A 121,896-nucleotide genomic window follows, 5' to 3' on the forward strand; every position below is an offset into this window, starting at 1 on the left:
AAGGACACACTACAGAACAGAACTATATCTGATTCATAAAACCGAAAGTTTATTATATCTACAGACACATCTGGGTGTTCTTTCCTGAGGACAATTTTTCTGACATTCTGCATTAAGCTGTCTGTCTCACTTCTTTCATTATGTCTTACTCAAATAATTTAATATCCTTAGACACCACAGGAGTCAGTGGGAATGGGATTGTGTTCTTTGAACTTCACAGAATTGCATCAGATTCTTTTAAAACTGAGCTCATTGTTTTCATTGCTTATTACATCCAACTTAAGTGCAAAATCAAATGCAAAAAAAAAGAATGTATATAATAAATTTATTTATTTTTAAACTTCAAAAGGATGTTCTTATTTTAGAGAAGAGGTGGCTGCAACACTGAGTTTATTGAACCTCTGTACATTTTTTACATCATATTGTCATATCTATATACCAACTTCATTAAATTTACCTATGATTATATATTTCCTTCTTTGCTGCAAAACAAAGGGTTTTCTTTCCCCAAGCAGGTAATTTGTAGATTTGTATTTCCACTCAGCATTATCTCACACATGTATCTTTTTTAGAAAAACAAACCACCTTTGTCATGCGAGCTATGCTGTACATAACAGCAATAAGCTTTTTGTTGTTTAACACATGATCTGTTAATGAGGATGTACAGATCTATAAATGACAGACAAAAAGGATATGCAACTTTATTTAAGTATTGAAGACACAGAAAAGAATAATAATCTTATCTAGTACTCTGCAGATGTTACTGTATTAAAAGTTTCCTTGCTACCCAGATCATTCAATCTGTTCTTTCCTTGTTTGTGATATTTCAGGTATGCAACTTCTAATTTGGAGAGGGGAAAAGGGTGGTTTTATTCCCATTTATTTTTATATGTCTATCAAAGTAAGAATGCCACAAAGACATAGACATGCTTTCTGCTACTACAAATGAATGCTGCAAGGTTTAATGATTCAAGAGAACTCTTTTATCCAACTGAATGCTGTTTCCATCTAATCTGCAGTTTATAAGATTTCAGGAAACCACAAAGAACATAATTCTTCTTAAAAATCTACTACTTGGTAAATTAATACTTTTATAATTTTGTATCAGCACTTAAAGTATTACAGAAACCTAAAACCCAAATAATATGAAACAAAATAATACCATGCAGTTTGATTCTTCATAGCATTTATCATTTTCACATGCATTTGCTTTGCGTTGCATTTGAAAACTGAACACCAAAAGTTCTTGTAAAGCTTGAAGGTTAATGGCATTAGTCTGCCCTTTGGCTATAGGAAGCTGTCTATCTAGTTTAAACTGACAGATGTGCTTTTACAGCTGGAGCAATAGAGAGATCTTTGAGTTTTGGCCTTCTGGGAGAAAGTAATGGGTAAAATAGCAAGAAATGCCACTGAGCAATTTTTCCAGAAAAGATTGATCAAAGTTTGGAATGTATCTTGACCTGAGAAGCCCCAAGAATTCACAGGAGTCTCTAAACAACCTTTTTTGTTGACTGAAAACTCAGTTACACCAAAAAGAGTAATGGAACCATATGATTATTGTATTATATTAACTTATTCAAACAATATTTATTAATTTTATGGCTTTAATGTAGTTGAGAAACTCACTGAATAATTTCCTCACCATATAATATTTTCAATATTTTTTCTTAATTTTGAGTTATTAAATATATGGAAAAAATTCTTCATCAAGTTTTTATGTTAATAGAAGAGTAAGTAATATGCAAGTTTTGATGTCAAAGCATGCATTTTTCTGTCCAAGTTTATTTCCATGAAAGAGCTAAATTACTTCTGCAAGGCTTTCTAATTTGTGTTTCATCTAAGAATACCGAGATAAGTTCTATCTGATAATGGCATGTATGAATTAAGTAAATGACTCTTTAAAAACCACTTTTAAGATGCAGCTTTCTACATTTATGAAAGAAGTTATACAACATGCATTACAACAGAAATGGTCTTGGTAACCCAGAAAATCTAATTCAGTCCTACCATATCCTAAATATGCATAAAACTGACTCTGGCTTGAGAATTATTCATATCATAATGACTGAAATATTGCACATTTTGTCTTCTCAGAAATAATTTTCAATATAGAATTTTTGTCTAACTAGGACTATTCTGAGAGAACCAAAAATTACAACATACTTGGAACTTAATGGATTTGAAAGTCATTTCCTCATTCTCTGTAGAAAGTGAAGAAAGTGGTACAAAAAGTGCTACTGTTGATCTCTAAGGGCTAGCACTGAATTCCCCTGAGATAATACATAGATAGCATCTAAAAGTTTGTTTGGAGTAGAATTGCACTGAGGTCACTGTTCAAGACAACAAACTGTCTGCTGCATTCTCTGACCCCAAAAGGTTAGAGTTTAGGAATTTCCTGGAGAGATTCTGTTTGGTCTAACATTTTTATGAAAGTATCAAGGGGATAGTTAAGAGCAATAGTGAGGTTATTTTCCCCAGAGCTGTAAAACTCTTTTATCTAGCCAAAAATACTTTCAGGCAGATGCCTGTTAGGTCTGTCTGAATGCAGAGGAGAAATTGGAACAAGGAAACTGTTTTTTTCAGGAGTCTAGGAACACACTAATTTTTTTAAAAATAGTTTTGTGTTTACTTTAACTTAACTAAATATATTAGTGCATTTACTTAAATAGCATAGCAGTCTAATGTTCATGCCTTGTAACACATGAAAAGAAAGTTCTTTAACATTTATTCATATTTTTAACCTATTTTCATGTACAAAACTCTTTAAAACATGGAAGAAAGCAGATACATTTTTTCATTGATATAATGAATTTGCTAATGATATGTCTGGAAAAAACAGCTGGATACAGCTGACTGGACCCTTGATGACACAACTCTATTCATGATAACTAAGAGGAAGTCAGAGGAAAGTTAACTTTGTTATAATTGCTTCTACTTAATTTGTGGAATATTTCAATTCTAAACATGTACTGCACATCATGCCATGATATAAAAACATCTTAGTGAAGAAAGGGAGTTAGTATAGCTATGTACAATCCATAACACTAGTAATTTTCTGGCAAAAACCTGATTTCGTCTCTCACGAGCATCCAAAAAGGTACATTTTCTGACAAAGTCAGCATATGTTCTTTATCAGTGTGTAATTTAGGGTGTCTGTAATAGCTCATTAGTACATCTCCAGGCAGAATGTCAGTGCAAATACTGACAGGTCAAGGCAGACAAGTCCTCCAACACAGGACAGTGCTGGAGTCAAATACTGATATGGTGGATAGCAGTTGATAGAGTGAGTGCTGGTAGCACTGGATAGCCAACACTGGAGGTCAGCTCAACCAAAGTTTCACATGGACACACCACAGGTGAGCTGGTATAAGCAGGGACTCAGCATGGACTTTGAAAGAACAAGCTGATCCTTTAGTGGGCACAGCTACTTGGGAGCATCCTGATAACAAAGTCTGAATAAGTGCTAAAACCCTGGTGTCTATTACATTGACTGTGACTGTCAGTCACCAGTCACCTAACCTATCCCATTGCTACATTCTTCATCTCCACTCATTGAGGGACCTACAGCTTGAGTATATTCACATTTAACACTCATTTCTTCAATAACTTGCAGCACAGTCTTGTTTTCTTTGATCATTTATTCTTTATTGTTAAAGGTGTGTTCAAGTTTCAGCCATGTGTAATTTTGTTCTTGTTCACAAGTATGCTTACTTGTAACCCTCATTCCATCAATCTGTTTTCCTTTTTCCATCTCTATCTCCCACACTTCACTTTTCATTTAGGTCCTTACTGAACGCTGCTCTTAGAATTGGATTAATTTCTTCAAGCTTACTATTTCATATGAATTCTCACATACTGATTTTTTTGAGTCCTATAAATACAAAAAATTAGCAGTAATAGGGTTATTTTCTGTATAGTTTTAACATTGAATATTAGTGGGATTGCCATTCATATAGGCTTATTATTATTTCATTGCTTTCTCCTGATGGTTTTGTAGGTGGTCAATTTGAATAAAAAGTTTCTTTGGAGGAGGAGAACAGCTATGCTTTTCAGTATCTTGGAGATATCTATAAGATCTTCAGGACAGACACTGTCTGCTTTCTGTATTGTCAAGCAAATCACAATAACATCTTACAAGCCATGGAAAGGGCAGCCCAGATTTCATTCCAACATATGAGAAGGAACATTTTGCTACTTGGATTTAATTTTGCTTATCAGGACAAAAACCAAAACAAATTCTCACTCCCTGCAAGTGAAGGATGGTTAGATCAAACACATCTGATTGATAAACCCAAAGTAGTGGGTTCAGTTTAAGTCAATACTGAAGATCTAAGTTACCATGTTACACAAAGAGAACCACTAAGGAGGAATAAATTATTTCATGTCTATTTATTCCAAATAATACACTCATATCTTACTATTTTATTAAAAATGTAACAGATTTTTTGCTATTTCTAGGCTTCTCATATTAACAGTATAATACAGCTTTCAGCTGAATGGTTGTGAGATGTTTGTGTAACTTCTAATAATGTGCTATTTACTGGCAAATGTTAATAAAAATCTGGCATTTTGTGTGAAATTTGGATCTCTATCTACAGTAAGTCAAGGCTTGAATTCTGTACTCAACTGCTAAATTAATTAGTTTTATAAAACTTTTTTAAAACTTTTTTTTGTATAAACTTGTTTGTAGAAACAGCATGTATTCTGACAAGGAGCTCACTGATTCAGAAAAGAATTGAGAATTTGTAAAAATAAGATCTGACACTGAATTTCCAAAGTCAAATAATATTCAGTTTATTCAGAGTGCTGCTAGAGCAATTCATAAGACCTAAAGAAAAAAATCTACTTTGTACTACTACTACTTTGTACTTTGGAATAAATTCTTGTAGTACTTTTTTATCTCACCATTTTGTATTTATCAGCAAGGAGAATATTTATGTGAGCCACATGAGTTGTTTAGAGTAGAGTGAGGTAAAGACTTTTAGTTTGCAGAAAGGAGAAAACACAAGAGCTCCCTAAGTGCTCACTTGAAGGGTTTGGGAAGAGGAAGCTGGTTACTAAGAGGAAGTTGAAGGTAACCCTTAAAACTTGTAACAGGCAGGGTGAGAATTAGGATAGCATTCTTACTATGGACTATTCATAAATATTTCTTCTAGCCTCAATGCCTCTTGAGAGCTAAATGAGGTGTTACCATCTGCTAGCAACTGCCCAATGAATCAGACATTTTCTGCAACTGGGATTAAGAATGGAGGTAATTGCCATTTGTGTACCAAACCAAATATGGTAAGAAGGGAATTGTGACCTGTTACAGAGCTCTCAGAGGAATTAATGAATTTGAGTAATGGAATCATCAGTTCTGAATTTTAAAATATCATGTTCTTTGAACTGTTACAGTACTGCTTTTCTGTCTGGAATTGATATTCCATTGTGCCATTAAATCAGTATTAACACACTCAATTTTGGTTTTTAGCTGCTGCCTCTAATATTTCATGTATCTTAAAAGACATTTTTAAAGATCTCTTTCCTAACAGGAGACATAACAACTAACTGGGAAACTTCAGGTTTTCCTAATGACCTTGCACTTGAATAGCTACCTTTATCCCCAGAGGATTTAGTGGCTCTTAAACTTAATAGCAGCAAAGTGCTTTAGAACAGGATGAAAAGAACCCTTTACCAGTAGAAAGTGCATGGTAGAAATAGAAGTTAAGAACTATTATTTCATAAGTACACCAATTTCAACAATTCAGGAAGGCATTCTGTAAATTATATGGAACAGAAAAGGAAATTGTTTTTTCCCTAAAATATGCCTGAGGAAGTATGAATTTTAGTTGTAGTTGTCAATATGTTTTTTAACAGAGGCTTTGTCACTGATCCTTGCCTAGGTGACTTGTTATTGTAGACAAAATAAAACCAATCTGTCTAAATTCAAAATCATCAGACTCAAAGACATATATAAAAATTTTAAAATTTTGTATTGCAATAAATGTACTATAGGTTCATAAATCTGAAATAGGTATGAACATCTTTCTTACCCTACATATCCAATCAGAGCAAGCTCTAAATTTCCAATTGGAAGGATTATAGGTACAGTCTACCTGAAATAAAAAGTTCCTTTTAAAACTGAAATTTAACCTCAAGCAGTACACATATAGATGAAAAGTCTTCACTTTTCTGATGCTGCTTAATAGCCATTTAATGGGCAATAAAGCTTGGTCCCTAAATGCACTGTGCTGTGTAATTTGTCCTTGAACTCTGAAGTGTTGCATTGGCCTCCAGCTGTTAACAGTGCACCACACTAATATTAGCAAGAGGTATCATTAGTGCTACTAAATGTGAAGAGTATTTAAGTTACCATGACCTGGAACATAAATAAACTGTTACTTCATATCCTCTATTCAAATACTCTCTATGGCCATGTTTACATCTTCCTGCTGGGACATATTATGGCATGCACTACAGTCCAAATTAGACATGTGTTCAAGGAGTGTCATGGTTCACATCCAAATGGGAAGTCTGTGAAGAATAAAAACCAAGTCATGAGGAAAAAAAAAAAAATCAATCTTCTTGGGTGTTTCTTCAAACACTATGACTACAGTAACTCATAGGCATCCCAGTTCCTAAATTATTGTTTTATTTCTTTTTACTTGGGTGCTTTTAGAAATATCAATTCTACAATATTTAAATTGTTTTGTTAAGGAAAAAATAATTCTAATTTTAAAAATGACAGTAATTTTATTTTCACTGAAATGTAACTTTTTACATACCATAAATTCATAAATTAAGAAATGCTTCTATTCTCTTCATTATTTATTACTCATTCTACTCATTTTCTTATAACTTTTTAAAAATTTTATAGTACGAGCTTAATGTAGCAAGAGGAAAGACAGACTTTATTTCTGAACACTCTCTGGTTCCAAGAAACAATCCTGCACTCTGTATCTTTGTCTTCTTTGAGCTACGGTTAACTGGAAGTTACGATCCGCAGCCTCATTTCACTGTTCCCACCAATACGGCATAACTCTGGAAACTTGGGAATGAAAGAAGACATGAATAAAAAGTCTTGCATTCCAGAGCAAGGGAGTATTCTCAAGAAGGGGGGGAGAAGTAGGGAGAGGGAAACTAGGGCTTTGTCTTCCAAAGCATACCAGCATGTTTATAATAGAGCAAACACATACCCTTTAAAAACTGACTTGATTGGAAGAAAATTACTTTTAGCCAGCTACTGAAATCCCTAAGCACATGCTGGTTTGTTTAATGGGAACCTATTTTGAAAGCATTTATGGAATGTATAGAGTGATCCTGTCTGAAGACATATACAAGGAAGGCATACCAGCTGCAGCTATTCCCTTCATCCTCACTGACATTAGCAATTTAAGATTTAGTCAAGCACAAAACACCCATGACCTTCTGAGCCATGCAGTCCCACAGAAAGCAGCTGACCTCTGCAGTTAGGCAAACCATCATGAAGAAACATCACTGTACCACAGAAGACCTAAAATAAATCTGCAACAGTATTGAAAACTGTGGAACAGTCAAATAAGAAAAGTCATAAATCTGTGTTCTCTCTTCTCTGTTGCAATACTCTGTTCTCAGGATCTTTATCCCTGTAAAGCTAGCCAGAGAACAAGACTGAAGAGGACTGTAACTCAGCATGGTTTGTTCTTATTGTTTTCCCTGACATCAATTTTTCTAGCTTTAAAAGTCATCCAAAAGCAAATGTTGAATTGTGCTTCTACCTGGTTTCTGCCTTAAAAAATAATCCATGTTTTACAGAGAAATCTCCATACTATATGAATTCATTGCCTAGCTGATCAGAAGCTTGTAGAAGTAGTGTCATTGCTATTCCAGCTCCTTAGGCTGCCCATTTTTAAGTATCAGTTCATTACAGAAAAATGTACCTGGCTAGGTAACTCTTTTTTCCCCTCAGAGCTAGTGCAGAATAAGTAAAAATATACATAAAGGAGGAGGCTTTCTTACTGATTTAAAACTTTTTAGTATTTATCTTTGTTGTTGTTAATCAGAGCTTTTTCAGTGATCTAGTTTACAGCATGACTCTCTAAGCAGGGACATCAGCGTTTAATGAAGGTAGAAGTGAACGGAGTAAGGGAGAAAATGAGCTGGTGAAGACAAAATGGACGTGGGAAATTCCGAAGTTAAATCAGTAATTTACAGCTCTAAAATCTATTCCAAACACATTAGTGTGGGGCATTTTATTACAACTTGCTTAGTTATTTTCTCAGATCAGAAGGATGTCAACAAAAGAAATTGAGAAGAACTCCCAAAGCAGATTTTTGCCTTTTACCTTTGAAAGGCAAAGCACTGTCTAGGAGGCAAGCATTCCCTACATGGTCCTAGGTTCCAGAGAAGTTACTTTCTCCCTCAGACACCTTAGGAATATCACAACATGCCAAAATGTTCACTTAAATTGTAAGGTACTCACCTATTTCAATTACAAATGAAAATTAATTGGAATTAATGCAATTATTGTTCACAATAGAGAAAAGAAAAATATCCACCTAAACATCTGAATTAAAATTTAAATTAAAATAGGCAAAGATTTACTCCTTGAAAGGAAAAGTTTATATTCTTTGCAAACACAGACCTGTGGATGAAGATACTTTCATGATACTTAAAGCAAAAGTTGTAGGCAAAATCCGTCTTCATAATAAAAATAAATTCTCTCAAGAAAAAAAAAGGATGGGAATTTGCCGAAATGGTTCTTGTGAGCCCTCAGCATATTTTTTACTCCTTCCACAGGGAAAGAAGAAGGAATGATGATTAATGTTGCCAGCATTCTTGGCAAAATTGTAACGTATATTTAGCCTCAGAGTTTACATTTCTAAATATTATTATAACTAATGTGCTTCATTAGTGGTATACATAGCATTATAAGATCGTTGCAAGCATTATGAAAGTTCAAAAAATGCCCAAGGTAATCTGAACATGGGCGATTTGGGGGTGATTTTTCACTCGTCTTTTAACAAGTAGTGTTCTTAATACATAATGAAAGGCTTTTCTTATCAGCATTATCAAATACATTTTTATTTATTGAAATATACAGTTTTAAGTTAATTATTTTAGCATTATTAATTTCACATCCCTTGCATTACATTACATTTTTATTCTTTCCCTTTCTAATACATGACTGAGAAATGAGGACTTCTAACTTTTTGCTGTTGAGTTGAATATTATTTTACAGCTTCATAGCCTGAGAAAATTGTATTTCAGATGGAGAATGGGAAGAAGACCCCTTATCTTTAATACAAATACCATGCCCCCTCCTGTCTTCTCTTTAGTAGACAGTCATGTTCTAGGTTGAGGACTTCTGATATGAAGGTTTCTTCATGTTCTTAGTCATTCTCCTGGGCTGTGACTATGTGCTGTGATTTTATTGTTTTTAATTTGAATGAGCGAGACTTTAATGTAGTTAAGCAGCAGGTAAGTCAGCCAACAGAATTGACACATATTCTTTAACATGTTGCTAATAAGAAAGCAATTTATTCGGTTGGCATACTGGAACAACAATAATTTTGCTTGGCAAATCTCTTCCAGAGAATGAAAAGCAGCCTTACTATAGGTGTTGCTTCAGAAATGCTTTCAGATGATCCCTCAGTCATGTGGTTAGGTCAATCTAAAGCTAAGATTTTGTAATTGCAGGCAAAGCCCACCTCCAAGTAGGGTCAGCAGAGATTAGAGTTATCTAACTCTGAATACACAAAATAATAAAATGCTCTGTTGAATAGTTTTGCTTTGATACCTGCCATTATTGAGTAGAAGTTTTCACTGGATCTTCCATGCTTATCTTACTAATTATCCCACTTCCCTGAAAGATTAGCTACTTCAGACCACATACAATGTGAACAACATTTGGTACAGAAAGAAACTGATCTAATATAAAATTTCTGAATGCAAAAATAAAAGAGCAAAAAGCTGAGATTTTTAGGAAATATGGAGAATATTAAAAAATTGCCGTTATTTTTCATGGTATCTGACTAAGCTGAATAACTTAATATGTTTTTTCAGCTTACTGAAAACTGTTAGATTCAGGCAACAAGGATGGAATCAATGGTCCTTAGAAGCTCACCAGCTCAACCACTCTACATAAATAGGGTCAGCTAATCTTGTGTAATTCCTTGAAGGTTCTTGTCTAGCTTTAAACATGCCTTGACAGATACACTATATATTTTCACATTCCAACCTGTTTCAGTCCTTAATTATGACCTACCATTGGATTCTTCTAATGACAAATGAAAATCCTGTTTCTTCCTTTTTTCTGCCTTCCTCTTTTATGTATCTGAATACTGTTTCCATGCCCACTATTTTTTCCTACTCAGCCTAAACAATCACATTTTTGCATTTTCTTCTTTGAAGTCATATTTCCAAACCTACTGCACCAAGAGTTACGTACAGAAATCTGCACTGTGCATTCATCCCCATATAAAGCAGGCAAGCCATCACATTTTCAAACAGGTACCATAAGAAGAAGAAAATAAGGAAGAATTTAAGCTTTTTCTAGATGAAGCTACTACACACAATCTTGATAAAATTCTAGTTCTGTTATGATGGAGGGGTAGAAAAAAATGGTCAGAAGAATCAATTTTTACATTAAAACCTTGTCTATTTCATGAATTCTTTATGAATTGCATGTGCTGCTCAGATATAAGACAGGGAATATTTATAATGAGACTCTAAAGAAAGTTGAAGGAGTCTGAGTGCCCCCAGGAAAACTGCTTTTGCCCTATGACAGAGGCTAAACAATTTTATTGCTCTTTGAAATATAGATTGACTAGAACAACATAAAGAGCAGATACCCTTGCTGGTTGCTTTAAAGAAACATGAAAAATATTTCTGTTTTATGGAGCCACAAACATTCATGAAGCAATCAAAAACTTTTTTGACTGATTGACAATTAAGAACAGAGATGGACTGGAGAGTTGTACTGTCAAATGTTTTTCACCACTTGACATGTCAGCAACAGGATTTGGGCAGGTGCTATGAGAAAAACAAAGTATGTGTTTATGCACATTCAGGAGCTTTCTGCAGGCGCTCTTGCCTCACAGTCACGCTGGGTTGCTTTCAGCACATAATGTGTTTCACAGGGATAAAAATAGCATAGATATATGATTTTGCAGAATATAGCAATGTTTGACTGGGAAAACTGAAGTTTTGGAAAAAGCTGAGATACCAGGGCGAATGTTCAGAAAAGGGAAGGCGATGACTGTCAGTCCTTAACAACTGTGAGAGCTCGTTTCCTATCTGTGCCAATACAGCAAGTAACTTACTGTATGGTGAATGCTATTGCCAGTATGTCTGCTTCAACAAACAAGAAACAAATTTAAAAAATACTTAACCAGCAAATACCTATAGAGGTATTGATTTTTCAGGCATTCAGCAGTCGCTGAAGCTGCAGTTCTAAGGTTTTATAATAAGTATTTGAGAGTTTTTCTAGAGATCTCAAGGAAGATTTGCCTTTTTCTAACTGAAATTTAGATAAAATTCTTGTTTCCCAAAAGTAATTAGCAAATATTTATGTATATTTTGCTTGTTATTTGGTTGGGTTTTGGTTTGCTGTTTTGGGGGTGGATTCGAGTTGTTTTTATTTTTTGGGTTGGGTTGTTGCTTTATTTTTGGGGTTTTTTTTGGTTGGTTTTGGTTGGTCGGTTTTAGTTAGATGTTTTGGTTTGGGCTTTTTTGTTTGGTTAGTTTTTGAGGGGAGCTGGGGTTTTTTGAGGGGAGCTGATTTTTCAGTTTTGCAAACTGAAGGAAGTTGCTGGTGATTTAACACTCACTCCATGAAAGTAAGGAAAATACAGAGATATCCAAACCTAGACACACACCAATTTATTTACTAAGAAATCTTTCCAAATCTGAAGTGATAGTCAGCTACATTTCAGAACTTGAAACCACAGAGATATTAAAAAAGGCTATTGGCACAAGTAACTGTCAGCATGCTCTCCCTTTTGGAATCTAATATTACTTCTATAGTGCTAACAGATATATAATAATACAAGGTCACTACTTCAAGAAAGAAAGACCTGAAAAATAGAAGCCCTACCAAAGTCCTTTCTCAAATGAAGGAGGGACATTTTTTGTTATGTGATTTATCAGAAGATCTCAGGAACGTGTTGAAATATATGTTTAACCCTATGCAAGAAGATTATTAGGGCCTGAAAAAGCATGCCCTTAGTGATTTAAAATAAAGAGTAACACTGAAAATAACTATTGCTTCTTGCTATCCATGCCGAAGTCAAATCAGCAAAAGAATCCAATTAATTAAAAAGGAATGATGGATGGTTTTATTGATGCCTACACAAATATGAATTTAACCTTTTTGTAGACTGGTCTTAATTCCTGGGTATAAATTTATTAGTAGTAATTTTAAAAAAGCAAGGTCATGGTGATTTTAGTGGCAATAACAATTTTGAGTGCTTTTTACTTAAATAAGTATAAAACAGTTTGGACCTATCTCCACAAAATTATGATTACATATGTCTGCTTTATAATCTCCTGACTCTCCAGGAGATAAAGGCAACCAAATGTTTCTCCTTAGAAATTAATCTGCAATTACTCTGGTCAGATAAGGAAACAGATAAAGAAAAGTATTGATGTTTGTATCTTGGATATGTAAAAGATTAAGAGAAAAATACCAACTTGTTATATTCATTACTAACAGACACATAACAGTACAAGGTCACTACCCTAACAAAATTACCTAAAAATGTTACTGATGGATTTAGGTCAGCTCTTTTTTTGTCTTGACTCTTTGAAAAGTTCCTAGTTTCCTTATTGATTGCACAAAATCCTGTGTGCAAGTTGCTCAGGGACTTACAATTTTAAGTTCATGTGACGTATTCCAAGAGCATGAAACCAAGGCTTAAGGTCTTTCCATGGAAGAATAAAGGTTTTGCACTCTGCATATTTTTTTTTCCAGTTAGTGAAATATAGAAAATCACCATTAGATGATGGAAAATAGCTCCAAGGAAGAAACCTAACAAAAGAGTTAGGAAAAACCTAAGTAAGAAAACCATAAATATGTGTGCCATAATAATCCTGCTGATGTGTCATATAAAAATATATAGCCGATTTGCAGAATATTACTGTAACAGGTATTGATCAGGTTATTAATTGTTTTGTGTCTCAAGTCCCACGTTAACTTTGAAGAAGAGTGCAGAAACACTTCAGCTACCCAAAACTGAGAAGTTAATTAGCATGACTGGGGCAAGGACAGTCACTGCTCCTTTCATGACTTGGTCTCATATCTCCAATTTGAACCATGTAGGTTCATACAGACTTAGCCTGAAAGTTTATGTAAGATTTATTGGGCTTTATTCCAAAACTGATGAAACACAGTTTTGTTGCCCTCTTGTAAGTCATCTAACTACAAGTCCAAGTTGACTTTTTCTGTCTTTAATATGTACACAAAAAAGGGGTTTTTTTGGTTTTTTGATATTTGGTTTTTTTTTTTGGTTTTGTTTTTGTTTTTTTTTTTAATATTATTGCTAAGATGACAGTCCCTGTTTGAACAGGAAGGGTAATGTAATAAAGAAGCACTGCAAAGTACATTATTTAACCTGGAAAAGCTGGCAATCAAGCTTCTGAAGGTTTACAGGATTGAGCTAAAAATATTCAGGTTTCATTGCTGGACAACCATATTCAGCAACAAGCCAGACTCCAGTCCAGCCTAGTTCCTAGGTATGACTGCAATTCACTAGAATATATCTAGTAAAGCAAATAATACTAGATAACTGATAAAGTTATGTATGTGCCTACATGTCCTTTGAAGCAAAATCCAGTGGAATAATACTTGTGGCTTCCTGGGGGATACAGTTACTCTCATAAAGAAAAGAAATGCATTATAGAGTAGTTCTAATACAAGATGGAAAGAACGCTTACCCCATCATGGAAATTGCACCTTTTCTTTTTAACTAAGTGCAATTCTTTGAAACTGCTATTGAAAATGAAATTGTCAGTTACGAAAAAGCTCACCTCAGCAAAGGGAAGAGTGTACTTTGCCCAGTTTTGGGGGAGATGGAAGTTGTGAAGAGCTTCGTAACTATTGGGGGTCTGCCTAGCAAAGCCATTTCTATAATGTGAGGAAAAGAGGACACAGGGAAATCACATAAGCATCCTTTCAAGGTATTTAATCCCAGCAGAGTCTGTGTGGCCTCGGTAAAAAAAGATGCCTCATTTCTCCCAGAACTATACCAGTCTGTAAGAGGGTGACTAGTACAAATAGCTACCCTTATACATACATAAATATTCTACTTTTTGTTCACCATTGAACAAAAGTAGGTCTATATTAGAGCTGTAACCTCCATCATAAGCTTGAAATAAACAAAATAAATTAATCATTACTATCATAATAAAATTAATTTAAAAGGTATAAAATAAAGCAATTTTTAAAGAGTAATATCTTAATCCTCTTTCCCTTCATTATTTTGGCATAATTTTTTCTGATAGGAAATTCCCCAGCATCATCAAACTATGTAAGAAGTGCTCATACTGCTTCAGGCTAATAAAAAGAAAATAGTAACTTTGATGATCTATATTATTCAACCTCATTTAAATGCAGTCATTGCCTTCAGTCCATCCTGGAAGGAATTAAGAACCAGCTGTCTTTAATCTGCTCTGCTGTTCTAGTCAATCACGGTTCTCCTGAGCAGCAGGGAAAGGAGGATTCAGGTGTTGACACTTGCTTCTGATTGCTGTGTGCTGATGAAGCACAGCTGCCCAGATGGGGTGTAAGTATCGTGCTTCTGCAAGCCCCAGTGTTTCCTTTTGGCATCGCCTCCACTGGTTTGCTTCTTGATTAGTGCAACAAACTTTTTGTCATGTTTTTGTTTGTTTGTTTCTGACAGTCTATACCTATGTAAGGATATATTAATATCCACCTAAGGCTAGGTTAAATGACTACTTCTTTGTATAAAATCTTCTTGTTGTTTGACCTCAAGCATGGCAGTCACATTGGTGTATTTACATTTCCTGAAAACCAGACTAATTTAGCAGGGCTTTTTGTCACTGTGTTTAGCTAAAATTCACTTCCTCTTATATTACAGTGCTATATAGTATAGAAGCTATAGGGAGTAAGTAGAAGTGAAGTAAAGAATTTTAATAGCTGTTTCACTTTAAATGTGCTTCACTACTAGCATTCTCATTTCTCTGTAGAAATAGAGGGATTGAAATGGCAGAATCTCTTTTATTGTAATGGTTTGTAATGTAATGTTTCAGTACTCTAGCAGAAGGGTAAGATTAAAGGTAACAAGTCAGAACTCTCTGTGAGAGAAATTATGATGCCAGAAATGGCTGACATTTGTACTAATTTTAAATTAAAATATGGCCAGAAAACATGGATTAAACTGTGGGGACAAAAAAAAAACCACATTTGGGCAGTATTTTTTTTGCAAAAGGAGCATGATTTGGTCCCTGGAAAAATACCAAATTGTACTTAATCTATTAGGCTATTCTAAACCAGATGACATAGTCATTAATATAATATTACTTAATGTTATAAACTAATGTGGATAATACTTTTTTGATGCCAAAATTTCTGTTGTAATGAGTGGGAAAGGAGTTTAGAAAAGCTTAAAAGGAATTGGTCCATAGGTGGTTAATGAAGTACTTTCTCATACACACGTGTGCATTTAGCATCTTATTTTTATTATCCTCTTTGGTAAAGCTCTTATTTGACTAAGAGTAAGTCTTATGATATATAATACTTTATTGAATATTTGTTTTCTTATTTATGTGCTTTGCTGACTTCACAGAGCCTTTAGGTGGGGAAGTAAAGGAATATCATGAAATAGAAAAATCAAGGAAAAAATAAGATCACAAACAAGAAATATGTTTATGTCAAAAAGAAATATAACTCCTAATTTCTGAAGAAATAATGTTTCAGTAATATTAAATAGTTCACCGGGAGTAAATATGTTGTTATTTATATATCACAAATTGCAAGTAAAATCAGTAGAGCTCTGTTGTTGTCATGACAAATGCTCTGTTTTACAGTCTGTCCTATGTTTTCTCTTCCTAACCACCAAAATCACTCAAGCTTATTACCTTGTCTAGCTTCATAGCCAGACAGCCATTACTGAAACCACTTCACCTCAGTGAATGAGTCTTCCTATTTTCTTATGTCTAACCCTACATAATTTACTAATGGGGATTGTTCATACAGAAATAGAATTCTATAAATGGAACCTAGGTTTAAATAGGCGTACAGAGACTGTGAAAGTAATTTTTTAGTTGCCTTTTGATGGATTTTTTAATTGGTGAATATATTTCATTAGGAGAATTAGGAATTAGGAGGACAGAGTAAGGTCCAAGGTAATTTCTGTAACTGTGAAAAGTTATTATAATCCTTTGGGATTTGGTGACAGAGCCAAAAGGTGGGCAATCATAGTACTTTGATACACTTTTTCTTTAAAAAAAAAATTCAGTAGGTGCAGAAGGTGCTTTCTAATGCAATTTGAGTTCCCCAATTAGTTGTCAGTAGTGGGTTGCTTTTTAAAGTGAGAGGAGTTGGATGGGCAAATGAAAGAAACTATACCTTAGCTGATAATCTGTAACTGAAGGAAAACGAATGGAGTAAGTGAAGAGAAAAAATTAAATGAAATGAGATCTTCCTGTGAAAAGTGTTCTTTTTTTCTTCTCAGAGTCGAAAAATTGTCATTAGAAAGGTGTTTTTCTTGTTTGAGATTATAGCGTTGATAATTCATTTTAGGTTGTTGGGTTTTTTTCTTTTTACTTTTCTCTCTTTTTCTCGCGAGTAATGTTTAACCACAGGGAAAGAACACACAGAAAGTAGTACTTTGATTTGCCTCCCCATCTCTTCAGTGCAACTGGCTGGTTAGTATCTAATTAACAAACACCATTGGTGTTGTTAAACTTCTTTTTTTAAAATCTATTTTGATGTACCATTATTAATTGAATTTTCTTCTGTGCAGTCAGATTTCTGATAAGTGATTACTCCTGATTCCTGGAAAAGTTCAGTGGAAGAGATCACAAAAAAGCAAAGTGTTGTATCTTACTTCTTCAGGCTGTGTGCTGTTTTTATTAGATCCTGTACAGCCCAACAGACTGGGATGTTTATGTACAGGCAAAATTTTGCCCAAAAATATTAACCAGAAAAAAGTTTCAAAACAGTAGGTCCATATGTATTTGCACTTGCAGTAAGGAGAGGGGATTTGTATTAAATACAATAAAGAGAGAGCTTGTTTCTCAGTCTTGAAATATTATTATATTATTAAATAATTCTGATGTTCTACAAAAAAAAAAAAAAAGCCAAGTGTTTTTGAATTAAGATTTAATGGGGATTCTAAAGTGTCTAATTTTGTATTACCTGTCCAAGGAAAATACATTGTTTCTGTTGCCTAAATGTTGGAAATAAGGGAATTATGTCAGTTTCCCACCTCCTAAATAAGTTTTCCATTCAGTAGATTTTTGTTTCTGTTTCTGGAGCTCTTTCAGCTCTAGAAAAATAGTTAAAAATATGGTCTGAATTTGTTTATTTATTAGTCTGCTGAGGGGAAGGACAAATCTTGTGACTTTTGCATCTCGGGTACGTGACCACAACTCTACATATATTGATGTGCTTAATATTGCTGGAGCACACCTAAATGTTTATTTATTGCTAGTGTTCTAACAGATTGAATCACATACCAAGCATTAAAACAGCGGGGAAAAAAAAAAAAAGAAGGAAAATTTTTACCCTAGCTCACTCTTTCTATTTTGAGCAAAGAGCTACTGAATCATGGGCAGTTGTGCTGTGACTTCATTCTGTGTATCCCTCTGAATATAGAGTACTGGATGTTGTCACAACTCTTAATTCTTGGTGCTTTAAGGTGTTTCCTAAAGAAACTGATTTGAAGGATAAATTAATAAGAGATAACGCAACTTAAAGGGGGAAAGTCATCATTCCAACAGGAACCTAACCTCACTCTAACATCTATTGAAACAGCAGGGTTACATGTATGCATGTTATTAGTTGGAGAAAAGTGAAATAATTAGAGCTTCTGTACTTTTCTTCTGGTGGAAAAGTGGGCTTCTAGTTGCCCCTTAAAACATTTTTTGTTTTTTTTTTTTTTTTTTTTTTTTAGGGTCTGAATACATAAACTAAGAGAAGGTACGGAACTCATTAGCAACAAGGATTGGGCATACCTAGACAAACTTCCAGTCTAATTTCCATTTTTCTCCACTATCCACATCATGTTTTAAGTATTTATTTACACACATATTACAGAAATAAGTTAAATACTGAATTCATCTAAAGGAAAAATCACTCAAAGAAATTAGAGATTGACAATGGATGTATTTTCCTTTTCATCTTCTGTGTAATATTTCTAATTAAAAAAAATAATCTGAATTTATGCTGACTCATACCAGCTAAGATCCTAAAATTGGAAAGCAGCATTATTATCTACAATTCTAAAACTAAGATGCCATGCCATTGATCAGTCGTTATTTAAAGGGCTTAAGCAGACTTCCCAGGGAGGCTCATTTCCATCCAAATCAAACCTATGGCGGGTGTAACCTCACCTTATTTGTAATGCCTGGTGGGACACGGAGGGCTCCTGTTGTTTATGAAGTATTGCAGTGTAAGTAATTTGCCTGCGTAAGAGATCTATAGCTTGAAGGTCAAAGGTCTTGATGGCCTGTGACCCAGAAACAAGAAATGTTTAGCCTTTCTGTGTACATAAAGTTTGGCCACTTCAAAACCTTTTGAATGTGCCTGTGCTGTGCCATGCCCCTGCAGCTTTATGTGACTTTTCTCTCAACAGTATTTGTTTCAAAAATTCCTCTAAAAGTCATACCTTGCAGGAACTGCTTGGCCTCCAGGAGGCTGAATAAAAATATATTCACTGTCATGTTTGAGCCCTTGCCTAAATATTTGTTGCCTTATGTTGCTATGAAAACAGTAGCTTAAATTGTGATTTCAAAGACAGTATTTATCTCCATGGTTTTAATTACCTACCTGTGCAGCTTTGGTATGGTAGCTAGCCTTGTTGGATTTTTTATCTTCTGTATAAACTCAATTTATAATAATGCATTATGTATAAATAACATGTTACCTAAGAAAAGAACTTAGTTTAGTCAATTTCAGGTATTTCTCAGATGAAGAAATTATTTTGCCTAATAGTCTGGAATTTATCCCTGCAGCTGCTGGATCAGGCAAACAAGGGAAATTAATCCAAAAATATGATAAAAATTTGGACAAAACCAGAGATTTTAGTACAGTCTCTTTCCCAGTCTTGGATGTGATCTCGGCAACATTTAAACTCTTTTTGTTTAAAGTTATCTAACCATGGTGTGATGATCTCTCAAGGTTCTTGAAAATGAGATTTTTATAGAGAGTTGAATGTCTCTCCTGCCTTGGGCTGAGTGTTTTCAAAACTCTCCTTTTTTTTGGTAGAGTATGGTTATGCACTAAGAGGCCTGTTAGAAATAGCCTAAATCCATTTTGGGGCAAAATAGGTCTGAAAATGGCCAGTCAAATATCCATAGTTCTCCAATTTGCTGATCCTTTCACTAATGAATGGAGGCTGGTAAGCAAATAGGGTTTTAAAATTAATCTGATTAATCTATAGACTGGCAAATTGTGGGTTAATGGCTCTTTAGTCAACAATTGTTCAGGATACAAATTTGCTTTCAATGCTGAATAGAAAAGTTCTCCCTGACATTACCCCAGCAAAAGGCTTCTCTTATGCAGCTGTGCTGGTCTCTCTAGGTGTGTACAAGAAAACATCAGGATGTGCAGTAGGCAGGTGATGGTGGAGTGCAGTCAGGACAAGAGTTTACACACAAGAGCTTGTAGCTAGATTAAGTCACCCAGACTTGGTGTTTAATGGATATTTTGCTGGGATAAAGTGTTTGTATTGCTTCAGTTACATGCTTATTTAGCTGATTTAAAGCATAAGCCAATTAAATTACTCAATTTGACTTAGGTTTTTATGTAGGTTTAATCTCTGAGCTACTGCCTTCTCAAATTTTCCCAAGCTTCCTTTTTTTTCCACAACCTTTTCTTATGGAAAGAGTGACTAGAGAAAAACGTGTTTTAACTATTTAGGCTTTTAAATTTTCTTCTCAATGTTTGGGGCAGGAGTATAGAGAAAAAGCATCATTATTAAATTTGATTGTAAACAACAGTAGTATATGTAAAGCATATATGTTGCTGTTTTTTGCTCCAATTGCCTCAAGCAAACATTAGAAAAAATATTCCAATTAATTTCATTATTCTAATTATCTTATTGTGTAAAGCCCTGTGACTGGACAGATGTTTATGAAGTTAAACAACTCATTCAAATGGTGGGGTTGAATGTGTTTTTTCATGGTGTTTTGAAAGATCTCTGTCCCCTTGAAGCTTTTGTTATGTCTGAGCTGGTAGGATGACAACAGGAAACTAGGTGAACAGAAAAACTAGGATACAGTTCCATATGCACTTTACAAATTATTCATATTTTTATTTCACTTGTTTTCATGATATCTTTAAGAAAATTGGTGAAAATAGAAACATAATATGCGTTTATAACTACATCTTTTTTTGCATAGCAAACCACAATTTGGCAGAGGATACTAGTGTAGTCTTACACAGAAAATGTAAGTTACTTAGGATAAGCAGGTTTATTGTAATTCTGAGACATACATGGCATTTCTGCCATTACTGATTGTCACAGCTTAACTTTAATTTTTATAACTGACAATGTTTTATCTCTTCTGTGCATGTATCTCAGTCCCTCATAGATTATATCCAACTATTAATTTTTTTTGAAGGGATGGGGACTTACAGGTCAGTGCTGACCTTAAATTACCATTTATTTTTAAAGAAACTCAAGTAGTCAGCAGACCACATGGGCTGCTTTTCACTTCAGAAGATACCCATAATTTTAATGCTATTTGTCATTTTAAGACTAGGAATATGACCTAAGTTCCCAAGCCCACATAGCAAATAAACACTCCATGTCTCTTGGGAGCGGTACTACCACTCCACTACTAACTTTGGCTCATTACACTGAGTTTGCTGATGTACTGTGTATGTGATATATGAGAATGAGTGAGTGGGTGTTGCTTGCAAATGTCCTCTGTTCATCCATAATATAAACAGGCCATCCTTACTGGTCCCTAGGTAACCAGTTTCTGGCTCAGTGTTTAAGCTACAGTCTCCTGGAAAGATTGTGTGTTGGACCTGATTCTGTTTGTATTAGAAAATTATCTAGGGTTTGTAGAAATTCTGGTGATTTACTGTACATGATTCTAGCATATATAACCTAATTTGAATGCCCTGATAACTCATTTACCCTATATATCATAGATGCTTAAGCAATAAATCATTCTAATCCTTGGGTTTGACCCCTCAAATGTCTTTTCTTTGTCTTTTGGAGGTTGCAGCCAGCAAACTGAAGTTCATTAACTCATGGCCTAACAGCATTGTGCTTTGTTGCTTTTCTCTGAACGCCTTCTCCTTAATGTTGTTACCATCACTTTAAAAAATATTTATTGATGATTCATATAGAAAAAATAAACTCACTATAATTATTTGAAAAATGTTTCTTCGCATTTTAAGTTCTTATAGGAGACTCGGCATTAGAAAACAGAAAATGAGAAGGGTGTGTGGGAGAGTCTGTGCTTCACCAATTGTTATTTTGTCAATATGGTTACTTGTATTACACTTACCACCTCTTGCACTGAGGTTGTGATTTATTTCTAGCTGTTCTGTTTTGTATCCAAATGACAAATTAGCAATCTTAGCATAATAGAGCATTCATCTTACGCTCTCTTTTTCATTAGAACTTGGAAAAATGGTTAGGCACTCAGGATAAACTAATAACTATTTGATTAGGATTTTTTGGTTTAGTTTGGGATTTTTTTTTGTCATTTGCAAGAAGAGGACTTTCAAGGTGTATTTTAGGACTTCCCTCCTATATAAGTTCTCAAGGTGTCTTCATCTGTGAAGTCCCTCTAGCTGATGTCTGTGAAGTGTTCCAGCACATATTACTGCCTGTAGAGTTGTGGCGGGCAACTTCAGTCTCAGAGTCTTGTCCACTCTTGTAGTCAGTCCTCTCTTCTACTCTGTTCACTGCAGACCATGCACTATCCAGCTCTTGTGATGTTTATCAAACAAAAGCATTCTTCTCACCACAGACTCAACCATGATAGTTGCTTCCCTCTCTTGTGATGGCTGTATTGTCTTTTGTATTAGACCTGTGCTTCACCCGTTACAAAACAGTACCATAATCTCTTATTCTGCTCTAGCACAGATAGAGATCTAAGTAGATGATATCCTGAATATAATTTTGTAGTGTTTCCTTATTTTTAGTAGGAGTGAACACTTCCTGTTTCTCTGCATCCCATCAGGGAACCACGTTGAACCAGCAATCATGTCTCTGTAACTCGGGCATTCCTCTGGAACAACACTTAAAATGTGCAAGCAGAATGCAATACACAATAGTGTGGGAATTGGTTGTGACATGAATTTTTGGAAGACCACTCTACTTGAGCATTTTCATTCTATAGCTGGTGTTAATTACTCTTAAATAGTATATTAGAATAAATGAGTGGAAAAACCTTAATGAATTTCAGCCATGACCACAGATATATTTTTATCGTAAAACATTTTACATAGTGGTCAATTTGGCATAATATATGGTTCAACATATGTTTACATGTATTAGCAACTTATGTCAGAGTATTTGAAAAAGCTAATAAAACCTCTTGACTCTTCTTCTTAATTATATTTCATTCTAGAAAGTTCACGATTCTAGTATTCATTTCAGAATTCTTCTTGTTAGGTAGTTACCTCAGAGGCACTTCAAATACTAACCAAGAAGTAAAAAAAATTGCAAAACTGAGGCTTATGACCTGCTTTTTGGCTACTATTCCCTTGGACAAATTAGCCTGTGAGTTCACCAGTATGGTGGATGCATACGGATACATTGATGTAATTTGAACTGCCCTCGTATGGATGTTCCATGCTGGGCAACTGAAAAGGAGAAGCAGAGAAGTGGAAGTAAAGGAAGCCACAACTATCAGTTTGATAATTTGTATCACAAGAACTTTTATCTGAAATGCACAGGACTTGTACAATGAACACAATTTAAATCGTACTGATATTTCAGAACCATATTGCTTACAAATTTTGGTGCTGTGAGCTTGAAGAATAACAAACATTTTCTGGTTTATAGCCTCTCTTTCTGAGTATTTTTGATGCTAAAAAGTACGAATAAATATGACATGTTCATACCTATACCTTCTGAGAAAAGGCTAATAGGGCTTTCAGATCCTTGCCACACATTTTGTATTCTATGGGCTAGGAGAACAAGGTCATCTGATTAAAAAATGCACATAGCACTGATGTGTAAATACTCTGTTTTACTAGGAAACATTACAGGGAGTTGGGAGAAAGGAATAAAATACCTTTTTTGTTTTTTCCAGCTTTAAAGCTGATCAGACCAGCATAACACCATATATAAGAATTTATCTTGAGTTTTGTAACCTAGAATATATCTTCAAAAATATCTAGGACTAACTGGAGGACTTGTAGCAATGGTTTGTTTCCATGACTGCTGCGCTCACTGATTACAAATTGATCTCTGCTTTTTATTAGTACTTGCTTTAGTTTGTTGGTTGTCTTATATTTTTTCTATATTAAATGTTCTCATTTCTACCATTGATTTTTCATTTGTTTTAATCTTTCTGGAGCCAAATATCTGAAGTAAAGGCAACACAGGGATTGCAACAAGACTCCATTTTAGTTGGTCTTTTAACATTTTTCTGCTCTTTAACTAACCTGAAATTAAAAGTTATTCAAAGAAATTTCAAATAAAATTCAAAGAAATGCAAAGAAATTAAAAAACTAAAAGTTATCTTTTTTTGTATAATAGAAAACTCAAACTGAAAACTGTAAATCTTTTAAATGCTAGCAGCAGGAAACATCTTGACCACAACCCAACTGAATATTTTATCTCCTATATACACAGCTTTTCCTATGAATGTAATTTTCCAGAAATGACCATCAGTTGACAGATGTCACCGTCAGTTGCTCATTGGGCAAAACGGCCTCTGATGCACTGACTGATACAGCATCAGCAGCTCCTGCAGAAGATCACTCTGATGCTGCAAGCCTTGGTTCACTCAGAGCATTAATATAAATTACTCTCCATTACATAGGAAAATGTGGGGTGACAATAACAGAATGCCTGATGTTATTCTAGCAGCAAGAGCACTGATAGTCCCTTTCAGGTGCTGCATTGTTGAGCCACTTTTTGTCCATAGAAGGAAGGCCTAAAGCATTAGTGTGTCTTTATTTCTGAAGAAGATTTTGGGTGGTCTGTATGAGTCAGATTAGACTTTAGGAAGAACAAGTTATTGCAGCATCCTTATGCTGCCCTGGAAACACTAACACTACTTAGCAAGGGCAAGTTGTGTGATATTAGAAAACTAAGAACTTTTTCAAACATTGCTTGATTTCTACTTTAGATATTTAGTAAAGCATCTGTAACTTTAAAATTGAGTCATAGTCTTGGCACAAAAAGCTGTGCGACTTGAAATATGAAAGCAAACATTTGTTTATTTAGATTTTTCTTCAGGAGCAAATTTTTGTAATTGCATAGGGAATATTTATTGGCTTAATGATCAGTAATAAAGGAAGAAACCAATGTTAAAAATTACTAGGAATGTAATAAATTAGTTAGAAACACCACTGTGATTACTTTTATCTGCGACAAACATACAAAAATTGCATACAATTATTTTTTACTCATTTCAGTTATGCATGAGAAAAGGTTTCAAGAAGGATGACAAATGTAATGTATAAGACCATCATCTGCATGAGCAAAAAGCATACTGGCTAGGATCCTTCACAAAAAAGAAAACTAAAGAATATAGGGAAGGAAGTTTACAAAATGAAGTGTGGAGGAAAGGTGGATAGGGATTTATTTCAGTTCTGTCATGAGAGGCATAAAATAAAACTAATAGTATTCAGAGCAAACCAAGGAAGATGTTTCTTCACACAGCTTATTGAGCTGCCACATGGTGTTATGGATAGTGAAAATCCACATGATCTCAAAGTATAATGGTTCAGATTCCTGGAAGAGAAATAAGAACTGTTACATAGAAAAATAGATAACGTTTCTACTCAAGAAGTTTTTTAAGCTGCGTCTTGCTGAGGTTTAGATAATATTCTGAGAAAGTATAGCTATGTGCTTGCCTTCCTCTTCCTCAGGTTCCTGCTGTTGGTCACTGTGAGAGTTAAGATAGCAAACGAGACCCTTTTTCCCAGTATTTCCACTCAACATACAAGCTACATCTATTCCAGAAATATTAATACCTAACAAGAAAATAGAAAGTAGGAAAGTATTTTGTAGAACATGTCAGAGTTTACCTCTAGGAAAAAACATCTTTCATGTAAAAGAACCATTTCTGTGAGGATATAGCTGTCTGAAAAAGGCTTTATGATTTTCATGTTTATTGCTTCTCAGTCACTTTTGATTCAAATAAGTTATTATTTCTTATTTAACCTATATAAGCAATATCATCTGTGAAGACAATTATATGTTGATTTGATCACTTTTAAAATGACTAATGCATTGCATCAGAGAGAATTTTGCATCTTCTAAAAAATTTGTTCAAATTCTTTCATGTCCTTACTGGCTTCCTTTATTGACATTTTACATAGTTTCCATAGTTATTCTGATTGGACAACAATATATTCATATTCACTTTTTTAAAGTAGAAAATAAAAACCAAAATTCTAGTACTGCCATATGAGCAAAATAATTCAACTAGTTTGATACATGCTGCCTAATCTAGTACTGTTATTATTCTTGTCTCTTATCTTGATTACTTATTCTACAGTTTTTAAAGTTAAAATACTGTAGAGGTAAAGAGAGGTAAAATATCTTCTTTAGATATTTTTAATAGAGAAAGTAAAGGTATTTTCATCTCTTGACTTCTTCAGCTTTTTTTCCAAATTTTTTTGGTCTTAACTGAGATCACTCATTATTTATTTACTAGTTTATTAGGTCTCTTTATTCTGATGGGTGCGTTTGTTTGTTTGTTGGGTTTTTTTTTCATCTTCCCTATTTTTTGCAGCCAAAAAGTTTGGGATTTTTGTTCCAAATTCAAATTCCTTTCAAAGAATTCAATTTCAGACTCACACAAAAAAGTTTTTGGCTAGGCTTGCATTTTCTCTGCAACACTAAATTATTCATTTCACAATTTTTCTCCATCTGGTCAAAGCAGTGTCATTAACATTACTTAATATACAAACTTAAAACTAAATGGTCAATCTTATAAACTCCTGTACCTTCAGTTTATGGGCTGAGGTAATACACTGACCATTACCCCAGAAAATAATAGACTCCCATCTTTCTCAATTTGTACTTATTATATTTTATGTGATACCAAGGAAAAGAAACTTGGTAATATGTGGTTTTGGTTTTTGGCTTATGCTCTGTGGTGGTTTGCTGTGGGTTCCCAGTAGTCATCTTTAACTGTATTGTTGGAGTTTTACAGAGCCTGGCAAGAATTCCCTGCTTCTGATGGACTTCTATGGCTTTGCAAACCCTGGTAAATCACCTGTACAAAGTTTTATTCATACAAAGTTCAAGAAGGAATTATTACATTTCTTTTAACAGAAAAAAATTCTGAAGATAAAAATCCTGGGGTTTTAGCAAATTTTACATACTGTATACCATTTTTATTTACTATTCAGTTTCTTCAAAGTTGCAAAACATTCATTTACACATTTTATTTAAGGAAGGAGGAATATTTTGGTGGTTTTCTTGTTTTGCTTTCAGAACTAGGTATAAGTATTTTCAATATACAGTGGTATATGAGGTTTTTCCTGCTCCATCATTTCTAATGCGGGGGGGGGGGGGGGGAATATATAAAAAAAAGTCCTTTTTTAACAGAGGGAAAACAGTTAAGCATTTGTTTAAAGTGAATGTACACACCTGTAAGTTTCCACAGTTTAAAAAGAAGTATTCTTGTGGGAACTATTTGCTAAAATAGTATAAATTGTCAAGATTCTTGGCTTGTTTTCTTCTACTCAAAATAAGTACTAATTTTTAAAAGGAAAATAAAGTACTTTTGTAATGACAGAATCGGCTGAGCGTAAGCCTCATCTTGTCCTTAAGTTGCATTTTCATTCCTATAGAATGAAGAAATAGAAATGTTGCTGAGTATGCCAAGTTGGAAAAGGAACACTTCCCTTGCTTTCAATGCAGGACTGAACTTGATTGGAGAATTAGTGATTGGTTTTGCAAAACACTGATGCCATGTTGCCATCAGTTTTGCCAAGATCAATGTATTTCTAAACCCAAAATGTCTCCAGATCTCTTAATCGTATACTCTTCTGTCTAAAGAGCAAAACACTATGCATGAAGCTTTCTCATTAAGGATAGTGGAAGATTTTGTTATTGTAAATTTTGGATTTCATTGCTATCGGAAGATCACCATCCCCTCATCCCCATCCCCAAGGCAAATAGTGAGCACAAGGCTCTAAATTACATGCAAAATGTAACTTATAAACACTGTGACTTGAGTCAGAGTTGCAGGTAAATACTTTGTAAATTTTTCTGCTAATTCAATACAATGTAGGTATTACATCATTTTGATACTTTGGTTTTGTATTAAAAATAAAATCTTACTAAAGAGGAGTGGGAAAAAAGCACGGAAATGGCAATGGAAAATCTGTAGAGTAAGACAAAGCAATTTTGTCAGAGTTAAATATTGGATGCCAAAGGGGGAAGATGCCTTTTAAAATCCCATATTTGCAGGATCCTTACAGTTTTTCTGTAGGTAACCAATCTTAGCAACATTTTGGCTACATGGTTTATTCATCTCATTTTAACTATTATGGTAGCATGCATTTGACTGATCGGCAGGATATCTTTCATGTACAAAACACCAAGTATTAGTAAAATGCATTCCTGTCCATCTATTATTTAAACAAAAGCAAAAAGAACTGAAAGGCCCTAGGAAAAACTACTAAAGGTTTGTGTTTCTTTCTGCCAGTACAGGATGTTTACAAGTGTGGGAAGATATCATGCTGAAAATTTCTGATATGCATGTATAAATAAATATTTTAATAAAATATAAATGTACTGTAAGAATGTTAGTGACATGTTTTCTCTTTCCATAGATGTCTTGTGGCCTTCTGCCTGATCTTTGGAAACAATAACTGTGACACTGATGTATTCAGTTCTATTGTGCCTGTTGTATTCGGAAAAAAAAAGACACTTCAGAATAAGATATTCTGCTTAAGACACATTTGGATGAACCTGGGGTAAATCTGCCTGGGAAAATGGGATTTAAGTGTCTAGAAAACAAGATTAGCCTTTTCCATTTGATCTTTGGTGAAATCACGTTGAACTGAGATGTTTTAGAGTTGACAGCTCCTAGTGTATTCGCTTTTTCTTCACATTACAGAATTGGAGAGCAGAGGCCATAGGCCCTGATGCCCTTTTATTGTCTTATAGCTCTGTTGTGTCAATTCTCATGCAAGAACTTGTGCTGCATGTATTGAGTAGCTAAAGCTTCACTAATAGTATTTGACATTATAATAGATGTCTAGCCAAAATTATAGAAAAAGATTAGATGGATTCAAATCCCTGTGATTAATAGGATATGTTACTTCATGCAATTTTTTTCTTTGAAGTAAGAATACATAATGTCATAACGTAATTATAATTTTTGCAACTTCCTAGAATTGTCAGCTCAATTAGGTGGCAAAAAAGGTAAAGACAACAAACCCCTTTTTTAAAAAGTCAAGCAGAAACCTCTGTAATAAATAAAAGAGAGAACTAAAGTTAAGTGCTACTTTATTTTCCTAATTATGTAATGCTGAGGGCTGCATATGTGGTACCATTAAAAAAAATATAATGTGGCAGACCATCAAGATTCAGAAGACAAAATTTGCAGTGGCATTATTATCTGTTCATAATTTTGTAAAAGACAATCAGCACTCTATCTATGAGATAAAAAGTACAGTGCTTCTGAAGAACACATCTCTCACACGGAAATCGTACCTTGGTTGGTGCTCTCTTTCTAGCCTGCTGTTGATTCAGTTGAGCAGTTTGGATTTACTGCACAAGAAGCTTACAGTGAGTAAGTATGGAATTTATTAATTCCCAGGTAGGCATTTACCATTTGCAATATAGAGAATACCTGCCTATAGAGAAATTTGACACAATTTTCTGAGTCTCAAATGTTATAGAAATCAAGTTGCACTCAGATAAACTAAATTTAGTAGCCCATAAAACATGATACTTGTAAAAATTATACTACTTATATGGAATGATTGATATTTAATTTTAAATGAAAGACTACCTGAATACCTGGAACACAGTTGTTTCATTTCAATTTAATTCTTGTGCCATGAACAAAGGAAAAATAGTGCTGTTTAAATTATAACCATAAACACAGAAGGAATGGATCAACTTGTGGGTAGTTTTCACATCTGGTTTGCTAAAGAAGCCATCTCGAGCAGGGTTGGGGTTTTTTTTGAGGGGGTGGAGTCTCAGGAGCAGAATTCTAAATCTAATCTGGAAGATAGGAAACAATGTTGGATTTTAATGCTTAATATTAGCTATGTTAGTCATCCATAATAAATCTGAAACTTTGTGTGAGATTTTGTTAAATGGCTTTTTTTAAAATCTACAATAAAATTGGACCTTTAAAATATCCAGCTGCCCACTTTATTACATGGCAGAGTTAGTATATTTTGTATGTATAACGTGATACACATAGCAATTTGAGGAATTAACATACTTTATAAAAAACATAAGTTCTAAAGAAATCTCTTCTAGTTCACTAAAAACAAAACAAAACAACAACAACAACAAAAAACAAAAATCACAGAGAATCCAGAAAGGCACTTCACTGTGTTACATTAAAATCTTCATAAAGTTATGATTATCAAAAATACCTGTTGTAAAAACTTGTATTTACAGTGCAAAGAAAAAAGGGTAGAAAATGGCATGTTCTCTCTAATAACAAAAAAAAACCAATGAACCTCTAAATGTTGTTTATCCTTGATAAAATTGTAACCTTTACTTATTGAGCAATTTCTGTTCACTTTGGTAACTAGAATACTTTGAATACATTACTCTGAAATGCCAAAAGAGCCATGAAAGTCAGTTTCACCCATGTATAACAAATTATTCAGATCACCGAAATTGTTAGCAAGTTTGTCTCACAATGTAGACTTCCATAAGAGAAGTTCTTTAACTAGAAAGAGACAAACTGGTTTTTAGTTTTCAGAGTTTAAAAGATTGCCATGAAAAAAAATGTGTGTGTGTGGAGGGGGGAGATGTCAGATTTTTCTGGGTTTAGGAGTATTAAATTAGAAGCTTTTGACTTAGTGAAGTTATAGGGTTACTTTAAAAAGACTTAATAACGATCAGATGAAATGTAGGAATTTTCTTTTTTGACCTGGAATCTTCTTAATCTGTTTTTTGGTCTACCTCAAATTTTTAATCTTTTTTCATACCTGCTGTGTCTCAAATGGTATTTCCTTCATTTAATCTGTCTACTTTCACACTTTGTAGATCACTTAGCTTTTTTAATGGCATATTTCCTAACAGACGGCTGCATCCCAAAATTCAATCAGAATGTCAGATCATCTAGCAATACCCTATTTCTATATGGCTTGATTTTGATAGTCCAAATATTGCAGATAGAAATCAAAGTACTTTAATATAAATCACTCCATAAGCAAGATGAGAATATTAAGGACCTAACAAATTTTTAGTCTGACTTAATAAATTGCAATGTGAATTTTTTCATTCACTCATTTGATAATTCTCCAGTAAAACCTACTGACATGTGTAATAACCTTTTGTCACAACTTTCAATTTTTGCTCAACTGGGAGCCAAAAAGATGAGCAATGCACCAATTTTAATATGAAAGCATTATCAGTCAACAATCAAACACTTCCCTTATTTTATCATTTATGCCACTATAATGTTTGCTCCATTTTGATAATTAAATGGCCATGCTGGAGACTAAGTTCCTGCCCCTCTTTACACCTGTATTTATTGGGCATCCCCTTACAGCATTGGATCTCCCCAGCGACAGATACTCGAATGTAGATTCTCAACATGAGACTTTTCTGTAACTTAAGGGATCTCAACGTTAGCATTTAGTTTCCTTCTGTCACTAACTGAGAGAAAGCATATTTTAGCACATGTCCTAAATGCTAAAGAAATGGAAAACTACTTCCTCTTTGGAAGGAGCCTGTTTTGTTTTTCATTGACTGTAATGAACCATCAGACCCTTGGCTTTAGATTGGAGCCTTAATTCTGGTATGACAGAAGGGAGATGAGGTCCTCTCCTATTTGTTTTACTCTTTCTGTGTACAGCTAGTTTTGATTAATATCTGCCCACACATGACTACTGTTGAAAACAATTGTAGTTCTCCATTTGGATTTCACATTCTTTGGTCAGTAAATGTTGGCATGATGCAAGAGGAATATCAAGGCAACAATGCCCTTGAGGCATCCTGGCATTTGCTTGGATTTGAAGATTTCTATGTAATTTAAAGGCTAGAACAAATAGAGTTCAACTGATGACCTTAAGAAAATGTCAAGAAAGCAGAAACTTTTTTTTTAAATCTTTGCATGGCAAAAATTAGTAGAAATAGCCTGTAAATATCTATTTAAAGATAAACTATCTTTTTAATGAAAGAAAGCATTAAATGTGCTTTGAAATGTCAAACTGACAGCTCTGTTTTGTTAAAAGCAAATGGTTTGGCTTTGCATCTTAGGAAGAGTGAAAAAAGGAGTTTGCTTATAAGGTCAAGTGTTCAAGCCAACCTGAAAAAATGAGTTGTGTTATAATTACTCCCACTGCTGTGTAAACATGAAGCTGACTGATGAAATGAATCTTCTTAATTATGAACTTTGGTATTGTATATATAGGGTAAGCTTTTGAGAACTCACTGAGTTTGATCCCAGCTTTTTTTGACCTTGACTGAGAATAGATTGAGCTCAAAAAGTTGTTTTATTCCTACTGGCACACAGCATTGTTATTTAGCAAGGAATCTGCTACACAGTTTTACTAAACAATAGGTCATACAATGTGCAAAAAATCCTTTGAATCTACTGTACATCTAGACATTGAAGTTCTGTTTTAAAAAAAGAGAATCAAATCAAATGACTTTTCAATATTTCCTATGAATATTAATATCCTTGCTGTGAATATCTCTGCATGAATACATCTCTTTTGCATTTGAGTCTTGCTCCTTTTGGCTTAGGTGATCAACATACATGGAAAAGGGCAAGAAAAGGAATAGGGACTTAGAAAAGCAGATGTGATTTGAAAGAAGGCTATTACAATGTAAAAGGATATTAATATAATGAATTATGGCTCCTAATGCCCTCCAGTTGTCTTAACGATTTCAGTGCAAAACCTGAAAACTGTGGGCTATAAATATTAGTCTGTCAGATGAATAGTTTCAGAATTGTGTGGAAACAAATATTTTTTTTTACTATTTTGATTTTTATGTAGTTTTATCATTCAGAATCCTAGAACTTCATAGATCCACTAATAAACACCTATTTTCATTCTAAAGTATTAGAAACTTAGGAGTATTATTAGGAGTAACCTAAGAGCAAAAAGTGTGGTGAAGCCATCTGCTATTTGCAATGCCTTGGAAGCAGAAAAATGCTTTTAAAACTATAGCATAACTTGTCTCATCTCTCTTGTGGCTGTCTTTGTAGTCTCAGCAGCAGCACCATGTAATTAGGGTTCCCTGAGCTTCATCAGGTTACATACCTAATATGGCCAGCTTCTCTTTGCATGTAGCTGAGCTCATGGGCTTGGAGGGGTTGTCCTTGACTGTATACTAGTCCATAAAACAGAGTAAAGTAAGTTAACATTGGGTGGTCTGACAACCTGACCTCCTCTACCTCCTCAGCTGGGGCAACTCAGAACCCAGCACCACATTGGCATGTTCCCTCATCCCAGAATCCCTCCATGGCAGAGGTGTTGCTCCTGACTGGTCACATCTCAAGGGAGCAGAGAAATATGGTAGAAGGATGACTCAGACTTTGCTCTATCCTGCTTAAATGAGATATCTATGAGTGGCCATACAGTTACATAAAAGGTTATTTTTGACTACTCAGAATTATAAAGCAGAAAAAGTAAGCAAAGGTAACGTCTACACATCTCTGAAAATTATTTTAATTTTAATGTAATCATCTACAGTTTGGAACCAACCATTTTTAAAATAAAATATTTGCAATTTCTAGCTTTTTAAAATATACATGCTTGTCTCTCTGCCTCCTCCTCCTCTCTCCAGATCAGCTGGTTGCCCTGAGAAGATGCCATCACTGCAGGGAGTCTTACTAAGAAGCTGGGGTTGGTTTTAGTTTTGAATACACTCAGGCTTATGTTCATTATCAATAGGGAAGATTAGGTTGAGTTCCACAGCTGGAACCTGCTCCTGAAAGTGGTCTGTTGATCTACCCTTTGCACTTAAGAATTTTATACTGGGACTGATTAGTTGAAGTGTCCCTGTGGAGTATAGCTGTAGGTTTGTGATGGGATAGGAATTCAAAAAATAGATTAGGCCCAGCATGCTGCCTGCTTTTTAGGTCAGCAGTAGCTGCTTGAATGCAAGTTAGAAAGGCATAAGCAGCCAGAAGGACGATGGATGTGCTCTACTTTGTGCCTGTTTTCCTCAGTGACAGTCTCATACCAGTTGTATCAGTTACCCAGTTTAGCCTGAAGTGTTGCACATCAAGACTCTGTTCAGAGATACATTAACAGTTTGTGCAGAAAGTAGGAAGCAGTCAAGAACTGGTCTAAGCATGTCTCTTATTGCATAAATTCATTAATGATAATAGGGGAAATTAGCATGGCTTTCATTATATCACAGAGAAGTAGGCACCTCTTCCACCCAGTGTTAAATGTTTAGGAAAATGAAATTTTCTGGCCAGACAGTGAAGGAAGGAATTATTTGGGGCCTCTGATGCGATCTCCATATCAGTGCACCTTTGTTCTTTAATTTGTTGTCATTGCTTTTTCTTGTTTATTTTTTCTTAGCAGCTTTTGAAAAGTGAAAACGTTAAGGATTGAATTTCAAATTCTTAGAGATATTCCTCATCTTTCTAGGTCTGTGCCCAGGATGTATCCTGAGATCTAATAGCAACAATAATGCTCTTGATTCAGCACAAAACATACAATTTTTTGAAGGGAACATGTAATGGTTTTTATTATGCAATTGTTGAGCGGAGAGCAAAAGCTTCCTGGTAACCAAGTTAAGCATGCTGAAAATTCAAACTTAGTAATGGTAACTTGCTGATTGAAAGCTGGTTTGCAGGTTTCTCTTTTTGCTTTGTCTTATTTGTTACTATATTAAAAAAAAAAAAAAAAAAGAGGAAATAATATATCTGAAACTGCTGCTTTATTGTTTTTGTGTGAGATGTATCCAAAATGCTGGTACATGGAGTTTGGTTTGGGTTTTTTCTCTTTCTGACTGAATTATTAAATCTAGTTTCAGTGAGGATGGCAGTAGTTCTCTTTATTAATTTAATTGCAAACTATGAAGACTATTTTACATATTTGACTTCCTTTCAACTGTATCTGTTGGATTGACTTTTGGTGTAATAATGATGTGTAAAAATAAATATTTTTGTTATGACTAAGTATAGTGGTCTGAACATGAGACTGTAAGGCAAGAACAAATTTACTCTGTGGTTTGGACCTGAATCAATGAGAAATTGATTCAGTTTTCCTCATATATAAGATATGTCCTATGGGCTTAGATAAACCATCTGTCTAGATTGTTTATATTTTTTTTTTCTTTCCAACAGATACAATTAAATATGCTACTTAGGAAGAGAACAGTGTGTGTCTGCTCCTCCAGTCAATTTCCTTCATGCTTTTCCACTATCTGTATTCATTGAATAAAATATCCAACACTGGACTACCCCTCCCTTTCACCCCTCCAGCTCCCCTTTACTTAAAAATCATTTTATGGTCCTGATGTCCAGAACTATGTCTGATGCATTTGTAAACCTCTTGTAACAACAAATTCCAGGGGTTCACTACCTGGCTTATCAAGGAAAACAAAAGAAAAATCCAACAAACCCAAACCAGTATCTAACCTAAACCACAAATCTCTCTTTCATAATTTTTAAGTTAAACTCCAACTATTTTCAGCCATGTGAAAGATGAAGTTGGACTAAGCAAGAATCTCAGACCTGAATGTCCCCACATTTTGGTATTTATGGTTTCTGAATCAATATGATGGGCTGAAGCAAACCCTGCAGTGTGGGTCAGAAAGTCAGGAGGGAATTTTCAAGCTTTAAACTTTCCAATAGGTCAATAACAATACCTTTTCTGACCACAAGGAACCAAAGGCAGCACAGGGGCAATATACCTCTACTTTGTTATATGTAGAGATGGGACCTAGGGAGCAAGGACAGCAAAGACACTTAAAATTGGAAAGTAATTTTCATGAAATATTAAAATTACTAGAAAAAAATAGGTAGTGGACACCTTTCTCTTGGGAAATATGAGTGTTCCACTTATGTAGGAAGAGTCAGATATACAGCTAGAGCAAAGGGAACATCTGGCTGGATAGAAAATCCTTAAAAATATACAAAAATTACATGCTATTGCAAGCTTAAAATGAATCTGCCTAAAAAGCAAATACCACATGGGAATATACATACAGAAGAATGGGTTGGGGTGTTTTGTTCTTCCCAACACAGTCAGTTTTGAAGTACCTTTTTCAGGGGTTCATCTTTCAATGAACCACAGGATAAATGTTATTCAAATGACAGTTATAAGCGTAACTTTGGAAAACAAAAATTTTTAAAGAATTTGAAAGCACTGACCTTATTTATCTTAAAACTAGAAGACTAGGTAAGGAAGGCTAAGTGTTCCAATCTGCAAAAGGCTAATTTAAATAGGAGAAAAGAATTTACTTTTGTAAAGAAACCCTATTAAGAAAAAATTAGGATCATTAAAATAATGCATTTACACTATTCTGGGTTTGGAAGTGAACTGGTCTCAATATTGTTTGAAAATATTTTTAAGGTTTTAATAATTCAGCATTTTACATTTGCAAGGTTTAGCATATTCCTAATTTCTGGAGTAGGCAAAATATTGAACAGAAAGTTAGAAGCACTGAAGAAAAAGAGAAGGGATGCAGCAGAGATCTAAGTGAAGAGGAGGTATACAGGAGCAAAATCAGGGGAAACTGCATCTGTTTAAAGAAATGATTCTTTCTGACATTGTTTTAGAAATTACATAGAAATGTCTCTTGAACTGACTTGGGGCTATCTTGCCCTGTTGTTTTGTAAATTTTACCAAATTTTGTAAGTATAACTGGGAAGAAATAGATTTTGAATAAATTATCTCATAGCTTGTCACTTGGAAAACTACTGAAGGAAGGTATGTATCATGCAAAGTGTTTGTATGTTTAGTGGTCATGTGCTGTTAGCCCCTAATATTTTTGTTGAATCTAGAACTGTTTATTTAGTGACATAGCTTCAGCTATACACAGTTTAGACTGTGCACAGTTTTCAGTTAAGAGGCAGCATAAATTTGCAATCAGTCATTGTTTATAGTCAGAGATTATAACAATGAACATCATCAGTTTACAGGATGTTAAATTAATATTCTATGGATACCTGTTGTGTGTGACCTTACATCATAAGAGGGACGAAAAACTATGGTAAAGAGAAAAATCATAATATAAGTCAGCTGAATAAAATGTGTGCTAGGGCTTTCTCTATTCTAAGCTTTATAGATATGTAATTTGCTTTGGTTAATTCAAACACTTTTCTTCAGTTGTAGCCTGGTGCTGTCCATTTTTGCATCATACTAACTCCTTTCTATAGCAAGGGTTGAAAGGGTTTTACATTACTGCAGTCATTTAGTCAGTAACATGAGAAATTCTAATGTTAAATGCCAATGGTTTTGATTTTAACAGTTTAAAAAGGGAATCCCTGAGAACAAAGAAATTCCAATAATCCTATAATCCTTGAATATCAACCGGTGTCAAAAAGCTGAATTCTAAGGATTCTTGTCTTGTTAATTAATTTTCAAAAGGGACCAACTTTTATACTAAACAAAAGAGAAATTTCTGGATAACAAAGTGCAGGCTGCTAGGTCAAGCATTGCAGAAAATGATCTTGCAGCAATGATGTCTCTCAATGAACTGAAGTTATTTGTCCTGGCAATAATGTGACTGAATGCATAAAACTACATTTCAGGAGTCCTAGCTGGAAGTTTGGTGTAGAACAGTTTCCCATGGGGTTTTACCAGTGAGGATGTCTGATCAAAGCCAAGGAAAATATTTCAGTAGCTATTGATGATCTCCAAGCCACCATGCTTAGATCCTTTTCTAGGATTATATAAGGAAATACTAAATGAGGGCCCATAGCAAGAAAAAGACAGGGTTTTAAATGTGCTTTTTATGAGTGAGGAAGGACATTACTCTCATAATTAGTAAAACTGGCAGTACTCTTAGTATTTCTATTAAATTATGTTTTATACAAATAAGGAATATACAGAAATGGACTACAGCCTCAAATCCACACAACCCCCTTTTTCAGTAGTGAAGTCCTGTGTAAATCTGGTTACACTGAGTAGATAAGCAATATGAAAATAAATGTATAATAAAACTGGATTGAATGATTCAGTGGCAGAAAATGTATTAGTGAGCAGTTGTTGTGTCCAGTTTGGCACTGAATTAGAATTACCTTTTCTTTATTTTTTTCCCCTAAACATTTACAACTAATTTACAGTATCTACACCAGATACTGATATTTTAGACACTGATCAATATCCATTTTTTTTTTTTTTAAGCATGAGAGGAAGTATGGTGGAATCCCATCTGTAAAGGAGCTAAGGAAGCTTACTTAATTCATCTTTTGGGATGACTCCAGAATGGCACTTCCACAGTCTTTTGAGTTACTGCACACAGGGAGCAATGCTTTCTAACTTTGAGATTTAGATTAAACATAAATTCCATGGAAACTTACCAGTAAGACTGTTGTATATTAAAAACAAATCATGTTATCTGATTTTAACTCTTGGGTATGCTTCTGTCTGTCTGTTTAATAGGAGAATGAAAAGGAGATTGTTTTAAACCAAACACAATAATTTAAAGATAATGGAAATCACATTCTGTGAAAAGAAAACATTTGTTAGCATTTATTTCTACATTAAGAAAGTAAACCTCATTATGAAAGCATGTTACTGTTTTTCCTTGCTGCTCTTAACTCTATTTTATTTCCACTCTCTGCTCACATTTCTTGCAGTGAGTTTTCACACTGCTAACAAATGGATAGGAAACAGGCATTGAAATGCATCTGTGTTTCAGAAGCAGAATATATCTGAAAGATGCACATCAGGCATTTCTAGACACAGCAGAGGTGTCTTTTTGGCAGATGTATGTTATACCAACTTGAACAAGGGATGGGGGCCTCGATTTTTAAAACTCATTCTTGAAACAATACTAAAAGAATTTGTTTGAAAGAATCTTACTTCTGACATAAAAGTTGTGTTTTTATTTTTCAACAGTAGCTATTGTTGTCATTGAAGAATATAGGACATTAAGATCCAGACCTGTGTCTTTACACTGTTTGGATTTCTCTTTAGTCATTGGTCTTTATAAGGTCAGCTTACTGTTAGTGTACACAGTGTCACTTAGAATTTTAAATGAATTGTCCTGTGGGACAATTTCTACTTAATTTGAAAACAAGAGGAGAAATATTAACCATTATGTGGTGGAGAAAGTATGAAATATATTTTAATTTGTAAACCTTCAAATTAGCCATCTTTTATGGAATGGAGAGAAATACAATCTAGATTAAGGAAAACCTTAGTGTCCCAGAGCCAATGGAGTATTTATATGTTTGTACACAGAACATATAAACTATCATAGATTTCAACCACTTTCTTGTTAAAACTTTGATTAGTCTGAGACTTGAGCCACCATGGCTATGATTACTAGCTTTCAGTTATGACACTTGAAACTTGCTATACAGGGTAGTTGGTGGAAATGCTCTATTACATAAAAAGCCTTTGATCCCATGATGGATGTTCTATGAATTGTGGGGGGAAGAATGAAAGTGCTGGAGAACTGGGGAAATAAATAATGAAGCCAGCTGATATTATGATGGCACAGCAGGAGTGGTATGTTTCACCCTGTTTTGTGATTTAGTTACGCGGCTTCTCCTTGCACAACATTTACTTATTGAAATAATATCTGTACTTGATTTGTCAGGCAGGCTTTAATAAAGTGCTGCAAAAGAACTTCCTCTCTATACCAATCTGTGGTACCTTTGAGAGATTTTTAATATGTTTAAACTCAAATCAGCAATGCTGTGTTTCTGTTTAGATGGATTTTGCATCCTGGACTGTGCTCTCTTTAGGCTTTAATCCTATGCTTTGATCTGAAGCGCTCTAAGGGTCCAGTGAAGAACAATGATCTTTTTTAATTTATGTATGCTATTTTGTATCTTCATAGCTGTTCTGCTCAGCTTCTACCCCTGTCTTTATTTCATTGCTTTACTTTGTCTTGAAAGTATTTAGAAAAAAATGTTAGTGCTTTGATAATTTTCTAATGACTATATAACCTCTTAAAATATAGCCCTATTTAAACTTTAGATTTCATTCTGATTGTAAATGAAGTGTTACTTTCTAGCATCAAAATATTTGTGTAGCAGCATGCTGAAATATCATCTCTGAAATGATAAAAAATAAATAAAAACAACAACAACAACAACAAAAAAAAAAAAAAAAAAAAAAAAAAAAAAAAACACAAAAAAACAGGAGGTATCTGAGCGCCTGCCAGAGACATCTTTATGTATAACTCCCAGAATAATAACATAATGGGATTCCCAAAGAATAAGAGCAGTATAACATGAGCAGACTACCAGCATCTAGTCAAGGCAGTCAGGGATCTGCCACCACTGTTGGTTCCTATACATTTAATTACCAAAAGATGTACACAAGTGATGCAGAAATAAATGAAAAGCTTTTTAAATATTTACACAAGGGTCAATTAAAAAAAACCCGAAAGAATATAGGAAATATAACCTTTTTCTTTTGTGTAGTTGGGATTTTAGCAGGCTGGAGATTGTTACTTTGATAGCAATACACATTCTTTTTAAACTTTTAATCACATTGTAACTGGAACACAGGATGCTCAGTTTTATTTAGAGCTCTGAATGGGGTGTTACTTCTCTTCGAAGACGGCTCCAAAATGTCATTGATAGGAAGGCTACAAATAATTATGGTTCTCTTTGGATTACTGTTTCTAACACGGCAAAATCCTTTATTCTGCAGCCAAAAATAGCTGCATACTGTCTTAAGTGAAGCTGCCAACACTGCTCAAGAAGTAACTGATTAGGATTCACAAAAAATCTCTTGCATGATTTCTCTGCGTGAGTTTTAGCGAACTTCACCCCTTGGCTTCCGAGCCAAATGAAACGAGCCGGGCACTTTGCTTTTTCCTCGGGGCTGGGACTTGCCGCGGGCTGCATCCCCGCGGAGCCGAGGCCGGGGCTGGAAAAGCCCAGCTCTGCGGGACCTGGAGCGCTCGCCTCCCGTTCCCGGCGGAGCCGCGGCGCGCCTCGTGCCCGCGGCGCGGGGCGATCGCTCCCCGGGGCGCCAGCGGCCGGCGGCGCCGCCGCGGCAGCAGCAGCGGCTGGAGGAGGAGGCAGAGGTGGCGGAGGAGGAGGAGGCGGCGGCCGCGGCCCCTCCGGGCGCGCAGAGGCGCAGGCAGAGGGCGCTTTCGCCATGCGCGGCCGCCGCCGCCGCCGCGCAGCCCCGGGCGCCGCGCACCCCCCGGCCGCGCCGCCGCTGACAGGCGTCCGCAAGCGCGGCGGGCGGAGCGCAGCGCAGCGCGGCGGGGCCCCTCGGCACCGAGCCCCCGGCACCGAGCCCCCGGCACCGAGCCCCCGGCACCGAGCCCCCGGCCCGGCCCGGCCCGCGCGAAGCGATCGCCCCGGCTGCGACCGGCCGCCCGGTCCCGCTCTGCTGCTCCCTGGCTCTCTCTCTCCCTCCTTCCCTTCCCTCCTCCTCCTCTCTGCGCTTTCCACCTCCCCTGCTCCTGAGTGAGCGCAGCCTCGGATGTCCGGTTTCCTGGTGGGTTTTTTACCTGGCAAACTCTGGATAACTTTGGCGAGAATTTGCAAAGCGGCTGGGAAAGTTGGGAACTCCCCTGCAGGCGCATAGGAGCTGCTGCTACCGCATCTTCTCCATCCCACGGATTTTACTGCCTTGGATATTGCGAGGGGAGGGAGGGGGGAGAGGACAGCGAAAGAAGGGGGGGAGAGGAAAAGAAGGAGCCTGATAATTTCGGCTACATTCCTCCGACTGCCCCGCGGCCCCGCTCCGCGCCCGCTCTGCCATCCCTGCACCATGCACTTGCTGGAGGTGCTCTCCCTGGGCTGCTGCCTGGCTGCCGGCGCCGTGCTCCTGGGACCCCGGCAGCCGGCCGCTGCCGCCGCCTACGAGTCCGGCCAGGGCTACTACGAGGAGGAGCCCGATGCGGGGGAGGCAAAGGTAAGCTCGTGCCCCCGCTGTAGATGCCAGCTCCTCTGGGCATGTGTCTGCGAGTCCCTTTGAACGGACGGCTTGGGAGTTCCACCGAGGAAAAGCTGTGGGAGAAGGCTTTTGAAATAGGGGGGGTTCCTTAAAGTGAGGGAAGGAAATTTTTTTAAAGTATCTGAGTTTTCGGGGTTGCTGGAGGGCGGGCTGCACGGGGAACAACTGCGTTTGCACAGGGACGCGCAACACCTGATGAGCAGAGGCAGTCCGCGGGCTGCGCTTCGGCCGTGGAGCGGGGACTGCCCGGCCGGGAGCGATCCCGATCCCGATCCCGATCCCGATCCCGGCCCCGGCCCCGCCGCGGGCAGCGGCCCTTGGGCTGCGGCCGATGCCCCCGGGCAGCTGGGGCGCGCCCCGCAGGCGCCTCCGAGCGGGGTCCTGCGCTGGGAGCGCGGAGGGAGGGCGGGCTGAGAAGCGCTCGGGGGAGCAGCTGGGCACAAGAACGAAGCGGAGACGTGGGAGGACGATGACAGCAAAACCCTATACTTCCCATTTGTTGAGAAGTCTCTTGGAGTTACTGACGCTTTGGGTGAGCTGCTGCTGCGTGACGGAGTTGATGGGATGTGTAAGGTTACACTCCAGTCTGAAAACCTTAGTTCTGCCCAGACGCATGGTGAAAGTTGGGCTTAAATTCTCGGATTCCAGACACAAATACTTAAAATTCTCGGTTAATTTTTGTTTTCATATTAAGTTTCGTAACATAAAACTCAAGTACCTTTGGTACTTGTGGTTATGCAGTTCCTGGTATGCTGATGCATAAAAAAGATGCATAGTATGTGGTTGTATAAGCATGGCATTGTAAAGAAGACCTTTGATGTCTGTCTTACCCTCATCTCATTGTTTTGAAGATTTCTGACATACTTATTAAAGGAATCATGACCTAGCTCATTCATTATTCATTTCAGTATGGGGCAGGGAGGGAGTTTTGTGAATTAAAATTTAAATTAATATTCAGATTTTTTTCTCTCCTATGCTATTTTCTTAAGTGATTAAGAGTTTGGGAGGTTTTACTGTAACTACCTAGGAAATCAAGTTTTGATAGTATATATTAGCTGCACTTCAGGTGTGCAAACTGTTGTACACAGAAGTCATACTATACTTTTCAAATAGTAATCTGCATGGAAAAGTTTATGATTATACTGCAGTCTCTCTTAAAATATTTTAACTACAACTCAATGTTTACATTGCAATATTCTGAATGCTAATGTGCTATCAGTGATCATATTGCTTAAAAGTGTATAAAGTGTTTATCCCAGTTTATATTTTAAAGTAGAAACTGTAAGCCACTCTTACTGCTTAGACTATTTATAAAAATTAAAAAAAAAAAAAAAAAAGAAAGAAAGTCAAAACTTAGTGGAGGGTAAAAATACCTCAACTCCTTCCAACCCATGACTGTAAGTCAGTTATTTACTGGGTGAAACTGGCATTTGAGTTGTAAAGCCTTGGAATACCTTATGCTGGAAAGGTAGAAAGAATCCAAACTGGAGCAGAGCACATACTTTGTGTACTTAGACTGCTGAGGTAGAACAGCTGATAGTGAAGGTACTCTCCTCAGTGATGCTTTTGCGTTTCCGTGCATATGGTGTGGAAAGTTACTCTGTTTCTTGAAGGAACTTCGAAGTCTTTGGGAGCTGCCACTGTAGTGCATTGTGTTTAAGTGCAAGTGCTCCCTGGAAAAAGAGGAACTGTCAGCAAACCAAAGGAAGAAAAGGTCAAGAGACCAGGGAGTGGGATAGCATGTGTTAAGCGATTACATTAATAGGAAAACGCTTTTGTGCCTGACTGCTGCTGAGTAGTAAGTAGAGAAAGATTCTGGATCCAAGCAGACTTAGTTATGTTGGAAGTCTTTACTTATGAGTTTGTTGCTTTTGCTGGAACTGTTTGAGTGAGTGAGTACTGCACATATTTGTTTCTGTGAATGTCAAGATGATATCTTAGGTAATTATGAAAGGATTAAATAAGTAAACTGCAAATAATTGTTTCAAGGAAAATATCATTGCCAGTAAAAAGTCAACTGCTTGAACTTCGTTAACTTCAAAGAAGTTCATAGATGTTATGTTTTTATTTCCCATCAAGGTGCCATGCTGCTGCATGTTAAACTGATGCCTAAGTGCAGGTCATACAGGCCATTAGGTCAGCTCTTCATGCCATGTATTTATTTCTCTTCATTCCTATTTCAAGAGCTTTAGCTTTAGAAAGCATTTTAAAAAGTGTGAATGAAGTTGGGGCTCCTCCAACATAGGAGGAAAAGCTGGCCAGAAAATAGGGGTATTGTGTTTTTAAGCAGGTAATTTTCACATATTAAACTTGTCTAGAGATTTGCAGGAACTTGGAAGTGTTACAGATATTAATAGTAGTAGTTCTTCCTACACAGCTCTTGCAAGGGCATGTTCTGCAGCAAGTGGGCACTGATAAGCTTGTGTAACACTGCCTCATCCCTCTCCACTCCTAACCCCCACCCCTACCTTTTTTTGCTTTTTTTCTTTTCAGCCTAAGGGTAAGATTCGTTATTTGACAAGCTTTCAGGGCCCAGATTAATGCTTTTCAGCTGAACTGTCAGCTCAGTGGGATGGGAATGAGCCCAGCCCGTAAATCACCTCTTGCGGATTTCCTGCAGCACAGGGGGCTGTCCCCAGGAGCCGACCCCCTCGCAGCCGCAGCCCGCCTCTCCCGGCGGGGCAGGAGGACGGGCGGCCCTGGCCTCTCCCCGCCTGGGTGGCTTCTTGCGGAACCTGGCACTTCAGTTGCCTCTGTGCTCAGGGCGGGCCCGGGGGAATCAGCCCTCCTGCCCCAGATTTCACGCCCTTTGGCAGGGACCCGCCGCCCCGCAGGGATGCTCGGAGCAGCTGCAGCAAGGGCAGGGTGAGCTGTTTTGCCACACCGGTGGCTTGAAGCTTTAGCTTCTCCTACTGTCTTTGAGTGTTTTAATAACTCTTATGTTTGTTCTCTGGCTTTTGTTCTTTTTGTGGTTTTCAATAGGGAATGTGGGGTGAATATACACTGTCTACCTGGGAGAGTGTTATTTTAAAGAAATAAAGAATGCCTTATTGTTTGTTTGCTGAAAGTTTAAAATGAACTGAAGGAACTACGTGGGTATTCCGTGCAGGAATTAAATTTCTTAGGTCATTGAAATAAAGGCGTGTCAGCAGCATGTACCTAGACTCCATTAATGGCAATGAGGTAACAATAGCAGGAATAGGTTATTATGGTAACAATACCTGGAATGAAACTATATAGTTGGCAGGGTTTGCCATAGCTGCACCATCATTTTTTTGCATAGTCTTTAGAATTATGTGACTATGAAAAAGCAATATTGATCAATTGTGCCATGTAGTTTGAAAAGGTTTAAAACTATATTTATGCAAAAATGTTTGGTTTTGTATTAGAATGGGAATAGCAAATGAAAACATATTTTCCTATTCTGAAGCACATCAGAAAATTTCACTGGGGCCTCTTTACATAGACAGGAATAAAGTACAGAACAGTTTGTACTATGATTCTTGATTTAGGGTTTTTTGCAATGTAAATACTTGTGCTTACTTGAGCTTCATTTTTATTGGATGGTACCTGAGATGTACCTTTTTAATTTAATTATTATAAAATTATTTTAAAACTGACCTAATCATACAGTGCTGCTCATTGATGGCTAACAGAGTTTAATACAGTGTGTTGGTTTCCTGCTGTCACTGTATCTCCATGGTACGATCTCAGACCCATCACTTTTATGGTCACCCGTAAGTTTACCAAGAGCCTTACTCCGTGTTCCATGCACAGGTGAGAGATGAGGCTGCCTTGCCTGTTCTGAAAACAAGCACACACCTCACTCCCCGTAGTTAAGCAGGGCTGAGCATGTAGGGAGAAAGATATTTTTTCCTGCTGCTGCTGTTTAATCTCCTGCAAATTTTGTCATGTGTATGTTTGTAGCCACTCTCTTTTCAGACACATGAACAAAAAAAAGATGCTTTTTTTTTTTTTAGAACCGTTATTTGCAGCAGATGCAACGGGATGAACATTGTTAGTAATAATTATTTTAAAGACTAAGCAATGCTTCTGCAAACATAGATATTAAACTTTGGTCTGGCCTTTTATATGACTAAAGTACAGTAGTAAGCTCAAAGAGATCACTGCACTTTCTAGTTCTTGGAGTGCATTCCTGACTAGTTTAAGCACACTAGTGTGCCTGGGAGGGACTTCAGCTGTTTGTCTGCAGTAATCCCATGCATTTATGAAGGTTATAAAAAAACTGTGGAGGTCATTTTAACTGCAGTGTTTAGAGGCATACAGAAGCATCCCAACAAAAGCATTATTTTTATGCTCACTTAGGTTGTGTGTATTCTAAGTCTTGCCTATTTTTCAAGGGTGTGTGTCCACTTCTTTTAGTAAAAATAAACAATGACTTAGACTTCAGACTGTTGTAGCTGAGGGTGGTCGTAATAATAGTCTTCCATTGATACCCTGCATCCAGGATAGAAGTCTGTTAAAAACCTTGTGTTCTGCTGCTGCTTTTTTAAATGTGGTCAGTGATTCATTAAAAAAAAAAAACAAACCCTTGGAAAAAAAGGGAATCCAACTAAAGTCACACTGGTTTCTTATCAAATGTAATATCCTGTTTAATGTAAAAAAAATATGTTACAGCTGTTTGTAGAATGAATTATAAGACATTCTAAACAAGATTGTCCCTGAAAGTTGCAAGTTCTTTTATAGACTAAGTTGCTTCTTAGGAGTTTTGTTTGTACTAAATTTTGCTTATTGAGTAGGATAGATATAATTATTTTCCTTATCTATTATACATGTTTATTACTTTTTAAATTTCACCTTGGTTCTATTCAGAGTGATAATGTAATACCAAATTCTCCTACATGTAAATGTGTTATCTACTTCAAATAAACTAATGGCTGCATAAATTGCACCAGAATTTTAATCTAAAACATTGATAACTTACAGAAGCATGGATGATTATTTGTTGAATTTGTCAACTTGCTTGTCTTGTTTTGTGTTTATCGGTCTCCAGAAGTTCTTTTGGTGACAATATTTGTGTTGCTCTCCCTCTTTGTTGCATTTCAGACTTTAGTTAGGAACTAGCTACAATGTAAGTAATTTATCCTTCTATTCTTCCATTGTAATCATCATAAATCAATCCCCTTAACTCTGTAGTAGTTTGTTGGTTATTTATTTATCCTGGCTTGTTCTAAGATACCTATAACTTCTTACAACTATTTAGAGACTGCAGTTGGCAGTGGAAGGAATAGATATTCTAGTAAGAAGCTCCTAAGCTTTCTAATATCTAGTAAGAAGCTAAAAAGCAAAGTAACCCAAGAGAAATTGTGTTATTTGGGGGAGGAAGAGAAAACAGGGGGGAAAACTTCTGATAAGGAGAAGGAAAAAGATTATAGCAGTTATTGTATTTTGGCTGTATTGTAGTCTTTACTGAGTGTAGATGAGCATGTAATCATTCTTCATGTAGTTACTAAGGCCATATATCATCTGCAACTAACTTTTGGGATCTTGATCATGGTTAACTTCAATGAAGAACGATTGCTTGGGGAAGTTAATGACATGAGTTACCTGACACTGCTGTCACCCTAAGCTCTGTATTACTCCATACTGTTTACATAATGACTTTACCTACTCAATGACAGTTTTCTGATAGCTTGACCTTCAGAATGCAGCTTAAAAACTGAAGGCGTTTTATATCTTGCTCCTTACTGAACTAAGCAGGAATTCTTATACTGGACAAGGGAAAATTCTGGCAAAGAATTGGACGGTTCTTGGAAGAAGATGCCAGAAGGCTGCTGGGGAGCAAATGACACATGTATTTCTGTCTGGTGTTAAGTGTGATATCACCTGTGTTACTTCTCCTACCTTCTTGTGGCAGCACTGAGAAAGCACTAAGTAATTTCAGGAATTGTGAAGAACAAAATCCTTTATACAATTATATGGTTTAATTCTTTGACTTTGCTTACTCAATAGTTATGTTTTGTTGAGAAAGAGAGAAGACAGGAATTAAGCAGAAGGGATAGCTTCTGAGAACATATGCAACAATTGGCTATTTCCTAATATTTTTCCCCAAAGATGGCCCATAGTAAGTCCCCCAACACCCCACAAGCATGTGTGGAAGCTTCTAATATTTCTAAAGATTTTTAGAAACAGTAGATACCCTGATCTGCATTGTTGTGGCCTCACCCCGAGTTCTGTGTGCAGTGAGCCCCAGAATTCAAGAAGGATGTGAAGGTCCTTGGATGCAGCCAGAGGAGGGCAACAAAGCTGGTGACAAGGCTGAAAGGAATGTCCTAGGAAAGGGCGGCTGAGGACTTTGTCCATCTAGCTTGGAGAGGAGGAGCTGAGGGGTGACCTCACTGCTCTCTCAGCTTTCTGGGGAGATGAAGAGGAGAGAGATGCTGGTCTCTTGTCCCTCTGGTGCAGTGGTTGGATGCATGGCAGTAGTTAAAATGCACCAGTGGAGGTTTAAACTGGACATTAGGAAGCTTTTCTTTACTGAGAGGATGATCAAACACTGGAACAATCTTCTTAGAGAGGTGGTTGATGCCCTGAGCCTGTCAGTGTGTTGGAAGCTTTTGGACAATTCCTGTAATAATACGTTCTAGCTTTTGGTCAGCCCTGAAGTGGTTGGGCAGCTGGACTTGGTGATTAGTCTAGGTGTCTTCCAACTGAAATATTCTATTCTATTTGAGATTGTTTAAAAGAACCAAAAGTACTGTTGTTGTCTTTCAACTTACTTCAGCTGCCAAATTCAGACGGCCAAATGCATTTGTGGTGAACTGCTCCAGCTGTCCACAATGTACTTGTGGCATCAGTTACAATATTTAGAGCCAAGAGAAAAACTGGCCAAGTGAAGCTTTACACCTTACCTGCTCTTGACTTACTCATGTTTGTGTAGACAATCAAATATTTGGAGTGCTAGTTAATTTGTTTCATGGTTGTATTTGTTTCACAGGGGGAGAGAGAAAGTTACAGCTGGTGGGTAAACTCTCCAGTCTGCTTAAGGAAAAGTCTCTTTGGTTTTCTTTGTTCCCTAAGAAAAGAAAAAAAAGAAGGGAAAACATTTCTTGCCTCAAGTGCTGGAAGTAATTCTGAGAGTTTTTTTTTTTTTTTTTGTGTGTTTTTTTTTGTGGTGGTTTTTTTTTTTTTTTTTTGGTTTTTTTTTTGTTTTTTTGGTGTTCTTGTTTGTTTGTGTTTTTTTGTTGATTTTTAAAATAATCAATTTTTGTTTTAAATTTTGCCTTTGGAGCCCTGTGAATTTACCAGTCTTGACTTGTCATTCCTCTTGACTAACAACTATGAGGTGTTGCACACTATGTGACAGCTTTGTGACTGCTGTGAGTTGGACACTATGGGGATACCATAATAAAAGATTTTCCTGAAAGTCACAGACAGTGCTTGTATTTCGTACCCCTAAAAGGATAATGCTTTATTTAGTGTGCTGCTGAGGAAAGAATCTCTGCTTAATTGCACATTCCCTATTACTTAGAATATACTACTCCTATTTCTTCTTAGAAATAAGGAACTTCAATCGGTCCAGTTCTACCTGTTTGTAACTACCCACAGATACACTTGACAGAAACATAATTTTCCTGAAAAAGTAATGATATCAAGAGTCTAGGTGGAGATAATAGTATAATTTTTATAGAATTGCTTATGGTTAGATCAGCAGTGCAATTAACTGTGAAGGAAAAATACAAAATAAACTTGTGAGATGATGCCTTATTGACGTGCGTCCCTTCCCTAGGGACAGATGTTTCCAAATTAAAACAGAGCCTAGGACTTCCTCTTCACCCCACCCGCTCTCCAGCACATCTTGCATAATGGGCATAGTGTTGCTGCAGTACAAATATAACAATTTACTTTGTTTCATTTGACTTCTAAATGTCAAATTATTCATGGTAAGTAGTCAATATCTCTTTGCTACAAGGGTATTTTTTAATTTTACTCCTTTAATTCATTAGCACTGAAATATTCTGTGATTTGGAGGAAGTGAGGTGATCTTGTTAATAAGCAGGCCTACACAGTAGATTTGGTAAATATGGAATTTTTTTTTCCAGGATGGACAATCACTTTGACCTTCCAGTTGGATGTTTTTCTGGCTGTTTGGAGAAGGGCAAAATATTGGTTCATTAAAAATACCAACAATCTTATTGTGCAGCCCACAGGGCACAGCTTTCAGGAGAACATTAATAGCTGCTAAAATCCCACAGATGTGAAGCCCAATATGGAGGGTGTTGGCATGTCTCCTTTGTAAAGTTTAGTTTCACATAAACTGCCAGACAACACAAGCAAGAGTCTCAAAATCAAATTCTCTGAGGGTTTCCTCGCTTGCTGGAAAGCAAGGAAACAAAGCTGGTGAGTTTGTGCTTTCTGCCTTGTGTTCCCAGGCACGCCCTGAGGTATGAGAACTTTTCTGAGCACACTTTGGAGTGGTCTGGGCTGCCTTGGTGGCTCAGCAGAGCCCAGCAGGTGGGCAGCTCCTGGCTACCTCCCTGCAATTTGTTCCAGCTGCCAGGAATGCCACGTTAATAGAACTGGAACTGGACACGTGAGAATGTCGCCTCTTGGGAGGGGTTCAATGTTTGTGTGCTGAGGGGGTAGTTTAAATTAACAGCTGGACTCAGATGGAGATCAGACCACCTTAGAGTGGCAAATTGGTTGATAAAGGGCTGCCTATAGTTATGGCTCTCTCCAAGATTGTGGTGTTCAATTCAGATGAAAGGCAGCCTGTACAACTAAGAGTTGTTAAGTGTTTTGTGATAAAATGCTTTTATTTTTTTTATCCAAAAAGAGCTGCTGATTTCTCTCTGAGTATTGGTTATAAAAATTATGAAGATTTTTAAGATTAATGATTTTTTTTCTTCATGTGGCTGGGCCAGCAGGTGATCACTAAAAAAAAGAGTAAAAATCTGTAGAGGAGTTCTGAAGTATTTTCCTTTTTGAAATGTCTGTGGATGGGCTGTAAAGCAGTAAAAGCACATTGAAGCACAAATTTGGAACAGGAAGTAGGGAAAGGAGCAGAGAAGAATTTTCAGAGGGCAGGACCATGCTTCAAAGGAAGGAAGAATTAGGCTGTTCTATTGCATCAGGTAGGACTAAAGATTTAGGCAAACTCTAAATTGAACAGTCACTACTAATCTGGATTAACAGCATAAAAAGGTTCTTTGTAGTAATGAAACTCTTTGGATATCTTAGCTAGCAGTTTCAGAAAATTAATGAAATTTTCAAATCCTCATCTCCTGTGACAGATGGATGATCTGTTTTTCCTTTGAGCCTGTACATTGCTGCTTTACTCCATGATTAGTTGGCTTATGCTATATATGTGGAATATTGAAAGAGTAGAAAAATATCTCTAGCTGGTCAGACAAAATGGCTGGTTAGCCCTCTATGCCATTCTCAACAATCTCATTGGAGAGCCCATGCTGCATAACCACTGAACTTGCACCCTGTGCCCTGCTGATGTGACAGAGGATTGGGGAGTGATGTTGGAAACCTCACACCCAGTACATGATGAGAAATGGTCTGTCACATCTTCCCCCTGCACACCCCTCTCCCCAGCTCCTTCCAGGTGAAGGCTGCCTTTTAGCCATGGCCATGTCTATTCCTGCAAGAAGACGGTAGCCAGTGAGTCCTGCCCCCAGAAGTTTATTTTTTTATCCTTCATCATGTGTGCTGTCCTGATTGATTCACCTCTAGGGAGCTTGAAGCACAACATCCAGCTGATTTGTCCTCAAGCTACCTCATGGAAATGGCTTGGGAAATTTCTATTGCACTTTGATCCTTCACCTTGGCATCCCACAGACCAGGTTCAGGAGGAATATCTGGTGTGTCAGCATGTACCTGCTGCTCACTCCTTGGCTGCTTGGGGACTTCAGATGGAAAACTCAGCAGCAGACATTTGCAGGATCATCATGTTTGTGAAAGGGCAACCATGGCAACATGCACCTGGCTGCAGGCACTCTTATGGTCTTTCAGTACCTTTTAGATTTTGGCTGGCCTTCTTTTCTTTGTATTTAAGCCCTTACCATCCAAGGCCCTGCCAAATTACAAGATCTGCTTGACAACCTCCTTCTGTGCAAAGAAATGGAAACTGTCACTGCATGCTGACAGGCTGTTGGCTGCAGCTTGTGAACCTCCTTGCCTTAAATGATGGTGTGCGTGTGTGTGATTTCTTTTGCTTTAATAGCTTTCAGTTGACTTTTCTCCAGGTGTTTATTGGGCCCACAGAAGCTTTTCACATCAACACTTCTCTGTATCAACAAGTATTCCTTTAAGTGGATGTTCTGTTTACTACACATAACAGTAAATTTAAAAACAAACAAACAAAGGCCCAAGACAATCTGAAACCTGCTGATTAAATATGAAACTTCCAGAGTCCCTCCTCTGGACAAGACAGGGAGAAATTCTGTTCACATCACTTGTGGTTTTATTGAGTTCCCTTCTCCACTGTTCTTTTTCAGGCTAAAGATTTTTCACTTATGTAACCTGCTTTTTGAAATGAAACTGTTCTTTACCTTTGATCACCTGAATTCATACCTTTTTAATTCTCTCTAATACTGCAGATCAAGGAGAGGGGAGAGCCAGGAGTGCACAAAAAAATTCCATATGTGGGACACAACAGATGTGTGTAGGGACACAATGATGTTTTTTTTCTCTTTCCTAATAATTCCACTTGTGTGTTTGTTTTAAAAGTGTGTCTTGATATGCCAGTATTTTGTAACATGTTAGACATGAGTATGATTAAAATTCCTCCTTTAAAGAACTACCTATATTTATATTGAAGAACAGGATGGGGAAAGGCATTTCATAGTTATTACTACTTCCTCAAAATTCACATAAAAGTTGTTAGGGGCCTGTTTCAAGATGATGTATGATTATTTAGACTTTTGTGTTCATTATGCTTTTAATGTGTTTTTCTGCCTGCCACATGTGCACAGTGAGCGATTTAATGGAACTAGCTATCTTTTGAGTTATAAACCATGAGCTGCATATTTAATGCCCTTAATGATTTTTCTTTAAAAATGAGATGTGGTCTCAATGTGATCTATGAAATGTCAGCAGTCTTGCAAAGACTGTTTATGCCTGCTAACAATAAGATGTTCATCTTGGGCAAGATTTGTGAGGGCTTGGTTAGGGCAGTAATTAAGTGCATATGACCAAGCAAATTTTGAAACCTGCCCATGATTGCAAATTTTTAGATCCATGTCAAGCCTAGCCTAAAGCATAAGAATATAGGAAATACCCCACTGGGGCAAAGTAATGGTTGTGTCAGCAGCATGTGCTGTTCTGTTTATTGAATATTTGGACTTAATCAGAGAAATTTAGACTAAATCAGTTTCTCCAGTTCCCTCCCCTCCTACTCACCTAACATCCACAGTTGTTGGATTGAGGATATTAGAAGACATGCCTCTGTCTCTTCAGTGTCTCTTTAAGGATGTCTTGTCCATGGGTTTGGTCTGTTTTCATACTGAAAATTCTATTAGTAGTTAGTAGATTCTGAGCTACTTGATACCATGATGGTACTGCTTTGGGGGCAGTGGAGTTTTTTTGATTTTGTCAACTTGCAATATATGTAAAGACATGTTCTACAGTTAATTTGATTAATATTATTAAGATTTATAATTTGAACCGTGTGTTACACAAGCACAAAAGTTATTTTCAGCACCTGGGGGGAAAAAAAGGGCATTTAATTTGAGGACCTGGGATATACGTCCTTAAATTTTTGAAGACCAAACTAAAGAAGAAATATAAAAATGTAATTTAATTTTTTAATCTGTATTTCAATCAAATACAAATTTCATTAGCTCATATATTTTGGCCAGTCAGAGTGACCAGATGCATTGTCAGATTTCTGTCACCCTCTTGGCTAAGAGACTGATTTTATTTTCATCTTTAGACCTTTATTACATCTGTGGTGTTTCTTTAGTTGCTGTCTGCCTGTGGCTTTGCTAGCTTGTGGAAATATTTTCCCTCCAGGTCAGAATTAAAATCTACAGCTCTTTTGAGGTGTTTATGGTGCCTGGAAACCCCTATTATGGATTTATTTGTAGGAAATTCCATCTTCTAAATTCCATTTGATGAACAGTAGTGCAGTGCTGAGTACAGGGACAATCCAGTAGCTCCTTTATTTCTTGTCATGCTCTACTCCATAGAAAAGTACAGGAACAGGTTCAAAGGTATTTAGAGGAAAGAGCTGGAGTTGAGTCACAAATTTCTCTAAATTCCCTATTCTCATCTTCTAGGAGGAGGGAGAAGATAAGGGAATTAAGAGAAGCCCTTCAGATAATGATTATATAATGTGAGATGTAGCAGACATTGAGTGTTACTGCCTTAGAAACATCTGTGGTCTTCTGAAGAACTCTAAGTCATTTAGGGTTAGGATTTTATTTTAAATTTATCCTTGCACTGTTGTTCCTTCTGCTTTGTGGTATTGGGACATTTTCTTCTTCTCACTAGAAAAGTACCATGTACTGCTGTATTTGAGGAATTTCTGAATCTTGCCAAAGGTCCCATTGAGGCATATTTGTTTAAATAATTTTTATTATAATAGAGATATTATCTAACAAGTGATATATTAAATAAAATTGAAGTTCTTCTGGATAATGGTAATATTTTTGAATTCTAAATATTTTTTCATATTTGTGCCAACCTATTGATTTGTTATTGTTTGCACTTATTTATTACAATTGTGAAAACAATTACAATTAGCTTTGATTTTGTTCTTTCCTTCCTCAAAAACCCAGATATGTACATTATCATAAAACCCCTAACTTAGACTATTTAACATGTATTCTTGTAAAGACTTAATTTTTTGTCATCATGATACATATATTTTTTATCTTCAAACTGTCTAATGAGAAAGCTATTAAAAAAGCTTATCTTATTCTGAGCCAGAGTGGGTTGTGTTCATTAGCTAATTAGTTTGATCAGAATTGAAATTTTCTTTTCACTTTGAGTTAGTGCAGTATTAAAGAATTTAAAGTAAGTGCAAAGTCTTACTAAGATGTGAAATGAATTTGTTATCTTACAAAACTTGTACTGATACCTCAGTAGCAATCTTAAAAGAAAAATAGACTTAATAAATGAAAGAACAATGGAGTTAATGATTTTGGTAATCATTAAAGTAACTGAATTTCATGCAGAACTACTCAAATCTACTGCTTACCAATTTTCCCATCTGCTTTCATAAAATCAGAATTGGTTTGCAACCAGCATCCTGATACGCTGACATGCAAGTGCTTTAGCTGGGCTGCAGCAATGGCTTCGAAGTCTTCTAGGAGACTGAAAGAAAACAAAGAAGAAAACCCCACAACCTCTCTGACTCTAGTCAGTGAAGATCACAACAGTTTGAGAAGATTCTACCACCCTCTTTACGGTCACTATATTTCATGCCAAGCTCTGACAGCTGTACCTTGGAAAGACAAATTTTATTATTTGATTATTTTTTCTTACTGAGTTTGCAGTGGTTTTACTAGAGTTGTCTGAAATACATTAATTTTCTAATATAATTGTACTCTGTAAGCAAAACTGATAGAAAGGTGTAATTGATCCTACCTGTCTGGGTCCAGACCTAGTAGTTGAAGATAGTATCTGTGAGTACCAAGGAATTGTGTTGCATATGAGTTATGGTAAATAAGACTGTACTTAATTTGACAGAAGAGGTGCTCCAGCCAGAAGCCTGTCCCAGTTCTCCTTCCTCTGCGTGTGTTGGGAACCTTGAGTAGGGAGGGAAGTACTCCTTTTGGTAGCAGCATGGATTTCTGCTGGATTTACAGTGACTGTGCAACAGTTTACGTATGAGTACTTCAGGTAAATAACTTCTAGTGACTGATCTTGCTTTACTGTGTAGCAAAATTAAGAGTAGTTGTATACTTGGATGCAGTGTTTCACAAACATCCTCATGACCCTTGACTACCAATGTGAACAGATTATTCTAATAAAAGTCTTTTTTATTTAGTCTTTGTAGGTAATAAGATTCTTACTCACCAAACTAATTTTGCTGATTTTGGTTTTTTTTTTTTTGCTCCTTACATCTCCTTACAAGCATATAGGATAAGAATAAGGAATATTGAAATGGAGGGCTGATAATACTGGACTGATTGCCAATTTAACTAGTCAGCTGTGCTTCCTGCAGAACATGGCCTAGGAACAATTATGAAGCTCCAACTCGGGTTTCTCTGTGATTAGGCTGTACTGTGGTTGTGTTCTGTGTAGCAATAACGTGATCTGGTATATGATGTAATTGTAAACAGGTAAATTTTTGTAACAAATTCCATGTAATTCATGAGCAGCTAAACTTGCGCTGGCAATTTACAAGACTGTCCATTGGTTATTTATGTTGAGTGAAGGTAGTTGTCCAAAATTATTTCCGTAGAAATAACCAAACTACCAGAAGGACATGTAAATATTATTTGTCTTCTACTTTGTACTTGGACTTTCAGTGACACAAGTTTGGAGTCTGGGAATCTTTCTCATGCTATGATAAGAAGATTTATTATCAATGCCTTGCTGTCATTCCACATAAATAATATGTTATACTAGAGCCAAGATAAACCTGGTAGTGCTGACAAGCATTGCAACCACAAATATATGAAGTATATGAATATATACACTCCAGCTTGCTACTTCAGTAAAAATAAAGTGTTCAGAACTTGGACAATGCTAGTGTTAAAAATTAATTTTTTTTCTGATGTACATCTGATAGTCTTTGGAGTTACCTGATGTTTAGGGACTTTGAAAAGATAAACAAAAATGCCTCCAGCTGTATTGTCCAAATCCAGAGGACAGCCTACAGTCCTCTACAGAATAGGCCTGGCTATGGGGAACTGGGAAGCAGCCCCAGCCTAAGTGCTTCCTTACTTCCCTCACTGCAGCCCGTGAATTACATGCTGAACCTAATTTGAGGACTGTGAATTGCTGAATAGACTGATACAGCTGAAGAGATAGAAGCCTATGTGTTTTAACACCTTCGAGTGTTTTTTGCTCATTTGGGGCTGCTTTGTCTAAATAGTAAAATAGCTGAGGAGGCAACAGACTTGTGTCCTTTAGGCTTCCACCATTCACCTGCTTTTTGAGCAGTTCCTGTGTTTTAAGTATATCTCTAATTTATCACTGTGTTTTCTCTACACTTTGCTTCTCTTCATCAAACTGTGAAAATAATCTGATCTTTCCCTTCCCATCTGTGTGCCTATAATCATAATTTTTAATTGCCCTTTCTCATGGGAACAAATGGCAATGAGGTTACACCAGGCTGTCACGGCTCTGATTCCTTTTCTACTTTTTCTTTAGCAAATAGCAAAGTAGTGCCAGTGTATGTCCCTCATTGGCACATGTGTTGCTCTCCCATCTCCCTCACTAGCTTCAGATCACAGCTTTCTTTTCCTCTTTCTCTCACTCTCTTCTCTGACATCCAGGTTTCAGCTGCAGGCTCCACTCTCTTCCCTTGCTGTGTCCTTTCTTTTTCTCATTTTATTCTTAGGGTAAAATGAGCCTTTTTCTTCTTTGTGTTTCTTTACACTGAAGTTTATTCTTCACACTGCTCGTGCTTCATGACCTGCTGCAGACAAAAGCTGTACCTGCACAGTAGGTCTGTTTAGCAACTGCAAGGAATATACTCTGATTGTTCCTTAAAACTTTCTGTGTTTTAGCAGAGCAATCTGTCATAGTCTACCAGAAATTCATAAGCTGTGAGGCATATTTGTTGGCTAAACTTTGCTGGAGATGTTAAAAATATGCCCCTGAGGCACTCTCCATTTTTTCTTTCTCTCCTCATCACTCCATATCATACTTCCCTGCCAATTTAAGGTGCTGCTAATCTTCATTGAGGAGGCTGCGCTATATTAATGTGGACAAGAAACAGACATTAGGACAGTTCCTCAGTGGAAAATCAAACTTCAGGTTAAAGTCTGTCAAAACCTTTGAATAAACAGCTAGAAACCAGGTCTTACAAGTGGACAAACTGGAGAAGTTCCAGCCAAAGTTAACTGCCAGAACCTACATAGTTTGGTGTTGCCAGCCCAAATGATATTCCCATTGTCCACTTGCTTGTTTGTCACCTGCACTGTCCTTTCTGAGTGCCAGTGGGAGTACATGGAGAATTGAGTTGGGAACATGATCTTGAATGGCAGCTTGCCTGGGCAGAGGTGGGAGGGTTAAGGACTACTTGGTTGAACTGATTTCTTTTTTTTTTTTTTTTTTTTAAACTGGTTTATTTCTTGGCTTCATATGTGCCTGTGTCTACCCAGGAGACAAGAATTGTGGGAGGGCATGAATAAGCAATTGGGAATAATTGGTAATAGAAAGAATGGGTGTTTCTTTTTCTTTTCTTTTTTTTTTTTGTGATAGGCTAGGACATTTGTTGATCAATAACTTAGATCACAGTGGTACAGTTAACCCACATGTGAGGGCCTGTTTTCTTTCTTTTCACTTTGCAATGTCCTATGAAAAAATAACCTCAGAGCAGAAAATGCCTTGAAGCAGGTAGTCATTCTTTGAAAAACATCTGTGGTTATTGTACCTTAAGTACTCAAAGTTTAAGCAACTGAGTCACGCTGTCTGGTCTTGTGTTGTATCTACAAGACAGACTGGCAGCTATGAGGAATACATGGCATGGCCTCGGCAACCACAGATTCAAGGTATATTCACAAATTTCAGTTTTCAAAAGTTACCTCATTTAAATGGCCATGCTGCTTGAGGGGGAGTTAAATAAGTGTTCACATTTATCCTGTGTAACTGGAGCACCTATTTTCAGTTGCATTTCATGTTTTCCATAGCCTCTTTGGTGAAACTGCTGAGGGAGTTTTCTGAAGTATATGCAACTTTTGTCCTGAGATCAATCTCAGGCTTCTGCAGTATTGAATATATCCTTGGTGTTTAAATCCCATTGATTGGTGCTGAGTTATACATAGCAAGTAGCTGAATAAAAAGGTGAAAGGGATAAAGAAAAGCAGCAATGAAGAGATGGGGACTGCTACCCAATTTATTCCTACTGATCCAGTAACGTGTATGCAGAAGCTAAGGTTAGTAGGAACACTATCTAGCATACTCTATGCTGAGAGAGTCTAAAGCACATTTGATTTTTTTTTTAAAGAATAAAACTCTATATAGATCAATGCATCTGCTTGCTAACACCAGCTGTTGTTTTGATTCCCATTCACTGCTAATACAGTGGAATTGAAGGAGAGATAATTTTAGTATGGAATTTCCTGAGATCATATAGTTTTATTTAAAGGTATTGTTCTCTATCCGGATGCTGTTGCTTAGTTTAGATCTAGCTATAGAATATAATCATGCTGTTCCCACCCTTTTATGTATAGACACACAAACACACATGCACATTAACAATATGTGTCTATATCTATATATACACATGGATTCTTTAGATAACTTGAAAGAATACAAATGTGTGTTTAAAACTGTCATGTTACAATTCTGCTATAGCTGAAGTAAAATGACTCAAATTTTTTCCATTAATTAATTTCTGCTCATTTTATGGTTTTGTTTCCAGTAGGTCAGTTGCAGTTTAGAAAATACAGAATCCAAAAACAAATTTAAAATTAAAATAGTCTGAAAACCAGGTATTTACTTCCAAATTTTAGATTTTTTTAAACTGCCTATTTTTTACATGCCTAAACCTTTCAAACTGACTATCATGGTTTAACCCTGGCTGCCAAGTACCACACAGCTACTTGCTATTCCACTGCTCCCAGCTCTTAGTGGGATGGGGAGGAGAATCTGGAAAAAGAAAGGTAAAACTAATGGGTTGAGATAAAAACAGTTCAATTATTAAACTGCTGAATTATAATAACAATAATAATTCTAATGAAAAGGAGAAGGAAAGAGAGGACTAAAACCGAAGAAAGACAAGTTATGCACAACACAATTGCTTCCCACCTGCTGCCTGATGCCCAGCCAATCCTTGAGCAGTGATGGGCTTCTCCCTGTTTCCATACTCTTTATGATGTTTTCTGGTATGGAATGTCCCTTTGGCCACTTTGGGTTAGCTGTCGTGGCTGTGCTCCCTCCCAGCCTCTTGTGCACCTGTTTGCTGGCAGAGCAAGGGAAGCTAGAAAGTCCTTGGCTTGGACTAAGCACTGTCCAGCTGAGGAGACACTCAAATTGCAGATCAATAAGATGTTTTTCAGGACCTTGTGCTTATACTTGTTGCAGTCTTGGTGTATCTTACCTAGGTGTATGTTAAGACTCCAGGATATTTACTTCTTACGCTTGTTAATACTTTATTGCCATAAGATTTGAAGTCTGTACACTCATTGACAATTAGAATCTCAGAGTAGTAAAATGCAGCAAATTTGCATTATCAGGAGAACTGTTCATATTTAAGGTGAAACATATTTTCACACCAAAATCATGTCTTCATTTAGAAAATATTTTATAATTGTTAGCTGCCTGACTCATCATACAGTCAAATCACGGTGTGCACACTCTCTGATGTGGGTGAGTAGAAGGCTGACTACTTTCACTTCAAGTATTGTATTGCATTCTGTATCACTTCATATTATAAAAGGTGATAAAGATATGTACAAGACAGAAGCCGCTGAATTAGTAACTTTCCTTTTATTAATGAGATACTTTTAAATAGTTTTACAGGTCTTTATTCCCTAATCCTCATGGAATACACGCATGACTATAACTTGTTTCATATCTAAATGTGACTGTCCACAAATGTACCTTTAGATAAACTCAGAAGCCCTTGTGGCAGTGCCAATGAAATAGTTGCCTGTGCTCTCAGATGCCAAAAGTGGGGTCTCTTTCACTCCTCCTTCTGCTTTTTTGCTTCATCTGCATCCTTTTTAAATAGTTTTATTCTGAATGGGGAAGTGAGACCTGAGCCACCTCTTTCACACTCATTTCATCTGAGTCAAAAATGTTCTATAATTACCTCTTTTTTTTTGTCATATTCTCCTAAAACTGTGACATGAAATATAATTCATCTTTCTGTTTTAAATAGAAAAAGTTATTTTCAGTAGATTGCAATTACAATAAGAACGAGGTGACTTCTAGGTGAAGTGCAGTTCTTTCCTCAGTACTACAAGTGATAGTTTCATAGAAAATATGACAAATGAACACTGAATGCAGTTCCCTATATTTCCCATTCATGTTTTTATGGCAAAAGGCTGTTTAATTTCATTAGAAAGGAAAATGAAAACGAATCAATTAAAACCCTAACCTCAAATCCAGTGCAGTACTTCGATTTTTTTCAACTTGATAATCCTGACCCTGTCAGTCTCATTTATGATTGCTAATGTGCATTGACAGAAACAAAGCATTGGAGAAAACCATGCTAGTTAAATTGCCTCACTAATAAATTGCAAGTGTTTTATATGGTCTGTAAACAACAACCTATAAAGATAGGGAGAGCAATAAACAAATGTACATTACTGCTGCAGAAGTGCTTCCTATGTCATTGTTATCTGCTGCATCACCTAGAGAGCCCCTTTTTACCTGCTGCAGTAAAATGCCAGCACTCCCAAATATGAAAAATTGTGATTCCAGCAAAGCAAAATAATGGGACTTGACACTCATGATAATTGAAATAAAACTGATTTACCTTCTAGTATTTAACATTGAATATACTTGTTGCATAGAAGACTAAACGTGATTAAAAAGCCACAGTAAGTAATTTCTACATCCCAGTCAATGAGACAGCATCATAAGAATCTCATGCACATAAAAGGGAACAACAGTGAATTGTACCCCCCTTCCCTCTTCTGCATGTGGCACTAGTAAGGCAGGTATTGGGGTACTGTCTCCAATTTCAACGTCTACAGATGAACTTGTATTGAAAAACTGGGTTGGAGGAAAGAGATGCATAATAATAAAGAGGGAAATAACTTCTAGTAAGAGTTTAAAGAGTTTCAAATCAAAAGGTGGCTTGGGAAACCACAGAGAAATCTTTGGAAAAGAGAAACTGTAACATGGTAGAAGGCATACAATTGAAGTCAAAGATATTGGTGTGGGGTTTTTTGTTCTGAGCTGTGAGAATGACTAATCTTTGGCAAAAAATGTCAAGGGAAATGGTGACTTTAACATCAGTTCTGGTCTTTGAGTTTAGATGCTCTAAGATAGGAGACTTTATGTTTCAAGGCATTTTGTTCAGTGGACAGATAACAGATGAAAATGGCCATTGCAAGCAAGAGGTTGGAGTAGACTTCCTTTGGTGTCTCTGGCTCTTCAAGAAGAAGACCTTTGTACCAACATGTTTAGTATGGCATGCCAAAATCCTCTCTGGTGTGATGACAAGTACAAAAAAGCCTTGGAAATACCCTGATGAAGTCTGTATGGGTTAATATTTCATCTGCTTGTGATGGTGATATTGAAAGATGATGTCTTAAGTGGAGATGAGTTTTTTTCTGTTTTATCCTTTGGCTTCCACCAGGCAGCAGATAAGGCCTGAGCCAGGGTAACCAGCCCACTAGGTTTGTTATCCAGTTATATATACACCCCCCACCCAAGTTTGCTGAATTCCTTTGTTGTGGCTGCTTGGAGCTGTTGCCCCCACAGCAATGAGTTTGTTGTGTTGTGTAATTGAGTCTTGGAAGGGAGGTGGAAGTCTCCTCTCCACCCTCTTTACTCTGTTATTTGATTGGTTTTTTTAGATTTCAAACAGTTATGGTTTTGTAATAAATAGTGTATAATTATTTTTGTGCTGCTATTCATGGTATTTTTATTTTACAGCTCTATACAGAAATAGTGGGGTGGTGGCTGGTTTTTCTTGTCTTTTACTGTCTGTTTGTCAGATCCTCTTTGCATTTTGGAGTGGGATGATCTGATTAGTGAAATTTTTGAAGAGAAAGTGGACAATTAGTAAGGTATGATCATGCAAGACCAAAATGTAGTTATCTGTTGTTGAAGCAGCTGGTAATAGCATTCAGTTTTATTCAAGTGATGCATCCAAACATCATTTCAGCCCTATTATGCTAATCAGTGAGTAACACGTGTGTCTCTCTTCATTGTCGTGGTTATATATCTCATCACATGATTGGAGGTTGTGTGCTGCCTCTTACATGTCCGTCTGGTCCCAAATTGTCCTCTCACAAGCACATATGCTTTTATGTGAGTGTACATTCATCTATCATGGATCAGTAAGCCAGAGCAGGTATCATCATGGTTGTCTGTTTCTAGTTAAGTGAAGAGAGAAGAGCTGTGATCTTTCCATAAATGTTATGACAGGGAGCAAGCTGTGCGAGTAATTCATGCAGCCCCAGCTTGCCCTTATTTACATTTTGAATTATGTGAAAAAGAGTACTGGAGGAAGCCGTAGCTACGTGCAGAAGGAATTATTCTAGTGAGCCAAATCCAGTTTGGGCATCTCAGTCCAAATGACCTTTCTGGCTTTGGAAGAAATATTTAATTTTTTAGAGTTTTTTGTCATTGCTGCTGGGTTTTGTATGGAAACATATGTGGAAGTTTGAATTGTGCCTCCAAGAGTTTAAATAAAACAGTAAAAGTTCTGTTTGAAGATGGAAATAAAATTTGGCAATATTGCTAACAGGAAAAGAAAAGCTTTCAAGCAGTGCAATTAGGGAACAAAGATAATTTATTTTATAATTAAATATAAATGCACTTTTCCTCAACTAAGTACATTAAACCTGAAATACACTTTGCATATTAAAAATATATGACTGTTCTTATCTGTTAAGGGGTATAAAATTCATAAACTAAAGAAGTGAAATCTATAAATCTAAGAGTTATTTTGGCTTATGTTCTCTTATTTACTCAGTTTTATATCCCAAATAAATGTATCAGGTCAGTAGTTACTCTGGGCTTGCACTTACGTGGAAACAAAATTCAATCCATGTTTTTGTCCCAACATGCAGAATTATGTCAGATCAACACATAGAAACAAAATATGGAGCCAGCAATTATCAAGTGTATATGGATACAATATATGGAGTACAAATATCAATTCTTTGCTTTTGGTTATACTTTTTGGTAGAAGATCAAGGTTCTGATCTTTGTGGCAATAAAGCGGAGAAAAGGGGCAACAAGCTGCCAAGGGCCAGATCCTGTGATCCATCATGAGTACACTCAGGGTATCCATGACTATCATGTTGGCACTGAAATGTTGGGTAGCATCTGATGGTTGGGTAGCTGCTAAAACTCACTGGGTGGTTTTGAACTTCTGATAGAAACTTCACTGGGATAATAGATGCCCATTTCCAGGGAAAACATTCATGATACTAGATTTTACATGAAAAGTGATCACTGACCCCTTCTACTAAGTGTGAGTTCTAGATGAAAGCACCTGTTGCACTTTGCACAAAATTCAAGCCTTCAGAGCGTGCCAAAGTGATCAGCTTCCTGGAGAGATTCTTCTTGGTGACCCTCCTTTGTGAGCCCCAAATAACTTAATATGTGCAAATAATGCTAGGACATGCTATTGTTTCAAACTGGTAAGCAGGCATGGGTAAGTGTGGTGGAACATGTTCAGGTATTGAATGTGGTTAGAAAGAACTTGCAACTTCAGTTAATTTTGCTGTCCCTGCAATTATAGCCAGATGGAATTCTGTTTCGTGTGGCATGTGATGGAAGCGCTTTAGGTGCATCTTTGGTGTTCATTCTTTTCTATCATAGGCTAGAAGAAAACTGCTAGGAGGGATTTTTAGTTTTTGCCTTCTGAGAACACAGAGATGGCGTAGGTGGGTGGAGGTAATGGCCAGCCTTAATGTCCTCTTCCTCTAATTAACTCTACCAGGCTGTGCAGCAGCCTGCTGAGCAAATTAGAGCTGCTTCGAAATTTCAGGCCACAGTAACTGTGGCGTGCAAGTTCTTCTGTGGGCGTTTGTCCTCCTTTTATTTCCTCACTAAGAGGCTCTACTTAGAAAAACCTGTAGCACTTCATACTGAACACTTCTGCTCAAAATTGCTCCTTAGAGCCATTGAGTCTCCTTCTCAGCCCGTAAATGCTGCTGCAGTGTCATGTACAGAGGGCAGACCAGGTCAGACTAATTCCCTCTTTGGGAAGCATGGGCACCAACCAGAGATTAGAAATATGAAAGAAGCTTGTTTTGGAGGAGTCATGGAAATGGTAGTAGAAAAAAAAACAAAAAACCCACAAACCCCAAAACTGCTGCCTTGCTCAATGTGTATATATAAAGCCATAATAATTGCTACAGAAAGTGGAGACCCAAAGAAACTCCTTTTTGTTTTGCTCCTGTAATTCCCAACAACATTTTAGTTAAGGATTACAGTGGGAAGGGAAGTTTAAAAAGCAGTGTATTGAATTTATCAGGGGACACCTGTTCTTGAGCCCCTGTTTAACATAAACTAATGTATAAGATAATTAATAATAACTATTTCTAAGTTATTATTAGAGTCTAGGCATGCAGCTGGGGCAAGGTACATCTCTGGGAGAGCCTGCATGAAGTTTCTTGGAAGGACTTTATCTGTGCTTAGTTCTGTGTTGTAACAGCCACTTCACTGTTAGTGCCTTCACTAGGTAACTAATTTGCTGTTAACTTGCACATCATCACAAACTACCTTCATTTTTCTGTTTGAACTTGGGATGTGTGCTGTGATTGAATGTATAGTAGGTACCATGAAGACAGTGACAGACTGTCTTACTGCAGGTTTGTCGCTACTGGTTTGCAGACCTGCTTTGCATAGTCATGTGTTGAATAACAGCTGTGGTATATGCTTGGCATTCTAGTTCCCCAAAAAAAACAATAGCACAAATGTGGAAGTGTACTTCTTATCTCTGTATATGTAGCATTGGCTATGCAAACTGCAAATTGACAATGTCAGGTTTTTTCTGATAGTGACTGTAGTTTTGATATCTATGTCCCCACTTTGAGTTTGCTAGCTATATTTCTGTGTTGAATACTTTTGAACTGATGTCCCTGTACATGAAGATTAAGAGCTCTCATTGTTATGAGGTTCAGGATTTGATTCTATTTCTTAAGTTGGCAATGGATTTAGACAATGGATTTAGTAGGCTGTGATTTAGTCCTAGTGCACATAAATAGTTATTTTAGTGGGAATAAAGTGTGTACTTCAAGATCTTATAAAAATTAAAAATTACTGCCAAGAAGTTCTTTCACCATTACTTATATGACCCAGTTAAAGATTTAAGTACATTTGTGTTATTAGACAACTACATAGGGATATGTGAAAATATGTTAAGCTACTTGTTTTCTTTTTAGTATTCCTCATTTAAAAGGCCATATAGAATAATTTCAAGTGAGTAGTGTCAACTTTTTTTCCACAGTCCAAAAAACCACAGTAATCTTTGGAAAATGGGAGATTTTCAAGTCTGTGAGCAGAGTAGTTATTACCACTGGAGGACTTTAGTGTGCTTGTTAACTGAATTGCATTTTGAACACAGTCCAGCATCTGTGGGCATTTAGCCATGTGCTGTCTTAGAAACTTGGTCACCCAAAGCTGTTGTGAGAGATCAGGCAGAGGGAACAGCTTCAAAGAATAAACCCATGCAAGTTCTAAATTAGCCCCTGGAAGTTCTCTCTGCATGGACTGAGGCATTGAGAAACTTGAGATTACCTAGTGCCTGAAGCAGAATGTGCATATATGTTGGATTTTTTAAAAAAAACTTTTACAAAATCTTCTTTTTTTGATAATAAAAGTCAAGTTTATTTCCTACATTGCTTCTATTGAGGAAGATCTAAAAATATTGACCTTAGGTTCATGACTTGGATACATTTTTTATTTATTTGGATTTGCAGAGGTTTGGAAGTGGTTTTTATTTGTTTGTTTTGTTTAAGAATCCCCTATTCATGGGTTTGCTGTGCCTGGATCTCACTAGGATGAATCTGAATAGGTTTCTGTTTATCAAGGCATGTTGAAGAAGCACTTTATCTTGCCTTGGTATACCTCTCATCTCTTAGAGCAGGACTTTCAAATACCCTGGGCATCCAGTAGCTTTAACTTCTGCTTTTGCATTTCTTCACTTCAGCTGAGATAGATGAGTCAATGAACAGCTTGGGGCTTTACAGAGATTTCTAAGAACTTTGGGTTCCAAAATACACCAAAAAGATAAGTTGAGGCTCTATTGGAGAGCCCTCACCATGTTCTTTTCTGCTTCAGTTCTTCCCCTCTACATAAGTTTTAGAGGGCAGCCAAGATTTCTCTGCTTCCAGTAGTCAAAAATACCATTCTGCTATGAAGCTATGTTCCTTTACTCCTCTGTTCTGTGATGACATCCTGAAAAGTGGGTAAACCAGGCTGCAATATGGACTTATTGTGTTACATCTAATGCAGCCATTCATTTAACCTTAGTATTTCATGAAACCAGTTTTAGATTTTTGTCCATATATTTGTTTCTGAAATTTTAATCACTATTTTTTTGGGTTTTTTTATAGATAGCTAGCTGATCCAAATACATATTATGTTCTTTAAAAGTCTCATATCTCTACTTTTATTTGGAAAAAATCTTTATAAACTTAAATCTTCAATGTCAGCTTCTCCAAAGTCAAAACAATGATATCAGCAATTAGTTTAAAAATTAGTATGTATTCCAAGTAAATGTCCACAAACAGCTGAGGCACATCACACATTTTAATTTACTTCTTTTCTTTCCAATAAAGCTTTTTTTTTTTTCCTGCTTAGTTAAAACCTAGTAGGTTTTTATGAGTAGAATTAATATAAAGGAAAATAGCTGTTTCTTAGATATTGGAGTATTCACCTTGAAAGAATAAGAGTTTGAAACTTTTTGCAGTGAAATTTTTCACATGCAGAAAATTACATTAGTCTTTGGAACTTCATATTTTAATTTACTGAGAATTAGCTAAAGTTAAGATTCAATATGGACATGTTTCAGAGATAATTTTAAATTGTGTCTTTAAGAATTTGGGGGGGGTTAAAGATTTTCAGCAATTGCTTTAAATTAAAATTGAATTGTATTTAAAGTGGGACCAATAGTAATTTTCTTTTTTATTCTCCCTAAAACTAAGTAGTTCAAAACAGAAACACATTTGAGCTCAGTTACACAAATGTAACCTCAATAAAAACTTCAGTGCTAATGTCTTTATTATAGGGGGAAGTTCTTTCTGAAAAGCCAAATGTTGCAGACTTTTTATTACTTCATTATTATAAAATATTCTTACCATAAATTGTCAGGCAATTCAAATAATATGATGATTTGATTTCCTTTATATTAAAGCCATAATATGGTACTGAGTAGGTTTTGATGGAATGAATTACTACTTTTAATTTTTAGAACTTTTAAAGCAATTTTTCTTATTAGAAAATTATGGTTTAAAATCAACCATGTCCAATAAATCAAGTGTCTCCTACAGGAAGGATTGGCTTCTGGTGAATGGCTGCATGAAACAACCTACAAAGGAGGTCATTTTGTACCTAAACCATTGATCCATTTTTATATAGACCCAATGCAGGGATGGATGCAGGGATCCATTAAGCATCCATAATTAATGAATGGGAAAGGTAGTCAGCAATGTGTGTTCTGCTTACTGAAAGATTACATTTCGCTGTGGTGGCTCCCCTTGTGTTTTGTCTTTTTAAAGCCTAATTAGATTTCAGCCTTTTTTTCATGTTTGCTTTTATATACACTTATATATGTGGCCTTAAAAGATTTAAGTATATTTTGTCTGAAAGTAATTGCAAATTTTGCACTACTACTATTATGAAAGCAAAACTAAAAATAAAGAGCCTCCTGCATTTCAAAGTTTTTGGAATTGATCCATTAGTCAGAAAAAGATCTGTTTCCCTTTTACTCCCTTCTTCTTCCCCATCCTCTTAAACTACTGGATGGCAATATGGTAGAGTCCTGGAACAGGTGTCCAAACAAGATTTGTTCGGCTGTTTTGTAATTGCAACACAAAGTAATAATTTAGAAGTACTTTACAAAGTATTTTCACAAAGCGATTTTGTTGGCTGGTTATATCCAACATCTTTAAGGAAAAATTACTCTATTGGATTATTTATTGGACACTTTTAACCAGCTGTGTTTTCCTTCTTATATATAATTACATGAAAGGACATTTTTTCTTGGAATCACATTCACATGTAGAGAGCTGTCCACATTAATTTCGAAGGAATTACTTGGTGCACTGTATCTAGCTGAAGCTTCACTGTAAAACAAATTTTGAATCAACATGTCCTTATTTTGTTGTATATACTTGGACTATTTACAACAGTTGCTAATGAGACATGCTCATCTAGTTCCATCAGAGAAGATTGTCTTGATTGCTTTTCTGACTTCAGCTGCAACAGTACTCTTTTACAAGAAGACCGGCAGAAAGCAAGATGCTGGCTAGATTCAAAGCAAACAAAAAAGCCTTAAAAAAAATCTTTGTATGGCACAGCAAAGACTATTAACAGATCAAAGAGGAATTTGGTTAATATATGTTCCCATATAGGTCTCCAGGAAAAAAGTTGGTTAAACAGAATTCTTTTTCCTAGTATACAGTGTAAATAGCGTGTGCTGTAAGAATAAATCTGTTACTCTTTGTCCAAGATAATGTGGATATGAAACATTACTTATTACCTCTTTCCTTGTATTTAGCTCTTAATTTCCCTCAAACTCCTCTTCTTTAGACTAAATACTGGTCTCTTTATTGTGTTCTTTTTAGTTTTTAACTCATGTTCATAGGTGGCTTTACTGGAGAGCTGTTACAAATTAGAAGTTCTTCAGTTGTCTTTGTCCAGTTGAGTATTCCTGCTTGAAGGACTGAACTTAAAATATTCTGGAGTAGAAGTGTCCTAACAAAATCTCATTATCTTTTCTTTCCTGTATTTTTTATATTCATGGAGTTTCTTTTGAGTTCTTGTCCTGTCATCTAAACTTTTTACAACCTACCACTAAGCAATCAGAAGCATATTTTGGTAAACATCTTCCTCTTCAGCTACCCAATATCCAGATTGAGTATGTTCAACTGCACAGCAACAAGTGTGTTAACTTTGACAGTGAACACAGCTGTGTTCTCTTTGACAGAAAAACATTGACAAACAACATAGGGTACAGTTTTCCAGCAGTTTTGCTTCCCTCTTTGTAGTAACTTCCTCTAGACCACATTTCCTGCGTCTCAGAATATCAAGGAAAAAGCCTTACTAAAGTCAAAATAAATTACAGAGTGGACAAGATGAGGCTTGTAATTCACTCTGAGGTCACAAGCTTTCCAAGAAAACTGAGCTGGCAGAAAAAATTACACAGATTTTTTTTTCTCAAGAATAATTGTAAGAGGAAGTGCAGCTCCATGACAACTGTTTGTATTTCTTGTAGTCCTTAACCAGTGCAACACATAGCATAAAGGACCAAGTTTACTAATCAGTATCTTTTAGTGGGTCCCTTTGACCCTCAGTAGCATTCATGGAGCAGGATCATGGGGACAGGGGTTGGAGAAGCTGTTATACAGATATCATGTGCAGCTGTATCAGGTCTTGGTTTCTGACTTTATTTAGGGTGCAGAAATAATGACTTTAAAAGTATGTGTGATCTCTTTTGCAGCAGAAGCTATCTGGATCTGGCTTGTATATACATGCAGAGATGGTGCAAGGTTGGGAGAATGGATTTGGGAGCAGTGAGGCTGGGTTGCAGGCAAGCAGAGGGAAGGTTTGGCTCTTCCCCATGTGACAGTGCTGCTTATTACCATGTAGAAGGTTTATCCTAACTCATGTAATCCTTATTGCTCCTTCTTTATCAGGAAAACTTTCCCTGGCTATAACATGAAAAGATAATGATATTAATTTGATGTGATTAGTGTGTTACACACAGCTGTAAACAGATGTTTACAATCTCTTGGGGTGTTAGGAATAAGGATGATTCTTCATTTTCCCCCCTAAGTACTTGAAAATGACTTGTTTGTTTATAATTTGCTCTAATGTTTGTGCAGCTAGAATTGAACCTGTGGTAGGAACTCTGGTTTTCTTTCAGTCTCCTGAAAGCAGCAGTTCTCAAGATTGGTTGTTCTCAAAGATGGCAAGTAATAGCTCTGACGTCCCTTCTGACAAGTAGTGTCTTGAAAGTGTCTTAGAGAAAACTAAACAAAGTAATTTGATTTTTGAAGCATCTGGATTAACACATAGGAGAATGCTTTCCCCATTTTAGTTGAAGCCCTTTGTTTCTTTGTTACCCATATCATCTGCCTGGTTACCACTGACCTTTTTTAAACCTGAACATAAAGACTGAAAGACATAAGTATGTCTTCTCATCACCATCTGTCCATAAATTGCTCCTCTGCTGATTAGGTAGAAGATCAACTTTCTTTTGAAAGTTAATGTTCTATTTACTGGAAAACTATTTCCTTATTCACAGTCTGGATTAAGTCCTCCCATGTAGTTTGAATAGACTTCAGAAATGTTTGCTCTATCCTCTGTACTGAAAATTGTGATAAGCACATAACAGAAACTTGCTGGACAATCTGTTCTGCTTCATTCATTCTTTGTCAGATGGGAGAGTTAAAGCACGTTTGTTTCTCAGCACTAGTGTCCCATACATTGGGTGGTTGGATTGTGAGAGGCGAGGTCCTACTCATCTTCCTGTGGTTAGTGTTCTTTCCAGTGCCTTTGTTCTTTTTATTCTTGTCACTATCCAGTTGCAGTGGAGTGTCTGTTTAAAAACAATGCATGCCGTGGTAGAGAGAAAGATGCACAAATTGGCATCTATTGCAGATAGAGCTTTGAAAAAAAACCCCAAAAGTACTTGCTGATACTCTGATTTACAGGTACCATGTCTTGTGTTCTCTGTGGAAGTCAATAACTTGGTTAAAAAAAAAAACAAAAACAAAAAAAAAACACCAAAACCATAAAACAACAACAAAAAGACCAAAATCCACCTCCATCTGTAAAAGCTAAACTACATAATTTTGTGTCTGGTACATAATTTGAACTGATTAGGAGATAGAGAGCTGGATTTAGAGCTGTACCACTTTACACAAGCTAGCAATCTGGTCTAGGAAAGGAAAAACAGCTTTATATTTATAAGGACATAAGGTAGATTTATTAGAGTTTTTGTTATTGGTGATTGATGTAGTACATCGACATAATAAGTGCCAGCTGTTACTTCTCCTTAAATCAGAAACAATAATATTTCCTTTTATTTCAGTGTGAACTATTTGACTTGTTTGCATTCCTTTTTAATTCAAAGGACTTAGTATTTGCAGTTACAAATTAGAAATATATCTACACAAAGAAATTAGAAACATTGCACTATAATACTATAATGGAACCTGAGAGCAGCATCCCAAATGTGTATTGTCAGGGTTTATCATCCTTCATGAGCTAGATCAAAAGCATTTTTTCATTTCTGCCCATGCTTCAGAAATACTTATTTCTGTTTTTCTCCATTAAAACTGATGTGGTTTTCGCTGCTCACATCACTTGGTACTCTAGCTGTATATGGAAGCATTGTGTTTTTGTTAATAGAACTCAGACTTGACTATTCTATTCCTTTTTATCTCCACTTTGAAAGTTCCTGCTTTGTTAGCAACTGTTAAATAACAGATTTACATATTTGGCATTAATAAATTCAGAGTTTTGATGTACTGTCAGATAAATCTAGTGAACTAAATGCTACAAGTAGTTGTTGTAAACTCATGATTTATCTGGTCTCTTTAGCCCTTAAGGAGACTGCATTTCCATACTCTTTCTTTTCAGTTTTCTGTAACTAATTGATGTGTTGATAAATATCATGTGTGACATAACAGGATCTAAAAATAAAATGTTGTGTTTGCATAGTGTAAAGGGTTGTGAAGTATATAAAATGGAAGAAAGTAAAGTTGAAATTAAACAATTGCTCAATATGCATAGTCATGTAATGACTATATGCCTAGTCATGTAAAAAGCTGCACATTCCTGCAGCCTGTTAATAAATTCAATAAATGAGAGTTATCAACGGCTGGTATCTGCCCCTGTTGTTATCCAAATGAACACATGGCCCATGGTGACCTTTGATAGTTCATTTTAATTATATTTTAGTAGCTGTTTAGGGTTCTCAGACAGGTTTAGTTAATTAAAAAAATATTCTCCCTGACATTCTTATAGATAATGAGTGTCTTATAGTGTTTCTCAGCCTTCAGGTTTTGCCTTTTTAAATGAAACCATGCTGCTGCTTGTAAAAGACACTGCTACTTGGTTCATGTGTATGACAATTGTCATCAGTTTCCTTAAACAGCTTGCTGTGATCCACTGATGTTTAATGTTTAGGCCCAATCATGCTAACTTTTGTGTGCTTCATATGGTGCAAGTTTTACTGAACTTTAAACTCCAGATGAGGAGAGGTTACAGATAGTAAAAAGTGGACAATACTTACTTTTTGTTTGCACCTGAATTTTTCTGTTTTAGAATATATGCAAAAATTCTTACTTTTGTTGCTATTTATATCTTTATAATGTTCTGAAGTTTAAATAGAAATTAACTAAAGCATTTTTATTTCTGGAAACACACAAAATTATCATTTGCTTTAAATTTGACATTCCAACATTTCAGATAGATTTTACTCTTTCATTTGCATCTGTTTACTCTTTAAAAAGATTATTAGATGTCAAAATACAGAGGTGCTACTCAGAGATATCAGATGGAACTTTGTTATTTTAGGACCTGTGCTTTTCAGAAATATGTTTCCCTAATTTGACCCTCAGTAACCCTTGAGAGACTTAAGCACAAGCTACAAACTAATTACATTAATTGCTTTACTGGAACTTGCTAGGCATTTTCTGTTTATACATTAATGTAATATAAATATATCTCAGGCAACAAAAGCCCTTGGGGCAAATTTATGTCCTGAGTAACCCTGTTCTAGTGACCTCAGCAGAATTACTCAAAGTCAAGACAGAATTTAAATTGGAAGACCAGATCTTCAGCTGCTGTTAATAGTCTCAATGCCACTAAAAGCAGTGTAGCTCTGTTCACAACAGCCAGAAATGGCTCCTTCAATTATGTTTTTTTGATTTGAGGGCACTTCTAGCAAAGGGATTGGGCTACCTTTTCATTCCACGTTTAAAAATGAGCATTACTTAGCTATAGAAACAATTTTGATTTTAGTCTAGTAATTTTATAATGTACACAACCTTCTTTTGTCTGCATTTTGGAAAAAGCCTTTATGGAATAGTGAGGAACACAGTCTCTTTTAGTCCTGCATTTTTGGTTTGTCTATGCCATTTTCTCTGCTATGATCTAGTTTCTAAAAAAACTTTCTCTAACCAAATAATATATAGGAAGTTATACTTAACAGTTACATGATGTTGTTTAAGAGTCTGTATAAATATAGGAATAGTCACCTAGTAATAGAACGCTTTTTTCAAAACTAAATTTAAAATGAAGGCTAATCTGTACTCCAGCTCTGCAAATGCTTATATCACTTTATTTTCACCTTGAGGATTATCTCCTTGGTTTAATTCAAAAAAGATGTGCTGAGAATTAAGTCTGGATGAAAGAAGATTCTCAACAGGAAATTTGGATTGTGTGTATTTTGTTTAGGAGAAACTGCAAGTGATCTATATTTTTGCAATATTAAAGCAAACCTATCAGTGGGAGTTGTTTGGTAGAGCTTTTTCATTCAGTAGTCAGCATTAACACTTTTTTTTCCCAGCACATTGAATTGTGTGCCTATTCCTCCTCTCAGAGGTTTTTTGTTCTAACTGTAGGGGTCAATAACATCTTGTTTTTTTTAAGTGACTTCCATTTGCTAAACAAATATTAAGTTACCATCAGTCAATTGACTTGCTGGAAGAGAAACTGCATACACTTCTTATAAATGGTAGCCTGTAATGAGCCTGTATTATTGTTCTCTAAAGCTCTTCTGCAGGCTTAGCCAAGGAAGTGGAATTGTAGCTCAAGAAGCGAGTCTGGTGATCCTTGCTGTTGATTAATGTTTCAGTGTCTTGCTGGTCAATATCCTCAGAAGAACTGAGGCCCTGCTGATTTTTTTTGTCTTAGGAAATGTTTTCTGTCAAGGCCTCTTGTCCATCAAAAAAGTCAACTTCACCTCCCAGCTGGGGTGCCTGCGTTCTGATGCAGAGTGTATCCTGTGCCAAGTGAAATCAAGTTAGGCAGTCTGAGGACTGCAATCTGTAGATATTCCTAGGGTAGCTTTTAAAGGAGGTGGTTGGAGTACCAGTGCTGTGTGGCTATTTATGTGGCTATTTGCTCAATTCCAGATAATATTTTCAGTATTCTGTTCTGGTCTTTAAACTCACAGCGTTATATGAGATTTTATACTTGTTTGGCTGGGATAAAACCTTTCCTCCCATTGCCTACATATGTGGTACTGATTGAACAGGTTATTGCATAGACTTTTACAGGTTTTTCATAATTTTAATTTACAGCAGTACATCTTCTCCCAAAGTAGCAGTGCTAATTTGAAAGTGTGATAGCTGACAGACAAACTCTGAGATTTTACGCACTTTTTAATTAATGTTTTGTTACTGGAATTGGGAGGGATGGACACAGATTTAAAAGAGAAGGAAAAAATTTTTTGGAAGAAAACAAGCAAAATTTGGATGACAGGCAGAAAAGTACTATCAGCAGATGGTCAAATCTGAGGAAGAACAACTCCAAAGCAAAACATAAATCTTCTGGTTTATAGACTGTCAGGGAAGAATTGCCTGCAGAGAGACGCACACAGCCTAGGAATCAATCAGGAGGAGACAGACCTCTGCATGCAGACCCATCAATAAGGCATTGTTGGAACAACTCTGATGGATGGATGTAGGAAGACTGGCAGGGAAGAAAGGAATTCGGGTTTTCCTTTGCAAGTAGAAGCAGTTTGAATGGGAGGGTTTCTTGTTGATGAGGATCAGAGGGGCAGGTATGGGTGAGTGTAATGGTGAGTATATTTTAGGGATCACTTGCTTAGCATGAGAATAGGACAATGCCATATTTAAGCAACTCTGAGACCCTTGTTCTTGGGATAGACTTTAGCCTCCCTCCCGCCTGCTGGAAGGGCAATGCATAAAAGCAGCCCAGGATGTTTCTGGAGACTGTCAAAAGGATGCTAATGAGGGTGCAATGGATCTGAGTGAGAGAGTCCTCACAAATGAAGAGCCAAGAAGGCAATAATCTAAGACAGCCTTGGCTTGTAGCAACCATGAATTACTGAAGCTCATGTAGCCGAGTATCATCCTGCCCTTGAAAAGAGCCAGCTTTGGGCTTAATTAGAGAACTGGTAAATGGGATATTTTTGGGGTCAGACTATGAATGCCAAGGGTAAGTCATGCTTGACTAATCTGATCACAGTTTCTGATGAATTACTAAATTTGTAGATGAGAGCCCTCTCCTGGGATTTGTCCTGTTTTATTACAGTCACAGATTCACATGTTATTCTGAATTGGAAGGGTCCCACAAGGATTGTTGAGTCCAACAGTTAAATGAATGACTTATACAGGGACCAAACCCACAATATTGGTGTTACTGTGCTCTAACCATCTTTTTATATCTTTGAGAGTTACAGGAGTAGAGAGTACATGCTGGTGAGACAGAGCAAACCTTCATGTGATTTGGGTATAGCAACAAACTGGAGGTGTGCAGGCAATAAAGCTGATAGACTTCCTTGCAGGTTTGCTGTTCAGAGAGACTCAGGTACACTGGAAAAACGGACTGACTGGATTCTGATGCGATTCAATGAAGTCAAATGCAAGTCTTTAACCTGGGATGGAAGAGCTCCTTGCCGTGGTAGAGGCTGAAGGCTCAGTGGCTGGGAAGCAGCTCTGTGGGAAAGGATTTAAGGCTCCTGGTTGATGGTTAAGCTGAACATCAGCCAGTATTATGCTCTGCCAGCCATGCAGGCTGACAGTGTCCTGGGCTCCCTCAAGAGGAATGTAGCCAGTAAATTGAGCAAAGTAGTTGTCCTCTACTTGACTGTTAAACCACATGTGGAATATTGTGCTTGGTTTTGAGGAAAAAAGAAAAAAAAACATCAAGAAAGATGCTAATAAACTTAATTGACTTTTGCAGTGGGTCACAGAGATGGGCTTAAACATCTGTCCTATGAGAAGTGCCTGAGAGGACTGGACCAAATAGTGATCTTCCACTAAGAGTTTACTTCAGATGTGGAACCAGGCTTTCACTGAGGTGCACAGGCTTAGATGACAACGATCATACTTTGAAATAGGAGAGGCTTCCAAAGGGTATAAGGGGGAAAATATATTTTCTATGGGGATGATTAAGTAGTAGAACTAGTTTTGTAGAGAGACACTGAATTTTTTTGTCTTTGGAAGTTTGACTGGGGTGTTGGACTAAGTGGCTGTAAGGGATCTTTCCAGTTTGTTACTCTAGGAGGCTTAGAAAGTAACCAGTACTAGTTGGCCATAAGCAAGCAAACAAAACAAGAAAAAAATAAAGAACACCCCCTCCCAAAAAAACCTCAAAACAAAACCCACCTGACTGACCAGCCTCATAAATCTGCATTTGGGAGATTTTTAAATTAAAATTGTATTTCCAAGTTTTTAACTCCTCCCTTACTTATCAAAAATACTATCATGTGACCTAGTAATAGATCAAAATCATGAAAATGGTAGTCATTAATATATGTGTGATAAATCTGAAGTCATGAATGAACACATATATAACTATGTATTGCTTATGCTATTTTTTGTTGGATTTGACTATATTGCATTGTCTTTTTAATTTTTCTTTGGAAAAAAGATCATAAGCAAGCCTTTTTTTAGAATAATGTACCATATTTTCTGTCTGACAATGCATTTTCTGACATCTGTTTCTATCTAGAATAGCTCATGCTTTCTGAAAACCAGATTAAGTATAAATCCTGAGGCAATCACTTCAAATATAATGGCAAATCAACATCTTTTTGATATACTATACCTTCTGATTCAGGATAAGATATCAAGTGTAACTTCTACATTTTATTAGCAGATGTAAGGCCTTTTGTCAGGAATATCGGTATAGTCAGTTAAAGATCACCTTGTCTGTTTTTCCCAGAAGTTGTATGGCTTTAAATTTAGAGGTACTGCTAAATAGGTATAATTCTGCCTGCTAGTAATGTTTGCCTGACATGGCTATCTCAATGAATTCGTATGGGGTTTTAGTGGCACTGGGCAAAGCTCTAGGAACTGAAGACTTATTTCTTCCTTTTCCATATTGCTGCAGTTTCTGTGTGATTTTGTACTAATGTGGTTACTATGTGCTTTTTGTACTAATTTTGTATGCAGAGAATATAATGAATTGTTGTTCATATAAGGAGCGTCCATGTGTTCTTCAAAACTTCCTTCAAGTGTTTAGCCCTAAGAAGGATCACTTAGCCTTACCCTAAGTGGGGTGCTGAGTCTGGCAGCACTGGAGTCTATCTGTGGGCAGAATCAGAAAGCACAAATAGCTTTGACAGTTGTAACTGGGAGACTTTAGTACATGTGTCATTTGGTCTTAAAGATGGTGGGGACAAGTTTTAGGGAACTCATGTAGGGAATGCTCTAAGGAACTATTGGCACTGAGCTCAGGAAGCCAGCCACATGTGGTTGCAGAGAACAGGGATCCATCCTTAAATACTGAGTATTTGTTGAAAATCTGAAAAAGGCTGAGAATGGAAAGTATGTCTCTGGAAGCTTCAGAGAATTATTTTCTATTCTGAGTGCAGGCTGCAAAGTACCATGGCTTAGTGCAGGCTTTACTGAAAGGTCAAAATAAGACACACAAGAATTTCAATTCACAGAAAAGACATGGTTTTGAGGTCAGTTTAAAAACATGCACTCTGTTACCTTCCAAAATTTGGATTGTCCAGTTCTGATTCGTACTCTCCATGTGTGTGTTTCATGTTGCTTACAGAGAGGATAGTGAGAATAATGCATCTTTTAATTAAATTACAGCAGTCTAGACTTTGAACTGCTTCACACTGCTGGGTCATCTAGCCTCCCTTATTTGATGAGGCCAAGTACTATGATACTGAAGAAGACTAAGAAGTCCTATGCAAAGCCCACAAGATGACCTGTTCTGATCTGTACATCATCTGACATTTAGCTGTGCTCTTTACTGCAACTCTGTATGCCAGGGCAGAAAGAGTATGATGGTCAGATGGGTGCTCCAGCCCCAGAAGTTAGCTACTGTTTCTGCATGAGCCTAGCACCTGCAGACTGTAGCAGTGTCCTAAACTTACTGAGTTTGCATCCCTTTTTTGTCAGTGGGAGTCGTGCTCTTTTGCATTTAAAGTAAATAGCTGATAAAATCTTTTGACTAGCATGTGCCTTTCAAGCATGAAAACTACCAGTTTGTATGTCATTTGGCAGTGACTGCTTCAATCTCTATTGGAACATAAGGTAACCTTGAAAGTGGACCCCGTTAAATAGTATTCTTATCACTCCTGTAGTGATGTCACAGAAACTGCAAACCTTGAGCAGCAATTATATGTTTGGTGCTGCTTGCAACTCACTGGAGACTTTTTAACTAAATGAATGTGCTTTACCCAGTGTGTCACTTTAGTTTATGTTTCTGATCCTCATGTAAGCAATTCTTCATCTTTTATCTGCTGCTCAAGAAATTTTGTTCAGATTACAGTAAAATGCTAATAAAAACATGTTGGAGTATTGGCCTCTCATAAGACAAAATTCATTGAATTCATTTTCTCAATCTGTGGCTCACAGTTGCCATATTGCTCAGAAGTCAGAAGCTGATATTTAAAATTGAGACAAGTAGAAATATTTGAAGTTACCCAAAGACCCACAAGAGCTAAAGACCGTGGCCTGGGTAGAAATAAAGTCTATACATGTAAAAATCCAAATGTTTAACATAATAAAAATATTGAGCGCTCACCAGCGCATCTTCTAATCAACAGAAAAACAAAACAAAGTCAAGTTTTTCTTGACAAGGCATTTCTCTAACATAAAATTTTCTTTTTCTGCATCTCTATCAAAAGTATTGTGCTACAAAAATGGAGACCATATCAGTGAAAACATGAGTATAAATAGTATGACCAGAGGTAGGATTACAAGTGTGAGGGAGCTCAGAGGGTGTGAAAAAGTCAAGTAATGGTTTCCTATGGTAAGACCAGTAAGTACTTGACTTTCTATTGGGACAGCTTTGCTTAGGTTATTTTTGGTATTTTGCTTGAAGTATTTACAATGACAGAGGCTAAATTTGCGATGTATAGTCTTCCAGAATTGATGTTTTTTTTCTTAAATCTATCAGACAGTTTCGAATCCAGGGGTCAGAGAGCTTGAGGTAGCTACATTTCCACAAAGACCTTGCAGAGGAAGGATATGGAGAAGAGCCAATTTCCTCATGAAACTTTATTTGGTAAATATACAAATGCAACAGGGATTTAACACGTATAAAAAAATTGATTAGACTAAACTGTAGCCCTCTGAAGCTGTTTGGTTTCCCTGTGATACAATTTGCATGGGGAAGTTACGAAGTTGCAAATTGTATGCGCTGTCCTGCAGTTCCACTGATGTGTTTTCACTTTCCAGGGTGTCCATGTACCAGGTTTTACTTTGGGAGGTGCTAGGAGTTAATCAAGGTTTTGACAAGGTTTGCACCAGATGTGCCTCGTGTTCATGGCATTTCTTAAGGAAGGAATGGCTGAATCTAGGTGAGCTTTGTGGATTGTAGTAGAGAGCAAACTTGAGCCCTCAGGCCCCTTGGTTATGGGTCCACCCAATGTCAGTGCTGCCTGGAGCAGGATGAGCACACATGCTTTCAGAGCATTTTGTCAGTACCCTCAGCTCCCTTTCAATGTCTCCGAGACATAACTACTGTTTTTGTTGCTTTGGAGGGTCCATGAGTTCAGTGAGACTTGGTTTTGCTGGGGATTTTGAGTATATTTTTGATTTTAAATTGTCAAAGCATGTGCTTCAGCCCCTTGGAAAGGTTTTTGTGTAGTGTGATACTGCAGGTTGCATGCCCCAGGAGGTGACAAAAGGGGTTTTTTGTTGCTAGAGCAGCTGGTATGTTCAGAGGACAAGCTCATGGTGTTTTGTTTTGTGCTGTTAGAATTAGGCACTTGAGTGAACTGTCTTGTCAGCTGTGTCTGGGTTTCCTCATGTGTTCAGTTTGGATGAGGAAGAGACCAACAGGCCTGAACTGACAACATAGAAACATCCTTGTCTTTCAGTTGTACAGCTGGTCTGATAAAAAATGATGGCATGCACTTTGTCTAGATTGTAGTGTTTGCATAATGATGGAAAAATATTTCATGAACATATGTTGTGGGGTAAACTAGGAAGACTGCAAGGCAACCTGGTGTAAATGTAAAAAAAAATGGCATTGAAAATTAATAATACAAACATGCTGTGGCAAGCAAAAATGTTTAGAGAAGTCAACAAAAGCTATTATGGGCATTGGTAAGATCACGTAAAAATCACCAGATTGCTTTAATAAGGACCTGGAATGTAACTGAATAGGAAACAAACTGTCTTTTTGTTTTAGCAGAATGCCTGATATAATAGTTATGTCAGTAGGTTTAGAAAGCAAATTAGAATGTTTGAAATGAAAATTACAGCAGCAGTAAGACAAAGATGGGCTTGCAGGTAACTATTTTTTAAAGTCCAATAGTGTTGACCGTGGAAGAGCCAAAAAAAGAAAAGGATTAAAAACAGAAACTGCATTTTAGGGCTTTGGAATGGTAAAAGTCTTAAAATGCTGAACATGATATTTAGGGCTAGTAAAACTACAGATACTATAACTGTAGGGACTGAAGCATGTTACACGCAGAGATGTATAGATGCAGTAGTTAAGTTAGGAGGCCGAATCCTATAATCCTCACTAAACAAAAATCCCATTGAAGTCAGTAGAAGATTTGCGAGAACAAGGAATGTATAACCGGGCAATTAGAGAGAAAGTTGCAGCCTGACCTTGACTGGGCCTTTGTGCCTGTGATTAGCTGTACCCAGAGCATCTGGGCACATTTGTTTAAAGGCACAGTCAATTTTAATGGCAGCACGAAAAAGAAATACAATTATGCCATCGTTTAAGTTCTAATGGATCCAAATGACAAATGCAAATAATTACAAAGAGACATATTAAGGCAACCCTTCTGTAATCTAAGTCTTTTTGAAACAGCAAATTCTGTATTCTTTGTTCCTTTCCTTCTCCAGAAAAATGGGAATTTAATAGATACTGTTCAAGTTTTGGCACTTATAATTGAGAGTGGCAGCTCTTTGTCTTTTCTTAAATGTAAGAGAGGATGGGAGATTATTGTGCGAGGTGTCAGCCTCTAGTTAAATGAATAAAAATATCTAATAGCATCTGCCATACATGTTTATAAAGTTAAATTAATAATTACTCTCCAAATTGTTTTAGAACTATTTCAATATGAAACAAAATGTCCTTAAAATGCATCCATTTACTTTTTTCCTTCTTTTGCAATCCTAGTTCAAATAAATTTGAAAATCAACAAAACACTTTCTTTTGAAGCAAAATTTAATTCAGCATACCAGAAATGTCATTCTCACTGCCAGTTACTCTAATGAGACATGTGTTCCTTGTGTCTGAATCTACTTTGTTTAAAAAGAGCTGCTCTTAAAGCATTGACGAAATTGCAGTTCTCGGTAAAAGAAATGTTAGAAACATGCAAGAACAAACAGAAATTGTTTCATGGTCTGGTCCTGTAAATGGTGACCTCAGTGACTACAATGAACTCTTGGTATTGCTAAGTGTGTGTCCAAAATTGCAGTGTCCAGGACTGCAATCCTCTAGATACATGTGTGTTCTTTGTGGTATGTGCAATAAGCTACTGGGGAAAAAAGTCAAAGGAACCCTTCTACTGCATGGCTTTATATGAAACCATTATAAGGAATCTCTCCAGATTGTCTTTAGGAAGTAGTTTCATATGCTTTGAAAAGCAATTCCTGAAAGGTTGCCAGTAGTGCTAGAGAATTTGAAATTTCTCTCTGCATAAGTTCTGATTTGCCACTTTCTCCTGCTAAAATGTAAGAAAACCTCTAGAACCTTTGATTTTGGAGATAATGAAAATGATAGGATCTATTTTTCTTTCAGAAAGTTGAGAGCCTTCTCTTGGTTTTTTTCCTACTTTTTGTATCAGAATCTGTCAAGATGTGCACATTTACTGCTGAAGAATAAAATCTCGGGGTGCTTCAAGTTGAAGACTGGGTGTTACAGTCATACTACTAACCCAGTTTTACTCCCTTATCTATTCTCCTATTCCTGTTTTCATGTCACAAACCTGACTGGGTTTCTTTACCTAAAGTTCTTCTGTTCAAGACTCTGTGACCAAGTGACTACAAAATGCAATGATACAAACTCATTTTTTTAAATTAAAATTGAAGTAAACAATTAAAAATTTGTTTAATTATAAACAAGTAAACAATTAAAATTTATTTACTTTTAAGAGCAGATAAAAAGATTAATCTGAGTAAATATTTCAATATAACAATAAGGTTTATGCCTATGCTTAACTTAATTTTAAGCATCTTCCTTACATCTTTCCACAGACTTGGAATAACTAGAGCCTCTTTCTCCCTTTCTCCTGCTCTCTGTATGCCTCCTTTTAATATATATAATCCATATAAATCTGTTTTAGTTTTCATTAGTTTCTGGGCCTGGATAAGAATGGAGGCAGCTCAGCAAGGTGGTATAGGACAAGTTTCAACTAATGGCAATTATGATGGATTTCAAGATGAAATGTTGTATCTTCCATCAGGGGTTATATGTCTTCTTGACATTCAATAGAAGTTGATACCTCAGGGCATACCTCTTGCAATAACTTCATTCTACAGTCAAGCCTCATTCAAAAACTCTTCTGATAGCATACTGTATTCAGCATTGGATTACTCTATGTCCTGTCAGTGTAAATTAGGATCTGTTTTAATACTGCTGATGTTCTCTGATCCTTTTTAAGTAACATTGCTGTACAATACGCTATTCAGAATAATTTAAGCCAAAAATAATGGGCAACATACATTTCTCCTGATTTAGTTGCATGAAAGAGAATTGTGACTGATTCTCAATTTAGTTCTTGGATTTGCCATTCTCAAGGTTTCATTTGCCTTTCCCTATCTCTCATGTTTTGCTGGCAAATCTCTTAATACCTGTTAGGTTTTACATGGTACAGTAAGCTTTCTCCTTTAGTGATACACAAGCATGATTTCTCTTTTTGTGATCAAAGACCCTTGTTGGTTTTTTTTTGTTTGTTCTTTTTTTTTTTTGGGTTTTTATATTTTTTTTTTCTTCCCCATTGTTCAGAACACATGTGACAGCTCTGCAGAACTACCAATTTTTATACTGTAGTTTGCAATGAAGTTAGCCAATCAGGGATAGCAAAAAGGAAAAAAATATTATCAGCTCAATGTCTAAACAAATGGGTTTGTCTCTGTATAACTTACCCGTAACAGGTGTCGAATTGTGGTCCAAAGGATGTTTCACACAGAATTCAGAGTAGAACCAATTTCCAACACAAATTATCAGGTTAGGCAAAAGTGGGTTGTGGGTAGCAGGTCCTCTGAATTGTATAACTACTCAGGCTAAAAACATTCAGATGATCTTTCATTTTGCTTGGATTAGCAAAGATCCTTTACATAAAATATTTAAGTAATGGCTTGATAACAAAAATAAAAGCTTCATCTGGTACTTTTTTATTAATGAAATCTCACTATTTAATACCTTAGTTTTCAAAACCTGTCTGATATGTTAGTCTGGTGTGTCACTTTGGATTATTAAGTAGACTTGTCACATTAACTGAAAAAACATGATGCTAAATAGCATAAACCAATAATAATATAATTTTAATGGCACATACTTAAAAACCGTAAAATGAAATAAAATGCACAGGTTTCTGAGCCCCTTTATTTGTTTATTCTTTCATATATATGAAACCTGTTTGTAACAATTTAAAAAAAGGTTTTGTAAATAGAATTACTGTGTTATTACTTGCTCACTTTGGTTTTTTTGTTGAATTTTAAGTAGTGTGTTGTGTTTATGGCTGTAATACTTTTTTAAATAGTGACAAAGTAGGTGGTCTTGTAATTAATATTTCTGTACAGATCTGTAAACTGTGCAAGATTTGTTTAACAAAACAGAACTTGTGTTCTTTTAGATTAAGACATTTGTTTAGGAATAAAGTTCAAGTTTGTCTTTGAAATTCAATGATGAAGTTTCATGGCCTGTGAAATTATTTGTTTTATGAACCATTTTAAAAGTATAGCTAATTTAAGAAATTTCTGTGGCCTGTTACTAAATATTTAGACTATGGATTAATTATATTTTCTCAGTGTTTCAAATAGTGATTTTGAAAACTTGTTGAAAAGGCAAGTTACTTGGTAGTGAGAGAAATTACTCAACAATGATAAGACATTATATGTTCATGTAATCTTTCCCATCTACAAATGACTAAATTTTAAAAAATTCAAGAATAAGCAAAGGTGTTGAACTGAAAACGAAATAATCTCATCACAGTGAGAACCTATGTGTTCAGCATAACTCAAACATTCTTACAAATGTGCAATTTATTATTCCTGCCCTTAGTGAAACCTTCTTTTGACCTGTAGAATAGAGAACATGATGTAAAAACTACCTTCTGCCTTCTAGATACACAGCTTGATACACAGCCAGAACTCCTACCCACTGACTAATTAGGATCTGGGATGTATTCATGTAGCACAGGTACTGTGCTTAAGCAGTGTCTCAGAATGTGCTGGCATTCAAATTAAAATAAATTTTGATTCATTTTAGATGAATTTACCCCTTACCTCTCCACTTACTAACTCTCAATTTGATACTGCGGAAGTTTTTAATTCTCTCTCTGGTGTTACACTTGTTCAAGTGATTGCAGCTCATTGCAATGCTACCATATTATTATTTTTTTTTTTCAAAAAAAGACTATGTTTGTTTGGTTTTTCTGACAAAGCTAATGGTAGTTGTTAATAAAAGCAATGCCAGTGAAAGCTAAGCAAAGACTAGGAATAAGCAACCTTCTTTGAAAGGCCTGATAGTTTATTCTTTTGTACTGATTTAGATGGAATACATGTGACTGCCGAAAAGAAAACAAGAGGTTAGAGGGTATTTTGACAAAGCAGCAATATTCAGACCATATTTTAAAAAAATCTTAGCTGGCATTTTATCTTTTTCTGAGAGAGTAAGATCTTTTAATGAGGAAAATTTCTAGTAGGAATGCAAGTTTTTTTTTTCAGAATTGTGCGCTTTGCTTTTCTCAATGTTAGTTAATGGTTGCTTAAAAGCATTCAAAATGAACATATTGTTTTTATAATGTGTCAGATTCTGCAGAGCTGCCATGTGACAGCCACCCAGATGTCTTGTAGACTCAGCGCACGCAACCGGCACCAGAACCTGGCTGGCTGCAGTGGCTGCATTGCAGGGGGTGCTGGCATTCTCACTGTTAGCTGTGTCCTTCCTGGCAGGGTTCTGTGCCTGCTAATCACCTTGATATCCCAGCCATCATCACGGTGTTGTCCCTTGTTTTCACTTTCTAAGTGTTTTTTACTTAGAAAGACTTCCCCTTTCTTCTAGTCGTGCATCTGGTCATGCATGGCGATGCACGCATTTGTCACCACTGGTCACTGGAACTGCTGAGGAACAAGAGAATAATACAAAAATCTCATCTGGTACAGATTGTGCTTCCTGATGTCTTCAAAATTTAATCAGATGTAAGCCTTTAAGCAGCAATAATCCAAATCCTTATTGATTCAAAATCTATCTGTAATGCTAGCTGGAAGCTCCAGAACAAGCCTTAGAATCAATTAAACAATCCAGATGAAGTTGCACTTAGACAGCAAAGGGTTATCCCATGTATTTGCAGCCTTTGACCTTTCTTGAAAGATCAGGCTGAAGTGTGTGAGAACAAAACCTTTCCTGTAACTATAATCTACTTGTGAAATTTCTTCCAATAAAAGAGTCTAGCTAAGGTGCCACAAATCCTTGTTCTGAAAACTGCTCTCTTTTATAGTCAGGAATGGTATTGATTGCCCAAGTTTGTAGAAACCTGTCAGAACAAGCTGTCCAAAATGAGTTTCTAAAGCAATCAAGCAGCAGCCTACAGAATTGCTCTAGAAAGTGACTAGATTTTTTTTTCTTTTCTCGCTGCTTCCCAGGTAACTCAGATTAGAAAAAGGGTATTTTCATAAGTAATTCCCATTGAATATGTGAAAGTACTGGCACTTTTTTAGCAAAGGTTGAAAACCACTGAGGAATGCAGGTACTTGAAGAGTAAGTACCAGCCAAGAAGCATGTTTCAGAGCCTCAGCAGCAGCTAAATGTTTGACTAAAGGACTTAAAGTAAGTACCTTTGTGCAAATCTATAAACTTAGATGCATGTTCCAGCATTGTCTAAGAATATCTAGATAAAATATTGCCCTAAAAATGCTGACATACATGAAATGTAATTTCCCTTAACATAGAAATTTTACACTACTGACTACCTCAGCCTAAATACTTATAAACTTGAGGAGCAATATTAAGTAGTATATGCCTAGGATGATTTTCTAGCACTTTATGATCTTCTCAAAACAAGAGAAAAAAGACATGATATATAACAGTGACACTTCTGTAGTCTTAAGATTATCCTTGCAGCCAATGTCTTTTTCTTCCTTCTTAGCAAATTATTTTGAATTTCTTCCCAAACTTATTTATTTTTCCTTGCCTGTCTACTTTGTACATTCCTCACTCCTCCCATTTATTTGTTTTCTTTTCCTGATGTTATTCTTAGTATTTAAAATGCCATAGTGAATAGAAATCACTTAAAGCAAAATAAATTCAGACTTATTTATTTTGTACTTTGATTCTTACTTTTTACATTTGTCTGATGTGCTTTGTAAACTCTTTGGAGCAGAGACTGATTCTAATCTCTCTGCTGTTGTCATGATGTTTTGATTTAGTTCATTTTAACTGCAGTGGTCTTTCTACTTATTTGAAGTGATGTAAAATAAAATTTATGTTCACTGTTACTGTTTGGCTTCTGTAAGACCCTGTTTTATTACTGTATTGAATGGTAACTTAAAAGTTTGCAACTACAGTCATCCAAATTTGCTGGTGACAAATGGGTGCATGGGAGGTCGAAATCAGGGATTTTGCAGCAAGACCATAGAAGTGGACATAAAAGTTGAATTTAATTCTTAACAATAGCTACAATTTCTAATTAATTGTTTTTTTTTTTTTTACTGGCATAAACTTCTACAAATACTAGCATTGAAATACATGAAACTGCAATAAATTATTATGCAAGTGAAGTGTTTGTAAATACTTCTGCAATATTTCCATTTGCTTACAAGTAATTTCAACATTCAGATTTAAATACTTGATTTTAACCCATTTCAGTCAATGAATAAATACAGAATATAAGCATCTTAAAACAGAGGGCTTTATAGACAGCATTTTCCTATTCAGAATTGTCCACAAAATCCTTGAAAATGAAATGAGCTGACAACTGTAGACAGAACAGATATATAAGGTACCATTATAGCATATTGCACCATCAATTGTGTGTCAAGCATGCTGCCAAATATTAAGGGTTCTGACCTTTGTTATTAATAATAGAGGCAAACACTGGGGACATATGAAAGATAAGCAATGTAATGCATGGAAAATCTATTATACATTTGACTTTGTTAATGGATATAAAGCCTATTTGGTATCCTGCCCTTTCTCTTGCAAGCCATGGTTTTTTGAAAAACTGGAAATACCATGTAATGGAAAGCCACATTGTGAAAAGAATACTTGGATAGAATGAAATATTCTGAAGTTAAATAATAGCAAGAGAGCACTTGTCATCAAGCTTTGCACCTTTATTTATATGTATTTGTCACTTTCCCTGTTCCTCATGAAAAATGTGAAACTAATGAAATGGAGAAGTGTATCTTTATTGTATTCTCCATTCACACTTGTATTTTTAGGTTGTTATTTTTCTTAATATCACCTATCATCTTGTAGAGTTTGTCTAGTCAAAGGTTTAATTAGTGTCTTTTTCTAGAATACACCTTCTAGCATTTTCAGATGTTCATGCAGGACAACAGTGATAATAGGTAAAAATTACAAAAAATAGTAGAATGGTCAACCAGAGGACAAACACTTATGAAGGGAGTAGTGGTGTTTAAAAAAAAAAAAAAGTTCAAACCCCAATCCCTTAACTGACTTGAAAATGCCAAGAATATCAAAAGCGTAGAATAGAGAAAACTCCTTCCTGTTCTCAATCATTCTTGGCTCTATTTCCTGCTTCCTTCTTAATGTAGAACATAGATTACAGAATGCATTACCATTAAAACATTAAGCAGTGTTCTATTACTTTTTTTTCCTCCCTTTGAACTTATATTTGGGAATAACTAGCTTGGTGACAGTAATTGCAGCTACAAGCTGTATTTCTTTCTGGATTTCACTAATCTGCATTTGCATAAGAAGAATGAAAAATGAGAGATCCTCTAATGTCTAATACATTTTTGTTGATGTTACTTTCTTTGTCGTCATATATTCTAAATGTGTTTAAGTCTCAAAATTGTTTTGCAATGGAAATACAGTGTCCCACACTAAAAGCCAATGTATAATTAAGAAAGCAAAGAATAAAAGATGTGAACCAAGACAGTATATTTTTGGGAAATTACCAAAATTTGCACAAAATCAAAAATGTTGCCAGACTATTATATTTACAGAAGCAGATTGATACTTCCCTTAAAATGTAAGAAACTCTTTCTAATGATCCTTAATGATCTGATGCTTATCCAGTATGCAGGACACACTCTTGTAATCATCCAGAACTTAAGATTTCATTTGATGCTCATGTCAACAAGATGTTTGGCTGTTCTACAAAATTAAATCACAAGTTCCTTAAACAAATGTTCCTCTAAACAGTTTTCCACAGATAAGAGCGATTTGCTGCAGTTAAAAAATACATGGATGTAAAGGAAGAGATAATTGATCTGTATCTCAAGGTAGCACTGGAAGCATATTGAAAAATCAACATATATTTTCTTTTTTTTTCCCCCTAACTCTGGGAACCAGCTGCAGTGTATATAGTACATATATATATATAAATTTCCTTCTCCTTTTCTTTCTAAATTGGAAAAGGGGAGAGAACAAAAGTCTTCTAGTGATTGTTTTTCCATGGTATAAATTTGAATCAAAACTCTCTTTACAACAAAATTAAGCTAAGCAGAAAATATTTCAGATGCAATAATGCTGATTTTTTTAAAGTAATTTTATATATCTTCTCCAGAAATTGTTTTCCTTTTGTTTGTATTAAGGGAGTACTCAGAGAATCATAGAATAAGGGACCCATCAGGATCATTGAAGTACAGCTCCTGGCTCTGCACACAGCAGTCCCAAGAGTCCCACCATGTACCTGAGAACATTGTCTAAACACCCCTTGAATTCAGAGAGGCTTAATGCTGTGACCACTTCCCTGGGAAGCCTGTTCCAGTGCCCAACCATTCTCTGGGTGAAGAACCTTTCCCTGAATCCAAACTAAACATCCCCCAGCTCAGCTTCATGCCATTTCCTCAAATCTTGTCACTGGTTTTGTGATGAGATTGATGTCTGCCCCTCTGCTTCCCCTTGTGAGGATGTTGAAGACCACAATGATGTATCTCCTCAGTCTCCTTTAGACTGAACAAACCAAGTGTTCTCAATCACTTCAGACCCCTCACCAACCTTGTGGTTCTCCTTTGGATGATCTCTAATAGCTTGACTTTTTTTTTTTTTTTTTTTTTTTTTTTTTTTTTTTTTAATATTGAGGCACCAAAAACTGCACACAATATTCAAGGTGAGGCCACCCCAGTGCAGAGCAGAGAGGGACAATCCTCTCCCTTGCCCAGGTGATGCTGTGCCTGATGTCCCCCAGGACAGGGTTGGCCTCCCAGGGCACTGCTGACTCAACTTGACATCAACCAGGATCTCCAGGTCCCTTTCCAGAGCGCTGCTCTCCAGCCTCTCCTTCCTTAATCTATACACACAACCAGGACTGCCTTGTCTCAGGCTGTAGGCACTATGGCCCATGGAATATCCATAACCCATACTAAATGGATAAAATAAGACTTTCTTATATTTGATACAATGCTTAACTAAAGCCATTAATTTCTTCATATTTTGAGTTTTATTCATACTTATTTAATACATGTATAAAAAATTTTGTGTCCAGCTAGAAAGACACTACTTGATTGCCTGACCAAAGATGAATTAATCAGCATGCATTATTTCTAACAATTTCACTTTCTTGCTCCATGCCTGACTTCTTATCAACAAAGTAATATTGAGTTTCATTACTTATTTTCCTGATGCTCTAGGCCTCTATTTTGAATATGTGCAACAGCAGTAGCCAATGTTTTGTCTACTGTGGGCTGTACAGGCTTTGAAGGATTCATCAGAGGTGGCAAAGCTTTGGTTGAATTCTCTTTCTATGTTACCCCCATGATCTGCTAGGACTTCCTAGGATCAGCTACTGGATGGCTAACTAGAGGTTTTATTCCTGTGCCTTTTACATAATAGCCTGGCTTCCAGCCTTGTGACAGGATATACGTGCTGTGCCATGCGTATTCCCATCACGTGGCAGACGTTCATCTGCAGTGCTGGCATTGTGCTGGTGCAGCAGCTTGTTTCCCATTACTCAAGGGCAGCAGCACCCTTAGGAAACAGTCTGGCAGGAGTGAGGCTGCTCAAGCCCTGCGCCTCTCACCTCTCAGAAGGTGCAAGCAGCAAGTCGCCAAATTTGTTGTTTGTTAAGCTTGGATTTTTGTCTGTGACCCACTGATTGAGACCCTGAGTGACATCCTGCAAGGTGAGCAGGGGTGATAGGGAGTGAAATTTTCTGTGTTACCATTAAATTTGGTGTCAAAGCTCTTGGAAACTGCTTGATGCATGGCTTGGGTCAGGGATGGCCCTTCCTATAGTGACAAGGAAAGAGATGAAGATATGCATGGGAGCATTCCTGAGACGATAGCTTGGTTGTTGAAACCTCACAGGACAGTGATCTGCAAGGACACTGTGATTAGTGAGGCTTAAGTAAAAACATTTTTTTGAAATTCATAACACTTTGTCAAACTCATTGAATTTACAATTGGTATTAGAATAATAGAATCACAGAGTGGCCTGAGTTGAAGGGGACCTTAAAGATCATCTTAACTCTGTGTCCCCTGCCATGGACAGGGGGCAGTATCTTTCACTACACCAGGTTGCTCACAGCTACATCCAGCCTGCCCTTGAACAATTCCAGGGACTGGATAATCTATAACTTCCATGGGTGACCTGGTCCAGTGCCTCATCCTCTTCACAGTTCTGGATATAACTGTGTTTACAGAAATGAGGTCTGTGAATTTGCCTTCTCCTGAGGTGTTTCTGCTGCATTTGACAGCAGATGAGGGAGTAGATAAAATTATACATGCCGTTTTATACCCTTGCAGCTGTTTGTGAGACAAGGAACAGTTTTGATTCAGCTGGGCTAGTTCCGAGCTACCTGTTTTACTCACGTAATGTTCAAAATCACTGAACTGAAGGAGTTTATTTTTTGTTAGTGGTGGAGTTGGATAAGAAATCATTAATTTCAGTTCATATAGCTTGGCATTTCTACATTTAGACGTTTTATGTTCCTATAGGCTTTTTGAGTAGAGCAACAATTTTGTAGTAAACTGTAGAGAGTCTCCAGCCAGCTGATGCATTTTGTACTAGTGTACCTCTGTATTTTGTGTCTTATACTGCCATCTAAGGGCCATGTAGGCTGAGAAGGTGGCTAAAGGTTCTTCAGTACTCTTCTTTCTCCATACTGCCCCTCTGTTTGGGAAGTCAGCAATCCATGAATGAAAAAGGTGGGCAGGGGATAAAAACCAGTGTTTTGATGCAGTATGTTTCATCTAAGAGAAACAGAGGAATCTTCCTGGTAAGCGATAAACTGAAATGTCAACCTCAGTCATTTAGAAAACTACAGTTACAATGAGTTTGTGTAAAGGCCAGAGAATAAGAAAGCAAGATTATGGGATTTGTGGCTACCCCTGAAGCAGCAAGGGCATGTGAGATCTAGATTCTTCAATGGACCTAAGTCCTCATGTCCTACTGATTTAGGAATTAGTGCTTTATAATAAAATTTGCTTTTTAAGATTTTCTCTAGAAAGGTACAACATTACATTATTTAGTTTCTTGGTTTGGTGTTTTGTTTGGTTTTCTGGTTTAGGTTTTTTGGTTTTTTTTTTTCTTTTTTTTTTTTGACTGATTTTGCATTTCTGGGTATTTTGATTTTCCAGGAATAAGGGAGTAAAGAGGAAAAACTCAGTCTTACTTTAGTAGTATATGATATTCAATAACATGAACATCATGTAAATATTTTGGGGTTCAATCATTCAAAATTTTATCACAAAACCTGATCTTTCTAAGATAAAAATGCATTTTTTTAAATAATCTGCAAACTGTACTTGTATAGGCTTAATTCTATAGCTCCTTTCTCACATAGATATTTTGAACTACAAGGGTGATAAAGAAGTGGTGGAAGAAGCAAAACATTTTATTGTTTGTCAATATAGTAATGTTGACATTGAGCGAGAGAAGCAGTGTTTATAATGAGGACCCCTTTATTTTACATTGTATGACTTGCTTTTCAGGCTAGTTCCCAGCAACCCTTGTGTACCAGGGAAAGTAATTAATCTTGCATGTTACTTTGGCAGGCTCACGGAAGCAAAGACCTGGAAGAGCAGTTGCGGTCAGTGTCCAGTGTGGATGAGCTCATGACAGTACTTTACCCAGAATACTGGAAAATATTCAAATGTCAGTTGAGGAGAGGAGGTTGGCAACACAACAGGGAGCACTCCAGCTTTGACACAAGATCAGATGATTCTCTGAAATTTGCTGCAGCACACTATAATGCAGAGATCCTGAAAAGTAAGTACAGGACATAATCCTCATTCCAACACACAGAAAATGAAAATCTGAAGGCTTTTCAATTGTGTCAAAAACACTTTAAAAGCTAAGCATTGTCAGTAAACCAGCATCAGCACTTTGATAGGATGTGTTCTCTATAATGTAAAATCTTTGATAGTCAGCCTTTCATAACGGAACAAATTACTCTGCAGGGATATTTTATGTATGTCCATTGTATAAAAGTGCTTTCTCAGCTCAGCAGAGAGAGTGAAGTGCTTGTCTTCAAGAATAAGGAGTCCTACTTCATAGAGGCTGTAACAATTTTGCAGAAATCAAAAAGGATGCTAATAGTTGGGCTCATTGAAATATTTCTTCTCATTTTCTGCTGTTGCATCACGGCTGGTAGTGCTTTCTTCTCTTATGCGTTATGGCTTTGGAATGCCAAATAATCCACTTGTAGCTCTTTCATGTTACAAGAAGATAGTTGTAATGATGTTGTGCTAAAACAAGCAAAGCAGTTTTCAAACCAGTGTGTTTGAATACCTTTCAGTGTTTCAGATAGCTTGGATGAAAATATATTAACTTACAGTTTAAGTCAGTGCTTATAGGGAGAGAATGCAGGATTTATAGCAGGAGGTGTATTTTTGGACATGATATTGGAAATCATGTACCTTAATGGAGAGTTTAAAGTACACATAAGGCAAAATTTCCATTTTTGTTGAATAGCTTACCAAAATCTAGTGCCAAAAGGGAATAAACTTACAGCTGTAAGTCTCAGGGATGTTTAGTGTAAGATTATATTTAGTAAAATGTTGTATAACATGATACAAAGTCGTTGCCGAAATTTGTGTGAATAATCTGGGCACAAAAATCATCCATCAGATTAAATCACATGCGGTACATAATTGCTAAATACTTTTGCTTTAAATTACACCCTTCTAGTTAAAAAACTAAACATGTATTTAAATGAATTTCACATTAAGTGTATAAAATTTAAAAATTCTAATATATCCCAGTGAAGTACTGTGTGGGGCTGGTTAGAATTACTTTGCAGAAGTGTGCAGAACTAAAGTGCAGATTTTACTCAAGATGAGACTTGCCCCAGGTGAAGGAAGGACACAAGCAGCTTTAGCTGCTGGCCAGCAGTTTGAGGGAGCTGATGCTGTCCCTCCCTCTGCTCTAGTGAGACCCATCAGTAGCACTGTGTGTCCACAGCATCCAGCTCGGGGGCCCCAGCACAAGAAGGATGTGGACCTGTTGGAGCAGGTCCAGAAGAGGGCTGTAAGGACATTCAGAGGGCTGGAGCACCTCTCCTATGAAGGTGGGCTGAGAGAGCTGGGGCTGCTCAGCCTGGAGGAGAGAAGACTCCCAGGAGTTCTTACAGCAGTTCTTACAGAACTCCCAGGAATTCTTACAGTTCTTAAAGGGGTCTATGAGAAAGATGAGGAGAGATGTTTTAGCAGGTCCCGTTGTGGTAGGACAAGGGTAATAATTTTAAACTAAAGAAAGTAGATTGACACTAGATAAAAGGAAGAAAACTTTTACTATAAGGATGGTGAATTACTGGAACATGTTGCCCAGTGGGGTGGTAGATGCCTCATCCCTTGAACCATCCAAAGTCATTCAAGTTTGGATGGGGCTCTGAGCAATCTGATCTGCTTGAAGATGTCCTTGCTCATTACAAGAGGGTTGGTCTAGGTGGCAGGTGACCTTTAAAGGTCCTTTCCAACACAAGTCAGGCTATGATCCTGTGCTTTAAGGTCTTCCCTGCCTGTTCCCGTTTAGCTCCACTGTGACTTTTCATCTGCTCCATGACGATATGTCATGTCCCTATGGAGGAGAAAAATCAGCTAGAAGGTAACATAGAGATATGTATTTCACTGACTAAAGGGTGTGACTCTAGAATTTAATCTTCTGGTTTGGAAGTTTAAAAAGGAATCCTAATTTGCTGCAGGATAGTTTTGATTTTAAACAGTTACTTTATAACATGAAATTCCTTGTAACTTGGCAGGTATTGATACTGAATGGAGAAAAACTCAGTGCACGCCACGTGAAGTGTGTGTGGATGTGGGAAAAGAGTTTGGAGCAACTACAAACACCTTCTTTAAACCCCCATGTGTATCCATCTACAGATGTGGAGGTTGCTGCAATAGTGAAGGACTTCAGTGTATGAATATCAGCACAAATTACATCAGCAAGACAGTAAGTTCTCACACTTTTACAGTTCATGTACTCCTTGCAAATACATTTATGTTAATGAATATTTTAAACCTTCGTATTGCTACTATGACAAAGGAAATTGTTGATTCCATAATACAGAGGAAAAACAACTGAAGACACTACTGCCTGGAAAAAAAAAAAAGTATCTAACTCTCTTTTCCCCAAAATATTTTTATTTTTCAGGGGAAAAAATAAATTATGATTTCCCATTCTCATTTTTGAGGCTATCCATAAAACTTAATTCTCTCTCTTTTTTTTTTTTTTTTTTTTTTTTTTTTTTTTTTTTTTTTTTTTCTTTCCCATCTATCTTATGTCTGTATGGGGCAAGCACTCCATGGAAAACTAGCATGTAATTTTATTAGTGTAGACTGCTGCAGGACATGTTCAGGAGGCAGGATACATGTTTCAAATAAAGCCTTTTAGGTAGGGTGTTTTGCTATTTTAAGACATATTATCATTATGTGTCTATTTGTTTTCTTGTAAACCATCTTCTTTGAGTATATGTGCAGGTTTTGTTCTTCAAGTTCAGGGTTAGTGATTAGGTAGGAGTGTGCAGAGATCATGTACTGACCCTGTGAGCTGCCTTTAAAGCAGCATGTGCTACATTATTCTAAGTATATATAGGAATTATTACAATTATCTTTCAATATTTCCCTCAAAAATAATGTAAAAATAGTCATACTTAAAAGAATTTCCTAGAGTATTTTCCTGTTATTTGGTATTTGTTAGTGGTTTTGTTGGTTGTAGGCTTTTTAATTTTTTAGTGTAAATTTTGCTTCCTTTTTCAAGAGGATTCATCTAGCTGAAGATGCAGTACATATTTATAATGAAGACCAAAAACTGCATAGCCAGTTATAAAACTGAAGCCCTTAGAAATGTCATTCCTTTATCAAAAAAATTCTTAGTGCTCTAAGCCTCTTCTGGGGGGAATTAGGAAAAGGGAACGCAAAGAAAACAGTAAAACCCATTAATTTTGTAGAGTGCACTTTCTGCTCTCATTTCTCACCAAATCTGTCTGTCTGAAATGGTATATACTTCCAAGAATTTTCAGTCCTAAATTTAGGCTACTGGTAGACAGCCATGCAGCACAGGAGTAATGTAGCTCAAATAGCTTAAATGAGGATAACAACACTGACTTTGTTTAAGCCTTACTGTTTTTCTCATTATTAGGAGAAACCATTGTCTCAATTCCACTTGCTTGAAAGATGCAAATATAATTTTCATTTTAAAACCCAAGAAGTGGGACTTTTTTTTTTTTTCACACATTGGTAAATTTCAGCTTACCAAAATAAAGGATTATTTCATCACAGAGAGAGCTGTCCACATAACACAAATTTCCTAGTTTTTGAGCTAAGTCAGTTTGGACTAAATCATATCTTTCTCTTCATCTTACTGTTCACATCTGTTGAGTAAAGTAATTTTTTACACAGGAGAAAATGTTTAGCACTGAGTTTCCTTTTGAAGTTCGTGATGCTATTGGTGATGATACGACGTAGGAGTAGTTAAAGATTTGAGAGACTGAAAAGGAAAATCTTAAAGGTCTTATTAGAAAGATGAGGCAATAATACTGTTTTGTTTTCTTACTTATCCTGTAAAAGCAAGCAATTGTATCTATGAGTTTTCTGTCTTGCTTCTGATTTCCAGTTTTATCTGGTCCTTGCCAGAATGCAGTTTTAAAAGAAACCTTAATAAAGGAACAGACCTATAGCTATATATCTTCATCTGTCACCATCTCAATTTTTTTAAATTTATGTGACTACAATTTAAGCCATATCAGATGAGAATTAGGAAGAAAAAAAGTATTGGATTCAAGACCTTCTGTGGAATTCAGGTACCCTACGCATCTACTTTTGCCACAATTTTTCTTGTTTCCTGAAAGACATGAGTGCTAATAGTTTTATCATGATTCACCAATTTTTAGCTTTATTTTTTTGTGCATAAGCTCTGTAAGATTACTTCATACTGTTCACCCTGCATTTAATGAGAAATTAATTTTTTAGCTGGAGTTCTTACTGTGAGGGCAAGCACTAGCATTGGTTCCAGACATTAAAATATAAAGAAAGATTATATCAGCTTCCATCAAAATTAATTAAAAATAAAGCACAGAAATTATTTTTATAGGGGGCAAATAATTGATTTCCAGAAGAGTGGACCAGGTCAGATGTTCCCAGATTACCTTGTGGTCCAGAGCAAGGTCAAAAATAGAAACATATTCTGCTTCCTTTAATACCACTTTTTCCCAAACCCTGTTTTTGTAGTTGTTAAGGGATGTTTATACAACCAGGATTGAGATATGAGACAACTTCTTAATTAAGATGCAGTACAAGATCTGTCACAATATTTGAAGACTCCCTAGGCTAATTCACAAAGTGTAGCAGGTCCTCTCCTGCCTCCAACAGCCCATTTTTTAAGTGGTGGTTTGCCTCGTAAGGATCTGTGGGAGATGTGACTGGTTGGGTTTTCATTTTGTGGTGTGGTTGTTTGGGTTTTTTCTCTGATTTGTTATCAAACAGCTGTTCTCTGTTTCCATGGCACACATAATTCAACAATGCTTACAAAGATTGTGGAACTACCTAGTGCAGTTATAGCCTGTCCCTCAGCAGCGCTTTTCTATGCCCCACCTACAGGCACTTGCTCATAGGTTGAAGGGAAGCAAGGGAGAGATGTCAAAGAGCTGTTTCATCCCATTCTCCCTCTTGGCTGTCAGGAAGGACATTTTTTTGGCTTTTTTCAGATCACTTGTTGTAAAGGTCCTAAATCATCTTATTTCATTATTACAGTTATAGTGCCTCAAGGGAAAACATCTATCCAAGCAGATCAAAATTAGATTTAGAGGAGATTTTCTCACAGGAAACAAGTTAACATCTTGAAATTGTTTGCCCAGTTTGGGATGTATGTGGTGTTCTTTTTCACAATTCAGAGATACGCCACAAGAATATTCTGTTGTTTTCAACATTAGTATTTCAACCTTTTCCCATGCATTTTTCTGTTAGACTAACTATTGTAGTGATATAGTAGGTACTTTTAATAGTGGGGTATATATAAGTTCCAAAGTTTTTTTGTTAATATTTCTGGGAAAATAAAGGGATTAAAATAGAAAAATTTAGTATAAGGAACCCAAGCATATTAAATAAATATGGCTTTATTGTCAAATAGCTGGTTTTGTATCCCACATAAACCTTGAAATAGTTTTTCAAGAAAGCTCAACAGTAAAATAATGACGATATGCCATTTCTCAAATAGTTCATTTTCATTCTTTTCAATATGGAGATGTTTAGTTTTGAAATCGGTCTTATGTCCTTAGTTTAAAAATCTCTCTAGACACATTGTACTGTGTTACACTGGTTATATTTGGCTGGCCTTACTGACACTTTAGAAAGTGCAAAGATCACAAGTGATGGAAACTTAGACTCAGTCAATTTAAGGGAAACGTGCCAAAATAAACCACAGGCCATCAGAAGAACATGAGATAGTTAATGTAAATCTTGGGGAAAAAACATACATAAATCCTGTATTTGAAAAGTATCTAGAATGATGGCCTTCCCACACAATAACAGTTTTGATATATTTCAGAAGTCAGTGAGCATATTAATAATTTTATGTGTGCTGATACAACGGATATTGGCACATATGATGATAGTGCTGAATAAATTAATTTAGCTACTGAAGCAAAGAAATGCTTTGTATAAAAACCCTCAGTTTTTCTGGTAAGTAAGCTATGAAGTCCTTTTAGTGTAAAGAAGACACCATCAAGGCCATGGATCAAAATGGCATGCCTTTTGGGGCTTTGAGTAACGTGGTCTAGTGAAAGGTGTCCCTCCCCATGGCAGGGGGGGTCTAATTAGATGATCTCTAAGGTCCTTTCCAAGCTAAACTATTCTATGTTTCTAAGAATCAGTGAGAAGGAATATATATTAAATTGCTTTTTCGGGAGTTCTGATAGCACTTTTTGTCAACACATTCAGAGATTCCCATCTTCTGTTAGATTTTTTCTTTTTTTCTAAGGTTAAAATCATATTAAGTTCTAGGTTGTGGACAGTACTTGCAAGAGAAACCCTAGAAATGGTGTGGAAGACCTGCTATCTGGTTTTCTGTGGTAAAACAGCTTTAGACTGGCTGTATGGCAGGTATTGAATTCTTATTAAATGGATTAATTATTAATGGCTTTCAATTGTTCTTCAATTACACAGAGCTCCTGTTAGTATGTGCTATACTCTGAGATTAACAATGTGTAACTGACTTACGTTTACAATTAGCAGCTTTTCAGGAGGAGGACGGAGCCTTGTGATTATCTGGGGGTTTTTTTGGGTTTGGTTGGTTGGTTTGGTCTTTTGGTTTGTTTTTTGTTTTTTTGGTTTTCTTTTTGTTATATACATTACTCTTTAGTTATACAATTGCTCATTGCTTCTGTTGTTGCTTTCTACTGGTTTACTGACAAAGCAGTGTTGGTGGCAAAAAGGTACAGGACAGCGTGGGCAAGTTGAGTCTGTATTTTTCTTTTATTTGCCTCTGACTAGAGCAATACTCATAAATTACTGCTTTATTTATTACAGCTACTAACATTTTTCAGAGCAATAAATGCTCTCCACTTTTCAAAGACTTCTCTAATTCCTACTGTTGTCAGATCTTATGTTCTTCTGGATACTGAAGTTAATTTGTTGTAGTCTTTGGTACTGAATTTCTGTCTTTAGCCTGAAGGACATGGCTTTTCCCTTTAGAGTGAATTAGTCTGATTTTTTATCATAATTTAAAGTTGCAAAGGAAGAGAAGATTTGGGCTTCTAAGAATGCAGTAAATCCAATATTTTAGCGAATGAGGGATCAAACAGAAATATAAGCCATTTGGTCTACAAGAAGAATTACCCATTTGGACCATGTGGGTAGCAGCAATAGTAGCCACAGCCAACAGTGGTGCCAGAAAAAGAATTGAGAACCAGCCTCATACATAGATGTTACGAGGCATTTTTCATAGAAATACCCTTTCTATGTATTGACATTTGCCAGACATGCCCTATAGTGACAGCAGATGTTGAGCTTATTGTTCTGTTGGATGAGGAAGGAGAGAAAAAAAAAAAAGTAGATGTTATCAAAACTATGAAGCATTGTTTATGGTCAGGTTTTACATAATCTGAAATGTTTTACTTAGATGAAGATTTGAACATAAGTGAGGCATGTTGAGAGTTTATTCACTTAAAATAGTTTCACTGAATAAACAGTAACAACTATTGGGTGAGGTAGAATACATTACCATTAAGAGGATTTATCTGGGCAAACTGAAGACAATTTGAGGAGATTAAGGAAGCTAGTCTACCTTTATGGTTTTTAACTAGACTTTTTTCTCACTGAACCACTGAAGTGTTGATGGGAATAGTTGTTAGCAATATTCATCTCATAATGGATACCTTTCACAGCTTAAGTGGAAGGATAAATGTAAATTAAGATTAATTCATGTTCACCATCATTTCCTTTTCCATTACCATGATTGATACAGCTCAGCTGGTTTTGTGAAATGTGAATCTTCTGAAGCTGAATACCTCTTTTAGGTCCTTTGGAAATGTAACAGTTGTCCCATGCTGCCATCCCTAGTGGTCTGGAGTCTGCTATGCTTTGCAGCATGGAAAATTGATCTACTGAAGAATACAGGAAGAATATGCACTTGTCTTCCACTGCAGTTAGGTCCATTCACAGACTCATGCTTATTTAGTTTTCTAAGATTTTTCAGTTCTCTTTTTATTTCGGCTTCAGAAAAGCAAGGTCATACTGTCATGAGAGAACAGAAAAAACAAGATTCTCCTTCATGTGTAATATTTTAATTAAGTTCATACTCTTTGTTCTGCCCGTCATTCATATATATCTTAAAAGAATCAGTTTTCTAGCAGGTGAATGAGTCCCTTAATAGTGTATTTTATATTTTGATTCTGATTATCAGTATTCTGATTATATGTGCATGCTTCGTATATGACATACTCCAAAGTTACAGATTTTTAAAGAGCACTGACAATATATCTCAGCTACAAATTAGTATTTTATACAATCTTATCAACTGCAACTGGAATAAAAAAACAGTCACCAGTTTTAAAGGTAATAAAGTCCCCAGAAGATGCAGAAATGTTCTTAAAGGTATTTGGAAGAATGACTGAACACCTAAAAGGCAGCAGTGCATTGTTGCCCATCTTAAACAGTATCAAAACCCAGCTTTTAAGACTTTGACCTAGTGTATTTGTCCTAGCTTTTCAGGAGATTATGGAGACTCGAGTTTTACAGCAAAACCTACTTAATTTGATAAAGTAGATGTCCGTAACTGAAAACTGAAATGAGTCTCTTTGTTTTTCTGTTATCACTTGTTCAATTTTACTACAAGGTATCACTGAACTTTTCCTCTTTCACCAGTTGAACTATAATTCCCACTAAAATTAAGGTTTTGTTAATTCATATACAGATTATTTTATCAGTAGTGGATATTTCTTAATACTTTGAAAAAAAAATATGGATAGCTAAAGATATATTTCATCAGGATAGGCATATAACTCGAGCAGATACAAATACAAAAAATTTAAAAAATGCAGTATGCTGCAGTTCAAACGTTATTCATCCAGAACTGGTTTGATCAAAGTCTACTATACTGCTGTTTTACATAATCTTTTTTAATTGTGCAACTGATGTATTAAGTGCTAACTTACTGTCTTCTTTATATTGTTCTTCAGCTTTTCAAAGCACCTTCCAAATATTTCATTTTGGATTTTTTTAAATACTGCCAATTTGAAGTTATCTCCTCTAGAAATATGAGTTCTTCGAACATTTTCCTCTAGCATATTAAATGTTATAGTAAGCAAACTGACATGTGACAGGGTTTAACACTAAAAATGTTAATTAACACACCCGTAGCTATTGTATTCATTTTGCACATAATAATTATTTAGCAGTATAATTGAATGCTGTAATATAAAACAAAAAAATATCTGAACTTAAATTTGTGATAGGTTTTTCGTATGTCCTTACATTAGTTTTAGCTGGGTCTCTAACAGAAGTTTTTTGCTTTGCTTTGCCTTTTGTAGCTGTTTGAGATCACGGTGCCCCTGTCCCACGGCCCCAAGCCCGTCACCGTCAGTTTCGCCAACCACACGTCCTGCCGGTGCATGTCCAAGCTGGATGTGTACAGACAAGTCCACTCCATCATAAGGCGTTCCTTGCCAGCAGCACAAACTCAGTAAGTATGAGGCTTGTCTTTCCTTTCACATTGTGAGCAAGCCTATATAATTCAGATTTAAAATACTGCTTGGACGTTTTCACAGTTAGGCTAGGCGAACTATGCATGGTAGTAGCAGAATGCATTCTGCAAGGGAGCTGCCATTATTTTTCACAAAGACAATTTTACTAAATTCATCTTTCTACCCACTAGAACAAGATGATTTAAACCTGAAGAATAGCATGTGTGGGATTTTCTTGATGAAAGAGCTGCAGTCCAATTGAGAGTTAAAGAAACCATCAGCAAAATCAATTTATTTTTAAAACAAAAGCTAAAAGTATCTTTGTAAATAATTAGGAGACAACATTTCTCTCTCAATCTATATTTTCATATTTTAAATGCTTTTTTTTTAAAGGCTTGTTTTTAGGGAACCTTTAACTTACAAATCTTTTTTTACATTTTCATGTGCCAGAGGTACATGTAAAATAGAATGGAAGGGGAAAATAGAGAGTTAATTGGCATTCCATAGAAATAGCATATTGATTTTTTGTGTGTGTGTGATTTTGAATGAAAAATGTCACAGAACTTTCTGTCTCTGGAAACTGATTTTAAGTTATTAAAACACTCAATTTTAAAACTTCATTAATTTAGAGATTTGAGTGATTATTTTATAAGGTATAAATATTTAGGAGGTCAAAAATACATAATAGAATAAGAGTTGCTTTGATGAAGAGTCAATAACTAGAAGCCAAACTGGAATGAATTGACATTTTGAATAAGGTGAGTGGGTAGAACAAATTTCTTAAAGGTGTTAAGCATTTTCCTCAGTGGTTTCAATCTGTTTAAGTCTGGATGTTTTCTAACATGTTCCTAAACATAGATTGTATTCTATTTGAGTTTAATTTATTTAATTTGCTCATCAAAACATAGATCATAAACAGTGGCTTGGAAATAAATCTATTAATAATTAGTTTAATTAAATAATTAACAGATTATTCAAAAAACCAAACCCAAGAGTCAGTAAGAAAGTCAAATTATGTTGAGTCTCTCCAGCTTCTCAGGTTTCTAAGTTAAGAGCAGTTGTAATGACCCATGCAAGAGTTTGTTTTAGCCAGGAAACAGCTACTTGTAGTTCAGGGAGGTGAGAGTACAGATACCAGACTTGGACCAGCATTCACAGGTAGCTGTTTGTCCTGTGACTAAGAAATCACGCTTCAACAGAGGTAAGAAAACATAGTACTAGATCAGAATATATAAAGGTCTTCTCTACTGCTACTTAATGTATTTAAGTTTGTAATCTGTGGCTTTGTGCAATGCAACAGGCAGGAGGGTTTGTTTTTTTTTTGTTGTTTGGTTGATTTGGTTTGGGTCTTTTTAACAGAATACAATAATATGTCTGTAGGTTATCTATAACTATTTTTCAAGAGGAATTGGAAGGCAGGCTAAAGGAAACGTATGCCAAGTGAGGCAGCAAGAGTGAGATAGTTATTGGGATAAAATCAGGAAACACTAGCTTGGTAAAACATGAGGTGAAGCAGGGTGATGTTAACCACAGCAGTATTTATAAGTGGAGTGATTTAGTGTGTTGAAGGGGAGTGATCTTGAATGATCACAGAAGAATATCCCAGCACCTGCATTTTTGAATGTGTGAGTAATGATGCTCAGGGGAATGAAAAGTTCATCAAATGTGTAATATAGGTGTTGTCTTAAAAGATTATTAGGATTTTAGAAATACTACAGAAACAATGAATAAATTACACAACCCGGATACATGAAGACAGGCTTGACTTATTCAAAGATGTAATGTCAGCTGTGGTGATAAAGAAATTGCAAGCAAGAAAGATGAGATAATACACATAAATATTCTATCAGTGATTCACCAGACAGCTCAGTGCACTCATTCTCTAAAAAGGCAACAGCTGCTTTTGGATTTCTTGCTTTCTTTGTTACCACTACCTTGGCAGCAAACTGTAGCAGGGAAAGAGGACTAAAGTGTTAACTTGTTTATTGTCTTTAAAGTGAGGAGACATCACTGCTGAAAGTCCAGTTCTATAGGATCAAAAAGGCTGTCCAGAATGAGTGACTGATGAGAAAGTGTCAGCTAATGGCACATAGCTTTCACATAAAGTGGAACAGAATCTGATAAACTGATTTTATTTTTTAAAGTTTTGCCTACAGAATTTATTCCAAAATTATTATTGTTGCCTTTTTGACATCTTAAATTTGAATAAAAGCTATCTGGAAAATCTTGCCTGTTACCATGCAGTATTTGGCATGCAAAAGAATTGTTATACTTGTCTGTATGAGGCTTATGTTCTAAGGTTAGGTCTGTTTCAAAACAACATCAGCAAAATACAAATACCAGCTTCTAGAAGTTGGAGCTAAAACTTGAAATAAAGAAGGTTTCTTCAACAAATAGTTGAAAATCTCTCTAGTGGGGAGAACCTTTAGTAGCAGATTTGACAGGAATAAAAAATAAAATTATTAATGAGCTGACACTTTTAGAAAGATATTTGCAATCAACAGCTAAAGTAGTTTTTTTTTCTCCTTGCATTCTTATGGTAGTAAATAAGAGCATTTTTAATTTTGCAGGTGTCATGTGGCAAACAAGACCTGTCCAAAAAATCATATTTGGAATAATCAAATTTGCAGATGTTTGTCACAGCATGATTTTGGTTTCTCTTCTCACCTTGGAGATTCTGGTAAGCAGTTTCCCTTAAAGCATCAAATGTTGTTCTAAAGATAATAAGTTGTAGTAATTACTTGTATCTTTTTCTGTATGGGTGCTACTACTGGCTGTTGCCTGTCTTTTGACATTTGCTTGTTTTTGAAACACCATAAAATGTATGGATTTGCTAATTTCTTCACATAAAAATAGGTGAGAGAGTAGACACAAAATTCTGGTACTAGTGGGACTTCTCTGCTGCTTTTCCAGACACATCTGAAGGATTCCATATCTGTGGACCGAACAAGGAGCTGGATGAAGAAACCTGTCAGTGTGTCTGCAAAGGAGGCGTGCGGCCCTCGAGCTGTGGTCCTCACAAAGAATTAGACAGAACATCGTGTCAGTGCATGTGCAAAAACAAACTTATCCCTGCATCCTGTGGGCCCAACAAGGAATTTGATGAAGAAAAGTGCCAGTGTGTATGCAGAAAGACCTGTCCTAGACATCAGCCGCTAAACCCTGCAAAATGCGTCTGTGAATGTATAGAATCTCCCAATAAATGCTTCTTGAAAGGAAAAAGGTTCCATCACCAGACATGCAGGTATAACCACAGCTTTTATTTCTTTTATAGTGTTCAAGGCCTAAAATTTTGGGTTGTGGCATTAGCTGTCTTGTTGAATTGCTCTGTAGTCTTAAGTGAACAATAAGCCTGTTCAGTTCAGTTTTATCTTCTATGACTTCTATAATCTCTAAGAGGAAGCTACTAAGCATAATAAGTATTCTAAAGCATATTTAGTTTCTAGTGCTCTTAGACTGCTTTTGAAACTTTTCTTCCTTTTCCTTTTTTTTTTCCTGATGAAATGTAAGAAATGAAGGAATGTAATTTGTTGGAATAAATATATTGCTATATAGATACACATTTGTTCATCTTCATAAAAAAAAGATGTCAAATATAAGTAGTGACACTTTTGTTGAAGTCTCTAAAATGAGGAAAAATATTATTAACTGGCATTACTTTTTTACCACTAATTAGCCTTTTAAGTGACATAGAAGAGTTGTTAGAAACATCAGAAATTGTTTCGTCTCTATAATTCAATTTTATGTTTGCAGAGGAAAAGAAACCAGCCTGGTTACATAAGCTGTACACATTATAAAACCTTTGCACTATAGGTTTCACTTCCAGAAGTGCTGCAAATATTAACCACCTACATTTTAAAAGAACATTCACAATTGGAGAAGTCAGGCACTTAAGAAGCTAAGAAATACCATAATAAATATTTGTTTAAAGTAAATATTTGTTTAAAGTAAAAAATATTTGTTAAAGACTTGGTATTTGAGGGAAGAAATTAGGTTCAGCCTTTCTCTGTTGTGTTGTGGTTGAATGCAATAGAGTTTCAATCATTTTCTCACTTGCAAGGACAGTATGATATAGGATGCATTTTGCCTTTTTTCTAAGCTGTTTTTCTTTTGTCTTTGGGTACAGAGAGACAAGTTTATATATGTTGTTACTTTATACCTCTGGAACCAGTAGTCCTGTAGATGTTAGCACTGTTAGAGGAAACAATCTCCTTAAGAAAAGACTTAGCATAGGTTTTTCACATTTTGGCTCTGTCCAGCGCAAGCTGTCTCTAAAAGGAATAAAAATCCTGCAACATCTTTTTTATCTCTGAAAGATCCCTTGCTCATTTAAAACAGCATCAATTATACAATTTAATTTGTATAATAAAAATATAAAATATATGACTGATACAAGTTTAGTTAAAATAAATAGAAGTACCACTCTGTTTAACTTTGTGCTAGACCTGTGAGCCCTAGACATAAGCATAATCCTGTAGTCATGTCGTAGACAGCTCCCTGTCCTACAAGTAGTGCTTGTAGCTTCTGGTTTTGAATATTTTTATGCACTGAACTTAAAATGCCCCTGCATCTACTAGTTACACCCTGCTTCAGATGAAAGGAATACAAAATCAGCTACAAAGCACAGGATAGGAAGGGAAAAAAGACTCTCTAAAAAAAGCTTTTTAAGGTGATTGTGCTGTTTATCAGCCCAAGAAGTAGCATTTCCTCTTGTTTCATCTGTGGAGTTGTTAGACTGCCCACAGTGACAATCTGGGCATTCTGCACAGAAAAGATTCACAATAATTGACCATAAAGAGAAAGTTGCTGCCACTTTGCCCAGTACTATGAATAGTGACTAAACATCTATCTTAGCTCCAGCATGCTCAGATTGTCCTCATTGAACAGACCTCTGTCACATGGAACCACTCAGTAAACAGCATTCAGACCAAATCTCTTGAAAAACCTGGTCTATTGTTCAGCAGTTTCCTAAGGAAACCACATTTATGTAGTTACAATGACTCTGCTGCTATTCACCCTGTGCTACCACCTCTAAAATTTATTTTGGTCAGTTTTGGCTGGGCCAGATTAACGAGGAATTTCATCTGCTAAGCACTTTAGAGGAGAGGGCCTTTCTTGCTCTGTTGAAATATCCCAAATAAGAATAAGACTGAAGTAACCTGACCTTGACTGCTGCTAGACACAAACTCACATGGGAGAGGTGCTATATAGCACTCCCAGCTGCAAGCTGAATTTCACAAGGAGCCATGAATCCTAAACAAAGTGAACTCCTCATCCTTAATGCTTGCATGACTGTTTTTCATTGTGCACAGACATAGGTGTGTGGAAGAGTTTGGTTTTGCCTCTTTTTCTTCTTAGTTTATTTCATTTTACTATCATTCAGTACATGAAATGTTCTGAACTTTCACGGCAGAGACAGCAAAAAAGTGAGTGCAGTGTTTTACCCACTGCATCTCTGTGGAGTAGCTTTTTCCCAGAACAGACCTACTGTTGGTTTGCTTGTTCAGTTACAATATTAGATCCTTTCACAAACCTTTTTGTTGCCTTTTACCACTGCTTCCAAACCATTGGGGGAATAGATCAGTAAGGGTTTGAGAGATTCCCATGAGCTGCTACACTGATTTCAAATATCTATTAAGTGGCACAAAGTAATGTTACTCCCTTAATTATGGAGACCACAGTGGTGAACTAATCTATGATAAATGACAATGAAAACACTGGACATGATGTGACTAGTTAATAAGTGGCCCATTTGCAGTCTTCCTCATTCCTTATCGCTTTCCTCATAGCCAGATTCATCGGTTGAACTGGATGGTGTGAATTCATGTAACTGTAGTGCACAACTCATATCCTAAACAAATTATTGCAAAGTAGTAATTTAGTATCCAAAACAAGCACACAACATACTAACTTATTTGCAACTACAATAATAGTAGCCACAAGCCTGAAACAAGAATTATGTAGGGAAGAGGAGAGTGACAGTGCACAATTTAGCGTGCTGTATATATGCAAGTAAGAGTTATCATAATAGATCATAATATCAGTGTTTCACAAGCAGGCACACATTATTTTAGTACAAGTTTTAAGTATAACTGTGCTGAAATTTGAGACATATACTTTTGTCTTTTGACTCATTGCCAGTGACTGAAAAAATCACAGACTTGTACTTTGTCTCCATTATACACCAGAAAGTATTTAGCATTGTTATTGTAGGGTTATTTTGGGTCAAGTTCTTGTTTTAATAGAAAAATTAAATAGGAAAAGGAAGGGTTCAGGGACAACCAGAGATATTATCTTTGTATAAGTTCTATTTTTCAGTCAAGGAGTTGGTGAGGAAAACTACTGCTGCTGCACAGGGAGATGTGATTTGTTGTTCAATACTTTATTTCTGTTAAACTTATTTTAATTGCTTAGACGCTAATTCTGTTCTTTCTCCATTAAGATTTATCAGAAACATGACAAATAGGCTCTGGTTTTTCTTCAGAATGCACACAGATGCAATATGAATGCAATTATATTCCCACTACCTCAGAGACTGGCTGTGGGAATTTGAAACTTGAAAGGAAGTATGTTCTCATTTTCAAGATCAGAGCGTAACATATGTAGACAGACCCCTCTCAGGCTTATTGATGTAGTCAATAAGATGAGAAACAGTCCTGGGTAGGAGGGTGATAGATTTGGTTATCATCTAATTCTGGATTACCACCTCCAGTTTGCAGCATGCAGTAAATTATAACAAACCAGTCTGAGTACAGAAATACATCCTATTTTCAAACAAAAACTTTTAAAAATGTTACTCAAGATTAGAATGCAACAACAACCAGCAGTGATAAAAAAGATCCATATGTATCTGTTGCAATAGAATAATTTCTCTTCAGCATCATTCATTATTGTTTCATTGTCTTTTGTGAAGAGAAGTTCAACTAAAATTGTTGCAAGGACATAAGAAGTTAAAATATATATATTTGTAGGAATTAAATATTACATTGAGAAATGGCAATGTGAAGGCACACAGGTTTCTGCTCCAGTTAAATATAAATGATTATGTTATATTAATGCCCACTTTTTTTCCCCTTTCTTCAGTTGTTACAGACCTCCGTGTACAGTGCGGACGAAGCGCTGCGATGCTGGGTTTTACTTCAGTGAAGAAGTGTGCCGCTGTGTACCTACATATTGGAAAAGGCCACTTATGAATTAGCCAAGAGAGCACTACTTGCTACGTTGGTGCACATTTTTCCATTACAACAAAAGAGCAACAGAAACTTTGCTAATATTTGGAATTAAATGTTCACCAGAGACCCTGTGGGGCATTCAGAGACAGACCTATGCTTTTCTCAAGACGTGGAAAGCAAATGTAGAAAACAACTGGGGTTCATGTTTTGTAAAGAACTCAGTAAGGACTTATTTTCTGTCAATGACCAAACAGCCTAGGTTCTCCTTCTTGTGATTTTTTTTTTTAAGAGATAATGACTATATAATTTATTTCCACTAAAACCATCGTGCAGCATTTCTGTTTATAGCAGTAACAATTGTTAAAGCTCACTGTGATCAATATTTTTATATCATGCAAAGTATGTTTAAAATAAAATGGAAATCGTATTATATATAATGGTGAGAATGTTTAATCATCTGCCTAAAAAGGAACTCGGATTCAGCTCTATTTTCTGGATTCTTAACAGGGAAAGAAGCAGTAAGGAGAAAGCACTTTTAAGAAGGAAGGCTGCAGACATTTTCTGGTACCTGTTGTGTTTGCCATTTGCAATAGAGTTATACCGAGGCTTTTGTGAGCCAGCGGTATTTCTGTCTCTAGAATGAAAATAGCAAAGAAGTTACAATTAATAACAAGGAGGTATTGGAAATTCTGTTCATTGCCCAAGTAAAAAGACTATGTTCAAAGCACAGCAGCAACTATTCATATTCCAATATAGTAATATCCTATTTTATTTCTTGGTGTCATTCTCAAAGGAAAAGTATAAAATTATGTCTCTTCAAGGTTATTCGCATGAAAGCAAAAATACCAAGATTGTTTTTTTACTGTTACAGGCTACATTGTAAATTTTACAGCTAAATTTTTCAAAATGCTTTGATGAGCTCTATCCTTAAATAGTCAATCAGATCTCTTGATCAACATATACAGATGCAAATATATTTTGAAGGGCAAAAAATATATTCCAATGGGGACATGAAAGGATTTATACCAGTCTACTGTGGATTGACACAGTCTCTACATTAAAAAAGTCTCTTTCAGAAAATATTAAGTCAAACATCTACAATTTTAAAACAAGGTAAGATTTTTAACTTGCATGGGAAGGGCAATCTATTCAAAATTAAAATATATCAGAAGTTGGAAGGAAGTTTTTTACTTACGGAAACTTTGTTGGGTGCAGAGTGGAAAAAGCAAAGCTGCAAAGCAAGATTTTTGTGACAGGTGTGGTCAGATCTCTAAAAATAATTCTGCTGGGTCTAAGCAGTTGTTCTTAAAAGAGTTATTGATGAAATAGTATTGTAGTCTAGAATGTTGGCCAGGAGGGGTTGCTTTTCTAGATTCTTTTTATTTCATAGTTCTTAAAACTGAGTTTTAATTACTCAGTCCCCATTGTGGGTTGAGGCAGTGTAACAGGATGAGAGATACTTTGAGACTTCACACTTTCCACTGTCTGCTTGCTATGCCTAGTGTTCTAAGAGACCAGCTATTTATTATCCTAATAGGATAATAGGGTGAAGTTTAGGCATGCAAATACTGAACAAGGTCTTTATCACTATATTGCTTCAGCAATCAAATGCAGGTAGAAATGTGGTGATGATTTAACATTGATGTACAACTTCAGCTGTTATAACTCACACTTCCCATCAGTAGGATTAGTAGTTACACAAATCATCAGTGTCTAATTGGCAATGTCTACATAATAGCTAGAGATTAATGATCAAATTTAATTCAATATTCAAAAAATTCAGGCATCCACTTCTGTAAGTTACCTGCTTGAAGGAAGCCTAAAACACCTTAAGAAACAATTAAAAAACAGATTGGATCTCTGCAGTGACTTGTGTTGGTGAACCAAAACCACTACACTTTTATAAAGACATGGGGGGACGAAAACTTCACTGTAGGTGAAGATTTTAAATTTCTGTCCCAGCCCAATACAGAATAGAGGCAGTGAAGAAAAAGACAAACCAAATCTGGTACCAGGAACAGAGCCTAAGTAAGCAGATATCTAACTAACAGATCAAGGATGTACTTCTGGTTATAAAGCAGAAGGGCACAATTGTAGGCAGAACAAAGTAATTCCAACAAGTAATTCCACAGAGATTATAAAAAGTGCATGTTAAAACACTATACAAATAAAAAAAAAACAAACCCTACTAAACTTACCAATGATCAAATGTCTAATTTTTTTTTTAAATAAACCCATTGTGGCTAAGCAGGTACTTGTATTTCTACTGAGTGAGCATACCACTCTCAAAAATGGTAAAACCCATCTGAGTAGGGAAGTGAAGGCAGGAAGTTCAGAAATGAGACCAATGAACAAGAAGCTTCAACTTTATCACAAACACTAGCATTCAATAAGAATTACTTTCCTGAATGCACATTTTTTCTGGTTCTTAACTTTCCAAGTATTGAGGCTTTTGGGCATAAATTATGCCAATCTAAGTAAAATAAGATTTATAGATAGCAAATTCCTGACTTGTAAAAGTTACCACAAAATCAGGTTTGTGTTTGAGCAAAGTGAATAGCTGACCATTCACAAAATTATGTAGATGCATAGAATAATACATACAAGCAGTTGGTAATATTTTCTGATAATCAGAATCTCCAGTTCTACTTTCCATGAGCACAGTTTTGTGAAAATTATACATAACACAAACATCAGAATTCTCATTACTAATGGATAGACTCTCCAGATTCTATGTGATAAATGTGATTCCATTTCTCTCCATACTGTCATGAAATAATCTGTAAAGCAGGTCTTTTTTGTCTTTATTACATAAAGTAGCTTAGTAGGTCTACACCATTTTCAGTTTTGAAGTGATACTCAATTATGATCCCTTTAAAATTTTCATCTTCACTTCAGACCTTGATATTCTTAAAAATATATAAAAATACAGCTTAAAAGAAGATTTGAAAGATAGATGATAATTATATATGTAAGTTATTCTGCACTAACTCCAAATAAAAACTTTTATTGTTATTTGTCTAAAATCCCCGTACCTTGTACAAAAATTACAAGGTGGTTGGGAGAGGGAGAGTACATGTAACTGCAGTAAATCACATTTAATAGTAAACAGACTTATGCTTGCATTTCATCAGAAATTTACAGCAGTTTCTGTATTCTTTCAATATTGTACTCTAGGGAGACCATAAATTCTGCAGGGTAAACCCTCTTTACCTGCACGGCCAGAGGGACATGCTATTTACAGTGTGAGTGTTGTTAGTCAGCTGACATGTTTGTTTAATTCATGCTGAACAAGCTGATAGTAAATCAGGTCTCTCAGCTCTATTTGAAAGACCAGCATGAAATCTTGCATATGTACTGTATCATCTTGAAAGGCTTAGTGTTAGGATTTCTTTCAGTATTTTCATTTTCAGTCTTTAGATCTCAGTTACAACTCTGGCTGCCCTTGAATTTTAGCATATCTCCCATTTCTTTTAAGCATAACCACCTATAACATCTATGCCAAAAGACAGGAATGGAAAAATTTATGCAGTCAGTAAGCTCATCAAGAGCTGTGTTCTTTTAAATATTATTTATTTTAAATTTAATTTAAGGATATATTCTTAAAAGATTGTGATATAAATATATTTAATTCTGCATCATTTTGAGGTGCAAATGGTTGCTGTCAGATAGAAAAGTTTGAAAGTGGTAAATTCAGATTTTTCACAACTTTTTAATTTGCAAAATATGATATAGGATGAGTTCTTTCTATTACAGGGTTTTTGCTTCCTCAAAGAAAATAAAATAATAGTTGATAATATATTTAATAGCTTCTTTTTGTTCCCTTTCTCTTTTGTTTTTGCCTTGCAGATAAATCTACTGGAAAAGAACACAGGACAACCTTCTAATTGAGTGATGAAATAATAAGATCAAATGGACCAGGTATTTAAATTTTTAATTTAATTAATACTAATGGGTAATAAGAACTAATAAAATTAGGCAACTTAAATACAGGTTTAAGACTCCACAATACACTACAGGTCTCAAAAGCTCTGGAGAGATGAAAACCTTTTTATAGAATACGTCTGTACTCATTTTATACCTTCTTGTCCAAATGTTGTAATGGGATGTGGACAGTAGAAAGCATTAAGAGGTCACCAATTTTACAATTAAAAGTTAAAATATTTCAGTAATTTATCAGTTAAAAATTATAGTCTGGATCTGTGAATCAGAGGACCTTATTTCAGCTTGAAAATGTACTGAATTACAAGTCGCATATTCCAGTAAAAATAATAAAAATCTTAAAACACAGTGCTTTTCTCTTTTGTATAAGCATTTCTACTTCAGATGAACAATGACAAACTTTGAATAAGTGTATATTACCATTTTTTTTTCCTTTTCTTCTCATCAAAACCTTGTCATGCAAAATACATCTGGTTGATTCAGGTATCTTCCCTGATCCTGAGTGAGGATATATATCCTTTCATGACAGTCACTGACCATTCAACTGTATTTCAGCGAACTCTTTATCCATTTTCTACATTTATAATCAGCTGTATGTGGTCACTGAGCTCTTCCCCTTTGCTCTCTTTCTCAAATTACTTCTCAGATTTCTGGACCATATCTCAGTCTCTCCATAAGAACATCTGTATTTCACTGTCAGCCTTTTCCACATATCACTGGTACCTCTAACCCTTCTATTTCCCTTTTATATCCAATCTCTCACTAAAAATAGCATTACTTTCTCCTCTTTTATCATTAACACCACTTTCTTCTCGCTCTTAAATTATCATGCCAACATTGGGGTTAATCTTGTTTTAGATACATACAGTTATTCTTCACTACACATACATGAAAGTGTCAAAAAATAGTCTGAAACTTCACATTCCAAGTTTGCAAATCCAATCTGTCCGAGCAAATAATAATAATAAAAATAATTACAGTTGAGAACTCCCCAAAGCAAACTTGCAAAAAATGGTAACAGATACAATGATCACTCTTACAGATACCACTTGAAACAGAAAGGATAATTTACAAACAAAAAACCAATTTATAATATCATTCTCCCAGTAAAAAAAATCAAGCTATAATTCTGCTGGATTCTGTATTCTGCCCCCGCAGTCTAACACTGCACTCACCCAGTCCTCGATGTCCAGCGCAGCATTTGGAACTAAATTCAGCCTTGTTACTGAGTTTGTGTTCACATCTCATTCTTGCTGTGAGGGTGATAAAATCTTGGATTCAAGGGCAGGTAAGGAGACTTCTCATATACCCCACAAAAACCCCGAAGTCTGTGCTCCTCCTCAGGACAGATTTACCCATCACCTGCTTTACAGCACTGTGAAGATAGAAGAAATGGGGTTATGGAATCTTTCCTAGAAGTATTATTCCATATTTAAGGATAGATACTATTTGTAAACTCAAATCTTATGGATGTGCTTTTCACCAGCCTACACCCTGTGCAGTAATTTGGATGCAGAAAACTTTTGGGTCAGTGTAGTCCATGGGTTACAATCAGAGTAGATACTATTGGTTTCAGCTTATCCAGTCAGTTTCTGTAAACTATTTAAGAGATACTTATTTTAAAGTGCATCAAAGAACCTCTAACTGAAGCACAAAAATACCTTGGACTTGTATTGCTTTCAGAAAGAAAGAAAAAAAAAAACACACAAAAAAGCCTAATCATATGAGCAAACACACTGCCTGGAGGCTTAGTTTGAAATAAACTCAAGCAAAATTCAGATAAGTGTTCAAAAAACAAACACTGAAATATATTTCTGATGTTAAATCAAATCAGTTACATCCACTAAAGGAAGAACTAGTACTAAGATCTAACTTCACTTCTAAACAATGAACAAAATACAAATATTTTTTTATGTAGAGAATAATCTTTTATCAAATGTAATTTCCAAAAATAAGTGACTGAGTTTTCAAATACATATTGGTGTTAACCGTCAGGAAATTAGAAGGCTGTGTGACAGCACACTTGTGTATTTATTTGAAAGAACAGGCTGTGCAGCAATGAGATGTCTTGATATCGCTGCAAGTATTATATATAAAAGATCAGTATTCTTTTGAAAGATTAATAATAGTAGCTTACAATTTAGTGAATCCAAGAGGTAGAAGTTTATCTATTCATTCAGTACATTACTCCTATAAGTTTAAAAACATTTCAGCTTTCATAATCATAGGTCTTTATGTTTCTAAGATCTACAAGTTAACATTTCCTTTTATGTCATTGTTCTTTGAAACATGTAAGAAGTATATCTTATATTCTTTAACTGTAAATTAATTTGAAAAACAGTCTTAAAATAACTATTTTTACTTTAGTAAATCTAACAATGATAAACAACCAGTGGGTGAATAAAACTCCACCTTTCCTAGCCTACAGTCTCAGTTCAGTTATTCAGTCTATCTCCAGCCAGAGTCCTGCAGAACTGTGCACACAGATTCCCAAACCAGCATCCTCTCTCTGAGTGGTTTGTTTCCAATTGGGAATGCAGCTGCAGCCATCAGTGCCGACAGATTCTGGCTTCTTCTGTGACTTACCCATCAGGCAGCTTCTAGTGCCAGCTTGGAATGAAGAACAGCTGTATTAGGGGCTTCCTCAAGTTCCCAGGAAGAAAAATTTATTCTCAAATAAACGAAAAATAAATTAATTACTAAATAAATAATAATATTGGCCATAGAAGAATATCAAGAAGAGGTTAACTAAAGGCAAGTCAATACCATACATCTGCAGGAAGAGGCTTGTTGCTGACATCACTGATTCTTTCTTCTGATTTGAATGGTATTACTCATTTCAGTGGCATCATTGTAAGACTGTGATCAGTCTTCAGAGTAGCAAGGCCTGGTAAATGTCATCAAGCACTCTTGCTCTTTACAGGTTGTTCTAACATCATTGATTACTGAAGAAGGAAAGAGCTACATTTACTCAGGAGTATTTTACCTGAAAACTCCAGGTTTCACAGATTGGTAACTATAGTTGTTACAACTCCCTAGTTTGAGAAGACATAATCCATAAGTTTTGTTCCTTTTCCATGCAAAATGAAGCAGCAGATACCTACTGGGATTTCTTGTTAGCTCTCCCAGAGAGAGCCAGAAACACTCTGTACCTCAAAGCATGCCTCATGGAAAAAGGACTGAAAAAATAAGACAGAGAAAAATAAAAAATCTCATCATTTATGAAGTGTTCATTAAGATTAGGAGCATTTGAAACAACTTCAACTGACAGCGAAACCATTCATATGAGGTTTGGGAAGTTGTGAAACAGACAGCTTAAACCAAATTGTGGTATCTCCACTGTTTTGTCCCTGCCACGAGAGTTTGCAACAAAGTGAAATGCCACACCAAAACATAGCTAAACCTTAAATATACTCACCAGTCAGTGCTGAAAATCTATTTCTCACTGAAGAATCTGTAAAGAGAAAGATGAAAGGATACATAAAGGAAAAATACACAATTAATCAGATTCACAACTGATTATATAATCACTGTGTGTGATACCTAAATCCTAAACTCAGACTGAAAATATTCCTTTGTAATTTGTTCCAAATTCATCCAAGACAGAAGATCTTTCTTCACATAACTTCTGTAAGGATTTAGGGATGCTCATGCAAACCAATAATATATTTTAGTGTAGTGCTTGGTATGAAAGAATGAAATGCACTTGTGTATTCAGAGTGCTTAGCAGCAATACCAAGTCATTGATCCATGACATTCTGGTAGGATGATTTCAGGTGATGAATGTTTAACTTGTTTTACAGATGTGAGAAAAAAGGTGGGAAATCCATCTTTTTACTTCCCATCAAACACTTTGAATACTAAAGAAAATACAAAACTCTAAGGAAAGGACTGGATTCACAAATCTAGCAATTCTCATAGTGAGCTTCAAGACTACTTAATCTGAATATATGTGAGACAGAGATCTGAGATCTACACATTGATGATGAAACTGTTATGTCTTATTTGCATTATTTCTGATGAAGCTGTCTACTAAATGAGAAAACTTTTAATTTGACATTTTCTTGCAGTACAAAATTGTGATTGAAGCAATTAGATAATGTTCTGCTTGCCTGTCTTCAAGACCCAAATGTGTAAATTGATACTTAACACTCACATGTCCAAATTTATCTTGGCAGAAATGAAAAAACAAAAGTAATTGGCTTTCAAAGACAAAAACAACATTCAGGAATTCATGAAAGCTGATCTGTTCTACCTCCAAAGCATTGCAAGTTTGTTTTTCCTGTTTGATAATGTTCATTTATCCTTATTATTTGCATTGCCTACATTTTCTTTTGTCTTTACTCCCAAATAAAACAATCATTAACCTAAACTGTAATCTCCTGAGTACAAAACTATAGGCAGAAGAGGTTGCTCAGCTGGATCATTCCATCTGCTAAGACACACTGTGTATGAGAAAAGCATCAAATATGTCCTTAACACACTGAAAAATAAGTTTACAAAAGCTCATTTCTTTCTTTAGTTAGAATTCTGATACATTCTGTTTTACTTCCAGATTACACCAAACAATATGAATTTGTAACACCTAATCTCCCTCTCATGCCAAAATACAGAAAAAAAAAAAAAAAAGTTAAACATACTCTCTAGAGATACTTAACTACAAATAAGACAGAGAGCACTGCAGGATTTTTATATAACTCCATAAAAACATAATTTCAGTACTATTCATCTGTGTTGTACACTTTAAACTGATGAAAAAATGTATTTAACTGAAAAATAAACACAACAGAAATAGTTTTCTCTTGCATAAGCCATTTCAGACCAGAATTAGGATGTTTTCTAAACAGTCCATAAACAGTAGACTAATTCCCATGACAAAATGCAGACAAGACATATCCTCTATTTCACTACACACTTTGATGAGAATTAAAAATGCTCCAAATTCTGCGCAACAATGTTCTAAAATCTGGTATCCAGCACTAGTGAGACAGGCTGTCTCACTATATTATATCTAATTCATATATTATATGCAGTTTATATACAGCCTGATTCCCTATAATGTTTACAATACAGCCACTGACCAACTTTTCTGATGCATTTCTATCCTTTTCCTGCAGCTACTGTTTCTGTGAGAAACACCAGTATCTTCACAAGAGCAGAACTACAATCTCCCTTCTGGCTCAGCTGGCTTCATGCATCCTTCTGTATGGAATCTAATAATCCCACATCTATACACATCTAAAGAATTAAAAAAAAAAAAAAAATCTAAGAAATATAAAAAAAAAAACTGTATTGTGGTCCAGAAAAGGAGAGTTGTTGCCTTTGAAAGACAGGACAAGAGACAGTGAGGAAAAATAATGCATAACAGTCCTGGATCTGTAGTAAAACCATCTGTTCCCATTCCCCTAAGGGTGCCAGAATTGTAGCTCAGTAAGGCTATTTCTTTCCTTCCCATTGCTTTGTATTTAAATTATTTATTTTGGTCAATTTTTAAGGAAAAATAGATCTTGAATTCTAACATGCTTTAATTGGGAAGTGCTTCCCAGGCAGAATTTAAATACTCACATGCAAGTTAAGCAAAAAGATACTTAAACTATAGCATAGTTCTTGGTGGCCTCTCACAATTATGTCCTTTTTTCAACGACTGATCAAGAGAGTAGCTACATTCTTATTTTTTGTTAAAAAAAAAGAAATTGAATATTCATATAAAAGTATAGAATATAGATGTTTTTTCTAAATATTAACAACAGTTGCTAAATTCCTACAGATATATTTCAATTACTGATAAAACTTATATATCTCCATATAAATAAATAGATAAATAAATAAATATGAAGTATATATACCATTAACTAGAGTAAAAAAAAAAATCAAGTTTTGAAGGGAAGTCTGGGGTAAAACTGTTGTTTTGAATGCCTTCCTATTTTGCTAGATAAAATACTATTACAGATATATACAAAAATAAAATTGCAAGGAATAAAAAAATCTCTTTCCAAGTACCATAATGTCCTTACAAGTAATAATGAGAATTTTAACTTAAGAAATGATCCCTCTGCTAGGTCTTAGAGCAGACAATCTCAGATACTGCAGCAGTTTGCAAACCTTTTCAAGTGTGTGCCATGATACATGAACTCCTCAGTACATATTATGAATGATTTACAGAAAATGGGGTTTTCCCCTGTTATTATATAATGGGTAAGAGAACATATATTTAGCTTTTTGTAAGAAATTCTATTTTAAGTAGTATTATCTGAAATGAATTTTATGCAAAATGGTGCATCAAGTCTCTCTGAGTTCCTGTCACCTTTTTGCTTCACTTAATTTCTCATGCAGTCACTCTACAGGGATTTCTCTCCCAGCATTGTTTCTGTGGTTGTTTGTTGATTCCCTATTCATCTCCCCACTTCCAAAACAGAGACCAGCTGCTGTTTGCCCCTGCTGCTGTATCACAGCCAGTGCTGGAGCATCCAGCTCTTGGATATTTTCTCTGCCTACAATGATAGCAGGCTGTCATAAGAAAGGCCTGAATGTGGCATCACATGGTTTCTCTCCTAATGAAGCAGCTCAGACTCAAAATTGACTACACTGATTTTAAACTTCAGATATTTATATTGCAGGACATTTAGCATCTCCTCTAATGAGACTTACCTTCTCTTTGATAAAATGTGGTAATGAAAATATCAGTATTCCCACTATTCTGCATACAGCTTTACCCACTTTGAATTAGTTCTTGAGCAGTGGAGATGAAATTCTTAATTCTGGTCTCCGTAGCAAATTTATAAAATTTGTGCAGGCGGATAAGAAAAACTACTCTGCTGAATGAAGTTTTGCCTTTCCAATTTCATTTTATGTGTTAGCTGCACACCAGTTACAACTGAAGATTGAAAGTTATGCCACTGGGCATAAAATTTTGATTACAATTGCATGATTCTCATGATTATATGGGACATAGATACACTGACAAATAGTAAGTAGTTTTGGTTTTGTTAAGCAAATGTACAAATATTTCTGAGCTCATTTATTTCTCGCGTACAAGCATGTATAGTAGTTGCTTACACTGGGTATGTAATTCCAGCTGCTTTTCCACACAGCATGGTGAAACTGTACAACTTGTGGATGAAAACAGGAAACATGATTACTTTGGATCAAAGCCCTCCACGTTTTTTTCTGTGGTAGGAACATAGAAAAATTATGTGATGTTATACTCCATTCATTAGTATCACGTTGCTCAGTAGTCAAGTAACCACTTGTTCCTAAGTGGATGACTGTGCCAGCAGCATTTTCTGGACATAAATTAAATGCATATTTGACACTTAGTTCTGCATCACTTAGAATGCTTTCCAGAAATATTTTAAATAGTAAGTCTAGGAATGCTAATTTGCATCATTCAGCACTACAAAACATATTTTTCAGCAATTACTGTCTTTAAATATTTAATCCAGCTTTTCCCAATATTTGGAATAGGAAATAACTGAACAATCTCATTTTCAGCTTTGAAGTATTGGCAAAAATAAATTTCAATAAAAAGCTGGCTTTAAGATCTTACAGGCAATAGCAGTCTAACCCAGATATGTGCCCAGTTGGCTCCAGAGAAACCTAATTGGTTAAAGCACTTCAAAAGTCAATAGGAAATCCAAATCAGACATCCAAAAACTCATAAAAGATGATGGGATCAATAGCCTGACTGAAGTACATCAGCAATGCATGCCACATGGATAACTACTAAGAGGAGTTGGAAGTGATTGTGCATCTGTTGCCATCACAGAAACAGATCTGGGCTTCTCAGTGCAAGTGAAACATTGAGGGGCTGGAGCAAGTCCAGAGAAGGGCAACAAAGCTGGTGAAGGGCCTAGAGAACAAGTTTTATGCTGAAAGAGCTGGGGATGTTTAACTGGAGAAAAGGAGTCTCAAAGGAGCTCTCTAGAAGGGGGTTTTAGTGAGATGGGAATAGAGCTCTCAAGTAACAAGCAATAGGCTGAGAGGAAATGACCTCAAATGGCACCAGAGGAGGTTTCAATTGGATATTATGAAAAAATTATTCACCAAAAGGGTTTTCAAGCATTGGAACAGGCTGACACAGGGAAGTGGTTAAGTCATATTTGCTGGAG

General features: G+C 36.1%; 1 protein-coding gene across 1 annotated transcript; it reads left to right on the forward strand.

Moving 5' to 3' along the window:
• The first annotated feature begins 41,140 nt into the window (after window positions 1–41,140).
• VEGFC (vascular endothelial growth factor C) lies at window positions 41,141–110,600 on the forward strand. Its single transcript, XM_021549410.3, has 7 exons — window positions 41,141–41,527; window positions 93,055–93,268; window positions 95,259–95,449; window positions 102,522–102,673; window positions 105,245–105,354; window positions 105,588–105,918; window positions 109,758–110,600. The coding sequence occupies exons 1-7, from the start codon at window positions 41,384–41,386 to the stop codon at window positions 109,870–109,872; spliced, it is 1,257 nt and encodes a 418-aa protein (XP_021405085.1). The 5' UTR covers window positions 41,141–41,383; the 3' UTR covers window positions 109,873–110,600.
• The last annotated feature ends 11,296 nt before the right edge of the window (window positions 110,601–121,896 follow it).

The sequence above is a fragment of the Lonchura striata genome, chromosome 4 (genome assembly GCF_046129695.1).
Source record: "Lonchura striata isolate bLonStr1 chromosome 4, bLonStr1.mat, whole genome shotgun sequence".
Classification (NCBI taxonomy): domain Eukaryota; kingdom Metazoa; phylum Chordata; class Aves; order Passeriformes; family Estrildidae; genus Lonchura; species Lonchura striata.

What these genes read in the sequence shown, in the direction of transcription:
- VEGFC (XM_021549410.3), top strand. Translation starts at nt 41,384, where the DNA reads ATGCACTTGCTGGAGGTGCTCTCCCTGGGCTGCTGCCTGGCTGCCGGC. An exon ending in TAATGCAGAGATCCTGAAAA is followed by an intron (nt 93,269 to 95,258) that starts GTAAGTACAGGA and finishes GTAACTTGGCAG; the next exon opens with GTATTGATACTGAATGGAGA. An exon ending in TTGCCAGCAGCACAAACTCA is followed by an intron (nt 102,674 to 105,244) that starts GTAAGTATGAGG and finishes TTAATTTTGCAG; the next exon opens with GTGTCATGTGGCAAACAAGA.